The sequence below is a fragment of the Ambystoma mexicanum genome, chromosome 10 (assembly GCF_040938575.1).
Source record: "Ambystoma mexicanum isolate Mex_15411 chromosome 10, UKY_AmexF1_1, whole genome shotgun sequence".
Lineage (NCBI taxonomy): Eukaryota > Metazoa > Chordata > Amphibia > Caudata > Ambystomatidae > Ambystoma > Ambystoma mexicanum.
The window spans coordinates 424629777-424773955 of record NC_090932.1 but is presented as its reverse complement, the minus strand read 5'-3'; positions in this window follow the sequence as shown (position 1 = coordinate 424773955).

The window sequence follows — 144179 nt, the reverse complement described above, 5'->3', positions numbered from 1 at the left end:
GCACCAAGCCTCTGATATAAGCTTCCATCTGTTGTTGCTTATGTATGCTTTAAAACTGATAGCTTATTAAAAACAAACTGGCCAACACTAGTGAATGAATGACTGCAAAGCTGCACTGAGGAAAAACATCAACTTCATGATTATCAATCAGCACGCTGGCTGTTCAGAGGTGCACAATCTGCCCTTATGCACACACTTTACAAGAACATCACATCTCTGAGCCTTCTAGGTATATTGGCCACACATAACACAGAGGGCCACACTTCCGTTCTCCAGTGTCTTGGGCACACTTTGGGTATCCATGGCATATCCCTCACTTGGCTTTCTACCATCTTAGATCTTAGAACAGTCCAGATCACGTTAAGAACTTCCATTCTCACAGGTTTACATTAAATGCAAAGTCCCCCAAGGATCAGCTCTCTCAGATTGGCCATTTAATGCCTAATTGAAACCTCTAATTTTAAGCAAGAAGTGCCCAGTAAGTCGTTACTGGGGTGGCGGGGAGGGGTTATGTTGTCCCTCTTCATTGAAGCAGGAGAAGCACTGGACCCGGCGAGTGTTGCACATAAATTAGCCTCAACAACAAACGTAGGAAGGATGTAGGGCAAAAAGATATATATAGGAGGGGGGATTATGCCCAAAAGAACAGGTACATTAAATACAAAAGAGATCCCGCCCGGTAAGCACTGTGTAAAGGAATGTAACTAAATACACATTCACAGGTACAAAATCAATAACATACCTGACTAAGTTGAGTGACAATTAAATGCAGGTTCTTCATCAAGAGATCAGTATGAGAAACAAGGATACAAAGATACATTTTAATCATAAAAACACAAAAAAAACATTAGAATAATCACAAAAGTGACATGTGCAATTATTAAAGTGACTTATGCAGTACATCACAACAGTGTGGGCACGTATAGCCCTAAAAACGTACACTTAAACACTTAGGCGAGGTTGAAATAATCACCCAAGTCAAACCACCAAATTACACTTCACAGCATGCACAGATTAGCAATCGTGTTCATATGAAGGGGCCCTATAATGCCAGAGTGAGATAACTGTAGCTCTTATGTGCATAAAAGTAAAATTGAACAGCCTGTTTAGATAAATGGACAACAATAACCCAACATGTTGCATTCTACTGATAATACTGGATAGATTGTAGAACTTCTTCAGGGGATCAATTTAGCAGCAGGGCAGTTCATATGAAGATGTGCTCTTCCTTATAACACACACTCTCAGCACCTAATGATAGAAATACATTCTTAATACCATATAGTTTCAAATCACCTAAAAACACAGTGCGAAAAAGCAGCTAAAAGTGAAGCTGTTATAGATTCAATATGGCGCTCCTCCTAGCCATCAATGGACAGAGAAGCACTTACCACCGATTTTGCAACCGTTAAAAGTCGGTTTGCCAAGTGTTTTATGATTAGATTAATTCCTATAGAGAGAGGTAAACAGACTGAAAATTAGCTCAACAATTCCAAAATCTCACCAAAAATAGAGAACAAACATGGCTCCTGGTTAAAAAAAAACCTTTTAAGCACCTTACCCCAGTTCTGATTGACTTAGTAAAAAAATCGGTTGGACTCCCATCTTCAGTAAAGGGAATCTTACATTTAGCTATCAGCGAACATTCAGTGAATGCTGGTTTCCAAACTTCACTCTGTGCTACATGTCCGCATAATCATAAGATATCAGAAAGAAAAAAACAACACAGTAGCCAGCGTCATGAATGAAGCTGTTCTTAAAACCATGTCAAACACCATTATATTAGATAAAAAATGGAAATACACATAACAAACACTTACACAACTCAACATTTCATTTTAGAGAGATGTCTGAAGATTAGCGTCTCCAACCGTACCATTTTCAGATAGTAGGTGCCGTAAAGTGTTGATTTGTGTCATTAGTCAAGAACAGCATCTGCAAAATAGACCCAGAAGTCTCATGTCGAGATGTGTCCAGAATAGTTGAACCCTCGACATACAATAGTGGACAAAAATGTTGAGACAATCAACGCTGACCTTAACAGCACAAACATTTATTTGCAAGTTGATGGGATGGAACAGCAAAGAGGAAGTCAGTGAAAGTCTGCCTGGAGGAAGCATTGGTGTAGGTGTCTATGATGGGCAGACTAGGTTTGGGTCTAAGGCAGGGACGTCATTTGGGGGTCGCCAGAGGTCGCAAGAGCGACCGCTGGCGATTGGCCAGCGACCCCTGTCAATCTCTTGCGACCTCTGGCCATTGACCAATCAGAGGAGGAGGGGGCGTGGCCACAGCGTGCCGCAACGCTTGTGTTGGCCTCCATTTTATTTATTGCACGTGCAAAATCGTCTCGCTGCTGAGGCTGAGTTTGTTGTGTCCAGGCGGACCAGGCAGGCTGCAGTGCATCCACGTCGATCCATCCCTGAAGAGGAGGCCAGGCCAGTGACTTCGTTCGAGCAGGTGAGTCAGTGAGTCGAGTGGTGGTCGCCGCCGACGGCAGGCAGCACCAAATTCATTTCACTGACGTGCAAATATTTGCCGGCGGCGGCTTGCAAGCTGCCGCCGGCACATATTCGCAATGTAGTAAAATTAATTCAGTGCCGTCGTGCCGACGGCAGGCAGCACCAAATTAATTTTACTAACGTGCAAATATGTGCCGGTGGCAGCCGCAGCACCAAAGCGGTCTGTGCTTCGCCGTCCTCCCCAGGGCCTGAGCCACTGGCATCGCTGTGGTGCCTTGCCGCACCTCTCTCCCCCAAGCAGGAGCAGGAGGGCACTGTGATGTGGCAGGGCCAGGGCGTCTCTGTTTTTTTCTCCCCCGGAGGAGCAGCCTTTCGTTCTCCGAACAAAAAAAGAAGAAACAAAGAAATCGGGAGTCCTGATTTCTTTGTTTCTTCTTTTTATGTTTTGCATGTGCGGTGGGACCACCTGCCGCACACACCAGTAGGGGCCTTCCTTGCCGGAGGAGCCAGCCGTTGTCGGCGTCGGCTGCCCTCATTCCGTCTCGGTGCTGTGCCTGAAGTGCAAGCTCACACATCTTTCTGCATGTTCTTTCCAGGGTCGGATAATTGGGGAATCGGCCGTTCGGCCCGTGGCCGAAACAATTGGAGGCTCTGGAGGCCCTGGCTGGGCCGGTTTCATTAGTCACCTGGGGCCGGTTTTGAGGTGTATACTGTAACTCGTGTTACTTTCAGCACGTTACGCACATTGTTTCACTGTCTGCAGGCTGCGGCCCTCCAGCAGCCAGGTCGCAGAGCGGATGGATTCATCAAAGAAAGTTAACACCTAAGTGTTACCTTTCCTTTGATGAATGCTTCATAGCTAGGTTGTGCTGGTACTGGCAGTGCCCCAGCCATCCGCTGCGCCAGCGCCAACGTGGTGCCAATCAGGATGCCGAGGCAGCGGCTCCTATTGGTTTTCACATCATTATAATAGTAACAGGTGCACTTGCAACAAATTGTTCTGGGCAGGGGGTAGGGGTGGGTCTGGGCCGGTGCTGAGGTTAGTGAGGCAGGCTGAGCTTGTGCCTCTCGCTCTCTCAGCTCGTGCTGATCAAGTAAGTTTGCTGCTTTGGGTTGAGAGGGTTCTCCTGAGGCTGACCCTTGGGGCTGGAGCAGGGGCCCAGGGCTTGCCTCTTACCTGTTGTTTCTAGGCCACTACCGCAGGCTGCTGCGGAAGCCAGTCATGCGCCTAGCCGGCCTTGACGCAGCACCAAATGTCCAGTCATGCACATGGTGTGGGGTGAGCCTGGGGCTTGGGATTCGGCCACTTGAAGTCACACAACCCACCCAGCACGAGGCAGAAGCAAGGACACAAGGAGTGGTGACTTAAGACAAGAGCAGATTGTGTCACTCACTGGACATGTGATATTGCACTGTTTCTATATATACCTTACTTACTAATTCTGAGGTGCTTGGTTTTCTTCACATTATGGCAGCAGGGGCCCATTTTCTTCATTGAAAGCATCCCCTACAATCACAACATATGTGGCTCTTTGCTACAAAACGGTGATGTCTTCAGTCTGCTTTGACTCACCACCAATGAGGTGCATGGCAATGATGAGTTACAATTTTTTGATCTGCTGCTTTAACTATTATAGTTTAGCTAAATTTGAGGCACTTTGCTCTTGTTTTTACAGTGCTACTTGTGGTAATTAATCCTGTTTCTGAACACACTCTTTCTGGGGCCAGTTCGCTACATTAGGCTTCCCATTGCCACTCAAATAACGGAGAAACTGAATGTACACTTTCCTTCTCACCATTTTTGAGCGTGCATAGCATAGGCTAGCAGCTGTAGCTGTTTCAATTTAGGAGTTCCAATAGGTCCCCTTAGAGTTTGGCAGACTATATGATAATGATGCCAGCCTCAGTTTTTAACTGATGTGTTTTTTAACACTTGTTACGTCAGTAATAATGTCTTAGAGTGTACTTATAAGTTGCAAAAAGCACAGCGCAATAAAGCCACATGACAACATGTAAATACTTATAGCAATGTTAAGCCAAAATAATATTATTTTGGCTTTCATTTTCACATCCTGAACGATGAACTATGAGTCCCAGAATGCAAGATAATGCCAACCTGAAAAATCTAGTTATCTTCACTGTGTTTTCAGTGATTTAAAACATGCAATGAATGAAGCTGTGTAATAACAAAGATAGATGTGCAAATTATTTGTCCCAAACTTCCAGCTTCTTGTTATACATGATGTTGAAACAACTTGATTAGCAACTTTATTGTTTTGCATATTAAGAAAGTAGACATCATGGATATAACATCTTTTTGAATGGGTGCTAGGAACAGAAACCTAGGCATATAAAGAGTGTTGGTGAGTGTGGGAGTAATGCAAAATGGAGCCAGGATTTTTTCCCCCATAAAATATGAGGAATGGACTGATGAGGCTTTTGGTACTGAAGTTTGTATCACTCGGTAATGCACTGTATGTCTTGAACACATTTTGAACTAATCTTTTGGCAGCCAAAGTAACACAAGCAAAAGTCATTAAAAACTGAGGATGCCATACATGTTTTCTGGTGAAATATTCTCCCTCTCCCCTTTTATCCTGGCTTTCCCCTATCCCCGTGCCCGCCTATCCGTCCCTGTCCCCCCAGAATGTGATTTCGCTCTGTAGTCCTGTTGAAATAACAGGGCAGATCCACATAAAGAGGGGATTGTGGTTCATACACTTCACGTGGCAACACGGACCTTGACACTGCTACATATGATGATCCATTCTTGTATGAAATGTCACAATACACTGATATTGTAACCATTTTTTTCTTAATGCACTGAGGGATAATGCTTTATGAGGCCACTTCCTGTGATGTCATGGTGGGGGCATGGTCTAATGACATCACTTCCTGTTGGGGGTGTGCTCTAATGACATCACTTCCTGTGGGGGTGTGGTCAAATGACATCACTTCCTGTGATGTCATTCTTGGGGGTGTGGCACTGTGATGTCACTTCCGCTACCCCTGGCATTTTGGTGAAATGACGTCCCTGGTCTAAGGAGTGCCTTTTTTAGTTTGTTCCTTGCAAACTTTGTGAGAGAGGGAGGGTATGAGATGGAAGAACAGATAAAAACATGGGGGAGGCGGAGAGAACCATGGGAGCCGGGACTAGAAGGGGGTCAGAGAATAGCAGGGAAGATAGTCCGAGGCACTATGCAGCAATAGAATCACACCAGGAGGCCAAGCAGACATAAATAAGTGGGAACACTGGAAGTGCCCAGATTTACGGATCAAAGACATGAATGTAACCGTACCTACATTTTATCATGCAAAAAGGCACTCTAAGCATACAAAACGAAATGGCTGCACAGATGGAAAGTACACCTACATTCGAATTTGGCAGAAAAGCACTCTAAAGCATACAAAATGAAGCATACAAAATGGCTGCACTGATGGAAGGTATACCTAACTACACCTAACACCTCTACATTGTCCAACATGTATTCAGAGGTCCAAGTGGGCAGCAACCACAAGGTATGATACTTCACTACTGTTTGGAAAAAATCCATCATTCTTGCCTTACCTTTTATCAACCAGAACACTGTTCTTAGATGGCAAGCAAATGGCCCTTTTGTTTAGTTTTTTCCCCTCCTACTGGGGATTCGAACCTGGTAAAGAGTTCAGCCATGCACTTGCGTGATCTGAATAGCACCTGGCCTAGTAGGATCGTTGTCTCTGTCTTCCCTCTGTCCCCCTTTCCTTGCCTCGTTGTGCCTTGAAACAATTGTAAATAGGCGCGTTATAAATGCCATATCGTATCATAGCATGCTGGGAATTCACAAGTGTCCTTCCTGCTGATATTTCTTGCAGACCCTGGTTTGTTATTGATTATTTCAATAGCCTGCTTGAGACATAAGCCCACTTCCAAAACACAACATAGCCCAGCATGCAGTGATCAGCATTTGGGACTCATTGTGATTTGGCCCGTAGCCCTTAAATAGGGCAGTAACAGTATTACTGCTGCATTTACCACTCCGTCCAATCTCGAGTCAGGCGTGTTTATCCCCAGCTCCCAGCCAATTTTTGGTGCAATTACTTCCGGTGTTATTACAGCACCGTAATTTCACCGAAAATTCCCTATTAAGTCCAACGGGGAATGGGATTAACGGTTAACACCCAAACCGTGATCAAGTGGTAATACCGTAGGACGGTTGGGCCCTAACACAAATAAAGTTGGGCGGTATCCCAGAAGGGATACCGCACAACTCAGGGTGAGGTCTTCTCCATTAAAGCACAACTATGTGTGTAGGTAAAGGGTAGATGAGGGTGGCTAAAATCCTACGCAGCTTCTTTATGACGTACGAATGGTGGGCGATTAGAAAGTGTAGGGTGTATAAAGCTGCCTGCTGTGGGGAAAAATGATGGAAAGTAATGGTGGTCGTTGAAGTAGTTTCATTTTCGTTCACTGTGTTTCTTTTAGTCTTGAAGTTACACTTGTAACACCTGGTAAGAGTGGAGTGGAGGAAGAGAAGGACCCAGATATGGGCTTAGTATTGAGGGAAGGAAGAGTAAGGGGGGTATGGAGTCAGTGAGGTGCAGGTGGTGGGCATAAGGGTGGAGCAAAAGGGAACACAGCTCAAATACTTTTTTAGTACACATTGACCCCTGCAAGTAGCATATGCTTAGAGCATGCTGAATCTACAGGAGAGAGCTTTAACATTTTAAAATGTGAAATTTAGGGCTGTAATGTAAGCCATCAGCTTAAAGGAACTGCTACCACAGTCATGTATCAGAATCTCACAATAAAATGAAGGAGATCTTTAGGATCTACAGCGAACTAAGGAAACATTACAGGAGAGCTATCACCAGTCTCCATCTCCTCGGGGACGGGCTGACCACTTTTTCGGAATAGATTTAGGCTAACATCATATCCTTACCTAGAACATCTGCCATCCATGTTGAGAGTTACATTTTTCTGCAGGGCTGTTGGAAGAAAAAAGTAGCGTCTGTAAGAAGGTATCTTATCACCGCCTGTTTCCATTTTGTAACTCCTCAGTGTACACAGGCTGTCCAATATATATCAAATGTTGATTGGTTGGGAAGCACACGCATGCACCTGAAAGACTCTTAAAACACAGTACACGGCATAGTTTCAGGGACGTCATTTAGGAGTCGCCAGGGTCGCATCTGCAACCCCTGAGCTCTTTCTTGCTATCCCTGTGGTCTCCCATGTTACACCTAAAACAAACAAAAAAACGTAGGCTACTGGGCTGTGGCTTGCAGCATGTGGCTCTTTGTTTCTGGAGTGGCTGATTTTCTGTTAGCTATAGCTGGTAAGATCGCTAAGTGTATTGAGCGCTCACTGTTACAATGTGTGTGTGATCTGCAGGTTTGACACCTGGCAAAGTCAACTCAGCCTTTCATCCTGCTGAGGTTGATAAATTAGTGCCAACACAGGTGTGGTGATATTCTATGTATTTTTGTTCTATATGAAGCGCTTAAGAATAAGTGCTACATAGTAACACATCATTATCATTTGGCTTTGGACGTCTGCTTGCATTGACAGTAATTTGGGAATATGGGCCTATACGTACTGCTATTAATGATACATATGGTGATCTATTCTTCTATAAATGTATATCACTTTACAGTGATATCCTGACCATATTTTTCTAAGTGTACTTATAAACAATGATATGTGACGCCACTACCTGTTTTGTCACGGGGTGAAAGGTTGTGTTCCATCACTTCCTCTGATGTCACTTCGGGATGGGGTCAAATGGCATCACTTCCTGTGATGTCATCAGAGGTCAATGGTTGTGTGATGTCACTTCTGCTACCCCTGGCATTTTGGTGAAATGATGTCCCTGCATTTCCACAATTCTCATTACTGAATTCACTCCCATGTAATGGCCAGTCTGGAAAAAGTCACTGCTCTCTGCAGTGACCATCAGAGTGACGCTGCAGCTGCGCTTAGCCACCTGCAGCCTACTATCAAGACCCGGAGAGAGTGACCTGGGCATTTACGATCACGCTGTGGAATAGTGGAGGCACCTCTCCCTTCATTCTTTTCACCTGCCTACAGTCGCCTGCACGGGACTCAGTACAGCCGACCCCATCATACCCCAGAAGCTCCATCAGCTGCTTCCAGGCTGAAGCCTGGGGAAGTCCGGATAAGTCACTGCTTTCTGCAGCTGTCCACTTGGGTTGTGGCTACTCCATCCCATGGACTTCCTCTCATTCATATTACTACTTTTGACAAATTGTTATTGCTCTCCTTTGTCTCTGTCTGTCCCTCATCCCTCCCCATACTGCCTGATCCTCTATGCCTGGTACTATTCCTGTCCACATTTCTCCTTGTTCTTCTTTCTCTTCCACTGGTACTCCTGATAACTCAAATTTTTCCTTTTCATTGACCACTCACGTCTCTGACTCTCGCAATCTTTCCTTCTCACTTGCTTTACCATACACTCATTCTATTTGCAATTCGACTCATTCTGTTCTAGATTTCCTTTTTCCGTCTAAATCTCCAAAGTCTTGTGTTATTGAAATATGGCTGTCTCCTCTTAATACTGCCTCACTTCCTGCTCTCTCTACTGTTTGCCTCAGGCATCTTGGTTCATTCTTCTTGGACTCCCTTTCCTCAGCATTCTGACCTACCACTTTTTCTTCATCTGAGGACCACCTTTGCTCTTTCAAATTTCCCCACATCCTAAATGTTCTTATTTTTTATCATCCTACAGGACTTATTTCTTCTTTCTGTAACAACATTGATGCATTCCTTAGTCATCTCCTATCCATTGATACCCATTTCTTTCTTCTTGGGGATTTAACTTGCATCTTTCATCTGCTCATAAATCCTCTGTTTCTTTCATTAATTGACTCTTAGCAATTTAACCAAGTCCCTGTCTAGTGCTGGCTCTTCCCTAGACTTAATATTCTCCTCTCTATCGCTATTTTCCCTGTCCAATCTACTCCTCTCCTGTTCTCAGAAAATGTTCTTCTTTTGCGCACTGCTTTATTTTCTTCTTCATATCTTTCCTCTCCATCTTCGGCCACATTCTTGCACCGTGATCTTTGAGCATTTTATCCCCTCTTCTTATTCAATCATTTTTTCCCCTGCTTGTTGATCTCCTCAGGCATAGCTAACTTCCTCTATTCGTCTTTTATATCGTACTCTTCAGTGTATGGAGAGACACTGGCATACATCGAGACCCCCTTTTGATTTATCATCCCTGTCACAGGTGCATTCCATCTATGACACTTTACTCCTACTGCCAAAACAGCAGTATTATTGTGATTTACTCTCAAAATATTCATGCCACCTGCATCGCCTTTTCTCAGAATGTGCTAATCTTTTTAATCTTTCCGCGATTGACCATCAGAATCCTTTGCCCTCTACGATACCGACTTTGCTACTTATTTTACCTCGAAAGTGTCTAGCCTCTGCGAGTCCTGTTCTCTGGATTTTCTACGGTCTCCTAGTTAGCCCAAACAACTTTCTCTTCTTTTGCCCAGCTGAGTGATTCCGAAACTGCTTCATTTGTTGAAGCCAACCCAATTGCAGCACCATCTGAACCTCTCCATTCCTCTCTTATTCCTCAAATATTTCCATTTTGCATTCTTTATCTTACTCTCCACTTTAATTCTTCTTTATCCTTAGCAGTTCCTCCTGTTATATTTAAACATGTTACTGTTATACCAATTCTAAAGAAACACTCACTTAATACATCAGTTGTATCTAATTTCCGGTCCGTTTCTCGTCTGCATTTTAGCTCCAAGTTCCTTGAGAGAATTGTCTAAGCTCAGGTTTCTTCCTTTCTGAATCAACATTCTCTTCTTCCTCCTCTCCACTCCAGCTTATGTCCGTTTTACTTGACGGAAACTGCCTTGCTCTCTGTCACTGATTCTCTATTGTTTGCTCTTTATGACACACAGTCATCTTTGCTTATCCTTCAAGTCTTGTCTATGGCTTTTGACACAGTTGATCAAAAAAGTATTTCCCCTTGGCTTCCTTCCGGGGGTCTTACTGGGTGTGGCCATGACTTGTACCTTGTGTATCTCTCTAATTGTTCCTATTCTATCTCATTGGCTGACCACTCCTCTGCTTCTCGCCCTCTTCATTACGGTGTCCTTCAAGGCTCTATTCTTGGGTCACTTCTTTTCACGCTATACACTATTCCTTTGTTGGATATCATCTCCTCATTTCACTTCTGTTTTTATTTTTATGCAGATGATTCACAAATCTTTCTTTCATTCTCTTTGTTTTCTTAATCTCTTCACTCAAACCTTTCCACTTGTCTATTTTCCATTGAATCCTGGATGACGGACAACTTCTTACATCTAAATGCTTCCAAAACAGAGATTTAAATGTTTCCCTTCTGCTCGTATTCCCCTGCCTATTCATCCTTTCTCTATTTTCTTCCCCCATCACATCTGCCTCTGCCCATAAAATCAGCATCCTCTTTGATCCTGCTCTTTCATTCTCTGTTCAGATTTCCACATTTGCACGGTCCTGCTGTTTCTATTTGTTTACTATTAGTAAGGCTAGGTTCTTTCCTACTTTGAATGCCTCTAAAATGCTTGTTTTTAGTTGTATTCTTGCCCCTCTAAAAATCTATCTTTAATTCCTCTGTATGTCTTATTTTTCTTCTCTCCCCTTGTGAATCCATCACTCCTGCCATTCATGCTTGGTACTGGCTTTCCTTTGACTAACATCTTAAATTCTACTTGTTATGTCTTGTTTTAAGATCTCTTTATACTATGGCTCCCTCTATTTATCATTGTTCATCTACTGGTTACACCCTTCCCAATCTTTGCGATATGGCTCTCATTTCTTTCTGTCTTACCTTCATGCCCCTTGTGCCCAGTCGCATTTACATTCATTTTGCCACCTGGCGCCCAAGTTTAGGATCCCCCACTCTCTCAAATCATTCTATTACTTCTTTCTCTCATTTTCGTACTCAGTTTAAATCTCATTTTCTTTCTTCTGCATAATTACTCTTGAATTGTACCATGTTTATTTGTTTTTGTACTGTTTAACTATGTGCAGCGCTTAGGTGTTGGGCGCTATAAAAATCAAAATAAAATACAAATAGATGCATATATCATTCTTGTAGTCTATTTTCACTTTATACGTCCCCTACTAACCACACCATTTTGTGGTTCTTCGCATGTATCTGTTTACTCAGACAGTAATTAGCTTTGTAATTTCTGTCAAGCTAGTCCCAAATTCCCAGACTCTATTCCAGGGGTTTGTAGGGTGACCTTTAAAACACTACCTGGTAATTTTAGCATTCACAAAGAAAAGGGGGTCTCCAACAAGCTACCTATTGGAGTAGCACTAGAGGAGTTTTCAAACTCATCCAACAGCAGTGATTCTGATACTACGGCCAACACGTCTAGCACCAGTGGGACTAACCCACCACAAAGGGGACAGTTTTTTCAGCGGCGAGGAAACTGCAGCAAGAACAGACAATGGAGCAAACATAAGATGCGAACCCGACAACGGATCCCCCTCAGACATGGTAAATCCTATCTTTTAATCTAAGCACACATGTGCTTTCAGTAGATGAGAAAGCTGTCCTTACAGAAGGGTTATCTTTTGTTCCTGTAGGTCGAGCTGACCCGTTCCAAACAGAAATTGAAATGTAAAATTGTATGCGCATTGTCAGGCTAAAATATTCATTCCGTGATAAAGTCGCTGCCAAAAAACCTGATGATAATCGATCAGGTAAAAAACCTCCCTCCACCTTTATACCTTTACAATCTATGGTATCCCCAGAAATCTTGGCCTTTGAAAACAAACCCTTAGAGATATGAAATGTCTATGTGCTAATAAAAACAGACAAAAAGACAACCTTTCAAACGCTGAATGTGTAGCACTAAAAAACCTCAAGAAAAGTCGCCTTTTTGTTATAAATCCGGCCAATAAAGGCGGTGGCATTGTTCTTTGGGACTCAAATTTATATAAAGCAGAGGTAGAAAAACAACTTCTGGATATGTCTGCATATAAAACATTGCCTCTGACCCCACTACTAAAATCATGGAAGAAATAGCTAGCCTTATGACACATGCGATTGAAGAAGGGTGGATTAATGACGAGTAAAGACTGCTCCTGATTAACTCACATCCAGTCATGCCGGCATTCTACTGCCTCCCCAAGATACACAAGAATCAAACCACACCACCAGGCCGCCCTATAGTGTCAGCTATTGGCTCGCTACTGGAGCCATTGTCAATATATGCTGATGTCTTCTTAAGACCCTTTGTGAGAGAGATGAAGTCATTTGTTCAAGACTCTACCTCAATGATGTATATTTTGGACACATTAAAAGTGGAAGCAGATGACATCTTTGCCACACTTGATGTTGTCTCACTATATACAAATATTCCACAGACCAAATACACCACTGTAATGCTCCAATGCCTAGAAACACGAGAGGTAAAAGAACCTCCATCAGCTTTTATAGCCGAGTGTATTCACTTGCCTCTCACAAAAAACGTTTTCCTACATGACAGCACCTTTTTCAACAACTACATGGCACAAGTATGGGGGATACATTTTCCCCAGACTTGGCCAATCTTTATATGGACCATTTTGAGAACAACCACATATATGTGGCCAATCCATATCTAGCTTATATCAGAGCGTGGTATCGTTACATTGACAATATTTTCGTGATCTGGCGAGGCACCAGGGAAGAGCTCACCTCCTTTAACACCTGGCTCAACTGCTGGGAAGAGTCAATCAAATTTACCTGTGACGCAAACAAAGACAAAATCAGTTTCCTGGATCTTCTGATTTATTGGATACCTAAAAACAAAATTAGCACCAGTCTTTTTAGAAAGCCCACTCAAAAAAACACACTTTTACAATTTTCTAGTTTTCATCCACAATCATTAAGGGAGAACTTACCTTTTGGTCAGTTCCTCCATATCAGATGTAATTGCACAGATAAACAAGACTTTAAACAACACAGTGAGGCTCTCAAAAAGAATCTAAAGCAAGAGGGTACCCCCTCATATCATAGGATCCTACAAAAGGGTGGCAAATGTCTCCAGGACAGACTGCCTTGTCAAGCAAACAAAAACCACCCTGGACAAAATTACTTATGTGTCATCATTCACCCCTATAAGTAATAATCTAAGAAAATTGATACTAAAAAACTGGAAGATTATCAACACAGAGGACTTTATACCCCCCCCACATTTTGCATTCAAACATTTTCAAAATCTCAGTAAAAAACTGGTCCACACCTATCCCCAACAAAAATCTAACCTTTCCAAACAACCCATTTTATGTCATCTGCCACCCGTCACAGGGCACTTTAAATGTGGCAAATGTCTGATGTGTAATTTTACCAAAAATCTTAAATGCATTGACCTCAAGGGACAAACTGGCAGTTAAAAAACTTTATCAATGGTGCCACTAAATGGGCAATCTATTGCATTAGATGCCCATGTGGGCATCTCTATATTGGCAAGACAATAAGAGCTATCAGGACCAGAATTGGAGAACATCGCTCAAAAAATGGTACGGCAGATAAACTGCTAGTAGAACACTACAAGAAGATGAAACATTCCCACAACGATATATTTTGGTGTGTTCTTTAAACAATAAATCCACACCCAAGAGGCGGTGACAGAGACTTGCAACTCTGCATGTTAAAACAGAAATGGATTTATAAACTAGATTCTGTCAGGCATGGATTAAACCTCTATATCAAATGGAACTTGTTCCTACGTAAATAAACATCTATGGATATCACGGGTTTGGATAACTGGTCAACACTACATGGGGTCACTGGTATAAATATGGGACCCAAATATATATTTTTTGACAAAATCACATCATACAGGGGTAACTCGTAGATCCACATCAGCCAGTTTTCATATATCTTAGAAATATATATCTTATTCGGCATATTGAGTACACTCGCATACCCTTATGTTCACTATATCACCACCCGGCCCATATAATTCCCTGGACATCTGCAACCGTGACGGCCGCTCAAATATGGCTGTACTAGTATTACTGCAGGCTATAAACATTTAAAAATTACAACGCACTAGTAGTGCGTCTCCCAAACCAATACGTCATCATGTTATGGAAGCACGATCCTTATCACATGATTGCGCCGCCACTGGAGTACTTGCACAGCATTTTTACACCGCGGTACCTCCAAGCACGTACAGGACCTACTACGAACTAAACAAGTAAGTCTGCCTCACTTACAAACCATCTCTTGTTAGGGGATTATATATTTTGAAATGCACTCGACTAACTAGGACTTCTTTTTGAGTCTAGGGCGTCTAGCTCCATTGCACATAACGCAGATATTCCTGTAAAGACGCATGAAGCGGACTGCTCTCTAGCAAAGTCAGCGGCACTTGTGATATTCTAGAACACTGCGCAACAACACTAATAGGTAGGTGTGCAGTGCTATATATTTATATAAATATTCCATTTATTGCACTGAATGATTCGTACATTGAAAGACCAATATCATGACATTTCAGCTTTATTACAAACAAGTCCAGTGCACTCAGCCTCATCAGCTGTAAACCAGCTTCCTTATGTTTGAAGATACTTCTAAGGTATGCAAACTGCACCTTTTCTGTCTTTATACCACAAATAGTTGCCATATATCTGGTCATTAAATATACCAGATTTCCCCTTTTCCCACTTTCCCTTTCCCCACCCATTTTCCCTTTCTACAATTACCATAGTTTAACGTGGTGAAATGGATATGTTATAACTTAGTGAATGTATCTAAAATAACTGTCTCGAATGAGTGCCCCGAATTAGAAAGGTAAACATTTACCCTCTAAAAGAACCAATGGCTAAATTGAAGTACAATTAATATAAATGGTGAGCACTACTAATTACTTATGTAGGAGTCGAGAAGTGCCACACGCTTTGGGTAATACAATGAAACAAAAACATACAGTTTTAGGGTTGGCACAGTCAAAAATTCTTTCTTCTTGGTTTTATTGTAGATACGTTGGAATAAAGAGTTTTATCATATTACAAATACCCACCATACTACCGGGTCTTTTTCGTGTCCTGAAGAAAGCCTTAGACAAATGACAAATCATCTTGAAAATAAAGCTTTCGTCGATATGTGTGTTCAAGAATAAGGCTGGAAACAGATACACTTCTGTCGACACAATAACTATGGGGACTTTTTGCCTAAAGTTAAATGTGAATTGCACTGAGTAAACTGTCACCCATAGGCTACTAACATCACCTTAGCTGTTTTGTACACAGATTTCAGGTATATATGCTTAGAAAAAAAGAAAATGATTGGCATATGTTCTGTCTCTTTTTCCTAACAAATTGTTTTTTATGTTGTCAAGATTTGCATAGTGTAACGCAGTCCCAACTCCTCTAGTGCTACTCCAATAGGTAGCTTGTTGGGGAACCCCTCTCTTTGTGAATGTCTTAGAGTCCCCAACCCATAAGCCCCTAATCAAAAACGAGGACATACTATAAATTGCTCATTGAGTATTTACTAGTAATTTTGATAGCCATTTCCTGAGAACATCTGTGAGCCCTCACAAAACCATGCTCCTACCAAGTCTATTACCTCCATTGAAGATACTACAATCCCGGGAATAGATCAGCGACAACGCGCTAGCCTAAAATGACACAAAGTAACACAGGTTTGATCCACAAGTCCGTGCTTCGTAACCTCTGGGTATTAAAAGCGTGTTATAAATATCCAATTAAGTCAAATTCCTAAACCTTCCTCTTTGCCTCTGCTTTCTACCCCTTTCTCCCCTGCTGAATTCCTGGCAGAAACTGCACTGGTTACCTGGCCACCCTTTCTGATTCTCGGGCCCCGCTAGTTGCCCTCCTGCACTGCCTCCCTGGCACCCCCTGCACCAGGGGACTGTTTTCTGTATCCCTACAGTCCCTCTACCAGCCCTTATATCTGCACTTACCTTGCACTTGCCACCAGTGGCCGTTTTTATTTATCTTATTTATTCAATTATCCCATGTACTGCACTTTGCCCTCTCCCTTCACATACGCACCTTTCCCTTTCCCCCTCCCATGCACTTTCGCAATCTGAATGGCACCTGGCCAAGTAGGATCGTTGTTCTGTCTTCCCCTTGGTTCCCCTCCCTTGCCTCGTCGTGCCTTGAAACACTTGTGTGTAGGCGCGTTATAAGTGCATATCATATCATATCATAACAGCGCCTCGATGCTCCTGGGCTGTGTGAGTGCTTTAAAGATGCAAATAAATAAATAAAGAATCCACCATCAACGGAGCGATTCATTATCAATAGATGTTTTATTTTCCTTCTTTCTCATCAGTATTCTGTCAGATGCAAAGCCAGTCATTACACAAACACACACACATACCCACCTAGACCCTCACTCAGACAGTCACATTCCCGGTACCTCAACATCGTTGTATCTTTGTACCTTCCTATTGTGTCTACTTCTGTTCAGCCATGTCCTACCCCTGTTTCTCCTTCCTTTATTCCTATTATACTGTTTTCCCCCTTTCCTCCTCCTCAGACAATGATGTTGTTACCCCCAGCAGGGGTACAATATGCCAATTTCCCAGGCAAGGTACTAGTGCCAAAAGACCACATCAGTGTTGATTGGTGCTGTATAAAAAAAAGTCCAACTTGCTATTGTATTCCCAACAGATTCATCTTGTTTGCCACTGTCACCCAACAAACCTTTTACTTGTAGTGAATGTCCTGAAGTCCTCTTAAGAAGCAGGTCTCTCATGCCCCACTACTATCAACAAAGAAAATGAAAATATAGAAATAATATCACACCTGGTAGCAGATATAAAAGTGACATCCTTTAATACGTTTTAATGCACCAAGCCTCTGATATAAGCTTCCATATGTTGTTGCTTATGTATGCTTTAAAACTGATAGCTTATTAAAAACAAACTGGCCAACACTAGTGAATGAATGACTGCAAAGCTGCACTGAGGAAAAACATCAACTTCATGATTATCAATCAGCACGCTGGCTGTTCAGAGGTGCACAATCTGCCCTTATGCACACACTTTACAAGAACATCACATCTCTGAGCTTTCTAGGTATATTGGCCACACATAACACAGAGGGCCACACTTCCGTTCTCCAGTGTCTTGGGCACACTTTGGGTATCCATGGCAAATCCCTCACTTGGCTTTCTACCATCTTAGATCTTAGAACAGTCCAGATCACGTTAAGAACTTCCATTCTCACAGGTCTACATTAAATGCACAGTCCCCCAAGGATCAGCTCTCTCAGCTTGGCCATTTAATGCCTAATTGAAACCTCTAACTTTAAGCAAGAAGTGCCCAGTAAGTCGTTACTGGGGTGGCGGGGAGGGGTTATGTTGTCCCTCTTCATTGCTGCAGGAGAAGCCCTGGACCCGGCAAGTGTTGCACATAAATTAGCCTCAACAACAAACGTCGGAAGGATGTAGGGCAAAAAAATATATATAGTAGGGGGGATTATGCCCAAAAGAACAGGTACATTAAATACAAAAGAGATCCCGCCCGGTAAGCACTGTGTAAAGGAATGTAACTAAATACACATTCACAGGTACAAAATCAATAACATACCTGACTAAGTTGAGTGACAACTAAATGCAGGTTCTTCATCAAGAGAACAGTATGATAAACAAGGATACAAAGATACATTTTAATCATAAAAACACAAAAAAAACATTAGAATAATCACAAAAGTGACATGTGCAATTATTAAAGTGACTTATGCAGTACATCACAACAGTGTGGGCACGTATAGCCCTAAAAACGTACACTTAAACACTTAGGCGAGGTTGAAAAATTCACCCAAGTCAAACCACCAAATTACACTTCACAGCATGCACAGATTAGCAATCGTGTTCATATGAAGGGGCCCTATAATGCCAGAGCGAGATAACTGTAGCTCTTATGTGCATATAAGTAAAATTGAACAGCCTGTTTAGCTAAATGGACAACAATAACCCAACATGTTGCATTCTACTGATAATACTGGATAGATTGTAGAACTTCTTCAGGGGATCAATTTAGCAGCAGGGCAGTTCATATGAAGATGTGCTCTTCCTTATAACACACACTCTCAGCACCTAATGATAGAAATACATTCTTAATACCATATAGTTTCAAATCACCTAAAAACACAGTGCGAAAAAGCAGCTAAAAGTGAATCTGTTATAGATTCAATATGGCGCTCCTCCTAGCCATCAATGGACAGAGAAGCACTTACCACCGATTTTGCAACCGTTAAAAGTCGGTTTGCCAAGTGTTTTATGATTAGATTAACTCCTATAGAGAGAGGTAAACAGACTGAAAATTAGCTCAACAATTCCAAAAGCTCACCAAAAATAGAGAACAAACATGGCTCCTGGTTTAAAAAAAAACCTTTTAAGCACCTTACCCCAGTTCTGATTGACTTAGTAAAAAAATCGGTTGGACTCCCATCTTCAGTAAAGGGAATCTTACATTTAGCTATCAGCGAACATTCAGTGAATGCTGGTTTCCAAACTTCACTCTGTGCTACATGTCCGCATAATCATAAGATATCAGAAAGAAAAAAACAACAAAGTAGCCAGCGTCATAAATTAAGCTGTTCTTAGAACCATGTCAAACACCATTATATTAGATAAAAAATGGAAATACACGTAACAAGCACTTACACAACTCAACATTTCATGTTAGAGAGATGTCTGAAGATTAGCGTCTCCAACCGTACCATTTTCAGATAGTAGGTGCCGTAAAGTGTTGATTTGTGTCATTAGTCAAGAACAGCATCTGCAAAATAGACCCAGAAGTCTCATGTCGAGATGTGTGCAGAATAGTTGAACCCTCGACATACAATAGTGGACAAAAATGTTGAGACAATCAACGCTGACCTTAACAGCACAAACAATTATTTGCAACAGCAAACATAAACACCACGAGGTGATGGTATATGGTAACATTCCCGGTAAGCAAGCAAGAACTTTGTCAACGGGCAATGCGAAACAAGACTCGTTCATTTAGAGTCCAACACCTCACAACGGCACATCTACAGAAATAAGTGTTGCCACTGGTCTCACTGGTAAGTCAATTTACCTTGTGTCGAACAATGAAGTCAACCGCCTGTGTGCTCGGTCAGCAGCCACGCAGAGTAAAACAGTAAGAGAGAACAAAATTGTTCTCAGATCAGCTGACAAAGCCGAAGCAGTCACATGTATCGCCATGTCACTAGTCTCAATAACAGCAACATTTTTTTGACTGGCCAACGCAGCAGCTTTTTTGAACTGATAAAAAAGGCATAGTAGACTGCTGGCCATCATACACTATAGAGTGAGATTGCAGATAGAATGAGAACAGTAAGAGAGAGCCCAAACGCTCCTCAGGTCGGTTATAACTGTCAAAAATACCCATGTTGTCAAAAGTACAAAAACATTGATAATCTCAATAACAATGGTATTTATAATTCGCCGACATGGAGGTCATTTTGGGTGAGAAACATAATGGTCAGTATTCGGCGGTCATACTCTTTGAGATTGTGTTTCAAATAAATGACCAGTCCAACAATTCATTAAATCCAGTCTCTGCACTGCTACCTAAAAAAAAAAATAAGAAGTTGTTCCTGTTCATATAATTTCTTTTTGTCATTAGTTGAATTACCGCTTGTGGCAGTTTGAATTAAAATGTTCCTCCTCAACATCTTGCATGTGGGGCCCATAGCAAGAAGGCCCACTAAACGGCCCCTCAAAACATTATTGCGAATACAGCTCTTATTTTCAGTGATACTTGTTTTCACTTTTCTCTCAGTTTTCCCTCTAAATAATGTATCACAGGGGCGCCAACTGGCGTACACAACCATGCAAGAGTTACAGTTTGTCAGCAAACGCTGTATCCATGGTCTAGCTAGACCTATATTTACCTCCTTTGATCTCACAGTTTGGGCCCAACAACTACAAGTCCCACAGGGGGTACGGCCTGCCAGGTGCACAGCGCAGTGCAGGCAAGTAGTGGGCATTAAGAGGTTACTTGTGGGGGTGTCTGTTGTCCCTCTTCATTGCTGCAGGAGGAGCGCCAGACCAGGTGAGTGTTGAACATGACTTAGCCTGCCAGGTGGGGACCACGGTGCAGGTAAGAAGTTGCAAGTAAGTGGTTATTGGTGGGGGTGTCTGTTGTCCCTCTCTATTGCTGCATGAGGAGCCCAGGACCCGGCAAGTGTTGCACATAAATGTGCCTGCCAGGTGCAGAGCGCAGCATGGGCAATAAGTGGTCAGTAATTGGTTACAGGTGGGGGGTCTGTTGTCCCTCTCCATTGCTGCAGGAGGAACCACAGACCCGATGAGTGTTGCACATGATTTAGCCTGCACGGCGTGGTCAAGAAGTGGCCAGTAAGTGGTTACTGGTGGTTTGTAATGTGGTGTGTGGGTGTGGGGGCATTCCAATTAGCTCTCCAACCCCCCATCCCTAAGCTCGATAGATCAACTCTCCAACGACTTCTAGTGCCCCATGACTACGATTGTGTACTGTTTATCGAGTCTACATGACATGGCCTGACAGGAAGCTTGGTGAGCCTGGGGAGTGCTGCTAAATCACTAAACTGCCAACGTCGGTGCCTGTGCCGATTGAGGAGTGCCAGAATCCAGGACATTTTGCTGTTCTGAAATCAACTTTGGCATAACTAAATCTGGGTGGGGCGGGGGGAGAGATGGACTACAGCAGTCCTCGAGCTCTCGGGCGTTCCCTGCCCCCCCCCCCCCGGGTTTTGCTATAGTCCAATTAAATTGTGCTACAGTATGTTATGGGCATTTGATTCTGCAATTTCTGAAGACTGTCCCTCCATGTGTAACACTAACTTTCATCCTCTATGTGCAACAACGACGCACCAGAACTCCACTCCATCGTGGCCAAACAGAGGACTTTTAAGAATCCCTGCCTACATCTATTCGCTCTGCATTGGTATTATTTTCTATGTACTCTTCCAAAATGTTAGGAGTAATTCATTTTGGCTTTTACTAGCTTTTTATTAGCTTTTATTTGCTTTTAATGGTTAGATTGGTTTTGGTTTTTACTCTTATTTTTTAACTCCAATTTGTAATGAACCTTTTTTTAAATTCTTCCTGTGTCCTGTAGTATGTTTTTTGGTGTGAGTGGACCCTGCTTTTGTATTATCAATTGACAACCTAATTCAAGTGCTTTTGCACATTGTATTTTGCACTTTAGATTGTTTGCAGGGTGATTGCGGACGGTTGTCTTTCTAATGCTAATGTTAACTGGTGATCCATTCCAAGTATTTTTGTATTTTGCACATTGTACCTTTGCGCTTTCGAGTTCTCACAGTGTGTGCGGCCTCTTGTTCTACCAACATTAATTGGCAACGGTTCCATGTAATAATGTCCCCGCAAAAATATCGGCATGCAAAAAATATGAAGTAGTTCTGCATAGTGTACTTTGTATTTTATATAGTTTATACCACTACATAACTACATTTTTTGGTTAGAGTGCTATGGAGCACCGACCAAAAGTTTTTAATAGTGTTCCCAGCACCACTGAGTCTCACATCATGGTGGAGTACTAAACTGCAAAGAGTGGGGATCCGGGGAGGACCTAGTGCTATCATTGGTATAGTACCTGAGGATACCAAAGGGTACACAGGGGTATACAATGGTTAAAGGTCAGGCTGACCATCTGGCCTCACCGGAAGAATTCTCAAGAATGGAAGGATTCATACTATCACCCCTAAAGTTAGATTGGCTAACAGATTTCCGCCCTCCCCCCACTTTATAGATCCATGCCCAACAGCGACAACCCCAACCAGTTGTATTTAGATTCTGGTAATGCATCGTAGCCCATTGCGTAATCCCAGGATTTATTTGCCTGGGCTAGTGGAGTAGCAGGGTCTTGTGCCAAGTTCTGTCTCCTCTAGTGCTGAGTGTAAATGTGAATGGCAAATTCACCTGCAAGACCTAATGCTCGAGATGGATACCCTAAAGAGGATGGTCACCAGTTTGTCTAGTACTGTGAAATCCCAGGGGGAAACATTGTTGGAAGCCCACAGGGAGATTACTCACTCGAACACCAAACTGAAGCCCAACTATGTAAACCGTGTTGATCCATCAAAGGGCTCGGAGAGTTGTTGAATTATGTGGAGTTGACCCTTACAAATCCAACTATGCTATATGGACTCCTGTCAATTGAGTCTAGGTCCTACCCCCACTAGGTTCTAATGTTTCCTTGATACCTTTGTTACCTGAGACTTCTGTAAGGCACCACCCCAGACATCAATCACCTTTGTGTGCCCTGAGCCCTACCTCAGGGAAGGTTGATTTGTAATAGGTGGACTGACAATTTGACTCCCCATCGACCGACTCCTCTGTCCCCAGTGGGACAAAGCTTTTGCTTTGTAAAGTAACAGTGATGTGATTTCTAGGCACCTGGTAGATCCCGAATGGATAGCCTTTATTGCTTTACATGACATTATTTGCCTTCAGGAAACCCAGGTGGTGGATGGCACTGATATCCCGGGGTTTAGAGCATTTAATTCCCCAGCTAAAAAGGGACAGAGAGGTAGGTTGGGGGGTGGGAGGGAGGTGGCTACTCATTTTGGTGGCAGTGGACTTGGGCTGGGAACCAAAAATGTGGAAGGAGAGCACGCCGGATCTACACATTATTACCTGTACTAACCAAGAAGGGCTTATTATGCTTGTCTTTAATGTTTCTAATAGGCCATACGGGCTAAAGCATCTGTGACCCTGAATTTGATTTGTGATACAGTGATCAATTGGGATCCCAGGATGCTTATGGTGGCACATATCACAGACATATCATAGCCAGGAGTGATTTCAACCTTCAGTTGGAACTTGAGGGGCTGTGGTATGATGTGGAAGCTGTTTGGAAAATCCTGTCCTTGAAGGCTAGCTATCCCTTGAGAGTCCATAGGTATGCCCTGGATTCAGTAAGTCTAATATATTGGCTGGATATGAGGGTGTGCAATGGTAGGCGTGTGGAGGACAGGCCTGGAAAGGACATCTTTTCTGGCCCTGGACATTCATCCAAGATTGATTATATCTGGATTGAGATGAGTAATTGGGAGGTGGGTGAGCATAAATTCTTAAGAATCACCTTAGACTACCCTATAATACTCTGAATGCCTCACTAATGATGGAGTGTGGTTTGGCCCTGTTAGTCTGCCTACTAATATGTAAACCAGTCTTACCGGGTCAGGCTACGGAGCTCACCAGACATTGGCAAATATCGCAAAGCTCTTACCGATTTGTTGAGTTACCCAGGGGGTTGCGTTCTCCCTTGGTTGTGCCATGTAAACTAACAACAACTTGCAGTGGCAGGTCTGGAAGATCTCTGGAATAAGCCTTTTCCGATACCTACTGGCTCAAACAATGATGTGAAGGGCTTTTACTAGGTACAACACCCAGGTACACCATGTTTGTATGTGCTTAAAATTTAAATCTGGACAGGACTATCTCATTTCGAAACCTATTTTGGGGGGAGAGCCCTATTTGGATCTCCTTTCACCGGTATTAGCGGATTTGTTCGAATACATTTGGCCGAATGGTACATTTGACCTAATTTGGCCTGTACCATTTCACCAAATATATTCAAATAAATTGGCTAATACACACCAATCATGGGGAGCGGGGGTTGCAAGGGTGTCCCCCGCTCCCCATCATCGGTGTGCAAAAAAACAAAAAAAACAAAAAAAGGACCCTGCGGCATCAGAGCCGACCCCCGTTAGAGGAACGGATCCGACGGCACAGGGCTGAAGTGGCCAGACAGGGAAAGCAGGTAACTGGGGAAGGGAGGTACGGGGGGTTGGTTTGAGTGCATTTCAGCCTCTGAGAACTGATTGCATGCAGGGTGTTTTTTTTCAGTCAGTTTTCCGCGATCAGTTCTCAGACGGCCAAATGTACCCAAACCCATTTCACCGGCCTATGCTACAGGTGTGAGCATTCACATGTGGTTGGACGGGGGACTCTCCATTGCTTTGCCCAGCATGTGGCCTGGCCACCGAATCAGTAATGCATTCTTTGCTATTTTGTGGTTGCTATCATGCTCTAAGACAAACAAACCTAAACCCATTGTTTAATAGAGAATGTGTCAGAAGCAGTGGAAAAGCAGTTGCACTATGCTAGTCCACTGCTTCAACCAATGATATTTATTTTGTTACTAAATGTATCTATCGCACACGGTTACGTAGGATGATTATATTTAATGGCTCGCTGTATTTTTAAGCCCAGAGTTTTTTAATTACATTTTATCTGTTCTATGCTGAAGGTTGTTTCATTTTTCACTGTGTTTTTACTGTGAAGGGGCCACACGCTCACCTTGGAAGCGAGACGAAGCAGAGCAACACCGTTTTGATCCCTGGGTCAGCGCTTAGAAACCTATGGTAAAAAGAGATTTATAAATTCCCAATTATAATTATATAATTATATAAGTATAATTATAATTATAATGAATTGTGTATGCTGATGATAAAAACAATTGCAGAATAAAGCATTGTTTGACTGGCTGATTAATCATTGAAAAAGAAGTAGCAACCTTCCAACTTTATACTAATGACGACACATGCTTTTTCAACATGTCCTAGACTCAGATAACCTAAAAAATTACAGGATGCCTTTCAAGAATCTGAGCGCGGGTGAAGGATATCAACCTCTGCCACAATGCTGGAAAGAAAACTTACATCATATTTTATGGAACATGAAGGCCCACTGCCATTCCTTTCACTTGGTTAGAATTTCCAGGCCTCTCACCCACACCTATTGCCGTACCGTGGGAATAACCCAGATCTGAGGTAACCCTCACCCCAAATCCACAAGATCACCTATAATTCCCATTTCCACTTCCAGGTACATTGGCAGATCATTTTCATGATCACTCCTTTGCCTCAGTGAATTGCATCAAAACATCATTAAGCTATCTGGAGTGGTGGTACTACCTACCTATGCGTATATCTCTACAAATATCATCCTGCAAGGAACTTTTTGGCATGAAACTCTTTTCCACCAAATCCAAGAGACACCATCACAAACAGAAGACTTTAATGTTTCATGGTCTAAAACTCTGGAACACCGGTGCTAACAATGCAAGACCCCAGGGCTTCAGAACATGTTTAAAAACGGTAATACTCAAACTGGATTTCAACATGCCCCATGTGAAATTAGCCCTTAAACTGGTGTTAGTGCTGCCCTATTGTTGCCCTCGCATTTTTTTCCTCGCTGCTGCCACTACAGCAATTTGACCTCCCTGCTCTTGATGCACTCAAACATTCAAGTAGAGAGTAGGATAAGCTTTACAAACATACTTTTCACTGATACTATCAAACTGTATTTTCCTGCACATTTATCAAGAATACACACTTAGATTGTGAATGACTGTTTCCCCTATCTATCTAAATGTTTGAATTATCTTGCCATTAGGTGACTGCTACCACATTGGGACTGCAGAAACTACCAATTCATACATTAATAACTAAATACATAAGTCAACCTTTACCTTGATTTGCTTCTGCTCCTTGGCTTACAGTGGCACCATTATGCATACTCAATATATCTTTCTTAACTACAAACGTCCTTTAAATTGTATTTCTCCAGGTACACCTGCATTTACTACAGCCACATCCTTCCTGTAACACCCTATGATGAACTGTTACAAATTCCACAGGCCTTTGTGTAACCTATTGATTTTGTGAAGCATAACCTTTCTATTTAAGCAGTTGTGGGAGTACATAAGGACATTTTAATTATGCTGAAAAAAACGAGCTAATGGGCCTTAAGTCCACATATTATCATCACATCGAAGATAAGTCAATGGGTGCACATTTTGTGCATAACTTGTTTAACTTCTTCATGCACATTTTTCAACTTCAAGGGATTCTTCAGGGCCTAGAGAGAAATAATATTATTTGTCATACATGCTATACATTTTTTTTCATTGATTGAATATTTGGTTGAATTACAAACAATTTTAGAATAATTTATGCAAAATCTTAATGAACATAATTCTGATATGGACTTCACTAGTCTCAATTCTAATACTGCAATCAGCTATTTAACACATTGGTAATCCGACAGGCTGTCAGGTTTCATTTATGTTTTTATTTTAAAAGTAAGGACAGAAATACGTTTTTGAAAACTGTGTCAGTTCATTCCCCGGGTGTAATACCAGCACTTACCATTTTCTCATTTCCTGTGGATACGACACTCTTACCCCTATTAAGAACATGTTGCTGAATCTGCTGATGAACTTGAAGGCAGATTCGATAGAAAGACCACTCTCTAAATTCCATTACAATTATAAGTTAAAAAGTATCTGATATTCGCCTACAAGGAACTTCACTACAATGGCCTAGAGATTTCAAATGTCATTGTATGCCCATTGATATCTGTGGTCACATCACCAAAAGGATCACCTTAACACATTGGAAGAAATGACAGTGAGGACACAAAATGAAATATATTGTGCAATCATGTCCTGTGTTCGTACATCAACGAGCCAGCAATCCAGGTGACTATGCATATCCACATTGGTATCATCAAGCCTATTGGGAAACACACTTTATTAGCAACTAGATAGACAGGAATATCCATGTTAAAATTGTGAAGAATTGCAACAAAGTAGTATATGGTGCAGTATTCTGACCTAGAGAGGTAAACCTGTTATATTCATACACTAGGAAACATGCTTAAGCACCTATGCAGTTTGCTTAATGCAATGCTCTTGTTTGGCAAATTACATTAGGGAAAGTAAAAGATCAGTACATTGATGAATGAATGAATGAATGAATGAATGAATGAATGAACAGACATATGTTTTAACCCCTCTACTTTTTGCAAGACATTTCAATATCTGTCACCACACCTTCCCTGAGTTCAGATTTAGGATTGTTGAACTTATCCCAAGAGCTCCAGTGGTTGGAAATATAACTCGTTCCTTGAAACAGTGTTCAACTTGTTTGATACAATCTCTTTTGATGCAGTGCCTTAATGAGAAAAAGGATTGGCATGCATTTATGTTAAGTTTCATTGTACTGCTTAGTACAATTAATTGGTTTTCATGAAGAGATGTGAACTACAAATTCTAATAACGCCTGGTGGGATTTGTAGTTCGCATCCCTGTTGTCTGTACACACTTCCTGTCATATCGCCAAGTTAGACCATCAACATACTTCAGCCTTAATTTACTGTGTCCTGAAAACATAGGTGAAACAGTGAGTGGAGATGCTGCATTTGCCAAAAGAACAGCCAGTGTTTGCTTCATGATTATCTATTGTTTAAGAATATTTGTATTAATGTATTTACACCGTTTACATATTAGCTGTGTCAATGTTCTGTTGGAAAACCTTTCTTTCATCAATTCTGTTTCTATTCGTTGTAGGCCACTTGGAGTCCGCCAGTTCCAAAACATGTTGTGTTTGGGTGCAGGCAGCTCCCTCATCCTACAAATTCCCAACGTGTATGTTTTTGTAAGTGCAGACCAGAAGTACCCACGCACTGAGTGCTGGTGTGCTACAAGTGGGTTCCGCAAGTAAGACTTGGGTATGTGCTATTAAACGATAGCTCTCGCTCTGCTCTTCTCAGCTCTGCAAAATCAGGTAAGTTTCTTGTGTAAGGGGGCAATTAAAGAGTTGTAGATGTGATATTTGGTGTTTCTTTGTCAAGCTTATTAGTAAGCTTAATGCTGCCATGTGCATGGTGGTCTGAATATGTAGCGGAATGATGCTAGAAAAGGGCAAGTCATTTAGTTGGGCAGGAGAGTTTACATGGCAGTACTGAACACTCAATTTATTATAGATAATAGCTATATTGAAAATAGCAGCTATATTCTCTACAATGGCTCGATAAATACCAGGTTTGAGAGTGTAAACATTGTTATCATCCCCCACCATTAATACAGCTGCACTCCCCTCCTTGGTATTTCCATGCCAGTACCCTGCTTGAACAGTTACCTGTATTGGGTTATGGTTGCTCTTCCAAATCAAACACTTGATCCCAGTACTTTGCACTAATAACAGGCTAAATTGATACTTGGGCTTTTGTTATGCCCCTTAAAAGTGTCTGTAGCCGGCAGATCTGATTTAGTTCTTCCATCACATGCTCTCAGGTTCAAGTCTAAGAGTAGATGAGTTGTAACTATTTCTTGTGCAAGCAATCGCAGTGGATAGCTGCTCACCAATGGGGGGATTCCCCATGCCCCGTCCTAGTCATCACACAGCTCTTCAAGGACTTTCAGAGGATCGAAATGCAGGTTAAAATGTCCTGCTACAAGCACCAAAGCTGGGTTATGACCTGATTGGTCCCTTGCCTGAATAATCTCTGGCATCTTTTACAAGGTTCTCAAAGGGTAAGCACCATTGGGGCGATTATTGTGCTGCCCTTATGGGTGGCCACTTCCAAGTGTTGTAACTCTGGGTTACCCATTGGTTACACTTTAATGGCCCAGTTTAAGCTGGTACTCATCCACATCAATAGTGCTCTATTCTTCGACAAGTGCAGTTTGTCATATTAAAAGCACCAGGGCTAACATCGCCCCAGTGCTAAAAAGATGCATTTTATATGCATTTTTGCATCAGGGCAGAGTTTGCCCTAGTGCTAATACCATTCCATACTAGCACTAGGGCAAACTTTGACCAGGTGCAAAAATGTAGTGAAAATGCATCTTTTTTGCACTAGGTCAATTGTTGCCGTGGTGCTTTTAATTTGCCAAACTGCACGTGTAGAGGTGCAATGTTAGAATCTCCGATCCAAACCCCAGACTCTTGCACCAAGGATAAAAACTGGTGTACAAACATTCAAAATGCCCTGTCTAATAAAATCACCACCTTGCAAACGAAGATCCACCATAAAAAGGCTACCCTTCTCACCATTACGAATCCTAATATTAACGATGTGACAGTGACACCTTCCATCCTGACCCCCTCACTTGATACCACCCCCCACTTCAACTTCCGCAAAGTATCCATCAAAGAGGTTGAGAATGTCATCCTCACTCTTAAACCATCAAACTGCCACGGGGACTTATGCCCAGCACAACTTATAAAAGATGCAGCTCGTGAATTATCACCTTTCATCACTAAACTAATAAATTGCATCTTTCAACTCAGGCATAACACCCAATAACCTGAAACAATCATGGGTCCTCCCACTCCTCAAAAAACAAAACTTAGACCCCGCCATACCCACAAACTATCGTCCTATCACCACAGTACCATTCATGCTTAAAATCATCGACAAATTGGCATATTTACAAATCCAACAATACCTAGAACATAACCACCTTCTAGGAATCCGACAATCTGGTTTCAGACCCCAACACGGAACCAAAACCGCTTTGGTTGACCTTAAGATACAAATTGACGAGTTGAGAGACCAGGGCAAAACTGCACTGCTGCTGCTTCTTGACCTCTCAGCAGCTTTCGATTTAGTCGACCACGAGATTCTGTGCAAACATCTCGAGTCGGCCGCACACTTCTCCCATGAGGCTATAGGCTGGATTCAGTCCTTCCTCAGTGATAGAACAATGCGCGTCTTCTCACCATTAGCGGCTGCTGACCCCATGCCCATCGCCTGTGGCGTGCCTCAGGGCTCCTGCGTCTCACCTACATTGTACAACATCTTTACAAAGCCCCTTTTCGATGATCTCAACGGTCTGGGTATCACCTACACAAACTATGCAGATGATACTCAGATCCTAATCCCGTTGTCGAGGGATTATGACAAGGATTTGGCCTTTGTAAACAGAGTGTAGCTCATCATTCAGGCATGGATGGCCTCACACGGACTATGCCTGAATGATGACAAAACAGAACTCCTCATTCTTGGTACCTCAGCCAATATCAACAAACTCGGCCAAATTTACTCATCATTCGTAATTGATAACAACACCATCACTGTGGCCAAGGAGGTAAAAACTTTGGGTTTTTACCTAGACTCCTCACTATCATTTAACAAACAGGTAAACGCAATGGCCTCCGCCACTGCTTATACCTGTAAACTCATCTGAGCTGCCAAACCACTCCTAACACCTAATAACTGCACTACCTTGGCCAGAGCATTGATCCTATCTAAGTTGGATTACTGTAATGCCCTTTACGTAGGCAGTAACAAACATATCATAAACAAGATCCAAATCCTTCAAAATAATGCTCTAAGAGCAGCTCTAAGTATCCCCAAGAAAGCCCACATCTCAGATACCAGAAGATCTGTTAACTGGCTTTCCACGAAAAACAAAATTTTCCTTAAGTCTGTCTCACTGACACACAAATGCCTTCATGACATGGCCCCGAAAAATATCTGATAACAAGATTCTCTAGACAGGTTTCATACCGCCCCTCCAGAAGTGTCAACGCCAATCTACTACTAGTCCCAAGATTCAAACGGTCCCTGACTGGAGGGAACAGCTTCCCTGTTAAAGCAGCTACTCACTGGAACTCACTACCGCCACCTCTAAGGAAAGACATCCCTTACTTTCAGTTCAGGACATACATTATACAATGGATGAAGGACCATGACAAATAATACTCCCTGGTGGCTCCTCATGCCATTATCAGTGCCATCACCAATTGTATTATTGTTCAGTGTACCCCCGCAACCTCCTGCTACTATATAAACTGCACTAGATAAAATGTCTTTGATATCTGTTTACCCATGTTACCACTGTATCCCTATTGTAACTCCACGGGACGTTATTTAATTTGCTGTATGTAACTAAGCTATACAACCCTCTTACTATGTTCGCGCCTTGTTATCCTTGTGGTTATGTGCGCATTATAAATAATAAAACAAACAAACAAACAAATTTTTTTTTTAATGTGCCACATTGTTTTTAGAAACTTGGCAAACTTTGCCCTAGTGCTAATACCGTTCAAACTTTGCACTTGCACCGGTGCAAAATTTCTGTAATCTGGCCCCTGTTATACCACAACCCTCCTCTTCCCACAATCTTCAAGTGCAGGACATCCCAAACACCCACCAACAGATGAGGGCACAGAGCTGATAACACATGCAACATAACCCCAGGCTAGTCCATGGGATAGCTGAGAAACACCCACACACACACTGCACTTCTAGTCTGCAGTACAGGAAACACAAGTCAGCATTAGACAACCATATCAAGAACAGGAATGCCCAAGAAAGCACATCCTATTCCTTCCAGTGCATTAGCCATTTAAAAGCCCAAGGCCTGACCAATCAAAGAATTCTGAATCATGCAACACCAGCAATGTTCCAGACCAAGGAACAGGAAGGTAAACCACCAATGCTTTACTTATGTGACACACCATCAACATGTTTTTTTCAGAAGGGCAATATTTTTGCCCTAGTGCCAAGTGCACCGGTACCAGTACAACGTTTCTGTAACATGGCCCATATTCTTGTAGTGCATGTTTGCACCGAAGGAAAGTGTGCCCTAGTTCTAACGCAGAATTGTTTTAGCACTGGGGAAACTTTGCCCTGGTTCAAAAATGCATTGAATGGATCTGTTTTGCACTAGATCAATATGTGTCCTAATGATGATATGGTTTAACATTGCACTTGCATCAGTGCAATGTTTCTGTAATGAGGCCCCTTGTCAAGCATCCTTGTTCAATTAGAGACTTAGCTTTGAGCCATCCAAAACCATGCTCAAAGGAATGCAGAAATAGAAATGAGAGCATTGGGCCTCATTATGAGTCTGCTGATAGTACCAGCCGTTTTACTGGCTTTTCTCCTGGACTGGCTTACTCGTAATGACCCCCATTGATTGATTTAAAGAAGAAACACAATGTGATATTGACACCAGCAGAGAAGGAAGGTACTCGAGTGCTCATAACTAATGAGCATGAGCACATCCAGAGTGTTATTGGCCACCTCCACGCCAATCAGAATGTTTAGAATGTAGCCAAAAGCCACTGGTTTTGATTGCATTCTGAAGATTCTGACTTGAACAACAATCAGGGAAACAATACAATTCCCATGCAAATGTCTTTCATTAAGATGCTTCCTCACTCAGGGGTCCTTGTTTTCGCTGCAACATACCATTTGTTTCAATGAAGAGAAATCTAAAATATGAGAAACAAAATGCTTTTATTTTCACACAGAGAAACTGGTTGGTTTTACATAGCACCTAATACACGTTCATTTTATACCGACTCCAGTTTGACCAAGTTTGCAATTAATTGATTAAGTTATGAAGGCAACCTTTTTATTTACATACTACAACGTAAAAATACATTTAGTTTACTAACTCAGTTTACATATTACTCACTAATAAAGTCACGTTTTCTGTTCACCAACGAAAAGCCAATACATGTATTGCTACTACTACTATGTGTTAATAGATTTTCAGATCTTTGTTTGGGAGGGGTCATTGGGATAATGACCCTACATCAACGTATGACCCTTGGTGGATAATTATCCCACGATACTGACTCCTCCCTCGCTCTATAAGGCTATACAATGCTCAGACGGCCCTAGATGGTCTGAATAAGTCAGAGCATTATTGAAAGCTCGGCAATGATCCATTTGTAGACCTATCTGAATTAAATAATGTGTGTGTATATCTAGCTAGAGAAGGACGCATCCGTTATAATGAACACTTTAATTTGAAATGGGGGTCCATTCATACACCCTGTTTTTAGGTCTTTCCAAATATGCACACACATGACCTTAATCATACAGGCAGAAGAATAAGGTTCAATTGTGATCCTGCCTTAGAACATGTGTCCACGTGTATGAATACATTCACTCAACTATTAGCTATTCAGACACAGGCTTTCTCAAAGAATATGAAGGATTCCATCATTTTACTTGACGACTTTGAAATTAAATGTAATGAAAATCTGTTAGTGAAATGTGATAATTGAAATACCAACCGTTTATATTAATATACTACAATCATGATAATAGAAGTGGTAGGAACTTACCTCACACCATGCCTATCGTTGATTTGATTCAAATCACCAGAGCAAATACTTATGTTAATTTCTATGGTTGTGATCCATATGGAAATTAAAGGTAAAGAAATGGGGCCCACTATCTGGCCAAAATGAATGTGCATATGATTTTGTTTTATCAATGATATCATCATGTATTATCATGAAAACAATATATATATATGTTGCACATATTAAATATATTTAACGGATGTCTTAATGAAAAGGATACGAATTTACCTTTCTCAATTACTTTGCTCAAGGTGGAATTGCCCTTTTGGATATTTGTTATAGACACAAAAAGGTAAAATGCCTGCATCATTATATAGGCAACAGATAGACCAAAAGAACCTGCTGCAACATGGCAGCAACCAGGCAAAAATTGAAAGTGATGGCTTGCCATATGAGTACCTTTTGAGCAGTGGACTTGATTGTAGCTAGTCATGTGATTATACCATAAAATCATCAAACCTTCAACAATGTCTGCTAAATCATTGTTATCCTTGAAAGCCATTCAAGAACAGAAAATGTCATATCATCATCTTTAGCTGCTAGGCATAAGGTCAAAGCCTCAGCAGTGGTATTTACTGAACGTAAGATGAAGAGGGGCTTTAGCTATCCTCTTCTCAAATCACCTTAATACAGGCATAGCACGGCAAAGTGTGCCATATCTTCAGTTGAATCTGGACAGAAGGGACATGTTGAAAAAGCATTGTGATTCCACTTGCTCTTTAGGGCAGCCAAAGGGAGAATGCACATACAGACTTTGGTAAACAAAGATCTCATTTGCTTTGGGTGCATTTGTTTCAGATACTCTTCATATGTCTCGGCCTGCATTAAGGACCCGTATTTTAGGAACTGGTTTTAGGTGACCAGTCTCATATGTATTTCATCCTCCCTTGCAGCCCTAAGGGCACGCACAACACCAGCTTTGGAATCACTGTCAATAGTATTTGGATTGGACCCATAATTGATTAGCCCAAGGGCTTGAAATTCTTTCTTTAAAACAAGAACCATGGTAAAGTAATTGCTCAGTGATGGAACATCACATCCCTTACAGCCTATCTATAATTCAATAGATTTCCATTGGTGCAGAGTCTTATCCAGTTAAACAATGGTTTAGCCCTGCAAACGTTTTAAATAGAATGTATGTCCAGTTCAAGACCAACTTGGAGGTTAGGGGACCAAATGGGAAGACCCAACAGACTCTTCAACAATTCGTTTTCTATCACTGCCAGAGTCACACTCTTAATCCAGCCCTACAGCTCAGCACCATAAAGGGCTGCCTGCCGCGCGTGGGCCTTGTATGCCTCTAGAGCCACTCTCAAAGCCCCCAACTGGCAAACGTGGCCCGCCCATATTAAAACCATCAAACAAACAAAAACGTACCCATGAACAGTTTGAACCCACAGTCCTGATTTAACACTTGCACAAAAAGTACCTCCCACATTTTCACCTTAGCACATCAAAACTCTACCAATCAACCACAGAGAAAGGACTCCATAAGTGCCTCCTAAACTACCTTCTCCCACTCCAAATAACCACACTCACCTTTCAATCTCCTATTACCTTTGCAGTACATACACAAATCCCCATGTACACTGATGCCTGCAAGTATCCCCCTCACCACGTTAACCACCCCAGAGACTAAGACAGGGTTCTCTGCACAACCTGCATTGCCATTAGACTTATCACTCCCTCTTTCCCTCCACGTTATCTGAGCACTGGCAGCCAATCAAGCCTAGGTTCTCCTCTTTGGATCTCACTGCCTGAAAACAAGTAGGACCATAATGACACACAGGACTAGGTTACCTCTGGCCTGAACCCTTGCACATCCATGGTTTCACACTTGCTTCTCCATCCCCCTTCAAACCTTATTCCGCACCCAAGTGCCAAGAAGCCGCCACAATGTTGAAAGTGTGCTATTAAAAGCACCTTGACATCACATTACACTCAACTCACTCGGGATAGAGAGACACAATGGAGCCTGATCTCTGCAGGGGACAATAGCATAAATCGGTGTATGTTACACTTTAGCCAGCTAGTATTGTATAATGCCTGTTAAAGAATGCGTTGATCAAGCAATCTAATGTAATATAACAATCGTATAATTGTTCACAAGTGCTCCATTTTTGCAATTTAGGACGGAGTCTGTTTGTATCCGGTTTCCATTGCTGCACGGCAGCTAAACACATGAGCAGCAGTGGAAAAGATAAGACACCAGCGCATGTTATCAATTGTGAGCACCTGTTTTGGAAATGCAAAGCAATTTGCTACTTTTGCTCAAGGCAGCATTACAGTGACAGTAGTCAGCCTGAAGACGCGCAAGTGCTAAGGGGTAGAAAACATTATGCACAAATGCAACCATTAATCTGCAATTGAAATCTTGCATTGAATGTAAACGCACGGAAAAGACATAATAACACCCTGCTCAAAGAATTGCGTTGTGTTCTTCTAAAAGTCTCCTTAATTTGAACAAATGCTAGCTTTTGAAACTGTCAGACACCCGCCGACCTGTGATCTGTCCTAGTTTATTTTTAGACGTTTGAAAGGCAGTGAAAAGGTCTAGCATTCAGCAGGTGAGACGGATCACCCACTGCCTCGGATTCACACCATGATAGCGAATTACATGTTTGTCTCCAGAGCTCTCACCAGTGGAGCATCACCAGTGGAGCATGTTAAATGAAGTCCGTACAATTCCGCCGTAGATAGACCTAAGCAGCAGTGTGAAAGACATTTGAAAAGGTGTGCTTCTACGCTTGGGTTGCAAACAAAGCAAACATTTTCAAAGCTTTCTGGCTTTTATAGCTGAAGGAGCTTGTGTATCGATGATTGATATATATTAAATTGTGTGCAATAGCAGCGGCCATGAAGTTATGGTTAAGTTGCTCATCTCATAGGAAGAGCACTTTTTGGGTTGCTCATAACTTCGCTCCCCCAGGATGAATCCTCACCAGACTTTGCAAAGACAGTATATGGCCCACTCTGAATTATTTTGCAAAGTTTGGTGAGATTTGGTAGGGGGGGGGGCAAAGTTATAGGGGGGTCCCAAATAGACATAATGGGAAAAAACTTTGCTCACGCCTACAGCCCAAACCGCTGGACGGATTTTCACCAAATTTGCAGCAGGAGCGCCGGTTTGGTCCCGAAAGCATGCTTTTGTTAATTTGGTGTAAATCCGTCCAGTAGTTTTTTTTTTAAATGACCAAAACGTGAGGCAAAAAAATTAGTGATATCTATGTCCGCTCCGCGGACACCCTTTCCTGTTCGGTCCGCGGAATGGCCTCTGAGTGGCTGTTCTGTCCACGTACTGACCTCCGATTGGCCAGAACCTTCGCTTACTTTTGTGATTTCCACAGACATCGGTACGCGGCCGCCGATTGGCTTGTGAGAAAACGTGAAATGCGTTGGTTTTCTTGAAGCACCCGCCATCTTGTATTTGCTGACTTTTTTGAAGTCTGCGGACAGTGCAGTTAAAACATTTTTTAAAAAGCAGCATTTTGATTGTTAAATTCAACTAACAATCTTTGGGGATGTGTGGGGGGGTGAGGATTGGATTGGATTGGATATGGCCATAAGAAGCCAAAAAAACTGGTTCTTTCACCCCCCGAAAGTCTGCGAACACTCTGCTTGTCCTGGGGTGGTGCTGTGGTGTTCGCGGACACGTCAGATGTCCAAGGACATTTGTACCTTTTTTTGCATTATAGTGGGGGAAAGCAGTTTTTGGATGGCTTATATTATTTTTTGTGCCATCCAATGAAACTGCATGTAATTTTGCAATTTTTTTCTAGAACTAATCCTGATATAAATGTGGTGTCATTTGACGAATCTGCACAACATTTGGCAAAACGATTTTGGATCTAGATATAAATGGTTTTCTAAACTAAGGTGGGATTTTCTAAAGAGGGGGCGAAATTAGAGGGGGGATCTTAACAATTTTAGATCACTTGAAACTTTGTTGCTATTTGAAAAATGTGGACAAAGGTTTTGAGAAAGATTATAGACCCAACCTTCAATTTTTGCATAAAGACTGAATGGATTTTGTCAAGCGGGGGCTAAGCTATATGACTATTATATGTACATACATTTTGACACTTTTAAAAAAATAAAACATGGGTGGATTTCGAGCAAACTCGTGAGGAGCATTGGCATGGACATTAAAGCATGCTTTTGCAAATGTGCCTGTGTTTTTTTTTTTTTACAAGTGTAATAATGTAGGTACAAACAAATAGTCATATACCTTTTGTGACTGAATTATAGCCTGTGGGCATGGGCAGTAGCCAGATTGTCGGGGTCATGGCATAAGGTCATGACGCAGAAAATCTGGCTACTGGCCATGACCGCTAGGCAAGAAAAATGGTGTTAAAGTGGCTATGTCTACCTGGGACCGGCTATGTGGTAAAGTATTTCGAAGTTAGAATAGGTTTGAAAGGGAAAAAAGTGCTTGTGGTAATATGTTCATAGGGTTTTTTAGGCTGGCAAGGGAAGAGGGGCTGTGTATGGAGCCCCGCCTTCTCTTTCCATGTTTGCTGTCTTGGAAAAGGATTTTTCTTCCTTCATACAGCGGGACGCTACAGGCGTCCCACTATAGGAAGACAAATCTATGTTTTAGCACCCTCGGTTCCCGCTTTTGGAACCAGGGGTGCTAATGGCCTTTATCCCCCATTTCAGGGGCTGCAATGGACGATAATGGTCCGTAGCCCTCCTTAATTATTTCTTTATTTATTACGCACCAATGCCCACAGACATCAGGCTGTGTCGGTACAGTATTTGTTGAGGAAGATGAAGTGGAGGAAGACAGCTTACTACTTGCTGGGAAATGAACAACCTTCCTGAGAGCATTGCGGTCATTGGATTTGGTGTGGCGGCGCATGGAGGTGGTCCAATAGGAGTACTGTCCACGTAGTCTGCGACTGAGTGCACTCAGTGCATTTCACTTTGGTAGCTTTAGCCCTTGGTACACTCCCAACAGTAGCAAAGAACTAGCACACCCATGATTCGATCTTGGTGCTAGAAGTAGGCACTTCCTCTACCTCATCTTCTTGGTCCTCTTCATTCTCTTTTAAAGTACTGCACTTTTTTTGTTGTGAAGGTCCTCCAGCTGGTGGTAGTGGTAGCTCTTGGGGAGGAGGGATGGCAATAACTGATGCCATTTTTAAGATAAATAGTAGTTTTGATAAAATTCTTCCAAGTATGTACTATGTACTAGATATTTGTGATGTCATCTTTGATGTCCTGGGTGTTAGTCTTAGCAGTGCACAGTGGTCGTGCGAGTTATGGTTGCTTAGCTTACCATAACTGGTGTATTTCAGGGGTTTTCCTATTTTACTTGTAACCATAACGTCCTTTTAACAACGCTTTTTTACTGAGGTTTGTTGCAGAGAGGGGGGGGGGGGATTTTATAGTGGGAGGCCCACATTTTTTTCTCTCCCATAGACTGAATGGGCGAAAACATTGTGCACAGCTACAGGCCAACGACTGGACGGATTTGCACCAAATTTGCGGCAGGAGAGGGGGCTTGGGTCAGAAAGCGTGCTTTTGTGTGTTTGGTGGAAATCCAACCAGTTGCAAAGAACTGAAATGTACGTCTAAAAAAAATGTGTGATATCTGGCTCTGCTCTGCTGACCCATTTCCCTCTCTGCGGACAGAAGACTCATTGGCTTGCAGTTCGCTGTGCTGTCGACGAACTTTGGACGTGGCCGGTGGTTGGCTGGAGAGATGTGTGCTGTGTGTCAAACTTTTTGGGAAACACCACCATGTTGTATCGGAAGACAGTGCGCCGCCGAAAGGGACTGACAAAGATAATGTATGGCATGTGGTGGTGGGAAGAAAGGATAGAAAGGGTTGGGGAGAGAGAAGTGGTTCATGAGAGATATGTGATTATTAGGTGGACAAAGATGGTGGTGTGCCTGCAGTATCCGTGCGTACTGCGCCACTTTGCTGGTCCCTGCACAGGCCACAACTATGCATGGTGAATGCAGGCAGCTTTCGTTACGGCACAATAGCTCCTGCCGCAACCTCTTACCGTGCTGACTGGTGGTACCTGAATAGCAGAAAGGGAGTGTATTCCAAAACATATATTACCCCATGCATGTGGGGGTGGGTTGAAGGGATGGAAAGGGTGGGGGAGTGAGAAGTGAATCATCTGAAATATGTCAATAGGTGGACGAAGAAATTGATGTGCCTGCAGTGTCCTTGCATACAGCGCAAATTTGCGGGTCTCTGCACAGCCGCCTCCCATGTCTGCTGCAAGCAGGCAGACTTTGTTACGGCACAATAGGTGGTGGGGAGACCTACTTCTGTGGTGACTGATGGGAGCTCCTTTGCAGAAGAGGAGTGCATTGCACATGGCATGCGCATAATAAGATAGCGTGTTCTTCGGTGTGTTACATGGATGGAGGCCTTGAAGCGACAACTATGTGCCGTGGTTGGAATTAGGTTTGACATTGTTCCCTTCTGTGTGTGGTACGTCAGCATTGCATAGATAGTAGATTGTATGGGTCTGGTGCTTCTTAGCACATCCTACACTGTATATTCCATGGCTGCAGCTATTGGAGTGAACAGTTGTGCAGTGAGTCCACTGAGTGCAGTGTTACAATACTGACAGTATTGAAGAGGGTAGGGATGAAGTGTACCTTGTATGTGCATGGGTACTGCAGTGTGTGAAGTGGGCACAATTCTTCATTTGTGTGTGCATATAAGTGGAGACGAACTAAACTGCATATCACATCAGATTGCGTAGAGTGTATTGCGCGGAGTGGTGACTTCTGTACTGCTGTATGACGTATTCCTTTCTGTACTGGATAGAGAGCTGGGAGACGTACTATGTGAATGAAAGTGGGTATGGATGCCGGAGGCTCTGTTATGTTTCCTTGAATAGGTATATTACGGTATGGAGGTTTGGTAGTATTGGCAGTGGTTGCGGTACGTGTGTTCAGTGTGGTATATGTGCAAATGATGGTATGCATGCCTGCATTATGTTGCGGTGGGTGTGAGCAAGGCCTAGACTATTGGGTGCATGGCTAAAGGCCGTAGGCCATAGGCCATTCACTCAATAGTCTAGGCCTTGCCCACACCCACCGCAGCAATGCAGTTTACACTGCATTTGTCACAGACTCCTCACATTTACAGAATGGTTGTGGAGCACATTGTACACTTGATAGAGCACCAGAAGTCAGCTTACATGCAAATACTGTTGGTTGATTGGGTTAGCAGTAACACCATTGTATGTGAATGAAAGTGGGTAGGAGTGCCGGAGGCTGTGTTAAGTTTGCAGATTCTGGTAGAAGGTGAATCTTTCTATGCATAGCCGTATGACAGTGCAGAGATTGGGTAGGAGTGCCGGAGGCTGTGGTATCTGTTTGGATTGTGGTACTTGATGACATGTTGCCATGCATGGCTGCATCATGTTGCAGTGGGTGTGGCCAAGGCCTAGACTATTGGGTGCATGGCCAAAGGCCATGCCCCCGAAAGCCAAGGCCGTCACCACACCCACTGCAGCAATGCAGTTTTGACTGCATCTCTCAGAGGGTCGTCACCTTTTCAGAATGGCTGTGGAACAAATTTTACTCTTCATAGAGCACCAGAAGTGTGCTGACATGCATACATTGTTCGTTCCATTGGTGCGGTTATTGTTAGAACATCCTATGGTTTTCAGTGTATGACTGGAGATTGTGCAGTGAAAAGTCTTGCAGTGTGCACAGTGGATGCAGTGTTGGAACATGGTCAGTATACAAGAGGGTAGGATTGAAGTGAATGTTTGATGTGCTTGAACACTTCCTGTGTAGCTTCCTGGGAGTAGGCCCAATGTTGTGAGGATTGTGCGGTTTGGTTGCCAGTGACATAATACTTTGTGCATGGAAGTGGGTAGGGGTGGCGGAGTCAGTGGCATGTTTGTGGAATCTGCTAACTGTGAAATGTTTCCATGCATTGCTGTGTTATGGTGCTTTGGTTGGGTAGAAGTGCTGCTGGCAATGTTAAGTTTGTGTATTGTGGTTTATGGCCACATGTCCTCATGCATGGCTCCATTATGCTGTGATAGGTTTCGGCAAGCAGTAGAGTCTTCTGTGCATGGTCAAAGATGTGATGGGTGCCGCTCTGGATGATTTAGAATGCTAACATTGTGGTTTCGCTGTACGAAATTATAGTGTTGAATGCTGACTTCTTGGCTGTGATTGGTGCATGCATGCGTGCAAATTTCACAATCCTCAATGAGGGAGTGCTGGAAGAAGAACAGTGGAGAAGGGAGAAGGACTGTCCCTGCTTTACTGGGGTGCAGCACTCACTGTAGCTGGGAAAGCGCACGCGCCACATCCTGCCATTCTCAGCATGGTGGGCATGCAACTGGAACTGTGGGTATTATGGAATCATGTGTCAAAGGTATAGTTCACAATCAGGGGTGGTACTTCTTTCTCCCAATACTCTCTGTGTAATGAGGTTGGTGGACATGTAGAGACGCACAGTTCTGTTTCAAGGGTGATACATGTGTACAAGATCTCTACAGGTATGCCGTGCAAAAAGGTGTTGCTGCTAATTTCGGTTTCGAAGGAGTGGACACTTTGTGGGCCAGTCTCGATGCGCGCATTTTGGTGGGATGGTTCACCTTTGCAGATATGTGACCTCCATCGTTACTGGTGAAGTTGTTGTGGTGTATTATGGAGGTCTACATTTGGGTTACATGTCGTATGGACGTTTGCCCCGTCACCTGAAGAAGTTGATGACTGCAGTGATGCAGATTTTTCCCACTGCCGAGGTCGTTTTCTCACCCATTCCCCCAAAAGGAGTATGGGACCATGCCGGTGTAATTTGTCCCCAGACGCAGCTTGGAAGGTGTCTTATGAACAGAAGCATGTCTGCATTTATGTGCACTGATGGCATGTTATCCACCCGCTATGACAGCATGAATTTCCAAAACATACACTGCTTTCATGCTAATGGCATTTCTTTGCCCGTCATTGGCAGTGCCATTTTCTTGTACACTGTACACAAAGCGTGCCCTTAATTCAGTAACAAATTAATGAGGAGAAGCAAACAGAAAGTAATACAAAGAGAAAAAACAAGCACATAAAAAACAAAAAGAACACACATGAAATACACAAAGACAAAGAAAAAATCAAACCTTTCCAAAGGGACCACTATACCCAATCGCCTACCCTGTTTCCCAATCCCCCCCCAGCACAAACACTCCACGGATTATGCTGTACTTTCAGGATTACACGTGGCATATTCTGTCACTTTCACGATGGGAGCCATGGAAATGGGACTGTGGAGCGAAAGACACTCCTCAATGAGGTTTGTGGTTGTGGTCTGTACGCAAAAGGTGTAGTCGAAGGTCTCTTTGTACAAAGAAGTGCGGAAGGCTATGGTGGAAGTGGGCAAGGTAATGGCCAGGCATCTTGGGTGTATGCATGAACAGTATGTACTTGTTCAAAGTGCGTAACATGAATGCAGTGCTGTTTGTGAGCTATCATTTTTTTTTGAATGTGCAGTAAGTGGGGTACTTCAGAAGAAAAAGACCTGTGCAGTATACAAGGTAAGTGGCTGGCAGCCTACTGGTATGAATGCATTCTGTGTATGATATTATTTGATGTGCAATTGTATGCTATGGCATGCGTAATGCGCCTATGCACACATTTAGTAAAGCGCATCGATACACACGATGGGGGAACAGAGACAATGATTCTACTAGGCAATATATTGGAAGGAAGAAAGGAGCTTCATTGGCTCAGAATAGAAGACAGAGTCAAGTTCAAGGCTATGACGATAGTCCATAAATGCCTCTTTGGAGAGGCACCAAGCTATTTCAAAAAAACAATTCTCATTGTATGTTCCCCAGAGATGCTTTAGATCAGCAGATGCAGGTCTTTTGAATATACCCGGCGTAAAGTTGGTGTCAGGACGCAGCAGATCTTTCCGGTCCAGGCCGCAAAATGTTGGAACAAGCTACCAGCTGCCCTGAGACAAGAGGGTAACTATCTCAGCTTCAGTAAAGCACTGAAATCATTCCTATTCCAATAAACCGTCATCTTTCAAGTAATACTCGCGGCCTTGCTAGGTAAGCGAGACTGTTGTGGTGCTAACTGTAAATTATGCATTACCGGTTTTGCCGTGCCATGATGCCCGCAGGCTTTCGGCGCGTTACAAGCATATAGACATAGACATAGGCCAGGTGTGACTTACATCGCCCACTTGCATGGGTGGAGTGAGGGGAAGGTGCAGTACATGGGTAGAAGAAGAAATTACAATAAGTAAAAATACGGGCCGCTTGTGCCAAGTGCAAGGATCGGTGTACACATCAGGTGGTGCAGGAAGTGTTACAGATACATAAAACAGTCCCCAAGTGTGGGGTTTGCTAGAAAGGCAGCACAGGGGATCAGCTGGCGGGCGGAGGTGGCATGGGCTCGACATCGCAGAGTCGCCAGGTACCCAGTGCAGAATCAATTTACACCAGGCAGTCAGCCGAGGAGAGGAGGAGAAGAAGCAGACGCGAAGTGAAAGGCTTTGAGGTGCTTCCAGAACCGGCGATGGTTCTCCTCAAGTTTCAGGGAGGCAGGGAGGCTGTTGCAGAGGGAGGCCCTAGCCAAAAAAAAAACATATACCACCAACTGGTTGCTTGTAGAAGCGATTGACCCTGGGGGAGTAGGAGGCGCATGTGGGAAGAGCTTGAGCACAGAGATATATAGTAAGTGAGAGTTGAAGATATTGAGGTCCCAAGGCCCAGAAGGCCTTGTGCATAATGCAGAGGGTTTTCACCTTATTCCTTGCAGCCACTGGGAGCTATTGCAGACTTTTCAGTGCAGAGGAAATACCATCCCAAGTCAAGCAGTCCTCTTCTGGATGCGTTGCAGAGGGCAGATAGTAGAAGCAGGCAGATTTTTAAAAAAGCCAGTTGCAATAGTGCAGCCTAGACAGAAGCACAGCTGTGCAGACAGTGACCTTCTGCAAACTTGCTTTAGGTTCGTAAAATACATGCAGTGCGCCTTTTGGTGGCATATCTTTACGATTTATGTAGGAGATGGGTTAGTGGGGAAAACATTTCGTAGCATTGTGAGGGAAAGTAGAGAGCTCCTGTTTTGATATTACAATGTATGATTTCTGTAAATGAAAACGTTGCAAGCACATACCACTGAAGTGCCACTTGATGTTAGGGGACGGGAAAAAAAGATAGTATGCTTTTAAAGAACATAATGGACACTCAGTGGCAGATACCGTGCGCAGAGACATGTATAACCCAGTGGTAAACATACTGCAGAAAAAGTTTTCATACCTCAAATTTATGGTGATGTGGAGGCATGTGGATGCACAAATCTTGCAATCTTTTACTGAACTTTCTACTGCACGTGCTTTCGAGTGACAGGCCACTTGCAGGCTGATTTTGTAACAGTGCCTATGAAGTGTTGTGCAGAACTGAGAGTGTTAGATGCTAACGTCTTGGATGTCATTGGTGGAATGGTGTGTGCCTATTTACCCATACCCGATGAGGTAGTGGTGGACAAAAGATAGTGGAAAGGGAAAAAGGACCGCTCCTGCTTTACTGGGGTGCGGCCCTCGCGGTACTTTGGGAAGAGCGTGTACCAAAATCTGCACTTCTCACCATGCTGGCCAATGGACATGGGACTGTAAGTGATTTCAATCCGGCACTCCAACTAAGTCAATGCCTAGTATGGGATGCCCAATGGAAACACTTATTGATATATTTTTATGTCAAAGCTCTTTTCATTCTGGATGATGTACCCTTATATAACGCCCCTCTCTTTGAATTCCCTCGGTCTCACTGAACCAAGAAATAGGTTTGTTTTGCAAATTAAAAGATTTATTTGAAGAATTGAACAATATATATATATATATATATATATATATATATATATATATGTATCACACTTTTATGAATCTGAACAATATCTGAATATCACACTTATGAATATGAACAATGATCGGCAATGGGTAATATTACAATATCAACAATCTCTTTAATCAATTAGGAGTAGGAATAGGAAGATTAATGTTGTAGAGAATAACTTTGAGTGGGTTGAATGAAGTGCAGTGATATGAAAGAAGGCAACACAGAAATAAACTTGATATGAATTTAACCAAAGACAATATAATCACTCTTTCCCCTCTTTCCCCCTCTTTCCCCCCTGTTGTTACTCACTCCCCCCAATATGCAATATGAAGAGATGAATGAGGGAACACAGGTATCAGGAATAACAATCCACAATTGCAGTTTCAATCCCGATTCCTTAGAGAGAACAGAATGCTTTGAAAACAGGTCAAAATGCTTTTGAATGTGATTTGCAATGAATGGGAAAATGCTAAAATGATTTTAATTTGCTAAACGGATTCAGAACTAGTGAGAGTTGCTTTGGATTGGTTCAGGTTAATGTGTTAGTTTGAAAGCTGAGGGTGTTAGCTTCAAAATGACATTTAAATTTCGTTTCTAGGACGTAGGGTTCAAAAGTTACAGAGGTTTTTTGTGAAGGTAGATTTTTCTTAAACAAAGTCAAGATTTCAAAATGAAAGATTGCGCTTTAAAGATTCAGAACCAATATGGACTTATACTAAGGGGCTATGAAAGTACAAGATACCCAACGGGACAACCACCAGAACAGGGCGCCTTCCACCCTGATTGTTGTGCGCCAGGACACTTGACTTTCTTCAGAAAATATCAGCGCACAGATGAATATCGCTACAATTATCACAGACTATATAATGAGAAGAATTCAGGATGGACACAAGATTCAATAATGCAGCTCTGGATAGGTTGACATTGATAGAATAGGATTACTTTAAACTAAGAGATGACTATGGACAGTTCTATACTAAATATTCACTCCTATGGCTTTGGAATGGGATGGGCCCGTCAAAGATCTGGTCAAGGGTTTGGCTGGGATTCTCTCGCCACCGGACAGGTCTCAGGCACTGGGTTCTACTCTCAGCAACGCCCTATGGTCTGCGCAGCCTCTTGGACTGGATCTGATGGGTTGGTTCTGGATCCTGGTTCTAGCACGAGGTTCTTAGCTAAAACAGCAAAACAGCTCAGCCAGGCTGTTGGATTTTGTGGTGCCCCTTGGAAGTTTAGGGGTTAAAATCAGGTTGCTTAAGATTCTGAAGTCCAGCTGAGAAGAGTTCAGCTTTTTGGATTAGGCCTCTCTGCTTCAAAGTTCTAGAGTCTGGTTCTAGAGTCTGGATCTGGAGTCTGGATCTTCCTGCAGGGTGTTTCGCCAAGGAATCAATTGATGAGTGGAAAGTGTGTGTCCTTCTGGGTCCTCAACAGTCCCTATTTATCCATTTTCCAAAGTGGGTGGGGAGGTTGATTATCTATGCCCAACCCTCTAAGGATCTGAACAGTCAGAGAATTTCCCCTCTCCTGATTTGAGAAAGGAGCAGTCTGTCATATGTGTCAGAGTGACACTGTGTTTATGGTCAAAAGGAAATCCCTCCCCTTTGCTTTTACTTAGGAAATCTAAGTTTCCCCAAAAAAAACATATTTCCAAGATGCACAACTTGTTAATAATACATATTTACATGACAGATTGCTTAAGGTACATTTCTGTTCAACTCTCATTTACCTGCGAGCTTTAGTTCATAAATGACATCTTTTTCGCACTTTTGGTGGGTTTCTCAATGTTAGTTCTGCAACAATTTTTATACATCCATACATATCCCATCTGGGCATATTCCTGTAATTTTTCATGTTCCTAACATAAACACAATGGCTGGAATATGAATAATTTCTAGAGTTCAGTCTCAGAACATTGCACAGATTCCAGATTAGTTTTAAACTGTGGGCACATTTTTCATTTTAACAACCTATAAGTTTCATATTTTTGTCAGTTCAATACAATTTTCTATAAGCATTTTTCTAAAACATACATTTACTCCCACTTCAATCCACATTTCCAGTCTGGCCCGCCTCCAAAGCTGGGCTGAGTCAGAGGGTCGCATGGCTTGTCTTCCTGCCATAGTAGTTGTTGTCAGTCACACCCGAATTAGAATTCCTATTCAGTTCAAGGAACCCATTGTTTCTTGCTCAGGGCAGCAGAGGAAATCGCCTCCCCTTCTGATTAACATGCCAATGCAAAATCCTCTCCTTTTGGTGGGAATGAACAAGGTGGGAGGTTCTCAGGAGAAGAAAGCATCTTATTTATTTATTTATTCGCATTTGTAAAGTGCACGTGCAGCCCGGGGCATCGTGGCACTTGTTACAAGAGTTTGCAAGAAGTTTCAGTGGGGAGGTTACATCTGACCAAAGGTCTCTTAATTACAGGATACAGTAGTCATAACATTTTTCTTTTAGCAGACAAAAAACACAAAAACACAGCATGTTATGTTGGTTAAATGAAGAGTAGTGTTTTGAGTGCTTTGCGGAACGCAAGGTGGGACTGAATCGATCTGAGGCTGGGCGGGAGGGCATTCCACTGAGAGGCAGCTATCGTAGGGAAGCTGGATCCTCCTGCACAGGCTTTTTTGGTTTTGGGCATCTGGATAAGGTTAGAGTAACCCTCCCTAAGGGGTCTTGCGGCAGTGTGTTTGCCAATCCTCTGCACAATCGTGGGGCGAGGGCAGGAGCCCCCCCAGCACCACCAGCCCAGCAGAGGAACCACGCGCCGAGCGGGGAACTCGGACAGGGCCTGCCTGACCCTGTCCCCACACGGCGCCTGACTCGCCCATGCCGGGCGCAGCGCGGCGTGAAACCGAGGCTGAGCCTCAATTTCATCAGCTGGAACCGCCGGCAGGCGGATTACGCCGGCGGCCAGCTCGAAGGCCATTCTAAGGCCTGTTGGGTGCCTGCTAACCCCCCACTCCACCCTTCCTCATCGTGGGGCGAGGGCAGGAGCCCCCCCAGCACCACCAGCCCAGCAGAGGAACCACGCGCCGAGCGGGGAACTCGGACAGGGCCTGCCTGACCCTGTCACCACACGGCGCCTGACTCGCCCATGCCGGGTGCAGCGCAGCGTGAAACCGAGGCTGAGCCTCAATTTCATCAGCTGGAACCGCCGGCAGGCGGATTACGCCGGCGGCCAGCTCGAAGGCCATTCTAAGGCCTGTTGGGTGCCTGCTAACCCCCCACTCCACCCTTCCTCATCGTGGGGCGAGGGCAGGAGCCCCCCCAGCACCACCAGCCCAGCAGAGGAACCACGCGCCAAGCGGGGAACTCAGACAGGGCCTGCCTGACCCTGTCCCCACACGGCGCCTGACTCGCCCATGCCGGGCGCAGCGCGGCGTGAAACCGAGGCTGAGCCTTAATTTCATCAGCTGGAACCGCCGGCAGGCGGATTACGCCGGCGGCCAGCTCGAAGGCCATTCTAAGGCCTGTTGGGTGCCTGTTCGGAGCCAGGGGCCAGAAACTCTGCCCTTACCAATCCAGAGCCACCATGAGCAGGAGCTCCTTCCATCTACTGCTGGAGCTGCTGACACCAGGTATGTCACGAGTCCCTAGCTACAGCACGAGCGTGCGTCTTGAAGGCAACACGCGGCAAATTATTTAGTAATATCCGCACTGCTCCAGCGTTGCCCAGTGCGGCCTTTCCTGCCAGGATCTGCCCCATTAATGCACTCAAAGTGCATCCAGCCACCAATCGAAGCCCTGAGGTCCACACCATTTAAAGATGGCTGTCCGCCGCATCTTTAGCCCTCCATCCGGCCCCGCAACCCTGCAAACATCGTGATTGGCCCCTCTCCTCTATTGCGAGCCAACCACAAGCCAGCAGGTTCCGAACCGGCCCACCTCGAAGGCACTGTGCACTGTGCCTATCTCTAGCCTGTATACGCCACCGAGCATAGGGCTAGATCCCCTGCCCATCTCCTCTGGGGTAAACATACCGCCCCTTACAGCAACCTTTTTTCAACTGTTCCAGCCAGTAACCTGAACTGTTTCAAGCCTTCACTGAACCCTGTTCTCGCAGTACGGTATAACACAGACTACTGCTCACATTGTGTAGTGCCTTATGGTCGCGTAAAGACCACTGTGACCACTTGTGTTGTGCCTTATGGTCGCTCAGAGACTACTGTGACATTGTGTAGTGCCTTATGGTCGCTTAGAGACCACTGTGACATTGTGTAGTGCCTTATGGTCGCTTAGAGACCACTGTAACATTGTGTAGTGCCTTATGGTCGCGTAGAGACCACTGTGACCACTTGTGTTGTGCCTTATGGTCGCTCAGAGACTACTGTGACATTGTGTAGTGCCTTATGGTCGCTTAGAGACTACTGTGACATTGTGTAGTGCCTTATGGTCGCTTAGAGACTACTGTGACATTGTGTAGTGCCTTATGGTCGCTTAGAGTACACTGTGTATTAGTACTGGGTATCAGCACTGTGCACTAGCATTTCTCCGATTCTCTGCGCTAGTACCCTCACTACAGCACCATTGTGTACTAACATTGCGCACTAGCTTCTCTCTGACGATTTTGTGCGTCAGTTCCCTCTAAACTCAGACATGATAACCTGGACCTTCCTCATTATGTTCCCATTCTGCCTGGTCCCCCATGACACCCCTTGTACAGGGCCACACTTTCGCTTACACCCCAATGGCCTCAGCAGACTAGCCTGCCCCAGACATTATCCCATACCCTGCCCTACCCCCTTCCTACCCAACATCAACCCCTTCCAGCCTACCTCCTCCATTGACTCTCATCGCATAGCAGACACCCCTAGCCCCCAAGAAGCATCACAAACTACTCCCATCGGCCAACCCACTATCACGAACCTCACTACCAGCAGATCCTATCCCTGCTCAGGATTATCGAGATTCACCCGACTCAGATCCAGAACACACACACCCGCATCCTTCCCCAATCTAGGCAACAAACAAAACATAACCTTAACCAAATCTGCCCCTCACTGCACACGCCCTACACTTCCGACAGACCAGATATCACACGGCCTGATCGCACCCTCCCCCCGCACCCACACCAAAAAATCATGCATCACCACCGAAACCATTAAAGGTGCACTCATCAATGCGAGATCTGTAGTCGCCCATGCCTTAGACATTGCCGACATTATTACCGTCAATGATCTCGACTTCATAGCTATTACAGAGACCTGGCTCCACCCAGCATCTGGCCCCTCTCTATCACTTGCTATACCCAATGACTATACCATCTACCGTGCAGACAGACAAACAGCCAAAGGTGGTGGAGTAGCCGTTATTGCAAAAAGTTCCATCAACATTAGACACATACAAAACCAATCACTGACATCAGCGGAATTACTCACCCTCAAACTATCCACAACGCACACAAGCACTATCACCATCCACCTCATTTACAGACCGCCAGGCCCCATACTATCCTTTAATGACGACATAGCCCTTCTACTCTCTAACAATATCAAACCTAACTCTCGACTACTCATCCTAGGAGACTTTAATCTAGGTCTCAATGATGAGAAAGATGACAAAGCTCACACTATCGCCAACACTATCTCAGAATTAGGACTCACCCACCATATTGCACAACCCACACACAACAAAGGCCGCATCCTTGACTGGATAGCTGACCTCAATTGCAACACTACCATCCTCTCCAACACTCCATGCGCCTGGACCGATCACCACCTTATTACCTTCACCATCAACAAAGGCACTCAAACACCAGTGCCCTCCTCCAATGCCCCACCCACACTCACAAGAAACAACAAAAATATCACACTAGAGAAACTCCTCCCGCTACTCCAACCCATCATCGACTTCTCACCCACCATGACCAACCCTACTGAATTAGTAGATTTATACAACACAACTATCCTTAAGGCCATAAACACCATAGCACCACTCAAGCTTCGTAAAGCCAAACCACGAGCACACCTCAATTCCTGGTTCACCCCCAAACTTAAAACACTCCGCAAAGCCAAAAGACAAGCTGAATTAGCATGGAAACAGTCACCATCCACTATTAATAAGACATCCTACGCACTGGCATCGAACATCTATAAATCAGCCATCATCCAGTCTAAAAAAACATGTACAATGAAAGAATCAGCAACGCCAAATCTAATACCAAAGAGCTCTTCAATATCCTGAGAGAACTCGAATCACCCTCCCCCATTCCAGACACTTGCAACAAAGACATCCACTGGTGCACGAACATCCAGGAAGCACTCCTAGGCAAAATTGCCACGCTACAAGCCAAAATCCTGACAAAGAAAGAAAGCCTCACCCTCTCCGATAACACCACCCCCTCTACACACACCCACACCACCCCCCAAAATGATGACAATAACCTCTATGAGTTTTCCACCATAACCATTAAAGAGGTTGAAGAAATAATCTACTCTCTTAAACCGTCCAAATGCCAAGGCGACACTTGCCCAGCCCCTATCATTAAAGATGCAGCCAAACAACTTGCTCCCTTCATCACATCCCTCATCAACGCATCTTTCACCTCCAACATAGTGCCCAACAACCTCAAGGACTCCTGGGTTCTTCCTTTACTTAAGAAGCCCACCCTTGACCCTAATGTCCCCACCAACTACAGACCCATAACGACTGTACCCTTCCTACTAAAAATCCTCGACAGAGCTGCCTATCTCCAGATACAGAACCACCTTGAGAAAAATAACTTACTAGGACTCAGACAATCAGGATTCCGCCCCAAACACGGCACTGAGACTGCCCTGATTGACCTTAAGACACAAATGGACAACATTAAAGACAATGGTAAACTAGCCCTCCTTCTCCTCCTTGAATTATCGGCCGCCTTCGACCTGGTCAACCACGACATCCTCTGCAAACATCTATCCTCAGCAGCCAAATTTTCAGATAACGCCAACGCATGGATCCATTCCTTCCTTAACAACAGATCCATGAGAGTCTTCGCACCCACAGCCTCTGCCATCCCAGCCCCAGTCACTTGCGGTGTCCCCCAGGGCTCCTGCGTCTCCCCCACTCTATACAATGTATTCACGAAACCCCTCTTTGACATACTGGACCGCTTGGGTGTCATCTACACCAACTACGCAGATGACACCCAAATACTGATCCCTTTAACAGGCGACTACTCCACCGCCCTCACTGCTCTCAACAACATTTATTCCATTATCCAAGAATGGATGGCCAAGCATGGCCTATGCCTTAATGACGACAAGACCGAGCTTCTTCTCCTAGGTTCCCAACCCAGACTTAATAAACTCGACAAACTCTATCAAGCATTCACTATAGACGGCAATAACATCATCGTCTCTAACAGCGTCAAAACCCTAGGAATCTACCTCGACTCCTCCCTCACACTGACAAGACAGATCAATTCCATCTCATCAGCCACTGCTTACACTTGTAAACTCATCAATGCCAGCAGACCTTACCTCTCACCATCCAACTCCATCACCTTAGCCAGAGCGCTAGTCCTTTCCAAAGTTGACTACTGCAATGCGCTATACTTGGGAACCAGTCAGAAAAACATCAACAAACTACAAGTCATACAAAACAACGCCTTGCGAGCAGCCCTGAACATACCCAAACATGAACACATCTCGGACGCCAGACGCACCTGCCATTGGCTATCCATACCACAAAGAATTGAACATAAAACCATCTCACTCACACACAAATGCCTAGCTAACCAAGCACCCAGATACCTATCCGACAACCTCAAGCACCACACCCCAGCGCGCCCTACCAGATCAGCTCAAACACACTGCTTAAATATCCCAAGATTTAAGCTCCAAAAAGCAGGTGGCTCCAGCTTCCCCGTGCTTGCCTCCAAACTTTGGAATTCACTTCCACTCGAGCTGAGATCAGAACCGTCCTTTCACAGATTTAGACACAACACCAAAACTTGGCTTCTATCCAAAGAAACTGCCTAGCCCTACCTCACTAGCATGCACCAAGACTGTAAATTTGTAAATATGTAATCGATTTGTACATTTCTGCTGCATTATTCTTGTTGTATTCATTATTCTTGTTGTATTCATCGCAAGCGCCTGGATGCCCTAGGGCCAGGCGGCGCTATACAAATAATAAACTAAACTAAACTAAACTAAACAAGGTATGGAGGGGCCGTGTCATGGAGGCATTTGTGTGCCAGTGAAAGAGTTTTGAACGTAATTCTCTGTTTGACAGGGAGCCAATGAACTTGTCTCCTGATTTCTGAGATGTGTTCTTTCCTTGAAGTCCCAGTGGCTGCCCTGAGGGCATTGTTTTGTGCTATTTGCAGTTTAGAAATGTTTTTGCACGACGTCCCGGATAGTAGTGCGTTGCAGTAATCTAGTCTAGAGCCAATGATGGCTCTGGCTATGGTAAGGCAGTTATGTTGTGAGAGGAATAGTCTGGCTGCATTAATGATGTTGGCGTAGTATGCTGATGAGGTGGAGATGGCATTTACTTGTCTGTCCATATTGAGGTTAGAGTCTAGGTATACGCCCAGTGTTTTGACGTGGTCAGAAACTTTAATGGGTGTATTGTCGATGGTGAAGGATGAGTAATCCTGACTGAGGTTACCCAGGGTGGTAGGTGAGCCGATGAGTAGGAGTTCTGTTTTTCGCTATTTAAACAAAGCCAGTTGTCAGACATCCAAGATTGGATAGTTGAGTAAATATCAGTAAGATTGGCCATGTCAGTCTTGTAGTTACGAGTGAGAGGGATTAATACCTGCGTATCATCCACATAATTGGTGTATGATATGCCCATGGCATCCAAAATGCTGAACAGTGGCCTGGTGAACAGGTTATAGAGTGTAGGTGCTATGCAAGACCCTTGTTGGACTCCACATGTAAGTAGGCTCGGGGCAGCAGTGACCGAGTCCGAGAAAACCTTCATAGCCCTGCCTTGGAGAAAGGAGGTGATCCAGTCTCATGCTTTGTGAGAGAAGTTAGCTGCAGAAGCAAGGTGACGGCACAGCGTGTTGTGGCCGACCAAGTCGAACGCAGCGGATAAGTCGAGGAGTAGGAGAAGTGCAGGTTTGCCTAAGTCCCTCAAGTCGTCCATTTGGTTTTTCAGATCGAGGAGGGCTGATTCCGTACCATGTCTTGGGCGGAAACCTGATTGGCGCAGGCCTAAAAGTTGGTTCTCCTCGAGGTGTTTTTGGGCTTGCATATAGGCTGCTTTGTCGAGAATTTTTAGCAGGAAGGGACTGTGGTGATTGGCCTGTAGTAACCGGGGACAGTGGGGTTGAGTGTTGGCTTTTTGATTAATGGGCGTACCCAGGCTTCTTTGAGATCTTTAGGGACAAGGCCTGATCTAAAGGAGGCATTAATGAAGGCAGTGATAAAGGGAGCCAGGGCGTGAGAGGAGTCTTTGATAAGTTGGGCAGGGCAGGCATCACCTTTACAATTGGAGGGTTTAATAGATTTAAGCAGGGTGATGGTCTCTGATTCAGTGATGTCTCTGAATTCAAATGGGGGAGAGGATTTTTGTACTGGTGAGACATGCACTTTACTATGCTGGCTAGCTATTACCTTTTCCAGCATTTTTTGGTGGCCAATGATTTTGGCCTGCAGGGTGTCGAGTTTGTCAAGCATTGCAGATTGAATGCTGTTTCACCATTTGGCATCCTTGATAAGCATAGGAGGAGGAGTAGAGGGTTTTTCCAATTCTCTGAAGATGGAGAATATTTCCTTGGAGTTGGATTTGGCGTCATTGATTCTAGTGTTAAATGAAAGGGCTTTGGCTTTGAAGACATTGTTTTTATATGACCTGGAGATAATTTTGAAAGCCTCCCTATTTGTTTCTGAGGGGTTGGCTTTCCAGGTGGAGAGGGCGGATCTTTTTTCTGAGCGCTTCTTAAGTAGCTCATTGGAGAACCAGGAATTGGAGTGCTTTATTTTCTTGGCTTTCTTGAAGGTTAGGGGTGCAATTGCGTCTATAGCTTTGGTGATGATGCTTTTGAAGGTGCTTGCAAGAGTTTCTGGGTTGTTGGAAGTGGGCTTTTGTAGCGCGGGGACCATTAGGAATGGCGCCAGATTTTCTACTGCAAGTTTACGTGAACTCCTGGCGAGTGCAGCTGGGCAGGGTGTCAGAGTGGGTACAGAGCCTTTTTTAGTGGCGAGGTTGAATTGGATATAGTGGTGGTCGGACCACGGGATGTGGGTATTGGCGGTGACCAGGATGAAGCAGTTGTGCTGGCTAATCCAGTCCAGGGTGCGTCCTTTGATGTGGGCGGGTTCAGTAATAGTGGTAGTGAAGGGCTTTGTTAAGCGCTTTGGCGTGCTGGTCTTTAGGGTCATTAAGGCCTAGGTTGAGGTCACCCAAGAGGATGGTTTGGGATGTTTTTTTTAATGTTGTCCGATAGTGCCTGGACAATGCAATCTTGGAAGTCAGTGCAGGGGCCAGGTGGTCGGTGTACAATATGCATATTGATGGTGCAGGTGTGAGACACATTGATTTTAAGTGAGAGGTAGTCACAGTTGAGTCCAGTTAGTCCCTGGTGTGCTGGTGTTTCCCTAATGCTAAGTGAATTCTTGGCTATGAGGGCGACGCACCCTCCTCTCTGGTTAGTGCAGTCTTTCCTGAAGATAGCACAGTCTGCAGGGATGGCTAGGGAGAGGGCAGGTTCTGAGCTATCGTTTAACCAGGTTTCCGTGATGGCAAGTATGTCTAGATTGTCTTTGGTGATCAGATCGTGAATGTCGAGGGGATGCGCAGGAATAGAGCAAGCATTAACTAGTGCACACTTTAGCGTATGGGCTGGAAGCTGTGGGGTGGGTCGTGGTGTGGCACGAGATACAGGCAGTTCAATGGGCATGGGCACAGTGGTAACAACAATAGGTGCAGGCAGTTCAGTGTGCATGGGCACAGTGGTAACAACAATAGGTGCAGGCAGTTCAATGGGCATGGGCACAGTGGTAACAACAATAGGTGCAGACAAATCACTGGGCATGGGCACAGTAGCAGCATCACTGTGTGCAAGGAGTGCGGAACCATGATAGCAGGCAAGGTAACAATAGTGAGTAGTAACCTCCCTGTAATGCTTTTGAGTCTCGGCATTAAGCGTAGGCGTTGTTGCACAGTAATGTTCAGTGAGAGGTGCGAATCTGAGAGAGTGTTTTGATCCACGTGCATGAGTGTGTCGGTGGCTGGCTTCGCGTGGAAACCTGCTTGCAACTCTGAAGTTGCAGATGTTAGTGGGCGGAGCGCAGTATCTCATCGGAACTGGCATTTTGCGTGCTCATAGACGGAGGTTAGGTTCCTCACAGGTAGGGGAGCGGGGTGTGTGTGGGTGGGGGGCTCATAGCAGTGATGGCCATACATATGGACAGGTGTAAGCGGCATGTGAGGGAGTGCACTCTGAGCCTTACCTCTCTTAATGCGTTGGGCGCCATTGAGCGCTGACGAGCAGCGAAGAGCTGCTAAGAGGGATGACAGCCTTTTCTCCTGGCCTTCCCTCCACGGCTTTGGCTCGCGGCGAGCCTCCTCTCCCTTTAAAGCAGGAGAGGAGGTTGCGGCGAGGTGTGGGGGCCAATCCGGCATCCTGGAGGCTGGCGTTGTATCGGTCACAGGCACGGCAGCCATTTTGACTTGGGAACGGCTCCCTTTGTTTATTTTTGGGCACGTAGCAGCTGATGTTGACGAAGTCGGCATCGGGTGGGTGGGAGGTCAGAGTGCAGGAGTAGAGGACGACTCGACTGCAGTATTGATGATCCCTCGCAGCGGAGCTGCTAAGAGGGATGACAGCCTTTTCTCCTGGCCTTCCCTCCGCGGCTTTGCCTCACGGCGAGCCTCCTCTCCCTTTAAAGCAGGAGAGGAGGTTGCGGCGAGGTGTGGGGGCCAATCCGGCATCCTAGAGGCTGGCGTTGTATCGGTCACAGGCACGACGGCCATTTTGACTTGGGAACCGCTCCCTTTGCTGATTTTTGGGCACGAAGCAGCATCTTGGAAGTTTTAGCTGAATTAGGTTGTCTTATGGTCAATTGTAACATAGTTCCTTGTGAAAACATTACATTTATAAATTTAAAATAATCAAACATATCTTTAATTCCAGTCTTTTTCAACATGAAATCAATGTGTGGCACTCTATATGGCATTTTGATGGAAATCCCTTCTTTGACATATTTAGCTTCTGAAGACACAAGTTCTCCGGTCAGATTTAGAGATCGCCAGCGCCTGTCGGAGGCGAGTAATGGTACTGCCCCCATTTTTGACAGATTTCTTTCCATCAAGTATCTTTAAAAGTGGTTTTTGTTCTGATGACATATGATTCTTGCTGACATAGTATTTATGCGGATTCTTGCAGTAGAATAATGTGGAACACCCACCAAGGAGGTTGGATCTTTTTGTGTGGTTTGTGAGCCATGATTTCTGCAATCTTGACAGCCAGGGAAAGAATGGATTTTTAAAACAGCTCTGTGTTTCTTTTGCAATGATTTTGCTCTGTGGGCAGCCAAATGATGGGTTTTGGCAGTGGTCTCTGGTGTTACCACTGACATAGGCAAAAGTGGATGGCAGGCTATTTTTCAGATTTTACTGCGCAATTTTGGGTGATGTTAGCGAGCAACATGCTTTCCAGTGGCCATTTCTGAGGTTTCTGCTGCCAGCAATGCACAGTAATGTTGCAGGGCCTGGACTAGTGGGTTGAACCATCCCACAAGCCCCCCTCTTGGAATTGGCGTTGATCGTCCATCAATGGAAACTCGCAAGACTGGGATGTCAGCCTCATCTCTTCTGATTCCACAATTGGCAAATTTCAGGATCTTTTCCTCCATCAGGGGTGGATTACTCGGTTCTCCTCGCCAGTCCTGATGTGAGTATTGAGCGATACTGCAGGCCCCTCGGATCTTTCCTCCCGGTCCCCGGGTAATCCTCCTTGGTTAGTCGCTATGGTTTATCTCTCAATCCTAGGATGACAAAGCAAAACATATTTGTAGACATTTCCCCCCCACTACTAACCCCTTAAGTGCCATGGGTATTTCTCCCCATTGCCAGGGCCTTTTTTTGGTGATTTCGGTATGTGGCCATTCAATGGCTTGTAACTTTTTTGTTACATGAGGTATCTCGGCCAAATTTGGTCCTTTTTTTCCCACATGTAGGCGGTTGTAACGCCACCCATGAATCCTAGGTTGCTGTATAGGGGTGAGAGAAAATAAGCAAAAAGGGCGAAAATATTGGGTTTTTTCAAAAAATGCCAATATAATGATGTACAAAGAAGTCTGTGGTTTTTACCTTGTAAGAGCTAGGAACGAATGGTTTGCTGTGCTGAATTCCCCAATTTCCTGGCTTTCAAGAACAGTTTGAGTGGAAACGAAAAAAAAATATTTTGATGTGGTTATCAACTGTTTTGTGAGAGGTAGGCGATTTTGGCCATTTTTGCCAATTGGACATGCATGGACGGAATGGAAGAAAAGGGTAGGAAAGCCGAATTGGAGGACAGAAAGGCAAGTATTTCTGAAAAGTAGACAAAATTCCAAGTTTCGGAAGGGGTGATTTGCGTAGGTCAGGCAACAACTAGGTAGAGGAAACTGCCATAGATTGGGGGAAAAGCGGGAAAATGACCGAAATAAAAGTTATGTGTTGGACATGGTTGGCTTGGTACGGCAATGGCTTCTATGAATTTTGAGAAAAGGAATGCTCTGCTACATTCCCCCGACTCTTGCAGTTAGGAGAGCACACATTGTTTGTAGTGTTTTACAAAACAAGCAATACCACAAGCCAAACACTGAGCCATGGTACACAGGAGTTTTAAACTCATGGCCTGAACAGACGCACTTAGCATGTGTAAATCGGGAAAAACAATGTAGTGAGGAACGGCAAGCATACATTTTTTGAAAGAGCACAGGCAGACCTTTTCAAGGGTAGGTGACTTGTGCAGGTTACAAAAGTGTATCGTGCCTAAAGCTGCGTCTAAGTGTCGGTCACATTTGGGAAATGAAAGGGTTGTGTGACAAAGGCCACCAGCAAATGGGTCAAAACGTTATGAAAACCAGACAAACACAACACCTGGCCTACCGTCCCACGTTCCCACAGGTGTCCCGATGAAAACGGTACCTCACATGTGTGGGTGCACCTACCTGGCCGCCAAGGGGAAAGACTAAAACACAAGTAACCCCAAGTCTGTTTTCAGATCGGAATTTGAGACGCTCTGCCGACCAGCACAACATACAGATATGGGCCTCGGGTGTCCAAGCCACCGGGGAAACCAGGGAACCTCATGCATTTCTGAAAAGAGGACACCCGTGGGAATCCGCAGAGGTATGTTATGCCCAAATCGCCCCAGAATTTATTACCCAGACACCCCCGCAAAGTCCGAAATGTCTGAAAAACACGCATTTTCCGCACATTTCGCTCGGCTCACCCATCGAAACACGCCCCCAACAACACATGGACTACCGTCCCGCGTTCCCAGAGGTGTCCCGATGAAAACGGTACCTCGCATGTGTGGGTGCACCTACCTGGCCACCAAGGGGAAAGCATAAAACACAAGGAACCCCAAGTCTGTTTTCAGACTGGAATTTGAGACGCTCTGCCGACCGGCATAACATAAAGATATGGGCCTCAGGTGTCCAAGCCACTGGGGAAAACAGGGAACCCCATGCATTTTCAAAAAGAGGACACCCGTGGGAATCCGCAGAGGTATGATATGCCAAATCGCCCCAGAATTTATTACCCAGACCCCCCCGCAAAGTCCGAAATGTGGGAAAAAAACGCATTTTTCCGCACATTTCGCTCGGCTCACCCATCGAAACACGCCCCCAACAACACATGGACTACCGTCCCGCGTTCCCAGAGGTGTCCCGATGAAAACGGTACCTCACATGTGTGGGTGCACCTACCTGGCAACCAAGGGGAAAGCATAAAACACAAGGAACCCCAAGTCTGTTTTCAGACCGGAATTTGAGACGCTCTGCCGACCGGCACAACATAAAGATATGGGCCTCGGGTGTCCAAGCCACCGGGGAAAACAGGGAACCCCATGCATTTTCAAAAAGAGGACACCCGTGGGAATCCGCAGAGGTATGATATGCCAAATCGCCCCAGAATATATTACCCAGACCCCCCCGCAAATTCCGAAATGTGGGAAAAAAATGCATTTTCCGCACATTTCGCTCGGCTCACCCATCGAAACACGCCCCCAACAACACATGGCCTACCGTCCCCCCTTCCCACAGGTGTCCCGATGAAAACGGTACCTCACATGTGTGGATGCACCTACCTGGCCGCCAAGGAAAAAGCCTAAAACACAAGTAACCCCAAGTCTGTTTTCAGACGGGAATTTGAGACGCTCTGCCGACCGGCACAACATACAGATATGGGCCTCGGGTGTCCAAGCCACCGGGGAGAACAGGGAACCCCATGCATTTCCGAAAAGAGGACACCCGTGGGAATCCGCAGAGGTATGATATGCCCAAATTGCCCCAGAATTTATTACCCCGACACCCCCGCAAATCCGAAATGTGGGTAAAAAAATGCATTTTCCGTACATTTCGCTCAGCTCACCCATCGAAACACGCCCCCAACAACACATGGCCTACAGTCCCCCGTTCCCACAGGTGTCCCAATGAAAATGGTACCTCACATGTGTGGATACACCTACCTGGCCGCCAAGGGGAAAGCCTAAAACACAAGTAACCCCAAGTCTGTTTTCAGACCAGAATTTGAGACGCTGTGCTGACTGGCACAACATACAGATATGGGCCTCGGGTGTCCAAGCCATCGGGGAAAACAGGGAACCCCACGCATTTCCGAAAAGAGGACACCTGTGGAAATCCACAGAGGTATGATATGCCCAAATCGCCCCAGAATGTATTACCCAGACACCCCCGCAAAGTCCGAAATGTGGGGAAAAAAATGCATTTTCTGCACATTTCACTCGGCTCACACATCGAAACACGCCCCCAAGAACACATGGCATACTGTGCCGCGTTCCCACAGGTGTCCCGATGAAAACAGTACCTCACATGTGTGAGTGTACCTACCTGGCCGCTAAGGGGAAAGCCTAAAACACAAATAACCCCAAGTCTGTTTTCAGACCGGAATTTGAGACGCTCTGCCGACCGGCACAACATACAGATATGCGCCTCGGGTGTCCAAGCAACCGGGGAAAACAGGGAACCCCATGCATTTACGAAAAGAGGACACCCGTGGGAATCTGCAGAGGTATGGGATATCCAAATTGCCCCAGAATTTATTACCCAGACACACCCGCAAAGTCCGAAATGTGGGAAAAAAATGCATTTTCCGCACATTTCGCTCGGCACACCCATTGAAACACACCCCCAAGAACACATGGCCTACTGTCCCGCATTCCCGCAGGTGTCCCGTAGAAAACCGTACCTCACATGTGTGGGTGCACCTACCTGGCCGCCAAGGGGAAAGCCTAAAACACACCTAACCCCAGGTCTGTTTTCAGACCGGAATTTGAGGCACTCTGCAGACCGGCACAACATACAGATATGGGCCTCGGGTGTCCAAGCAACCGGGGAAAATAGGGAACCCCATGCATTTCCAAAAAGAGGACACCCGTGGGAATCCGCAGAGGTATGGTATGCCCAAATCGCCCCAGAATTTATTACCCAGACTCCCCCGCAAATCTGAAATGTGGGAAAAAAACACACCTTTTGCATATTTCGCTCGGCTCACCCATCGAAACACACCCCCAACAACACATGGCCTACCGTCCCGCATTCCCACAGGTGTCCCGATGAAAACGGTACCTCACATGTGTGGGTGCACCTACCTGGCCGCCAAGGGGAAAGCCTAAAACACACGTAACCCCAGGTCTGTTTTCAGACCGGAATTTGAGACGCTCTGCCGACCGGCACAACATACAGATATGGGCCTCGGGTGTCCAAGCCACCGGGGAGAACAGGTAACCCCATGCATTTCCGAAAAGAGGACACCCGTGGGAATCTGCAGAGGTATGATATGCCCAAATTGCCCCAGATTTTTCTACCCAGACACCCCCGCAAAGTCCGAAATGTGGGGAAAAAAACGCATTTTCCGCACATTTCGCTCAGCTCACCCATCGAAACATGCCCCCAACAATACATGGCCTACAGTCCCGCGTTCCCACAGGTGTCCCGATGAAAATGGTACCTCACATGTGTGGGTGCACCTACCTGGCCGCCAAGGGGAAAGCCTAAAACACACGTAACCCCAGGTCTGTTTTCAGACGGGAATTTGAGACGCTCTGCCGACCGGCATAACATACAGATATGGGCCTCGGGTGTCCAAGCCACCGGGGAGAACAGGGAACCCCATGCATTTCCGAAAAGAGGACACCCGTGGGAATCCGCAGAGGTATGATATGTCCAAATTGCCCCAGAATTTATTACCCAGACACCCCCGCAAAGTCCGAAATGTGGGGAAAAAAACGCATTTTCCGCACATTTCGCTCAGCTCACCCATCGAAACACGCCCCCAACAACACATGGCCTACAGTCCCGCGTTCCCACAGGTGTTCCGATGAAAACTGTACCTCATATGTGTGGGTGCACCTACCTGGCTGCCAAGGGGAAAGCCTAAAACACACGTAACCCCAGGTCTGTTTTCAGACGGGAATTTGAGACGCTATGCCGACCGGCACAACATACAGATATGGGCCTCGGGTGTCCAAGCCACCGGGGAGAACAGGGAACCCCATGCATTTCCGAAAAGAGGACACCTGTGGGAATCCGCAGAGGTATGATATGCCCAAATTGCCCCAGAATTTATTACCCAGACACCCCCGCAAAGTCCAAAATGTGGGGGAAAAAACGCATTTTCCGCACATTACGCTCAGCTCACCCATCGAAACACGCCCCCAACAACACATGGCCTACAGTCCCGGGTTCCCACAGGTGTCCCGATGAAAACGGTACCTCACATGTGTGGGTGCACCTACCTGGCCGCCAAGGGGAAAGCCTAAAACACAAGTAACCCCAAGTCTGTTTTCAGACGGGAATTTGAGACGCTCTGCCGACCGGCACAACATACAGATATGGGCCTCGGGTGTCCAAGCCACCGGGGAAAACAGGGAACCCCATGCATTTTCAAAAAGAGGACACCCGTGGGAATCCGCAGAGGTATGATATGCCAAATCGCCCCAGAATTTATTACCCAGACCCCCCCGCAAATTCCGAAATGTGGGAAAAAAATGCATTTTCCGCACATTTCGCTCGGCTCACCCATCGAAACACGCCCCCAACAACACATGGCCTACCGTCCCCCCTTCCCACAGGTGTCCCGATGAAAACGGTACCTCACATGTGTGGGTGCACCTACCTGGCCGCCAAAGGGAAAGCCTAAAACACTAGTAACCCCAAGTCTGTTTTCAGACGGGAATTTGAGACGCTCTGCCGACAGGCACAACATACAGATATGGGCCTCGGGTGTCCAAGCCACCGGGGAGAACAGGGAACCCCATGCATTTCCGAAAAGAGGACACCCGTGGGAATCCGCAGAGGTATGATATGCCCAAATTGCCCCAGAATGTATTACCCCGACACCCCCGCAAATCCGAAATGTGGGGAAAAAAATGCATTTTCTGCACATTTCGCTCGGCTCACCCATCGAAACACGCCCCCAAGAACACATGGCCTACCGTCCCGCGTTCCCACAGGTGTCCCGATGAAAACAGTACCTCACATGTGTGAGTGTACCTACCTGGCCGCTAAGGGGAAAGCCTAAAACACAAATAACCCCAAGTCTGTTTTCAGACCGGAATTTGAGACGCTCTGCCGACCGGCACAACATACAGATATGCGCCTCGGGTGTCCAAGCAACCGGGGAAAACAGGGAACCCCATGCATTTAGGAAAAGTGGACACCCGTGGGAATCCGCAGAGGTATGGGATATCCAAATTGCCCCAGAATTTATTACCCAGACACACCCGCAAAGTCCGAAATGTGGGAAAAAAATGCATTTTCCGCACATTTCGCTCGGCACACCCATCGAAACACACCCCCAACAACACATGGCCGACTGTCCCGCATTCCCGCAGGTGTCCCGTAGAAAACCGTACCTCACATGTGTGGGTGCACCTACCTGGCCGCCAAGGGAAAAGCCTAAAACACACCTAACCCCAGGTCTGTTTTCAGACCGGAAATTGAGGCACTCTGCAGACCGGCACAACATACAGATATGGGCCTCGGGTGTCCAAGCAACCGGGGAAAACAGGGAACCCCATGCATTTCCGAAAAGAGGACACCCGTGGGAATCCGCAGAGGTATGGTATGCCCAAATCGCCCCAGAATTTATTACCCAGACTCCCCCACAAATCTGAAATGTGGGAAAAAACGCACTTTTTGCATATTTCGCTCGGCTCACCCATCGAAACACACCCCCAACAACACATGGCCTACCGTCCCGCATTCCCACAGGTGTCCCGATGAAAACGCTACCTCACATGTGTGGGTGCACCTACCTGGCCGCCAAGGGGAAAGCCTAAAACACACGTAACCCCAGGTCTGTTTTCAGACCGGAATTTGAGACGCTCTGCCGACCGGCACAACATACAGATATGGGCCTCGGGTGTCCAAGCCACCGGGGAGAACAGGGAACCCCATGCATTTCCGAAAAGAGGACACGCGTGGGAATCTGCAGAGGTATGATATGCCCAAATTGCCCCAGAATTTATTACCCAGACACCCCCGCAAAGTCCGAAATGTGGGGAAAAAAACGCATTTTCCGCACATTTCGCTCAGCTCACCCATCGAAACATGCCCCCAACAATACATGGCCTACAGTCCCGCGTTCCCACAGGTGTCCCGATGAAAATGGGACCTCACATGTGTGGGTGCACCTACCTGGCCGCCAAGGGGAAAGCCTAAAACACACGTAACCCCAGGTCTGTTTTCAGACGGGAATTTGAGACGCTCTGCCGACCGCCACAACATACAGATATGGGCCTCGGGTGTCCAAGCCACCGGGGAGAACAGGGAACCCCATGCATTTCCGAAAAGAGGACACCCGTGGGAATCCGCAGAGGTATGATATGCCCAAATTGCCCGAGAATTTATTACCCAAACACCCCCGCAAAGTCCGAAATGTGGGGGAAAAAACGCATTTTCAGCACATTTCGCTCAGCTCACCCATCGAAACACGCCCCCAACAACACAGGGCCTACAGTCCCGCGTTCCCACAGGTGTCCCGATGAAAACGGTACCTCACATGTGTGGGTGCACCTACCTGGCCGCCAAGGGGAAAGCCTAAAACACACGTAATCCCAGGTCTGTTTTCAGACGGGAATTTGAGACGCTATGCCGACCGGCACAACATACAGATATGGGCCTCGGGTGTCCAAGCCACCGGGGAGAACAGGGAACCCCATGCATTTCCGAAAAGAGGACACCTGTGGGAATCCACAGAGGTATGATATGCCCAAATCGCCCCAGAATGTATTACCCAGACACCCCTGCAAAGTCCGAAATGTGGGAAAAAAACGCATTTTCCGCACATTTCGCTCGGCTCACCCATCGAAACACGCCCCCAAGAACACATGGCCTACCGTCCCGCGTTCCCACAGGTGTCCCGATGAAAAAAGTACCTCACATGTGTGAGTATACCTACCTGGCCGCTCAGGGGAAAGCCTAAAACACAAATAACCCCAAGTCTGTTTTCAGACCGGAATTTGAGCCGCTCTGCCGACCGGCACAACATACAGATATGGGCCTCGGGTGTCCAAGCAACCGGGGAAAACAGGGAACCCCATGCATTTACGAAAAGAGGACACCCATGGGAATCCGCAGAGGTATGAGATGCCCAAATTGCCCCAGAATTTATTACCCATACACCCCCGCAAAGTCCGAAATGTGGGAAAAAAACGCATTTTCCGCACATTTCGCTTGGCACACCCATCGAAACACGCCCCCAACAACACATGGCCTACTGTCCCGCATTCCCGCAGGTGTCCCAATGAAAACGGTACCTCACATGTGTGGGTGAACCTACCTGGCCGCCAAGGCGAAAGCCTAAAACACAAGTAACCCCAAGTCTGTTTTCAGACCGGAATTTGAGGCGCTCTGCCGACCGGCACAACATACAGATATGGGCCTCGGGTGTCCAAGCCACTGGGAAAAACAGGGAACCCCATGCATTTCCGAAAAGAGGACACCCGTGGGAATCCGCAGAGGTATGGTATGCCCAAATCGCCCCAGAATTTATTACCCAGACTCCCCCGCAAATCCGAAATGTGAGAAAAAAACGCACTTTTCGCATATTTCGCTCGGCTCTCCCATCGAAACACACCCCCAACAACACATGGCCTACCGTCCCGCGTTCCCACAGGTGTCCCGATGAAAACGGTACCTCACATGTGTGGGTGCACCTACCTGGCCGCCAAGGGGAAAGCCTAAAACACAAGTAACCCCAAGTCTGTTTTCAGACGGGAATTTGAGATGCTCTGTCGACCGGCACAACATACAGATATGGGCCTCGGGTGTCCAAGCCACCGGGGAGACCAGGGAACCCCATGCATTTCCGAAAAGAGGACACCCGTGGGAATCCGCAGAGGTATGATATGCCCAAATTGCCCCAGAATGTATTACCCAGACACCCCCGCAAATCCGAAATGTGGGGAAAAAAATGCATTTTCCGCACATTTCGCTCAGCTCACCCATCGAAACACGCCCCCAACAACTAATGGCCTACAGTCCCGTGTTCCCACAGGTGTCCCGATGAAAATGGTACCTCACATGTGTGGGTACACCTACCTGGCCGCCAAGGGGAAAGCCTAAAACACAAGTAATCCCAAGTCTGTTTTCAGACCAGAATTTGAGACGCTGTGCTGACTGGCACAACATACAGATATGGGCCTCGGGTGTCCAAGCCACCGGGGAAAACAGGGAACCCCATGCATTTCCGAAAAGAGGACACCGGTGGAAATCCACAGAGGTATGATATGCCCAAATCGCCCCAGAATGTATTACCCAGACACCCCCGCAAAGTCTGAAATGTGGGGAAAAAAACACATTTTCCGCACATTTCGCTCGGCTCACCCATCGAAACACGCCCCCAAGAACACATGGCCTACCGTCCCGAGTTCCCACAGGTGTCCCGATGAAAACAGTACCTCACATGGGTGAGTGTACCTACCTGGCCGCTAAGGGGAAAGCCTAAAACACAAATAACCCCAAGTCTGTTTTCAGACCGGAATTTGAGACGCTCTGCCGACCGGCACAACATACAGATTTGGGCCTCGGGTGTCCAAGCAACCGGGGAAAACAGGGAACCCCATGCATTTACGAAAAGAGGACACCCGTGGGAATCCGCAGAGGTATGAGATGTCCAAATTGCCCCAGAATTTATTACCCAGACACCCCCGCAAAGTCCGAAATGTGGGAAAAAAACGCATTTTCCGCACATTTTGCTCGGCACACCCATCGAAACACGCCCCCAACAACACATGGCCTACTGTCCCGCATTCCCGGAGGTGTCCCGATGAAAACGGTACCTCACATGTGTGGGTGCACCTACCTGGCCGCCAAGGGGAAAGCCTAAAACACAAGTAATCCCAAGTCTGTTTTCAGACCAGAATTTGAGACGCTGTGCTGACTGGCACAACATACAGATATGGGCCTCGGGTGTCCAAGCCACCGGGGAAAACAGGGAACCCCACGCATTTCCGAAAAGAGGACACCGGTGGAAATCCACAGAGGTATGATATGCCCAAATCGCCCCAGAATGTATTACCCAGACACCCCCGCAAAGTCTGAAATGTGGGGAAAAAAACACATTTTCCGCACATTTCGCTCGGCTCACCCATCGAAACACGCCCCCAAGAACACATGGCCTACTGTCCCGAGTTCCCACAGGTGTCCCGATGAAAACAGTACCTCACATGGGTGAGTGTACCTACCTGGCCGCTAAGGGGAAAGCCTAAAACACAAATAACCCCAAGTCTGTTTTCAGACCGGAATTTGAGACGCTCTGCCGACCGGCACAACATACAGATTTGGGCCTCGGGTGTCCAAGCAACCGGGGAAAACAGGGAACCCCATGCATTTACGAAAAGAGGACACCCGTGGGAATCTGCAGAGGTATGAGATGTCCAAATTGCCCCAGAATTTATTACCCAGACACCCCCGCAAAGTCCGAAATGTGGGAAAAAAACGCATTTTCCGCACATTTTGCTCGGCACACCCATCGAAACACGCCCCCAACAACACATGGCCTACTGTCCCGCATTCCCGCAGGTGTCCCGATGAAAACGGTACCTCACATGTGTGGGTGCACCTACCTGGCCGCCAAGGGGAAAGCCTAAAACACAAGTAACCCCAAGTCTGTTTTCAGACCGGAATTTGAGGCGCTCTGCTGACCGGCACAACATACAGATATGGGCCTCGGGTGTCCAAGCCACCGGGAAAAACAGGGAACCCCATGCATTTCCGAAAAGAGGACACCCGTGGGAATCCGCAGAGGTATGGTATGCCCAAATCGCCCCAGGATTTATTACCCAGACTCCCCCGCAAATCCGAAATGTGAGAAAAAAACGCACTTTTCGCATATTTCGCTCGGCTCTCCCATCGAAACACACCCACAACAACACATGGCCTACCGTCCCGCGTTCCCACAGGTGTCCCGATGAAAACGCTACCTCACATGTGTGGGTGCACCTACCTGGCCGCCAAGGGGAAAGCCTAAAACACACGTAACCCCAGGTCTGTTTTCAGACCGGAATTTGAGACGCTCTGCCGACCGGCACAACATACAGATATGGGCCTCGGGTGTCCAAGCCACCGGGGAGAACAGGGAACCCCATGCATTTCCGAAAAGAGGACACGCGTGGGAATCTGCAGAGGTATGATATGCCCAAATTGCCCCAGAATTTATTACCCAGACACCCCCGCAAAGTCCGAAATGTGGGGAAAAAAACGCATTTTCCGCACATTTCGCTCAGCTCACCCATCGAAACATGCCCCCAACAATACATGGCCTACAGTCCCGCGTTCCCACAGGTGTCCCGATGAAAATGGGACCTCACATGTGTGGGTGCACCTACCTGGCCGCCAAGGGGAAAGCCTAAAACACACGTAACCCCAGGTCTGTTTTCAGACGGGAATTTGAGACGCTCTGCCGACCGCCACAACATACAGATATGGGCCTCGGGTGTCCAAGCCACCGGGGAGAACAGGGAACCCCATGCATTTCCGAAAAGAGGACACCCGTGGGAATCCGCAGAGGTATGATATGCCCAAATTGCCCCAGAATTTATTACCCAAACACCCCCGCAAAGTCCGAAATGTGGGGGAAAAAACGCATTTTCAGCACATTTCGCTCAGCTCACCCATCGAAACACGCCCCCAACAACACATGGCCTACAGTCCCGCGTTCCCACAGGTGTCCCGATGAAAACGGTACCTCACATGTGTGGGTGCACCTACCTGGCCGCCAAGGGGAAAGCCTAAAACACACGTAATCCCAGGTCTGTTTTCAGACGGGAATTTGAGACGCTATGCCGACCGGCACAACATACAGATATGGGCCTCGGGTGTCCAAGCCACCGGGGAGAACAGGGAACCCCATGCATTTCCGAAAAGAGGACACCTGTGGGAATCCACAGAGGTATGATATGCCCAAATCGCCCCAGAATGTATTACCCAGACACCCCTGCAAAGTCCGAAATGTGGGAAAAAAACGCATTTTCCGCACATTTCGCTCGGCTCACCCATCGAAACACACCCCCAAGAACACATGGCCTACCGTCCCGCGTTCCCACAGGTGTCCCGATGAAAACAGTACCTCACATGTGTGAGTATACCTACCTGGCCGCTCAGGGGAAAGCCTAAAACACAAATAACCCCAAGTCTGTTTTCAGACCGGAATTTGAGCCGCTCTGCCGACCGGCACAACATACAGATATGGGCCTCGGGTGTCCAAGCAACCGGGGAAAACAGGGAACCCCATGCATTTACGAAAAGAGGACACCCATGGGAATCCGCAGAGGTATGAGATGCCCAAATTGCCCCAGAATTTATTACCCATACACCCCCGCAAAGTCCGAAATGTGGGAAAAAAACGCATTTTCCGCACATTTCGCTTGGCACACCCATCGAAACACGCCCCCAACAACACATGGCCTACTGTCCCGCATTCCCGCAGGTGTCCCAATGAAAACGGTACCTCACATGTGTGGGTGAACCTACCTGGCCGCCAAGGCGAAAGCCTAAAACACAAGTAACCCCAAGTCTGTTTTCAGACCGGAATTTGAGGCGCTCTGCCGACCGGCACAACATACAGATATGGGCCTCGGGTGTCCAAGCCACTGGGAAAAACAGGGAACCCCATGCATTTCCGAAAAGAGGACACCCGTGGGAATCCGCAGAGGTATGGTATGCCCAAATCGCCCCAGAATTTATTACCCAGACTCCCCCGCAAATCCGAAATGTGAGAAAAAAATGCACTTTTCGCATATTTCGCTCGGCTCTCCCATCGAAACACACCCCCAACAACACATGGCCTACCGTCCCGCGTTCCCACAGGTGTCCCGATGAAAACGGTACCTCACATGTGTGGGTGCACCTACCTGGCCGCCAAGGGGAAAGCCTAAAACACAAGTAACCCCAAGTCTGTTTTCAGACGGGAATTTGAGATGCTCTGTCGACCGGCACAACATACAGATATGGGCCTCGGGTGTCCAAGCCACCGGGGAGACCAGGGAACCCCATGCATTTCCGAAAAGAGGACACCCGTGGGAATCCGCAGAGGTATGATATGCCCAAATTGCCCCAGAATGTATTACCCAGACACCCCCGCAAATCCGAAATGTGGGGAAAAAAATGCATTTTCCGCACATTTCGCTCAGCTCACTCATCGAAACACGCCCCCAACAACTAATGGCCTACAGTCCCGTGTTCCCACAGGTGTCCCGATGAAAATGGTACCTCACATGTGTGGGTACACCTACCTGGCCGCCAAGGGGAAAGCCTAAAACACAAGTAATCCCAAGTCTGTTTTCAGACCAGAATTTGAGACGCTGTGCTGACTGGCACAACATACAGATATGGGCCTCGGGTGTCCAAGCCACCGGGGAAAACAGGGAACCCCACGCATTTCCGAAAAGAGGACACCGGTGGAAATCCACAGAGGTATGATATGCCCAAATCGCCCCAGAATGTATTACCAAGACACCCCCGCAAAGTCTGAAATGTGGGGAAAAAAACACATTTTCCGCACATTTCGCTCGGCTCACCCATCGAAACACGCCCCCAAGAACACATGGCCTACCGTCCCGAGTTCCCACAGGTGTCCCGATGAAAACAGTACCTCACATGGGTGAGTGTACCTACCTGGCCGCTAAGGGGAAAGCCTAAAACACAAATAACCCCAAGTCTGTTTTCAGACCGGAATTTGAGACGCTCTGCCGACCGGCACAACATACAGATTTGGGCCTCGGGTGTCCAAGCAACCGGGGAAAACAGGGAACCCCATGCATTTACGAAAAGAGGACACCCGTGGGAATCCGCAGAGGTATGAGATGTCCAAATTGCCCCAGAATTTATTACCCAGACACCCCCGCAAAGTCCGAAATGTGGGAAAAAAACGCATTTTCCGCACATTTTGCTCGGCACACCCATCGAAACACGCCCCCAACAACACATGGCCTACTGTCCCGCATTCCCGCAGGTGTCCCGATGAAAACGGTACCTCACATGTGTGGGTGCACCTACCTGGCCGCCAAGGGGAAAGCCTAAAACACAAGTAATCCCAAGTCTGTTTTCAGACCAGAATTTGAGACGCTGTGCTGACTGGCACAACATACAGATATGGGCCTCGGGTGTCCAAGCCACCGGGGAAAACAGGGAACCCCACGCATTTCCGAAAAGAGGACACCGGTGGAAATCCACAGATGTATGATATGCCCAAATCGCCCCAGAATGTATTACCCAGACACCCCCGCAAAGTCTGAAATGTGGGGAAAAAAACACATTTTCCGCACATTTCGCTCGGCTCACCCATCGAAACACGCCCCCAAGAACACATGGCCTACTGTCCCGAGTTCCCACAGGTGTCCCGATGAAAACAGTACCTCACATGGGTGAGTGTACCTACCTGGCCGCTAAGGGGAAAGCCTAAAACACAAATAACCCCAAGTCTGTTTTCAGACCGGAATTTGAGACGCTCTGCCGACCGGCACAACATACAGATTTGGGCCTCGGGTGTCCAAGCAACCGGGGAAAACAGGGAACCCCATGCATTTACGAAAAGAGGACACCCGTGGGAATCTGCAGAGGTATGAGATGTCCAAATTGCCCCAGAATTTATTACCCAGACACCCCCGCAAAGTCCGAAATGTGGGAAAAAAACGCATTTTCCGCACATTTTGCTCGGCACACCCATCGAAACACGCCCCCAACAACACATGGCCTACTGTCCCGCATTCCCGCAGGTGTGCCGATGAAAACGGTACCTCACATGTGTGGGTGCACCTACCTGGCCGCCAAGGGGAAAGCCTAAAACACAAGTAACCCCAAGTCTGTTTTCAGACCGGAATTTGAGGCGCTCTGCTGACCGGCACAACATACAGATATGGGCCTCGGGTGTCCAAGCCACCGGGAAAAACAGGGAACCCCATGCATTTCCGAAAAGAGGACACCCGTGGGAATCCGCAGAGGTATGGTATGCCCAAATCGCCCCAGGATTTATTACCCAGACTCCCCCGCAAATCCGAAATGTGAGAAAAAAACGCACTTTTCGCATATTTCGCTCGGCTCTCCCATCGAAACACACCCACAACAACACATGGCCTACCGTCCCGCGTTCCCACAGGTGTCCCGATGAAAACGGTACCTCACATGTGTGGGTGCACCTACCTGGCCGCCAAGGGGAAAGCCTAAACCACAAGTAACCCCAAGTCTGTTTTCAGACCGGAATTTGAGGCGCTCTGCCGACCGTCACAACATACATATATGGGCCTCGGGTGTCCAAGCCACCGGGGAGACCAGGGAACCCCATGCATTTCCGAAAAGAGGACACTCGTGGAAATCCGCAGAGGTATGATATGCCCAAATTGCCCCAGAATGTATTACCCAGACACCCCCGCAAATCCGAAATGTGGGGAAAAAAATGCATTTTCCGCACATTTCACTCAGCTCACCCATCGAAACACGCCCCCAACAACTAATGGCCTACAGTCCCGTGTTCCCACAGGTGTCCCGATGAAAATGGTACCTCACATGTGTGGGTACACCTACCTGGCCGCCAAGGGGAAAGCCTAAAACACAAGTAATCCCAAGTCTGTTTTCAGACCAGAATTTGAGACGCTGTGCTGACTGGCACAACATACAGATATGGGCCTCGGGTGTCCAAGCCACCGGGGAAAACAGGGAACCCCACGCATTTCCGAAAAGAGGACACCGGTGGAAATCCACAGAGGTATCATATGCCCAAATCGCCCCAGAATGTATTACCCAGACACCCCCGCAAAGTCTGAAATGTGGGTAAAAAAACACATTTTCCGCACATTTCGCTCGGCTCACCCATCGAAACACGCCCCCAAGAACACATGGCCTACCGTCCCGAGTTCCCACAGGTGTCCCGATGAAAACAGTACCTCACATGGGTGAGTGTACCTACCTGGCCGCTAAGGGGAAAGCCTAAAACACAAATAACCCCAAGTCTGTTTTCAGACCGGAATTTGAGACGCTCTGCCGACCGGCACAACATACAGATTTGGGCCTCGGGTGTCCAAGCAACCGGGGAAAACAGGGAACCCCATGCATTTACGAAAAGAGGACACCCGTGGGAATCCGCAGAGGTATGAGATGTCCAAATTGCCCCAGAATTTATTACCCAGACACCCCCGCAAAGTCCGAAATGTGGGAAAAAAACGCATTTTCCGCACATTTTGCTCGGCACACCCATCGAAACACGCCCCCAACAACACATGGCCGACTGTCCCGCATTCCCGCAGGTGTCCCGATGAAAACGGTACCTCACATGTGTGGGTGCACCTACCTGGCCGCCAAGGGGAAAGCCTAAAACACAAGTAACCCCAAGTCTGTTTTCAGACCGGAATTTGAGGCGCTCTGCCGACCGGCACAACATACAGATATGGGCCTCGGGTGTCCAAGCCACCGGGAAAAACAGGGAACCCCATGCATTTCCGAAAAGAGGACACCCGTGGGAATCCGCAGAGGTATGGTATGCCCAAATCGCCCCAGGATTTATTACCCAGACTCCCCCGCAAATCCGAAATGTGAGAAAAAAATGCACTTTTCGCATATTTCGCTCGCTCTCCCATCGAAACACACCCACAACAACACATGGCCTACCGTCCCGCGTTCCCACAGGTGTCCCGATGAAAACGGTACCTCACATGTGTGGGTGCACCTACCTGGCCGCCAAGGGGAAAGCCTAAACCACAAGTAACCCCAAGTCTGTTTTCAGACCGGAATTTGAGCCGCTCTGCCGACCGGCACAACATACAGATATGGGCCTCGGGTGTCCAAGCAACCGGGGAAAACAGGGAACCCCATGCATTTACGAAAAGAGGACACCCATGGGAATCCGCAGAGGTATGAGATGCCCAAATTGCCCCAGAATTTATTACCCATACACCCCCGCAAAGTCCGAAATGTGGGAAAAAAACGCATTTTCCGCACATTTCGCTTGGCACACCCATCGAAACACGCCCCCAACAACACATGGCCTACTGTCCCGCATTCCCGCAAGTGTCCCAATGAAAACGGTACCTCACATGTGTGGGTGAACCTACCTGGCCGCCAAGGCGAAAGCCTAAAACACAAGTAACCCCAAGTCTGTTTTCAGACCGGAATTTGAGGCGCTCTGCCGACCGGCACAACATACAGATATGGGCCTCGGGTGTCCAAGCCACTGGGAAAAACAGGGAACCCCATGCATTTCCGAAAAGAGGACACCCGTGGGAATCCGCAGAGGTATGGTATGCCCAAATCGCCCCAGAATTTATTACCCAGACTCCCCCGCAAATCCGAAATGTGAGAAAAAAACGCACTTTTCGCATATTTCGCTCGGCTCTCCCATCGAAACACACCCCCAACAACACATGGCCTACCGTCCCGCGTTCCCACAGGTGTCCCGATGAAAACGGTACATCACATGTGTGGGTGCACCTACCTGGCCGCCAAGGGGAAAGCCTAAAACACAAGTAACCCCAAGTCTGTTTTCAGACGGGAATTTGAGACGCTCTGTCGACCGGCACAACATACAGATATGGGCCTCGGGTGTCCAAGCCACCGGGGAGACCAGGGAACCCCATGCATTTCCGAAAAGAGGACACCCGTGGGAATCCGCAGAGGTATGATATGCCCAAATTGCCCCAGAATGTATTACCCAGACACCCCCGCAAATCCGAAATGTGGGGAAAAAAATGCATTTTCCGCACATTTCGCTCAGCTCACCCATCGAAACACGCCCCCAACAACTAATGGCCTACAGTCCCGTGTTCCCACAGGTGTCCCGATGAAAATGGTACCTCACATGTATGGGTACACCTACCTGGCCGCCAAGGGGAAAGCCTAAAACACAAGTAATCCCAAGTCTGTTTTCAGACCAGAATTTGAGACGCTGTGCTGACTGGCACAACATACAGATATGGGCCTCGGGTGTCCAAGCCACCGGGGAAAACAGGGAACCCCACGCATTTCCGAAAAGAGGACACCGGTGGAAATCCACAGAGGTATGATATGCCCAAATCGCCCCAGAATGTATTACCCAGACACCCCCGCAAAGTCTGAAATGTGGGGAAAAAAACACATTTTCCGCACATTTCGCTCGGCTCACCCATCGAAACACGCCCCCAAGAACACATGGCCTACCGTCCCGAGTTCCCACAGGTGTCCCGATGAAAACAGTACCTCACATGGGTGAGTGTACCTACCTGGCCGCTAAGGGGAAAGCCTAAAACACAAGTAACCCCAAATCTGTTTCCAGACCGGAATTTGAGGCGCTCTGCCGACCGGCACAACATACAGATATGGGCCTCGGGTGTCCAAGCCACCGGGAAAAACAGGGAACCCCATGCATTTCCGAAAAGAGGACACCCGTGGGAATCCGCAGAGGTATGGTATGCCCAAATCGCCCCAGGATTTATTACCCAGACTCCCCCGCAAATCCGAAATATGAGAAAAAAACACACTTTTCGCATATTTCGCTCGGCTCTCCCATTGAAACACACCCACAACAACACATGGCCTACCGTCCCGCGTTCCCACAGGTGTCCCGATGAAAACGGTACCTCACATGTGTGGGTGCACCTACCTGGCCGCCAAGGGGAAAGCCTAAACCACAAGTAACCCCAAGTCTGTTTTCAGACCGGAATTTGAGGCGCTCTGCCGACCGTCACAACATACAGATATGGGCCTCGGGTGTCCAAGCCACCGGGGAGACCAGGGAACCCCATGCATTTCCGAAAAGAGGACACCCGTGGGAATCCGCAGAGGTATGATATGCCCAAATTGCCCCAGAATGTATTACCCAGACACCCCCGCAAATCCGAAATGTGGGGAAAAAAATGCATTTTCCGCACATTTCGCTCAGCTCACCCATCGAAACACGCCCCCAACAACTAATGGCCTACAGTCCCGTGTTCCCACAGGTGTCCCGATGAAAATGGTACCTCACATGTGTGGGTACACCTACCTGGCCGCCAAGGGGAAAGCCTAAAACACAAGTAATCCCAAGTCTGTTTTCAGACCAGAATTTGAGACGCTGTGCTGACTGGCACAACATACAGATATGGGCCTCGGGTGTCCAAGCCACCGGGGAAAACAGGGAACCCCACGCATTTCCGAAAAGAGGACACCGGTGGAAATCCACAGAGGTATGATATGCCCAAATCGCCCCAGAATGTATTACCCAGACACCCCCGCAAAGTCCGAAATGTGGGAAAAAAACGCATTTTCCGCACATTTCGCTCAGCTCACCCATCGAAACACGCCCCCAAGAACACATGGCCTACCGTCTCGCGTTCCCACAGGTGTCCTGATGAAAACAGTACCTCACATGTGTGAGTGTACCTACCTGGCCGCTAAGGGGAAAGCCTAAAGCACAAATAACCCCAAGTCTGTTTTCAGACCGGAATTTGAGACGCTCTGCCGACCGGCACAACATACAGATATGGGCCTCGGGTGTCCAAGCAACCGGGGAAAACAGGGAACCCCATGCATTTACGAAAAGAGGACACCTGTGGGAATCCGCAGAGGTATGAGATGCCCAAATTGCCCCAGAATGTATTACCCAGACACCCCCGCAAAGTCCGAAATGTGGGAAAAAAATACATTTTCCGCACATTTCGCTTGGCACACCCATCGAAACACGCCCCCAACAACACATGGCCTACTGTCCCGCATTCCCGCAGGTGTCCCAATGAAAACGGTACCTCACATGTGTGGGTGCACCTACCTGGCCGCCAAGGGGAAAGCCTAAAACACAAGTAACCCCAAGTCTGTTTTCAGACCGGAATTTGAGGCGCTCTGCCGACCGGCACAACATACAGATATGGGCCTCGGGTATCCAAGCCACCGGGAAAAACAGGGAACCCCATGCATTTCCAAAAAGAGGACACCTGTGGGAATCCGCAGAGGTATGGTATGTCCAAATCGCCTCAGAATTTATTACCCAGACTCCCCGGCAAATCCGAAATGTGGGAAAAAAACGCACTTTTTCGCATATTTCGCTCGGCTCACCCATCGAAACACACCCCCAACAACACATGGCCTACCGTCCCGCTTTCCCACAGGTGTCCCGATGGAAACGGTACCTCACATGTGTGGGTGCACCTACCTGGCCGCCACGGGGAAAGCCTAAAACACATGTATCCCCTGGTCTGTTTTCAGACCGGAATTTGAGACGCTCTGCCGACCGGCACAACATACAGATATGGGCCTCGGGTGTCCAAGCAACCGGGGAAAACAAGGAACCCCATACATTTACGAAAAGAGGACACCCGTGGGAATCCGCAGAGGTATGAGATGCCCAAATTGCCCCAGAATTTATTACCCAGACACCCCCGCAAAGTCCAAAATGTGGGAAAGAAACGCATTTTCTGTACATTTCGCTCGGCACACCCATCGAAACACGCCCCCAACAACACATGGCCTACTGTCCCGCATTCCCGCAGGTGTCCCGATGAAAACGGTACCTCACATGTGTGGGTGCACCTACCTGACCGACCAAGGGGAAAGCCTAAAACACACGTAACCCCAGGTCTGTTTTCAGACCGGAATTTGAGACGCTCTGCCGACCGGCACAACATACAGATATGGGCCTCGGGTTTCCAAGCCACCAGGGAGAACAGGGAACCCCATGCATTTCCGAAAAGAGGACACCCGTGGGAATCCGCAGAGGTATGATATGCCCAAATTGCCCCAGAATTTATTACCCAGACACCCCCGCAAAGTCCGAAATGTGGGGAAAAAAATGCATTTTCCGCACATTTCGCTCAGCTCACCCATCGAAACACGCCCCCAACTTTACCTGGCATACAGTCCCACGTTTCCACAGGTTTTCCGATGAAAACGGTACCTCACATGAGTGGGTGCACCTACCTGGCCGCCAAGGGGAAAGCCTAAAACACAAGTAACCCCAAGTCTGTTTTCAGACCGGAATTTGAGACGCTGTGCTGACTGGCACAACATACAGATATGGGCCTCGGGTGTCCAAGCCACCGGGGAAAACAGGGAACCCCACGCATTTCCGAAAAGAGGACACCTGTGGGAATCCACAGAGGTATGATATGCCCAAATCGCCCCAGAATGTATTACCCAGACACCCCCGCAAAGTCCGAAATGTGGGAAAAAAAATGCATTTTCCGCACATTTCGCTCAGCTCACCCATTGAAACACGCCCCCAAGAACACATGGCCTACCGTCTCGCGTTCCCACAGGTGTCTTGATGAAAACAGTACCTCACATGTGTGAGTGTACCTACCTGGCCGCTAAGGGGAAAGCCTAAAACACAAATAACCCCAAGTCTGTTTTCAGACCGGAATTTGAGACGCTCTGCCGACCGGCACAACATACAGATATGGGCCTCGGGTGTCCAAGCAACCGGGGAAAACAGGGAACCCCATGCATTTACGAAAAGAGGACACCCGTGGGAATCCGCAGAGGTATGAGATGCCCAAATTGCCCCAGAATGTATTACCCAGACACCACCGCAAAGTCCGAAATGTGGGAAAAAAACACATTTTCCGCACATTTCGCTTGGCACACCCATCGAAACACGCCCCCAACAACACATGGCCTACTGTCCCGCATTCCCGCAGGTGTCCCAATGAAAACGGTACCTCACATGTGTGGGTGCACCTACCTGGCCGCCAAGGGGAAAGCCTAAAACACAAGTAACCCCAAGTCTGTTTTCAGACCGGAATTTGAGGCGCTCTGCCGACCGGCACAACATACAGATATGGGCCTCGGGTATCCAAGCCACTGGGAAAAACAGGGAACCCCATGCATTTCCAAAAAGAGGACACCTGTGGGAATCCGCAGAGGTATGGTATGCCCAAATCGCCCCAGAATTTATTACCCAGACACTCCCACAAAGTCCGAAATGTGGGGAAAAAAACGCATTTTCCGCACATTTCGCTCAGCTCACCCATCGAAACACGCCCCCAACAACACATGGCCTACAGTCCCGCGTTCCCACTGGTGTCCCGATGAAAACTGTACCTCACATGTGTGGGTGCACCTACCTGGCCGCCAAGGGGAAAGCCTAAAACACACGTAACCCCAGGTCTGTTTACAGACGGGAATTTGAGACGCTCTGCCGACCGGCACAACATACAGATATGGGCCTCGGGTTTCCAAGCCACCGGGGAGAACAGGGAACCCCATGCATTTCCGAAAAGAGGACACCCGTGGGAATCCGCAGAGGTATGATATGCCTAAATTGCCCCAGAATTTATTACCCAGACACCCCCGCAAAGTCCGAAATGTGGGGAAAAAAACGCATTTTCCGCACATTTCGCTCGGCTCACCCATCGAAACACGCCCCCAAGAACACATGGCCTACCGTCCCGCGTTCCCACAGGTGTCCCGATGAAAACAGTGCCTCACATGTGTGAGTGTACCTACCTGGCTGCTAAGGGGAAAGCTTAAAACACAAATAACCCCAAGTCTGTTTTCAGACCGGAATTTGAGACGCTCTGCCGACCGGCACAACATACAGATATGGGCCTCGGGTGTCCAAGCAACCGGGGAAAACAGGGAACCCCATGCATTTACGAAAAGAGGACACCCGTGGGAATCCGCAGAGGTATGAGATGCCTAAATTGCCCCAGAATTTATTACCCAGACACCCCCGCAAAGTCCGAAATGTGGGAAAAAAACGCATTTTCCGCACATTTCGCTTGGCACACCCATCGAAACGCCCCCAACAACACAAGGCCTACTGTCCCGCATTCCCGCAGGTGTCCCAATGAAAACGGTACCTCACATGTGTGGGTGCTCCTACCTGGCCGCCAAGGGGAAAGCCTAAAACACACGTAACCCCAGGTCTGTTTTCAGACCGGAATTTGAGACGCTCTGCCGACCAGCACAACATACAGATATCGGCCTCGGGTGTCCAAGCCACCGGGGAGAACAGGGAACCCCATGCATTTCCGAAAAGAGGACACCCGTGGGAATCCGCAGAGGTATGATATGCCCAAATTGCCCCAGAATTTATTACCCAGAGACCCCCGCAAAGTCCGAAATGTGGGGAAAAAAACGCATTTTCCGCACATTTCGCTCAGCTCACCCATCGAAACACGCCCCCAAGAACACATGGCCTACCGTCCCGCGTTCCCACAGGTGTCCCGATGAAAACAGTGCCTCACATGTGTGAGTGTACCTACCTGGCTGCTAAGGGGAAAGCTTAAAACACAAATAACCCCAAGTCTGTTTTCAGACCGGAATTTGAGACGCTCTGCCGACCGGCACAACATACAGATATGGGCCTCGGGTGTCCAAGCAACCGGGGAAAACAGGGAACACCATGCATTTACGAAAAGAGGACACCCGTGGGAATCCGCAGAGGTATGAGATGCCTAAATTGCCCCAGAATTTATTACCCAGACACCCCCGCAAAGTCCGAAATGTGGGAAAAAAACGCATTTTCCGCACATTTCGCTTGGCCCACCCATCGAAACGCCCCCAACAACACATGGCCTACTGTCCCGCATTCCTGCAGGTGTCCCAATGAAAACGGTACCTCACATGTGTGGGTGCTCCTACCTGGCCGCCAAGGGGAAAGCCTAAAACACACGTAACCCCAGGTCTGTTTTCAGACCGGAATTTGAGACGCCCTGCCGACCGGCACAACATACAGATATGGGCCTCGGGTGTCCAAGCCACCAGGGAGAACAGGGAACCCCATGCATTTCCGAAAAGAGGACACCCGTGGGAATCCGCAGAGGTATGATATGCCCAAATTGCCCCAGAATTTATTACCCAGAGACCCCCGCAAAGTCCGAAATGTGGGGAAAAAAACGCATTTTCCGCACATTTCGCTCAGCTCACCCATCGAAACACGCCCCCAACAACACATGGCCTACAGTCCCGCGTTCCCACAGGTGTCCCGATGAAAACGGTATCTCACATGTGTGGGTACACCTACCTGGCCGCCAAGGGGAAAGCCTAAAACACAAGTAACCCCAAGTCTGTTTTCAGACCAGAATTTGAGACGCTGTGCTGACTGGCACAACATACAGATATGGGCCTCGGGTGTCCAAGCCACTGGGGAAAACAGGGAACCCCATGCATTTCCGAAAAGAGGACACCTGTGGGAATCCACAGAGGTATGATATGCCCAAATCGCCCCAAAATGTATTACCCAGACACGCCCGCAAAGTCCGAAATGTGGGGAAAAAAACGCATTTTCCGCACATTTTGCTCGGCTCACCCATCGAATTACCCCCCCAAGAACAGATGGCCTACCGTCCCGCGTTCCCACAGGTGTCCCGATGAAAACAGTGCCTCACATGTGTGAGTGTACCTACCTGGCCGCTAAGGGGAAAGCCTAAAACACAAATAACCCCAAGTCTGTTTTCAGATCGGAATTTGAGACGCTCTGCCGACCGGCACAACATACAGATATGGGCCTCGGGTGTCCAAGCAACCGGGGAAACCAGGGAACCCCATGCATTTACGAAAAGAGGACACCCGTGGGAATCCGCAGAGGTATGAGATGCCCAAATTGCCCCAGAATTATTACCCAGACACCCCCGCAAAGTCCAAAATGTGGGGAAAAAACGCATTTTCCGCACATTTCGCTTGGCACACCCATCGAAACACGCCCCCAACAACACATGGCCTACTGTCCCGCATTCCCGCTGGTGTCCTGATGAAAATGGTACCTCACATGTGTGGGTGCACCTACCTGGCCGCCAAGGGGAAAGCCTAAAACACAAGTAACCCCAAGTCTGTTTTCAGACCGGAATTTGAGGCGCTCTGCCGACCGGCACAACATAGAGATATGGGCCTCGGGTGTCCAAGCCACCGGGAAAAACAGGGAACCCCATGCATTTCCGAAAAGAGGACACCCGTGGAAATCTGCAGAGGTATGATGGGCCCAAATCGCTCCAGAATTTATTACCCAGACTCCCCCGCAAATCCGAAATGTGGGAAAAAAATGCATTTTCCGCACATTTCACTCATCTCACCCATCGAAACACGCCCCCTACAACACATGGCCTACAGTCCCGCGTTCCCACAGGTGTCCCGATGAAAACAGTGCCTCACATGTGTGAGTGTACCTACCTGGCCGCTAAGGGGAAAGCCTAAAACACAAGTAACCCCAAGTCTGTTTTCAGACCAGAATTTGAGACGCTGTGCTGACTGGCACAACATACAGATATGGGCCTCGGGTGTCCAAGCCACTGGGGAAAACAGGGAACCCCATGCATTTCCGAAAAGAGGACACCTGTGGGAATCCACAGAGGTATGATATGCCCAAATCGCCCCAGAATGTATTACCCAGACACGCCCGCAAAGTCCGAAATGTGGGGAAAAAAACGCATTTTCCGCACATTTCGCTCGGCTCACCCATCGAATTACCCCCCCAAGAACACATGGCCTACCGTCCCGCGTTCCCACAGGTGTCCCGATGAAAACAGTGCCTCACATGTGTGAGTGTACCTACCTGGCCGCTAAGGGGAAAGCCTAAAACACAAATAACCCCAAGTCTGTTTTCAGATCAGAATTTGAGACGCTCTGCCGACCGGCACAACATAGAGATATGGGCCTCGGGTGTCCAAGCCACCGGCAAAAACAGGGAACCCCATGCATTTCCGAAAAGAGGACACCCGTGGAAATCTGCAGAGGTATGATGGGCCCAAATCGCTCCAGAATTTATTACCCAGACTCCCCCGCAAATCCGAAATGTGGGAAAAAAATGCATTTTCCGCACATTTCACTCATCTCACCCATCGAAACACGCCCCCTACAACACATGGCCTACAGTCCCGCGTTCCCACAGGTGTCCCGATGAAAACGGTACCTCACATGTGTCGGTGCACCTACCTGGCCGCCAAGGGGAAAGCCTAAAACGCACGTAACCCCAGGTCTGTTTTCAGACGGGAATTTAAGACGCTCTGCCGACCGGCACAACGGACAGATATGGGCCTCGGGTGTCCAAGCAACCGGGGAAAACAGGGAACCCCATGCATTTACGAAAAGAGGACACCCGTGGGAATCCGCAGAGGTATGAGATGCCCAAATTGCCCCAGAATTTATTACCCAGACACCCCGGCAAAGTCCGAAATGTTGGAAAAAGATGCATTTTCCGCACATTTCGCTTGGCACACCCATCGAAACACGCCCCCAACAACACATGGCTTACTGTCCCGCATTCCCGCAGGTGTCCCAATGAAAACGGTACCTCACATGTGTGGGTGCACCTACCTGGCCGCCAAGGGGAAAGCCTAAAACACAAGTAACCCCAAGTCTGTTTTCAGACCGGAATTTGAGGCGCTCTGCCGACCAGCACAACATACAGATATGGGCCTCGGGTGTCCAAGCCACCGGGAAAAAGAGGGAACCCCATGCATTTCCGAAAAGAGGACACCTGTGGGAATCCACAGAGGAATGGTATGCCCAAATCGCCCCAGAATTTATTACCCAGACTCCCCCGCAAATCCGAAATTTGGGAAAAAAACGCACTTTTCGCATACTTCGCTCAGCTCACCCATCGAAACAAACCCCCAACAACGCATGGCCTACTGTCCCGCGTTCCCACAGGTGTCCCGATGAAAACTGTACCTCACATGTGTGGGTGCACCTACCTGGCCGCCAAGGGGAAAGCCTAAAACACACGTAACCCCAGGTCTGTTTTCAGACCGGAATTTGAGACGCTCTGCCGACCGGCACAACATACAGATATGGGCCTCGGGTGTCCAAGCCACCAGGGAGAACAGGGAACCCCATGCATTTCCGAAAAGAGGACACCCGTGGGAATCCGCAGAGGTATGATATGCCCAAATTGCCCCAGAATGTATTACCCAGACACCCCCGCAAAGTCCGAAATGTGGGGAAAAAAACGCATTTTCCGCACATTTCGCTCAGCTCACCCATCGAAACACGGCCCCAACAACACATGGCCTACAGTCCCGCATTCCCACAGGTGTCCCGATGAAAACTGTACCTCACATGTGTGGGTGCACCTACCTGGCCGCCAAGGGGAAAGCCTAAAACACACGTAACCCCAGGTCTGTTTTCAGACGGGAATTTGAGACGCTCTGCCGACATGCACAACATACAGATATGGGCCTCGGGTGTCCAAGCCACCGGGGAGAACAGGGAACCCCATGCATTTCCGAAAAGAGGACACCCGTGGGAATCCGCAGAGGTATGATATGCCCAAATTGCCGCAGAATTTATTACCCAGAGACCCCCGCAAAGTCCGAAATGTGGGGAAAAAAACGCATTTTCCATACATTTCGCTCAGCTCACCCATCGAAACACGCCCCCAACATCACATGGCCTACAGTCCCGCGTTCCCACAGGTGTCCCGATGAAATTGGCACCTCACATGTGTGGGTACACCTACCTGGCCGCCAAGGGGATAGCCTAAAACACAAGTAACCCCAAGTCTGTTTTCAGACCAGAATTTGAGGCGCTCTGCCGACCGGCACAACATACAGATATGGGCCTCGGGTGTCCAAGCAACCGGGGAAAACAGGGAACCCCATACATTTACGAAAAGAGGACACCCGTGAGAATCCGCAGAGGTATGAGATGCCCAAATTGCCCCAGAATGTATTACCCAGACCCCCCCGCAAAGTCCAAAATGTGGGAAAAAAACGCATTTTCCGCACATTTCGCTCGGCACACCCATCGAAACACGCCCCCAACAACACATGGCCTACTGTCCCCCATTCCCGCAGGTGTCCCAATGAAAACGGTACCTCACATGTGTGGGTGCACCTACCTGGCCGCCAAGGGGAAAGCCTAAAACACAAGTAACCCCAAGTCTGTTTTCAGACCGGAATTTGAGGCGCTCTGCCGACAGGCACAACATACAGATATGTGCCTCGGGTGTCCAAGCCACTGGGAAAAACAGGGAACCCCATGCATTTCCGAAAAGAGGACACCCGTGGGAATCCGCAGAGGTATGATATGCCCAAATCGCCCCAGAATGTATTACCCAGACTCCCCCGCAAATCCGAAATGTGGGGAAAAAACACTCTTTTCGCATATTTCGCTCGGCTCATCCATCGAAACACACCCCCAACAACACATGGCCTACTGTCCCGCGTTCCCACAGGTGTCCCGATGAAAACGGTACCTCACAGGTGTGGGTGCACCTACCTGGCCGCCAAGGGGAAAGCCTAAAACACACGTAATCCCAGGTCTGTTTTCAGACCGGAATTTGAGACGCTCTGCCGACCGGCACAACATACAGATATGGGCCTCGGGTGTCCAAGCCACCGGGGAGAACAGGGAACCCCATGCATTTCCGAAAAGAGGACACCCGTGGGAATCCGCAGAGGTATGATATGCCCAAATTGCCCCGGAATATATTACCCAGTCACCCCCGCAAAGTCCAAAATGTGGCAAAAAAAACGCATTTTCCGCACATTTCGCTCAGCTCACCCATCGAAACACGCCCACAACAACACATGGCCTACAGTCCCGTGTTCCCACAGGTGTCCCGATGAAAACGGTACCTCACATGTGTGGGTGCACCTACCTGGCCGCCAAGGGGAAAGCCTAAAACACACGTAACCCCAGGTCTGTTTTCAGACGGGAATTTGAGACGCTCTGCCGACTGGCACAACATACAGATATGGGCCTCGGGTGTCCAAGCCACCGGGGAGAACAGGGAACCCCATGCATTTCCGAAAAGAGAACACCCGTGGGAATCCGCAGAGGTATGATATGCCCAAATTGCCCCAGAATTTATTACCCAGACACCCCCGCAAAGTCCGAAATGTGGGGAAAAAAATGCATTTTCCGCACATTTCGCTCAGCTTACCCATCGAAACACGCCCCCAACAACACATGGCCTACAGTCCCGCGTTCCCACAGGTGTCCCGATGAAAATGGTACCTCATATGTGTGGGTACACCTACCTGGCCGCCAAGGGGAAAGCCTAAAACACAAGTAACCCCAAGTCTGTTTTCAGACCAGAATTTGAGACGCTGTGCTGACTGGCACAACAAACAGATATGGGCCTCGGGTGTCCAAGCCACCGGGGAAAACAGGGAACCCCACGCATTTCCGAAAAGAGGACACCCGTGGGAATCCGCAGAGGTATGATATGCCCAAATTGCCCCAGAATTTATTACCCAGACACCCCCGCAAAGTCCGAAATGTCGGGAAAAAACGCATTTTCCGCACATTTCGCTCGGCTCACCCATCGAAACACGCCCCCAAGAACACATGGCCTACCGTCCCATGTTCCGACAGGTGTCCCGATGAAAACAGTACCTCACATGTGTGAGTGTACCTACCTGGCCGCTAAGGGGAAAGCCTAAAACACAAATAACCCCAAGTCTGTTTTCAGGCCGGAATTTGAGACGCTCTGCCGACCGGCACAACATACAGATATGGGCCTAGGGTGTCCAAGCAACTGGGGAAAACAGGGAACCCCATGAATTTACGAAAAGAGGACACCTGTGGGAATCCGCAGAGGTATGAGATGCCCAAATTGCCCCAGAATGTATTACCCAGACACCCCCGCAAAGTCCGAAATGTGGGAAAAAAACGCATTTCCCGCACATTTCGCTTGGCACACCCATCGAAACGCCCCCAACAACACATGGCCTACTGTCCCGCATTCCCGCAGGTGTCCCAATGAAAACGGTACCTCACATGTGTGGGTGCTCCTACCTGGCCGCCAAGGGGAAAGCCTAAAACACACGTAACCCCAGGTCTGTTTTCAGACCGGAATTTGAGACGCTCTGCCGACAGGCACAACATACAGATATGGGCCTCGGGTGTCCAAGCCACTGGGAAAAACAGGGAACCCCATGCATTTCCGAAAAGAGGACACCCGTGGGAATCCGCAGAGGTATGATATGCCCAAATTGCCCCAGAATTTATTACCCAGACACCCCCGCAAAGTCCGAAATGTCGGGAAAAAACGCATTTTCCGCACATTTCGCTTGGCGCACCCATCGAAACACGCCCCCAACAACACATGGCCTACTGTCCCGCATTCCCGCAGGTGTCCCGATGAAAACGGTACCTCACATGTGTGGGTGCACCTACCTGACCGCCAAGGGGAAAGCCTAAAACACACGTAACCCCAGGTCTGTTTTCAGACCGGAATTTGAGACGCTCTGCCGACCGGCACAACATACAGATATGGGCCTCGGGTTTCCAAGCCACAAGGGAGAACAGGGAACCCCATGCATTTCCGAAAAGAGGACACCCGTGGGAATCCGCAGAGGTATGATATGCCCAAATTGCCCCAGAATTTATTACCCAGACACCCCCGCAAAGTCCGAAATGTGGGTAAAAAAACGCATTTTTCGCACATTTCGCTCAGCTCACCCATCGAAACATGCCTCCAACAACACCTGGCATACAGTCCCACGTTTCCACAGGTTTCCTGATGAAAACGGTACCTCACATGTGTGGGTGCACCTACCTGGCTGCCAAGGGGAAAGCCTAAAACACACGTAACCCCAGGTCTGTTTTCAGACGGGAATTTGAGACGCTCTGCCGACCGGCACAACATACAGATATGGGCCTCGGGTGTCCAAGCCACCGGGGAGAACAGGGAACCCCATGCATTTCCGAAAAGAGGACACCCGTGGAAATCCGCAGAGGTATGATATGCCCAAATTGCCCCAGAATGTATTACACAGACACCCCCGGAAAGTCCGAAATGTGGGGAAAAAACGCATTTTCCGCACATTTCTCTCAGCTCACCCAACGAAACACACCTCCAACAACACATGGCCTACAGTCCCGCGTTCCCACAGATGTCCCGATGAAAACGGTACCTCACATGTGTGGGTACACCTACCTGGCCGCCAAGGGGAAAGCCTAAAACACAAGTAACCCCAAGTCTGTTTTCAGACCGGAATTTGAGACGCTGTGCTGACTGGCACAACATACAGATATGGGCCTCGGGTGTCCAAGCCACCGGGGAAAACAGGGAACCCCACGCATTTCCGAAAAGAGGACACCTGTGGGAATCCACAGAGGTATGATATGCCCAAATCGCCCCAGAATGTATTACCCAGACACCCCCGCAAAGTCCGAAATGTGGGAAAAAAAACGCATTTTCCGCACATTAACTTCAGCTCACCCATCGAAACACGCCCCCAAGAACACATGGCCTACCGTCTCGCGTTCCCACAGGTGTCCTGATGAAAACAGTACCTCACATGTGTGAGTGTACCTACCTGGCCGCTAAGGGGAAAGCCTAAAACACAAATAACCCCAAGTCTGTTTTCAGACCGGAATTTGAGACGCTCTGCCGACCGGCACAACATACAGATATGGGCCTCGGGTGTCCAAGCAACAGGGGAAAACAGGGAACCCCATGCATTTACGAAAAGAGGACACCCGTGGGAATCCGCAGAGGTATGAGATGCCCAAATTGCCCCAGAATGTATTATCCAGACACCCCACGCAAAGTCCGAAATGTGGGAAAAAAACACATTTTCCGCACATTCCGCTTGGCACACCCATCGAAACACGCCCCCAACAACACATGGCCTACTGCCCCGCATTCCCGCAGGTGTCCCAATGAAAACGGTACCTCACATGTGTGGGTGCACCTACCTGGCCGCCAAGGGGAAAGCCTAAAACACAAGTAACCCCAAGTCTGATTTCAGACCGGAATTTGAGGCGCTCTGCCAACCGGCACAACATACAGATATGGGCCTCGGGTATCCAAGCCACCGGGAAAAACAGGGAACCCCATGTATTTCCAAAAAGAGGACACCTGTGGGAATCCGCAGAGGTATGGTATGCCCAAATCGCCCCAGAATGTATTACCCAGACTCCCCCGCAAATCCGAAATGTGCGAAAAAAACGCACTTTTCGCATATTTTGCTCGGCTCACCCATCGAAACACACCCCCAACAACACATGGCCTACCGTCCCGCTTTCCCACAGGTGTCCTGATGGAAACGGTACCTCACATGTGTGGGTGCACCTACCTGGCCGCCACGGGGAAAGCCTAAAACACACGTAACCCCAGGTCTGTTTTCAGACCGGAATTTGAGACGCTCTGCCGACCGGCACAACATACAGATATGGGCCTCGGGTGTCCAAGCCAGCAGGGAGAACAGGGAACCCCATGCATTTCCGAAAAGGAGCACCCGTGGGAATCCGCAGAGGTATGATATGCCCAAATTGCCCCAGAATTTATTACCCAGACACTCCCACAAAGTCCGAAATGTGGGCAAAAAAACGCATTTTCCGCACATTTCGCTCAGCTCACCCATCGAAACACGCCCCCAACAACACATGGCCTACAGTCCCGCGTTCCCACTGGTGTCCCGATGAAAACTGTACCTCACATGTGTGGGTGCACCTACCTGGCCGCCAAGGGGAAAGCCTAAAACACACGTAACCCCAGGTCTGTTTACAGACGGGAATTTGAGACGCTCTGCCGACCGGCACAACATACAGATATGGGCCTCGGGTGTCCATGCCGCCGGGGAGAACAGGGAACCCCATGCATTTCCGAAAAGAGGACACCCGTGGGAATCCGCAGAGGTATGATATGCCTAAATTGCCCCAGAATTTATTACCCAGACACCCCCGCAAAGTCCGAAATGTGGGGAAAAAAACGCATTTTCCGCACATTTCGCTCGGCTCACCCATCAAAACACGCCCCCAAGAACACATGGCCTACCGTCCCGCGTTCCCACAGGTGTCCCGATGAAAACAGTGCCTCACATGTGTGAGTGTACCTACCTGGCTGCTAAGGGGAAAGCTTAAAACACAAATAACCCCAAGTCTGTTTTCAGACCGGAATTTGAGACGCTCTGCCGACCGGCACAACATACAGATATGGGCCTCGGGTGTCCAAGCAACCGGGGAAAACAGGGAACCCCATGCATTTACGAAAAGAGGACACCCCTGGGAATCCGCAGAGGTATGAGATGCCTAAATTGCCCCAGAATTTATTACCCAGACACCCCCGCAAAGTCCGAAATGTGGGAAAAAAACGCATTTTCCGCACATTTCGCTTGGCACACCCATCGAAACGCCCCCAACAACACATGGCCTACTGTCCCGCATTCCCGCAGGTGTCCCAATGAAAACGGTACCTCACATGTGTGGGTGCTCCTACCTGGCCACCAAGGGGAAAGCCTAAAACACACGTAACCCCAGGTCTGTTTTCAGACCGGAATTTGAGACGCCCTGCCGACCGGCACAACATACAGATATGGGCCTCGGGTGTACAAGCCACCAGGGAGAACAGGGAACCCCATGCATTTCCGAAAAGAGGACATCCGTGTGAATCCGCAGAGGTATGATATGCCCAAATTGCCCCAGAATTTATTACCCAGACATCCCCGCAGAGTCCGAAATGTGGGGAAAAAAACACATTTTCCGCACATTTCGCTCAGCTCACCCATCGAAACACGCCCCCAACAACACATGGCCTACAGGCCCGCGTTCCCACAGGTGTCCCGATGAAAACTGTACCTCACATGTGTGGGTGCACCTACCTGGCCGCCAAGGGGAAAGCCTAAAACACACGTAACCCCAGGTCTGTTTCCAGACGGGAATTTGAGACGCTCTGCCGACCAGCACAACATACAGATATCGGCCTCGGGTGTCCAAGCCACCGGGGAGAACAGGGAACCCCATGCATTTCCGAAAAGAGGACACCCGTGGGAATCCGCAGAGGTATGATATGCCCAAATTGCCCCAGAATGTATTACCCAGAGACCCCCGCAAAGTCCGAAATGTGGGAAAAAAAACACATTTTCCGCACATTTCGCTCAGCTCACCCATCGAAACACGCCCCCAACAACACATGGCCTACAGTCCCGCGTTCCCACAGGTGTCCCGATGAAAACGGTACCTCACATGTGTGGGTACACCTACCTGGCCGCCAAGGGGAAAGCCTAAAACACAAGTAACCCCAAGTCTGTTTTCAGACCGGAATTTGAGGCGCTCTGCCGACCAGCACAACATACAGATATGGGCCTCGGGTGTCCAAGCCACCGGGAAAAACAGGGAACCCCATGCATTTCCGAAAAGAGGACACCCGTGGGAATCCACAGAGGTATGGTATGCCCAAATCGCCCCAGAATTTATTACCCAGACTCCCCCGCAAATCCGAAATTTGGGAAAAAAACGCACTTTTCGCATATTTCGCTCAGCTCACCCATCGAAACAAACTCCCAACAACACATGGCCTACTGTCCCGCATTCCCACAGGTGTACCGATGAAAACGGTACCTCACATGTGTGGGTGCACCTACCTGGCCGCCAAGGGGAAAGCCTAAAACACACGTAACCCCAGGTCTGTTTTCAGACCGGAATTTGAGACGCTCTGCCGACCGGCACAACATACAGATATGGGCCTCGGGTGTCCAAGCCACCAGGAAGAACAGGGAACCCCGTGCATTTCCGAAAAGAGGACACCCGTGGGAATCCGCAGAGGTATGATATGCCCAAATTGCCCCAGAATTTATTACCCAGACACCCCCGCAAAGTCCGAAATGTGGGGAAAAAAACGCATTTTCCGCACATTTCGCTCAGCTCACCCATCGAAACACGGCCCCAACAACACATGGCCTACAGTCCCGTGTTCCCACAGGTGTCCCGATGAAAACTGTACCTCACATGTGTGGGTGCACCTACCTGGCCGCCAAGGGGAAAGCCTAAAACACACGTAACCCCAGGTCTGTTTTCAGATGGGAATTTGAGACGCTCTGCCGACCGGCACAACATACAGATATGGGCCTCGGGTGTCCAAGCCACTGGGGAGAACAGGGAACCCCATGCATTTCCGAAAAGAGGACACCCGTGGGAATCCGCAGAGGTATGATATGCCCAAATTGCCGCAGAATTTATTACCCAGAGACCCCCGCAAAGTCCGAAATGTGGGGAAAAAAACGCATTTTCCACACATTTCGCTCAGCTCACCCATCGAAACACGCCCCCAACAACACATGGCCTACAGTCCCGCGTTCCCACAGGTGTCCCGATGAAAACGGCACCTCACATGTGTGGGTACACCTACCTGGCCGCCAAGGGGAAAGCCTAAAACACAAGTAACCCCAAGTCTGTTTTCAGACCAGAATTTGAGGCGCTGTGCTGACTGGCACAACATACAGATATGGGCCTCGGGTGTCCAAGCCACCGGGGAAAACAGGGAACCCCACGCATTTCCAAAAAGAGGACACCTGTGGGAATCCACAGAGGTATGATATGCCCAAATCGCCCCAGAATGTATTACCCAGACACCCCTGCAAAGTCCGAAATGTGGGAAAAAAAACGCATTTTCCGCACATTTCGCTCGGCTCACCCATCGAAACACCCCCCCAAGAACACATGGCCTACCATCCCGCGTTCCCACAGGTGTCCCGATGAAAACAGTACCTCACATGTGTGAGTGTACCTACCTGGCCGCTAAGGGGAAAGCCTAAAACACAAGTAACCCCAAGTCTGTTTTCAGATCGGAATTTGAGACGCTCTGCCGACCGGCACAACATACAGATATGGGCCTCGGGTGTCCAAGCAATCGGGGAAAACAGGGAACCCCATACATTTACGAAAAGAGGACACCCGTGGGAATCCGCAGAGGTATGGTATGCCCAAATCGCCCCAGAATGTATTACCCAGACTCCCCTGCAAATCCGAAATGTGGGAAAAAAACGCTCTTTTCGCATATTTCGCTCGGCTCATCCATCGAAACACACCCCCAACAACACATGGCCTACCGTCCCGCGTTCCCACAGGTGTCCCGATGAAAACGGTACCTCACATGTGTGGGTGCACCTACCTGGCCGCCAAGGGGAAAGCCTAAAACACACGTAATCCCAGGTCTGTTTTCAGACCGGAATTTGAGACGCTCTGCCGACCGGCACAACATACAGATATGGGCCTCGGGTGTCCAAGCCACCGGGGAGAACAGGGAACCCCATGCATTTCCGAAAAGAGGACACCCGTGGGAATCCGCAGTGGTATGATATGCCCAAATTGCCCCGGAATATATTACCCAGTCACCCCCGAAAGTCCAAAATGTGGCAAAAAAAACGCATTTTCCGCACATTTCGCTCAGCTCACCCATCGAAACACGCCCCCAACAACACATGGCCTACAGTCCCGTGTTCCCACAGGTGTCCCGATGAAAACGGTACCTCACATGTGTGGGTGCACCTACCTGGCCGCCAAGGGGAAAGCCTAAAACACACGTAACCCCAGGTCTGTTTTCAGACGGGAATTTGAGACGCTCTGCCGACCGGCACAACATACAGATATGGGCCTCGGGTGTCCAAGCCACCGGGGAGAACAGGGAACCCCATGCATTTCCGAAAAGAGGACACCCGTGGGAATCCGCAGAGGTATGATATGCCCAAATTGCCCCAGAATTTATTACCCAGACACCCCCGCAAAGTCCGAAATGTGGGGAAAAAAACGCATTTTCCGCACATTTCGCTCAGCTCACCCATCGAAACACGCCCCCAACAACACATGGCCTACAGTCCCGCGTTCCCACAGGTGTCCCGATGAAAATGGTACCTCATATGTGTGGGTACACCTACCTGGCCGCCAAGGGGAAAGCCTAAAACACAAGTAACCCCAAGTCTGTTTTCAGACCAGAATTTGAGACGCTGTGCTGACTGGCACAACATACAGATATGGGCCTCGGGTGTCCAAGCCACCGGGGAAAACAGGGAACCCCACGCATTTCCGAAAAGAGGACACCCGTGGGAATCCGCAGAGGTATGATATGCCCAAATTGCCCTAGAATTTATTACCCAGACACCCCCGCAAAGTCCGAAATGTCGGGAAAAAACGCATTTTCCGCACATTTCGCTCGGCTCACCCATCGAAACACGCCCCCAAGAACACATGGCCTACCGTCCCATGTTCCCACAGGTGTCCCGATGAAAACAGTACCTCACATGTGTGAGTGTACCTACCTGGCCGCTAAGGGGAAAGCCTAAAACACAAATAACCCCAAGTCTGTTTTCAGACCGGAATTTGAGACGCTCTGCCGACCGGCACAACATACAGATATGGGCCTAGGGTGTCCAAGCAACCGGGGAAAACAGGGAACCCCATGAATTTACGAAAAGAGGACACCTGTGGGAATCCGCAGAGGTATGAGATGCCCAAATTGCCCCAGAATGTATTACCCAGACACCCCCGCAAAGTCCGAAATGTGGGAAAAAAACGCATTTTCCGCACATTTCGCTTGGCGCACCCATCGAAACACGCCCCCAACAACACATGGCCTACTGTCCCGCATTCCCGCAGGTGTCCCGATGAAAACGGTACCTCACATGTGTGGGTGCACCTACCTGACCGCCAAGGGGAAAGCCTAAAACACACGTAACCCCAGGTCTGTTTTCAGACCGTAATTTGAGACGCTCTGCCGACCGGCACAACATACAGATATGGGCCTCGGGTGTCCAAGCCACCATGGAGAACAGGGAACCCCATGCATTTCCGAAAAGAGGACACCCGTGGGAATCCGCAGAGGTATGAGATGCCCAAATTGCCCCAGAATGTATTACCCAGACACCCCCGCAAAGTCCGAAATGTTGGAAAAAAATGCATTTTCCGCACATTTCGCTCAGCACACCTATCGAAACACGCCCCCAACAACACATGGCCTACTGTCCCTCATTCCCGCAGGTGTCCCGATGAAAACGGTACCTCACATGTGTGGGTGCACCTACCTAACCGCCAAGGGGAAAGCCTAAAACACAAGTAACCCCAAGTCTGTTTTCAGACCGGAATTTGAGGTGCTCTGCCGACCGGCACAACATACAGATATGGGTCTCGGGTGTCCAAGCCACCGAGAAAAACAGGGAACCCCATGCATTTCCGAAAAGAGGACACCCGTGGGAATCCGCAGAGGTATGGCATGCCCAAATCGCCCCAGAATTTATTACCCAGACACCCCCGCAAAGTCCGAAAACGGTACCTCACATGTGTGGGTGCACCTACCTGGCCGCCAAGGGGAAAGCCTAAAACACAAGTAACCCCAAGTCTGTTTTCAGACCGGAATTTGAGGCGCTCTGCCGACCGGCACAACATACAGATATGGGTCTTGGGTGTCCAAGCCACCGGGAAAAACAGGGAACCCCATGCATTTCCGAAAAGAGGACACCCGTGGGAATCCGCAGAGGTATGATATGCCCAAATTGCCCCAGAATTTATTACCCAGACACCCCCGCAAAGTCCGAAATGTGGGGAAAAAAACGCATTTTCCGCACATTTCGCTCAGCTCACCCATCGAAACACGCCCCCAACAACACATGGCCTACAACCCGCGTTCCCACAGGTGTCCCGATGAAAATGGTACCTCATATGTGTGGGTACACCTACCTGGCCGCCAAGGGGAAAGCCTAAAACACAAGTAACCCCAAGTCTGTTTTCAGACCAGAATTTGAGACGCTGTGCTGACTGGCACAACATACAGATATGGGCCTCGGGTGTCCAAGCCACCGGGGAAAACAGGGAACCCCACGCATTTCCGAAAAGAGGACACCCGTGGGAATCCGCAGAGGTATGATATGCCCAAATTGCCCTAGAATTTATTACCCAGACACCCCCGCAAAGTCCGAAATGTCGGGAAAAAACGCATTTTCCGCACATTTCGCTCGGCTCACCCATCGAAACACGCCCCCAAGAACACATGGCCTACCGTCCCAGGTTCCCACAGGTGTCCCGATGAAAACAGTACCTCACATGTGTGAGTGTACCTACCTGGCCGCTAAGGGGAAAGCCTAAAACACAAATAACCCCAAGTCTGTTTTCAGACCGGAATTTGAGACGCTCTGCCGACCGGCACAACATACAGATATGGGCCTAGGGTGTCCAAGCAACCGGGGAAAACAGGGAACCCCATGAACTTACGAAAAGAGGACACCTGTGGGAATCCGCAGAGGTATGAGATGCCCAAATTGCCCCAGAATGTATTACCCAGACACCCCCGCAAAGTCCGAAATGTGGGAAAAAAACGCATTTTCCGCACATTTCGCTTGGCGCACCCATCGAAACACACCCCCAACAACACATGGCCTACTGTCCCGCATTCCCGCAGGTGTCCCGATGAAAACGGTACCTCACATGTGTGGGTGCACCTACCTGACCGCCAAGGGGAAAGCCTAAAACACACGTAACCCCAGGTCTGTTTTCAGACCGTAATTTGAGACGCTCTGCCGACCGGCACAACATACAGATATGGGCCTCGGGTGTCCAAGCCACCAGGGAGAACAGGGAACCCCATGCATTTCCAAAAAGAGGACACCCGTGGGAATCCGCAGAGGTATGAGATGCCCAAATTGCCCCAGAATTTATTACCCAGACACCCCCGCAAAGTCCGAAATGTGGGAAAAAAATGCATTTTCCGCACATTTCGCTCGGCACACCTATCGAAACACGCCCCCAACAACACATGGCCTACTGTCCCTCATTCCCGCAGGTGTCCCGATGAAAACGGTACCTCACATGTGTGGGTGCACCTACCTAACCGCCAAGGGGAAAGCCTAAAACACAAGTAACCCCAAGTCTGTTTTCAGACCGGAATTTGAGGTGCTCTGCCGACCGGCACAACATACAGATATGGGTCTCGGGTGTCCAAGCCACCGAGAAAAACAGGGAACCCCATGCATTTCCGAAAAGACGACACCCGTGGGAATCCGCAGAGGTATGGTATGCCCAAATCGCCCCAGAATTTATTACCCAGACACCCCCGCAAAGTCCGAAAACGGTACCTCACATGTGTGGGTGCACCTACCTGGCCGCCAAGGGGAAAGCCTAAAACACAAGTAACCCCAAGTCTGTTTTCAGACCGGAATTTGAGGCGCTCTGCCGACCGGCACAACATACAGATATGGGTCTTGGGTGTCCAAGCCACCGGGAAAAACAGGGAACCCCATGCATTTCCGAAAAGAGGACACCCGTGGGAATCCGCAGAGGTATGATATGCCCAAATCGCCCCAGAATTTATTACCCAGACACCCCCGCAAAATCCGAAATGTGAGAAAAAAAATTAATTTTCCGCACATTTTGCTCGGCACACCCATTGAAACACGCCCCCAACAACACATGGACTACTGTCCCCCATTCCCGCAGGTGTCCCGATGAAAACGGTACCTCACATGTGTGGGTGCACCTACCTGGCCGCCAAGGGGAAAGCCTAAAACACAAGTAACCCCAAGTCTGTTTTCAGACCGGAATTTGAGACGCTCTGCCGACCGGCACAACATAAAGATTTGGGCCTCGGGTGTCCAAGCCACCGGGGAAAACAGGGAACCCCATGCATTTTCAAAAAGAGGACACCCATGGGAATCTGCAGAGGTATGATATGCCAAATCGCCCCAGAATTTATTACCCATACCCCCCCTGCAAATTCCGAAATGTTGGAAAAAAAACGCATTTTTCGCACATTTCGCTCGGCTCACCCATCGAAACATGCCCCCAACAACACATGGCCTAGCGTCCCCTGTTCCCACAGGTGTCCCGATGAAAACGGTACCTCACATGTGTGGGTGCACCTACCTGGCCGCCAAGGGGAAAGCCTAAAACACAAGTAACCCCAAGTCTGTTTTCAGACCGGAATTTGGGACGCTCTGCCGACCGGCACAACATACAGATATGGGCCTCGGGTGTCCAAGCCACCGGGGAGAACAGGGAGCCCCATGCATTTCCGAAAAGAGGATACCCGTGGGAATCCACAGAGGTATGATATGCCCAAATTGCCCCAGAATGTATTACCCAGACACCCCCGCAAATTCCGAAATGTGGGGAAAATAAACACATTTTCTGCACATTTCGCTCGGCTCACCCATCAATACACGCCCCCAACAACACCTGACCTACCCTCCCGCGTTCCCACAGGTGTCCCGATGAAAATGGTACCTCACATGTGTGAGTGTACCTACCTGGCCGCTAAGGGGAAAGCCTAAAACACAAGTAACCCCAAGTCTGTTTTCAGACGGGAATTTGAGACGCTCTGCCGACCGGCAAACATACAGATATGTGCCTCGGGTGTCCAAGCTACCGGGGAAAACAGGGAACCCCATGCATTTCCACAAAGAGGACACCCGTGGGAATACGCAGAGGTATGATATGCCCAAATCGCCCCAGAATTTTTGACCCAGACACCCCCGCAAATTCCGAAATGTGGGGAAAATAAACACATTTTCTGCACATTTCGCTCAGCTCACCCATAAAAACACGCCCCCAACTACACCTGGCCTACCGTACTGCGTTCCCACAGGTGTCCCGATGAAAATGGTACCTCACATGTGTGAGTGTACCTACCTGGCCGCTAAGGGAAAAGCCTAAAACACAAGTAACCCCAAGTCTGTTTTCAGACGGGAATTTGAGACGCTCTGCCGACCGGCAAACATACAGATATGGGCCTCGGGTGTCCAAGCTACCGGGGAAAACAGGGAACCCCATGCATTTCCGCAAAGAGGACACCTGTGGGAATACGCAGAGGTATTATATGCCCAAATCGCCCGAGAATTTATTACCCAGACACCCCCGCAAAGTCTGAAATGTGGGGAAAAAATGCATTTTACGCACATTTCGCTCAGCTCACGCATTGAAACACGCCCCCAACAACACATGGCCTACCATCCCAGGTTCCCAAAGCTGTTCCGATGAAAACGGTACCTCACATGTGTGGGTGCACCTACCTGGCCGCCAAGGGGAAAGCCTAAAACACAAGTAACCCCAAGTCTGTTTTCAGACCGGAATTTGAGACGCTCTGCCGACCGGCAAACATACAGATATGGGCCTCGGGTGTCCAAGCCACCGGGGAAAACAGGGAACCTTATGCATTTCCAAAAAGAGGACACCCGTGGGAATCCACAGAGGTATGATATGCCAAATCGCCCCAGAATTTATTACCCATACCCCCCCGCAAATTCCGAAATGTGGGAAAAAAAACGCATTTTTCGCACATTTCGCTCGGCTCACCCATCGAAACACGCCCCCAACAACACATGGCCTACCGTCCCGCGTTCCCACAGGTGTCCCGATGAAAATGGTACCTCACATGTGTTGATGCACCTACCTGGCCGCCAAGGGGAAAGCCTAAAACACAAGTAACCCCAAGTCTGTTTTCAGACGGGAATTTGAGACACTCTGCCGACTGGCAAACATACAGATATGGGCCTCGGGTGTCCAAGCTACCGGGGAAAACAGGGAACCCCATGCATTTCCGCAAAGAGGACACCCGTGGCAATACGCAGAGGTATGATATGCCCAAATCTCCCCAAAATGTATTACCCAGACACCCCTGCAAATTCCGAAATGTGGGAAAAAAAATGCATTTTCCGCACATTTCGCTCGGCTCACCCATCGAAACACATCCCAACAACACATGGCCTACCGTCCCGCGTTCCCACAGGTGTCCCGATGAAAACGGTAACTCACATGTGTGGGTGCACCTACCTGGCCATCAAGGAGAAAGCCTAAAACACAAGTAACCCCAAGTCTGTTTTCAGACTGGAATTTGAGACGCTCTGCCGACCGGCACAACATACAGCTATGGGCCTCGGTGTCCAAGCCACCGGGGAAAACAGGGAACCCCATGCATTTCCGAAAAGAGGACACCCGTGGGAATCCCCAGAGGTATGATATGCCCAAATCGCCCCAGAATTTATTACCCAGACCCCCCCGCATAGTCCAAAATGTGGGGAAAAAACGCATCTTCTGCATATTTCGCTAGGCTCATCCATCGAAACACACCCCCAACAACAAATGGACTACCGTCCCCCATTCCAACAGGTGTCCCGATGAAACAGTACCTCACATGTGTGGGTGCACCTACCTGGCCGTAAAGGGGAAAGCCTAAAACACAAGTAACCCCAAGTCTGTTTTCAGACCGGAATTTGAGACGCTCTGCCGACCGGCAAAACATACAGATATGGGCCTCGGGTGTCCAAGCTACCAGGGAAAACCGGGAACCCCATGCATTTCTGAAAAGAGGACTCCCGTGGGAATCTTCAGAGGTATGATGGGCCCAAATCGCTCCAGAATTTATTACCCAGACACCCCCGCAAAGTCTGAAATGTGAGGAAAAAAATGCATTTTCTGCACATTTCGCTCCGCTCACCCATCGAAACACGCCCCCAACAACACCTGGCCTACCGTCCTGCGTTCCCACAGGTGTCCCGATGAAAATGGTACCTCAATGTGTGGGTGCACCTACCTGGCCGCCAAGGGGAAAGCCTAAAACACAAGTAACCCAGAGTCTGTTTTCAGACCGGAATTTGAGACGCTCTGCCGACCGGCACAACATACAGATATGGGCCTCGGATGTCCAAGTTACCTGGGAATACAGGGAACCCCATGCATTTACAAAAAGAGGACACCCGTGGGAATCCGCAAAGCTACGATAGACCCAAATCGCCCCGGAATGTATTACCCAGACACCCCTGCAAAGTCCAAAATGTGGGGAATAAAATTCATTTTCCGCACATTTCGCTCGGCTCACCCATCGAAACACGACCCAACAACACATGGCCTACCGTCCCTCGTTCCCACAGGTGTCCCGATGAAAACGGTACCTCACATGTGTTGGTGCACCTACCTGGCCGCCAAGGGGAAAGCCTAAAACACAAGTAACCCCAAGTCTGTTTTCAGACGGGAATTTGAGACACTCTGCCGACCGGCAAAAATACAGATATGGGCCTCGGGTGTCCAAGCTACCGGGGAAAACAGGGAACCCCATGCATTTCCGCGGAGAGGACACCCGTGGGAATACGCAGAGGTATGATATGCCAAATCGCCCCAGAATTTATTACCCAGACACCCCCGCAAAGTCCGAAATGTGCGAAAAGAAATGCATTTTCCGCACATTTTGCTCGGCTCACCCATCGAAACACACCCCAACAACACATGGCCTACTGTCCCGCGTTCCCACAGGTGTCCCGATGAAAACGGTACCTCACATGTGTTGGTGCACCTACCTGGCCTCCAAGGGGAAAGCCTAAAACACAAGTAACCACAAGTCTGTTTTCAGACTGGAATTTGAGACGCTCTGCCGACCGGCACAACATGCAGCTATGGGCCTCGGGTGTCCAAGCCATCGGGGAAAACAGGGAACCCCATGCATTTCCGAAAAGAGGACACCCGTGGGAATCCGCAGAGGTATGATATGCCCAAATCGCCCCAGAATTTAATACCCAGACACCCCCGCATAGTCCAAAATGTGGGGAAAAAACGCATCTTCTGCATATTTCGCTAGGCTTACCCATCGAAACACGCCCCCAACAACAAATTGACTACCGTCCCCCATTCCCACAGGTGTCCCGATGAAAACAGTACCTCACATGTGTGGGTGCACCTAACTGGCCGTTAAAGGCAAAGCCTAAAACACAAGTAACCCCAAGTCTGTTTTCAGACCGGAATTTGAGACGCTCTGCCGACCGGCAAAACATACAGATATGGGACTGGGGTGTCCAAGCCACCATGGAAAACAGGGAACCCCATGCATTTCTGAAAAGAGGACACCGGTGGGAATCTGCAGAGGTATGATGGGTCCAAATCTCTCCAGAATTTATTACCCAGACACCCCCGCAAAGTCCGAAATGTGGGGGAAAAAACACATTTTCTGCACATTTCGTTCCGCTCACCCATCGAAACACGCCCCCAACAACACATGGCCTACCGTCCTACGTTCCCACAGGTGTCCCGATGAAAACGGTACCTCAATGTGTGGGTGCACCTACCTGGCCGCCAAGGGGAAAGCCTAAAACACAAGTAACCCAGAGTCTGTTTTCAGACCGGAATTTGAGACGCTCTGCCGACCGGCACAACATACAGATATGGGCCTCGGGTGTCCAAGCCACCGGGGAATACAGGGAACCCCATACATTTCCAAAAAGAGGACACCCGTGGGAATCCGCAAAGGTATGATAGACCCAAATCTCCCCAGAATTTATTACCCAGACACCCCTGCAAAGTCCGAAATGTGGGGAAAAAAATGCATTTTCCGAACATTTCGCTCGGCTCACCCATCGAAACACATCCCAACAACACATGGCCTACCGTCCCGCGTTCCCAAAGGTGTCCCGATGAAAACGGTAACTCACATGTGTGGGTGCACCTACCTGGCCATCAAGGAGAAAGCCTAAAACACAAGTAACCCCAAGTCTGTTTTCAGACTGGAATTTGAGACGCTCTGCCGACCGGCACAACATACAGCTATGGGCCTCGGGTGTCCAAGCCACCGGGGAAAACAGGGAACCCCATGCATTTCCGAAAAGAGGACACCCGTGGGAATCCGCAGAGGTATGATATGCCCAAATCGCCCCAGAATTTATTACCCAGACACCCCCGCATAGTCCAAAATGTGGGGAAAAAACGCATCTTCTGCATATTTCGCTAGGCTCATCCATCGAAACACACCCCCAACAACAAATGAACTACCGTCCCCCGTTCCAACAGGTGTCCCGATGAAACAGTACCTCACATGTGTGGGTGCACCTACCTGGCCGTAAAGGGGAAAGCCTAAAACACAAGTAACCCCAAGTCTGTTTTCAGACCGGAATTTGAGACGCTCTGCCGACCGGCAAAACATACAGATATGGGCCTCGGGTGTCCAAGCCGCCAGGGAAAACAGGGAACCCCATGCATTTCTGAAAAGAGGAAACCCGTGGGAATCTGCAGAGGTATGATGGGCCCAAATCGCTCCAGAATTTATTACCCAGATACCCCCGCAAAGTCTGAAATGTGGGGAAAAAAATGCATTTTCTGCACATTTCGCTACTCTCACCCATCGAAACACGCCCCCAACAACACATGGCCTACCGTCCTGCCTTCCCACAGGTGTCCCGATGAAAATGGTACCTCAATGTGTGGGTGCACCTACCTGGCCGCCAAGGGTAAAGCCTAAAACACAAGTAACCCAGAGTCTGTTTTCAGAACGGAATTTGAGACGCTCTGCCGACTGGCACAACATACAGATATGGGCCTCGGATGTCCAAGCCACCTGGGAATACAGGGAACCCCATGCATTTATAAAAAGAGGACACCTGTGGGAATCCGCAAAGCTACGATAGACCCAAATCGCCCCGGAATGTATTACCCAGACACCCCTGCAAAGTCCAAAATGTGGGGAATAAAATTCATTTTCTGCACATTTCGCTCGGCTCACCCATCGAAACATGCCCCCAACTACACATGGCCTACCGTCCCTCGTTCCCACAGGTGTCCCGATGAAAACGGTACCTCATATGTGTTGGTGCACCTACCTGGCCGCCAAGGGGAAAGCCTAAAACACAAGTAACCCCAAGTCTGTTTTCAGACGGGAATTTGAGACACTCTGCCGACCGGCAAACATACAGATATGGGCCTCGGGTGTCCAAGCTACCGGGGAAAACAGGGAACCCCATGCATTTCCGCAAAGAGGACACCCGTGGGAATACGCAGAGGTATGATATGCCAAATCGCCCCAGAATTTATTACCCAGACACCCCCGCAAAGTCCGAAATGTGCGAAAAGAAATGCATTTTCCGCACATTTCGCTCGGCTCACCCATCGAAACACACCCCAACAACACATGGCCTACTGTCCCGCGTTCCCACAGGTGTCCCGATGAAATCGATACCTCACATGTGTGGGTGCACCTACCTGGCCGCCAAGGGTAAAGCATAAAACACAAGTAACCCCAAGTCTGTTTTCAGACTGGAATTTGAGACGCTCTGCCGACCGGCAAAACATACAGATATGGGCCTCGGGTGTCCAAGCCATCGGGGAAAACAGGGAATCCCATGCATTTCCGAAAAGAGGACACACGTGGGAATCTGCAGAGGTATGATGGGCCCAAATCGCTCCAGAATTTATTACCCAGACACCCCAGCAAAGTCCGAAATGTGGGGAAAAAAACGCATTTTCTGCACATTTCGCTCCGCTCACCCATATAAACACGCCCCCAACAACACATGGCCTACCGTCCCTCATTCCCACAGGTGTCCCGATGAAAATGGTACCTCACATGTGTTGGTGCACCTACCTGGCCGCCAAGGGGAAAGCCTAAAACACAAGTAACCCCAAGTCTGTTTTCAGACTGGAATTTGAAACGCTCTGCCGACCAGCACAACATACAGCTATGGGCCTCGGGTGTCCAAGCCATCGGGGAAACAGGGAATCCCATGCATTTCCGAAAAGAGGACACCCGTGGGAATCCGCAGAGGTATGATATGCCCAAATCGCCCCAGAATTTATTACCCAGACACCCCCGCATAGTCCAAAATGTGGGGAAAAAACGCATCTTCTGCACATTTCGCTAGGCTCACCCATCGAAACACGCCCCCAACAACACATGGCCTACCGTCCTGCGTTCCCACAGGTGTCCCGATGAAAATGGTACCTCAATGTGTGGGTGCACCCACCTGGCCGCCAAGGGGAAAGCCTAAAACACAAGCAACCCAGAGTCTGTTTTCAGACCGGAATTTGAGACGCTCTGCCGACCGGCACAACATACAGATATGGGCCTCGGGTGTCCAAGCCACCGGGGAATACAGGGAACCCCATGCATTTCCAAAAAGAGGACACCCGTGGGAATCCACAAAGGTATGATAGACGCAAATCGCCCCGGATTGTATTACCCAGACACCCCCGCAAAGTCCAAAATGTGGGGAATAAAATTCATTTTCCGCACATTTCGCTCGGCTCACCCATCGAAACACGCCCCCAACAACACATGGCCTACCGTCCCTCGTTCCCACAGGTGTCCCGATGAAAACGGTACCTCACATGTGTTGGTGCACCTACCTGGCCGCCAAGGGGAAAGCCTAAAACACAAGTAACCCCAAGTCTGTTTTCAGATGGGAATTTGAGACACTCTGCCGACCGGCAAACATACAGATATGGGCCTCGGGTGTCCAAGCTACCGGGGAAAAGAGGGAACCCCATGCATTTCCACAAAGAGGACACCCGTCGGAATATGCAGAGGTTTGATATGCCCAAATCGCCCGAGAATGTATTACCCAGACACCCCTGCAAAGTCCGAAATGTGGGGAAAAAAACGCATTTTCCGCACATTTCGCTGGGCTTACCCATCGAAACATGCCCCCAACAACACATGGCCCACCGTCTCGCTTTCCCAGAGGTGTCCCGATGAAAACGTTTCCTCACATGTGTGGGTGCACCTACCTGGCCGCCAAGGGGAAAGCCTAAAACACAAGTAACACCAAGTCTGTTTTCAGACTGGAATTTGAGACGCTCTGCCGACCGGCAAAACATACAGCTATGGGTCTCGGGTGTCCAAGCCACCGAGGAAAACAGGGAACCCCATGCATTTCCGAAAAGAGGACACCCGTGGGAATCCACAAAGGTATGATAGACCCAAATCGCCCTGGATTGTATTACCCAGACACCCCCGCAAAGTCCAAAATGTGGGGAATAAAATTCATTTTCCGCACATTTCGCTCCGCTCACCCATCGAAACACGCCCCCAACAACACATGGCCTACCGTCTCGCGTTCCCACAGGTGTCCCGATGAAAACAGTACCTCACATGTGTGGGTGCACCTACCTGGCCGCCAAGGGGAAAGCCTAAAACACAAGTAACCTCAAGTCTGTTTTCAGACCGGAATTTGAGACGCTCTGCCGACCGGCACAACATACAGATATGGGCCTCGGGTGTCCAAGCCACCACGGAAAACAGGGAACCCCATGCATTTCCGAAAAGAGGACACCCGTGGGAATCCGCAGAGGTATGATATGCCCAAATTGCCCAGGAATTTATTACCCAGACACCCCCGCAAATTCCGAAATGTGGGAAAAAAAACACATTTTCTGCACATTTCGCTCGGCTCACCCATCAAAACACGCACCCAACAACACCTGGCCTACCGTCCCACGTTCCCACAGGTGTCCCGATGAAAATGGTACCTCACATGTCTGGTTGCACCTACCTGGCAGCCAAGGGAAAAGCCTAAAACACAAGTAACCCAGAGTCTGTTTTCAGACCGGAATTTGAGACGCTCTGCCGACCGGCACAACATACAGATATGGGCCTCGGGTGTCCAAGCCACCGGGGAATACAGGAAACCCCATCCATTTCCGAAAAGAGGACACCCGTGGGAATCCGCAGAGGTATGATAGACCCAAATCGCCCCAGAATGTATTACCCAGACACCCCTGCAAAGTCCAAAATGTGGGGATAAAATTAATTTTCCGCACATTTTGCTCGGCTCACCCATCGAAACACGCCCCCAACAACACATGGCCGACTGTCCCTCGTTCCCACAGGTGTTCCGATGAAAACGGTACCTCAGATGTGTTGGTGCACCTACCTGGCCGCCAAGGGGAAAGCCTAAAACACAAGTAACCCCAAGTCTGTTTTCAGACGGGAATTTGAGACACTCTGCCGACCGGCAAACATACAGATATGGGCCTCGGGTGTCCAAGTTACCGGGGAAACCAGGGAACGCCATGCATTTCCGCAAAGAGGACACCCCGTGGGAATACGCAGAGGTATGATATGCCCAAATCGCCCCAAAATTTATTACCCAGACACCCCTGCAAAGTCCGAAATGTGGGGAAAAAAACGCATTTTCCGCACATGTCGCTCAGCTCATCCATTGAAACACGCCCCCAACAACACATGGCCTACCATCCCGGGTTCCCAAAGGTGTCCCGATGAAAACGGTACCTCACATGTGTGGGTGCACCTACCTGGCCAACAAGGGGAAAGCCTAAAACACAAGTAACCCCAAGTCTGTTTTCAGACCGGAATTTGAGACGCTCTGCCGACGGCACAACATACAGATATGGGCCTCGGGTGTCCAAGCCACCGGGGAAAACAGGGAACCCCATGCATTTCCGAAAAGAGGACACCCGTGGGAATCTGCAGAGGTATGATAGGCCCAAATCACCCCAAAATGTATTACCCAGACACCCCTGAAAAGTCCGAAATGTGGGAAAAAAAATGCATTTTCCTCACATTTCGCTCGGCTCATCCATCGAAACACGCCCCCAACAACACATGGCCTACCGTCCAGCGTTCCCACAGGTGTCCCGATGAAAACGGTACCTCACATGTGTGGGTGCACCTACCTGGCCGCCAAAGGGGAAAACCTAAAACACAAGTACCCCCAAGTCTGTTTTCAGACTGGAATTTGAGACACTCTGCCGACCGGCACAACATAAAGCTATGGGCCTCGGGTGTCCAAGCCACCGGGTAAAACAGGGAACCCCATGCATTTCCGAAAAGAGGACACCCGTGGGAATCCGCAGAGGTATGATATCCCCAAATCGCCCCAGTACTTATAACCCAGACACCCCCGCAAAATCCGAAATGTGGGGAAAAAAATGCATTTTCTGCACATTTCGCACCGCTCACCCATCGAAACACGTCCCCAACAACACATCGCCTACCGTACCGCATTCCCACAGGTGTCCCGATGAAAACTGTACTTCACATGTGTGAGTGCACCTACCTGGCCGCCAAGGGTAAAGCCTAAAACACAAGTAACCACAAGTCTGTTTTCAGACTGGAATTTGAGACGCTCTGCCGACCGGCACAACATACAGATATGGGCCTGCGGTGTCCAAGCCAACGGGGAAAACAGGGAAACCCATGCATTTCTGAAAAGAGGACACCCGTGGGAATCCGCAGAGGTATGATATGCCCAAATCGTCCCAGAATTTATTACCCAGACAACCCCGCATAATCCGAAATGTGGGGAAAAAATGCAATTTCTGCACATTTCGCTCGGCTCACCCATCGAAACACGCCCCCAACAACACATGGTCTACTGTCTCGCGTTCCCAGAGTTGCCGCAATGAAAACGGTATCTCACATGTGTGGGTGCACCTACCTGGCCGCCAAGGGGAAAGCCTAAAACACAAGTAACCCAAAGTTTGTTTTCAGACCGGAATTTGAGACACTCTGCCGACCAGCGCAACATACAGAAATGGGGATCGCGTGTCCAAGCCACCGGGGAAAACAGGGAACCCCATGCATTTCCAAAAAGAGGACACCCGTGGGAATCCACAGAGGTATGAAATGCCCAAATCGCCCCAGAATGTATTAACCAGACAGCCCCGCAAAGTCCGAAATGTGAGAAAAAAAAGAAATTTCCTGCACATTTCACTCGGCTCACCCATCGAAACACGCCCCCAAGAACACATGGCCTACCGTCCGGCGTTCCCACAGGTGTCCCGATGAAAACAGTACCTCACATGTGTGAGTGTACCTACCTGAACGCCAAGGGGAAAGCCTTAAACACAAGTAACCCCAAGTCTGTTTTCACACCGGAATTTGAGACGCTCTGCCGACCGGCACAACATACAGATATGGGCCTCGGGTGTCCAAGCCACCGGGAAAAACAGGGAACCCCATGCATTTTCGAAAAGAGGACACCCGTGTGAATCTGCAGAGGTATGATAGGCCCAAATCGCCCCAGAATGTATTACCCAGACACCCCCGCAAAGTCCGAAATGTGGGAAAGAAAATGCATTTTCCGCACATTTCGCTCTGCTCACCCATCGAAACACGCCCCCAACAACACATGGCCTACCTTCCCTCGTTCCCACAGGCGTCCCGATGAAAACGGTACCTCACATGTGTGGGTGCACCTACCTGGCTGCCAGGGGGAAAGCCTAAAACACAAGTAACTCCAAGTCTGTTTTCAGACCGGAATTTGAGACGCTCTGCCGACCGACAAAACATACAGATATGGGCCTCGGGTGTCCAAGCCACCAGGGAAAACAGGGAACCCCATGCATTTCCGAAAAGAGGACACCCGTGGGAATCCGCAGAGGTATGATATGCCCAAATTGCCCAGGAATTTATTACCCAGACACCCCCGCAAATTCCGAAATGTGGGAAAAAAAACACATTTTCTGCACATTTCGCTCGGCTCACCCATCAAAACACGCACCCAACAACACCTGGCCTACCGTCCCACGTTCCCACAGGTGTCCCGATGAAAATGGTACCTCACATGTGTGGTTGCACCTACCTGGCAGCCAAGGGAAAAGCCTAAAACACAAGTAACCCAGAGTCTGTTTTCAGACCGGAATTTGAGACGCTCTGCCGACCGGCACAACATACAGATATGGGCCTCGGGTGTCCAAGCCACCGGGGAATACAGGGAACCCCATGCATTTCCGAAAAGAGGACACCCGTGGGAATCTGCAGAGGTATGATAGACCCAAATCGCCCCAGAATGTATTACCCAGACACCCCTGCAAAGTCCAAAATGTGGGGAATAAAATTCATTTTCTGCACATTTTGCTCCGCTCACCCATCGAAACACGCCCCCAACAACACATGGCCGACTGTCCCTCGTTCCCACAGGTGTTCCGATGAAAACGGTACCTCACATGTGTTGGTGCACCTACCTGGCCGCCAAGGGGAAAGCCTAAAACACAAGTAACCCCAAGTCTGTTTTCAGACGGGAATTTGAGACACTCTGCCGACCGGCAAACATACAGATATGGGCCTCGGGTGTCCAAGCTACCGGGGAAACCAGGGAACCCCATGCATTTCCGCAAAGAGGACACCCGTGGGAATACGCAGAGGTATGATATGTCCAAATCGCCCCAAAATGTATTACCCAGACACCCCTGCAAAGTCCGAAATGTGGGGAAAAAAAGCATTTTCCGAACATGTCGCTCAGCTCACCCATTGAAACACGCCCCCAACAACACATGGCCTACCATCCCGGGTTCCCAAAGGTGTCCCAATGAAAACGGTACCTCACATGTGTGGGTGCACCTACCTGGCCGCCAAGGGGAAAGCCTAAAACACAAGTAACCCCAAGTCTGTTTTCAGACCGGAATTTGAGACGCTCTGCCGACAGCACAAAATACAGATATGGGCCTCGGGTGTCCAAGCCACTGGGGAAAACAGGGAACCCCATGCATTTCCGAAAAGAGGACACCCGTGGGAATCTGCAGAGGTGTGATAGGCCCAAATCACCCCAAAATTTATTACCCAGACACCCCTGAAAAGTCCGAAATGTGGGAAAAAAATGCATTTTTCGCACATTTCGCTCGGCTCATCAATCGAAACACGCCCCCAACAACACATGGCCTACCGTCCCGCGTTCCCACAGGTGTCCCGATGAAAACGGTACCTCACATGTGTGGGTGCACCTACCTGGCCGCCAAGGGGAAAACCTAAAACACAAGTAACCCCAAGTCTGTTTTCAGACTGGAATTTGAGACACTCTGCCGACCGGCACAACATACAGCTATGGACCTCGGGTGTCCAAGCCACCGGGGAAAACAGGGAACCCCATGCATTTCCGAAAAGAGGACACCCGTGGGAATCCGCAGAGGTATGATATGCCCAAATCGCCCCAGTATTTATTACCCAGACACCCCCGCAAAATCTGAAATGTGGGGAAAAAAATGCATTTTCTGCACATTTCGCTCCGCTCACCCATCGAAACACGTCCCCAACAACACATGGCCTACCGTCCCGCATTCCCACAGGTGTCCCGATGAAAACGGTACGTCACATGTGTGAGTGCACCTACCTGGCCGCCAAGGGTAAAGCCTAAAACACAAGTAACCCCAAGTCTGTTTTCAGACTGGAATTTGAGACGCTCTGCCGACCGGCACAACATACAGATATGGGCCTGCGGTGTCCAAGCCAATGGGGAAAACAGGGAAACCCATGCATTTCTGAAAAGAGGACACCCGTGGGAATCCGCAGAGGTATGATATGCCCAAATCGCCCCAGAATTTATTACCCAGACACCCCCGCAAAGTCCGAAATGTGAGAAAAAAAACACATTTTCTGCACATTTCGCTCGGCTCACCCATCGAAACACGCCCCCAACAACACATGGCCTACTGTCTCGCGTTCCCAGAGTTGTCGCAATGAAAACGGTATCTCACATGTGTGGGTGCACCTACCTGGCCACCAAGGGGAAAGCCTAAAACACAAGTAAACCAAAGTTTGTTTTCGACCGGAATTTGAGACACTCTGCCGACCAGCACAACTTACAGAAATGGGGATCGGGTGTCCAAGCCACCGGGGAAAACAGGGAACCCCATGCATTTCCAAAAAGAGGACACCCGTGGGAATCCACAGAGGTATGATATGCCCAAATCGCCCCAGAATGTATTAACCAGACACCCCGCAAAGTCCGAAATGTGAGAAAAAAAAGAAATTTTCCACACATTTCACTCGGCTCACCCATCAAAACACGCCCCCAAGAACACATGGCCTACCGTCCGGCGTTCCCACAGGTGTCCCGATGAAAACAGTACCTCACATGTGTGAGTGTACCTACCTGGACGCCAAGGGAAAAGCCTTAAACACAAGTAACCCCAAGTCTGTTTTCACACCGGAATTTGAGACGCTCTGCCGACCGACAAAACATACAGATATGGGCCTCGGGTGTCCAAGCCACCAGGGAAAACAGGGAACCCCATGCATTTCCGAAAAGAGGACACCCGTGGGAATCCGCAGAGGTATGATATGCCCAGATTGCCCAGGAATTTATTAGCCAGACACCCCCGCAAATTCCGAAATGTGGGAAAAAAAACACATTTTCTGCACATTTCGCTCGGCTCACCCATCAAAACACGCACCCAACAACACCTGGCCTACCGTCCCACGTTCCCACAGGTGTCCCGATGAAAATGGTACCTCACATGTGTGGTTGCACCTACCTGGCAGCCAAGGGAAAAGCCTAAAACACAAGTAACCCAGAGTCTGTTTTCAGACCGGAATTTGAGACGCTCTGCCGACCGGCACAACATACAGATATGGGCCTCGGGTGTCCAAGCCACCGGGGAATACAGGGAACCCCATGCATTTCCGAAAAGAGGACACCCGTGGGAATCAGCAGAAGTATGATAGACCCAAATCGCCCCAGAATGTATTACCCAGACACCCCTGCAAAGTCCAAAATGTGGCCAAGGGGAAAGCCTAAAACACAAGTAACCCCAAGTCTGTTTTCAGACTGGAATTTGAGACGCTCTGCCGACCGGCACAACATACAGATATGGGCCTGCGGTGTCCAAGCCAACTGGGAAAACAGGGAAACCCATGCATTTCCGAAAAGAGGACACCCGTGGGAATCTGCAGAGGTATGATATGCCCAAATCGCCCCAGAATTTATTACCCAGACACCCCCGCATAATCCGAAATGTGGGGAAAAAACGCATTTTCTGCACATTTCGCTCGGCTCACCCATCGAAACACGCCCCCAACAACACATGGCCTACTGTCTCGCGTTCCCAGAGTTGTCGCAATGAAAACGGTACCTCACATGTGTGGGTGCACCTACCTGGCCGCCAAGGGGAAAGCCTAAAACACAAGTAACTCCAAGTCTGTTTTCAGACCGGAATTTGAGACGCTCTGCAAACCGACAAAACATACAGATATGGGCCTCGGGTGTCCAAGCCACCAAGGAAAACAGGGAACCCCATGCATTTCTGAAAAGAGGACACCCGTGGGAATCTGCAGAGGTATGATGGGCCCAAATCGCTCCAGAATGTATTACCCAGACACCCCCGCAAAGTCCGAAATGAGGGGAAAAAAACGCATTTTCTGCACATTTCGCTCCGCTCACCCATCGAAACACGCCCCCAACAACACATGGCCTACCGTCCTGCGTTCCCACAGGTGTCCCGATGAAAATGGTACCTCAATGTGTGGGTGCACCTACCTGGCCACCAAGGGGAAAGCCTAAAACACAAGTAACCCCAAGTCTGTTTTCAGACGGGAATTTGAGACACTCTGCCGACCGGCAAACATACAGATATGGGCCTTGGGTGTCCAAGCTACCGGGGAAAACAGGGAACCCCATGCATTTCCGCAAAGAGGACACCCGTGGGAATATGCAGAGGTTTGATATGCCCAAATCGCCCGAGAATGTATTACCCAGACACCCCTGCAAAGTCCGAAATGTGGGGAAAAAAACGCATTTTCCGTACATTTCGCTCGGCTTACCCATCGAAACACGCCCCCAACAACACATGGCCCACCGTCTCACTTTCCCAGAGGTGTCCCGATGAAAACGTTTCCTCACATGTGTGGGTGCACCTACCTGGCCGCCAAGGGGAAAGCCTAAAACACAAGTTACCCTAAGTCTGTCTTCAGACCGGAATTTGAGACGCTCTGCCGACCGGCACAACATACAGATATGGGCCTCGGGTGTCCAAGCCACCAGGGAAAACAGGGAACCCCATGCATTTCTGAAAAGAGGACACCCGTGGGAATCTGCAGAGGTATGATGGGCCCAAATCGCTCCAGAATTTATTACCCAGACACCACCGCAAAGTCCGAAATGAGGGGAAAAAAATGCATTTTCTGCACATTTCGCTCCTGCTCACCCATCGAAACACGCCCCCAACAACACTTGGCCTACCTTCCCGCGTTCCCACAGGCGTCCCGATGAAAACGGTACCTCACATGTGTGGGTGCACCTACCTGGCTGCCAAGGTGAAAGCCTAAAACACAAGTAACCCCAAGTCTGTTTTCAGACTGGAATTTGAGATGCTCTGCCGACTGGCACAACATACAGATATGGGCCTCGGGTGTCCAAGCCACGGGGGAAAACGGGGAACCCCATGCATTTCCGAAAAGAGGACACCCGTGGGAATCCGCAGAGGTATGATATGCCCAAATCGCCCCAGAATTTATTACCCAGACACCCCCGCATAATCCGAAATGTGGGGAAAAAATGCATTTTCTGCACATTTCGCTCGGCTCACCCATCGAAACACGCCCCCAACAACACATGGTCTACTGTCTCGCGTTCCCAGAATTGTCCCAATGAAAATCGTACCTCACATGTGTGGTTGCACCTACCTGGCAGCCAAGGGAAAAGCCTAAAACACAAGTAACCCAGAGTCTGTTTTCAGACCGGAATTTGAGACGCTCTGCCGACCGGCACAACATAGAGATATGGGCCTCGGGTGTCCAAGCCACCGGGGAATACAGGGAACCCCATGCATTTCCGAAAAGAGGACACCTGTGGGAATCCGCAGAGGTATGATAGACCCAAATCGCCCCAGAATGTATTACCCAGACACCCCTGCAAAGTCCAAAATGTGGGGAATAAAATTCATTTTCCGCACATTTTGCTCGGCTCACCCATCGAACCACGCCCCCAACAACACATGGCCAACCGTCCCTCGTTCCCACAGGTGTTCCGATGAAATTGGTACCTCACATGTGTTGGTGCACCTACCTAGCTGCCAAGGGGAAAGCCTAAAACACAAGTAACACCAAGTCTATTTTCAGACGGGAATTTGAGACACTCTGCCGACCGGCAAACATACAGATATGGGCCTCGGGTGTCCAAGCCACCGGGGAAAACAGGGAACCCCATGCATTTCCGAAAAGAGGACACACGTGGGAATCCGCAGAGATATGATATGCCCAAATCACCACAGAATATATTGCCCAGACACCCCCGCAAATTCCGAAATGTGGGGAAAAAAACGCATTTTCTGCACATTTCGCTCGGCTCACCCATCAAAACACGCCCCCAACAACACATGGCCCACCGTCTCGCTTTCCCAGAGGTGTCCCGATGAAAACGTTTCCTCACATGTGTGGGTGCACCTAACTGGCCGCCAAGGGGAAAGCCTAAAACACAAGTAACCCTAAGTCTGTCTTCAGACCGGAATTTGAGACGCTCTGCCGACCGGCACAACATACAGATATGGGCCTCGGGTGTCCAAGCCACCAGGGAAAACAGGGAACCCCATGCATTTCTGAAAAGAGGACACCTGTGGGAATCTGCAGAGGTATGATGGGCCCAAATCGCTCCAGAATTTATTACCCAGACACCACCGCAAAGTCCGAAATGAGGGGAAAAAAATGCATTTTCTGCACATTTCGCTCCTGCTCACCCATCAAAACACGCCCCCAACAACACTTGGCCTACCTTCCCGCGTTCCCACAGGCGTCCCGATGAAAACGGTACCTCACATGTGTGGGTGCACCTACCTGGCTGCCAAGGTGAAAGCCTAAAACACAAGTAACCCCAAGTCTGTTTTCAGACTAGAATTTGAGATGCTCTGCCGACCGGCACAACATACAGATATGGGCCTCGGGTGTCCAAGCCACGGGGGAAAACAGGGAACCCCATGCATTTCCGAAAAGAAGACACCCGTGGGAATCCGCAGAGGTATGATATGCCCAAATCGCCCCAGAATTTATTACCCAGACACCCCCGCATAATCCGAAATGTGGGGAAAAAATGCATTTTCTGCACATTTCGCTCGGCTCACCCATCGAAACACGCCCCCAACAACACATGGTCTACTGTCTCGCGTTCCCAGAATTGTCCCAATGAAAATCGTACCTCACATGTGTGGTTGCACCTACCTGGCAGCCAAGGGAAAAGCCTAAAACACAAGTAACCCAGAGTCTGTTTTCAGACCGGAATTTGAGACGCTCTGCCGACCGGAACAACATAGAGATATGGGCCTCGGGTGTCCAAGCCACCGGGGAATACAGGGAACCCCATGCATTTCCGAAAAGAGGACACCTGTGGGAATCCGCAGAGGTATGATAGACCCAAATCGCCCCAGAATGTATTACCCAGACACCCCTGCAAAGTCCAAAATGTGGGGAATAAAATTCATTTTCCGCACATTTTGCTCGGCTCACCCATCGAACCACGCCCCCAACAACACATGGCCAACCGTCCCTCGTTCCCACAGGTGTTCCGATGAAATTGGTACCTCACATGTGTTGGTGCACCTACCTAGCTGCCAAGGGGAAAGCCTAAAACACAAGTAACACCAAGTCTATTTTCAGACGGGAATTTGAGACACTCTGCCGACCGGCAAACATACAGATATGGGCCTCGGGTGTCCAAGCCACCGGGGAAAACAGGGAACCCCATGCATTTCCGAAAAGAGGACACCCGTGGGAATCCGCAGAGATATGATATGCCCAAATCACCCCAGAATATATTGCCCAGACACCCCCGCAAATTCCGAAATGTGGGGAAAAAAACGCATTTTCTGCACATTTCGCTCGGCTCACCCATCAAAACACGCCCCCAACAACACATGGCCTACTGTCCCGCGTTCCCACAGGTGTCCCGATGAAAACGGTACCTCACATGTGTTGGTGCACCTACCTGGCCACCAAGGGAAAACCCTAAAACACAAGTATCCCAGAGTCTGTTTTCAGACCGGAATTTGAGACGCTCTGCCCACCAGCACAACATACAGATATGGGGCTCGGGTGTCCAAGCCACCGTGGAAAACAGTGAACCCCATGAATTTCCAAAAAGAGGACACCCGTCGGAATCCGCAGAGGTATGATAGGCCCAAATCGCCCCAGAATGTATTACCCAGACACCCCTGCAAAGTCCAAAATGTGGGGAATAGAATTCATTTTCCGCACATTTCGCTTGGCTCACCCATCAAAACACGCCCCCAACAACACATGGTCTACTGTCTCGCGTTCCCAGAATTGTCCGAATGAAAATCGTACCTCACATGTGTGGTTGCACCTACCTGGCAGCCAAGGGAAAAGCCTAAAACACAAGTAACCCAGAGTCTGTTTTCAGACCGGAATTTGAGACGCTCTGCCGACCGGCACAACATAGAGATATGGGCCTCGGGTGTCCAAGCCACCGGGGAATACAGGGAACCCCATGCATTTCCGAAAAGAGGACACCTGTGGGAATCCGCAGAGGTATGATAGACCCAAATCGCCCCAGAATGTATTACCCAGACACCCCTGCAAAGTCCAAAATGTGGGGAATAAAATTCATTTTCCGCACATTTTGCTCGGCTCACCCATCGAACCACGCCCCCAACAACACATGGCCAACCGTCCCTCGTTCCCACAGGTGTTCCGATGAAATTGGTACCTCACATGTGTTGGTGCACCTACCTAGCTGCCAAGGGGAAAGCCTAAAACACAAGTAACACCAAGTCTATTTTCAGACGGGAATTTGAGACACTCTGCCGACCGGCAAACATACAGATATGGGCCTCGGGTGTCCAAGCCACCGGGGAAAACAGGGAACCCCATGCATTTCCGAAAAGAGGACACACGTGGGAATCCGCAGAGATATGATATGCCCAAATCACCACAGAATATATTGCCCAGACACCCCCGCAAATTCCGAAATGTGGGGAAAAAAACGCATTTTCTGCACATTTCGCTCGGCTCACCCATCAAAACACGCCCCCAACAACACATGGCCTACTGTCCCGCGTTCCCACAGGTGTCCCGATGAAAACGGTACCTCACATGTGTTGGTGCACCTACCTGGCCACCAAGGGAAAACTCTAAAACACAAGTAACCCAGAGTCTGTTTTCAGACCGGAATTTGAGACGCTCTGCCCACCAGCACAACATACAGATATGGGGCTCGGGTGTCCAAGCCACCGGGGAAAACAGTGAACCCCATGAATTTCCAAAAAGAGGACACCCGTCGGAATCCGCAGAGGTATGATAGGCCCAAATCGCCCCAGAATGTATTACCAAGACACCCCTGCAAAGTCCAAAATGTGGGGAATAGAATTCATTTTCCGCACATTTCGCTCGGCTCACCCATCAAAACACGCCCCCAACAACACATGGCCTACCGTCCCGGGTTCCCAAAGGTGTCCCGATGAAAACGGTACCTCACATGTGTGGGTGCACCTACCTGGCCGCCAAGGGGAAAGACTAAACACAAGTAACCCCAAGTCTGTTTTCAGACGGGAATTTGAGACGCTCTGACGACCGGCAAACATACAGATATGGGCCTCGGGTGTCCAAGCTACCGGGGAAAACAGGGAACCCCATGCATTTCCGCAAAGAGGACACCCGTGGGAAAACGCAGAGGTGTGATAGGCCCAAATCGCCCCAGAATGTTTTACCCAGACACCGCTGCAAAGGACAAAATGTGGGGAATTGAATTAATTTTCCGCACATTTCGCTCGGCTCACCCATCGAAACACGCCCCCAACAACACATGGCCTAACGTCCCGCGTTCCCACAGATATCCCAATGAAAACGGTACCTCACATGTGTTGGTGCACCTACCTGGCCGCCAAAGGGAAAGCCCAAAACACATGTAACCCCAAGTCTGTTTTCAGACGGGAATTTGAGACGCTCTGCCGACCGGCAAACAAACAGATATGGGCCTCGGGTGTCCAAGATACCGGGGAAAACAGGGAACCCCATGCATTTCCGCAAAGAGGACACCTGTGGGAATCCGCAGAGGTATGATAGGCCCAAATCGGCCCAGAATTTATTACCCAGACACACTTGCAAAGTCCGAAATGTGGGAAAAAAATGCAATTTCCACACATTTCGCTCGTCTCACCCATCGAAACACACCCCCAACAACACATGGCCTACCGTTCCGCGTTCCCACAGGTGTCCCGATGAAAACGGTCTCTCACATGTGTGGGTGAACATACCTCTCCACCAAGGGGAAAGCCTAAAACACAAGTAACCCCAAGACTGTTTTCTGACCGGAATTTGAGACGCTCTGCCGACCGGCACAGCATACAGATATGGGCCTCGGGTGTCCAAGCCACAGGGGAAAACAGGGAACCCCATGCATTTACGAAAAGAGGACACCCGTGGGAATCCGCAGAGGTATGATATGCCCAAATCGCCGCAGAATGTATTACCCAGACACCCCCGCATAATCCGAAATGTGGGGAAAAAATGCATTTTCTGCACATTTCGCTCGGCTCACCCATCGAAACACGCCCCCAACAACACATGGCCTACTGTCTCGCGTTCCCAGAGTTGTCCCAATGAAAACGGTACCTCACATGTGTGGGTGAACCTACCTGGCCGCCAAGGGGAAAGCCTAAAACACAAGTAACCCCAAGTCTGTTTTCAGACCGGAATTTGAGACGCTCTGCCGACCGGCACAACATACAGATATGGGCCTCGGGTGTCCAAGCCACCAGGGAAAACAGGGAACCCCATGCATTTCCGAAAAGAGGACACCCGTGGGAATCCGCAGAGGTATGATATGCCCATATTGCCCAGGAATTTATTACCCAGACACCCCTGCAAATTCTGAAATGTGGGAAAAAAAACACATTTTCTGCACATTTCGCTTGGCTCACCCATCAAAACACGCACCCAACAACACCTGGCCTACCGTCCCACGTTCCCACAGGTGTCCCGATGAAAATGGTACCTCACATGTGTGGTTGCACCTACCTGGCAGCCAAGGGAAAAGCCTAAAACACAAGTAACCCAGAGTCTGTTTTCAGGCCGGAATTTGAGACGCTCTGCCGACCGGCACAACATACAGATATGGGCCTCGGGTGTCCAAGCCACCGGGGAATACAGGGAACCCCATGCATTTCCGAAAAGAGGACACCTGTGGGAATCTGCAGAGGTATGATAGACCCAAATCGCCCCAGAATGTATTACCCAGACACCCCTGCAAAGTCCAAAATGTGGGGAATAAAATTCATTTTCTGCACATTTTGCTCGGCTCACCCATCGAAACACGCCCCCAACAACACATGGCCAACCGTCCCTCATTCCCACAGGTGTTCCGATGAAAACGGTACCTCACATGTGTTGGCGCACCTACCTGGCCGCCAAGGGGAAAGCCTAAAACACAAGTAACCCCAAGTCTGTTTTCAGACGGGAATTTGAGACACTCTGCCGACCGGAAAACATACAGATATGGGCCTCGGGTGTCCAAGCTACCGGGGAAAACAGGGAACCCCATGCATTTCCGCAAAGAGGACACCTGTGGGAATCCGCAGAGGTATGATATGCCCAAATCGCCCCAGTATTTATTACCCAGACACCCCCGCAAAATCCAAAATGTGGGGAAAAAATGCATTTTCTGCACATTTCCCTCAGCTCACCCATCGAAACACGCCCCCAACAACACATGGCCTACCGTCCCGCGTTCCCACAGATATCCCGATGAAAACGGTACCTCACATGTGTTGGTGCACCTACCTGGCCGCCAAAGGGAAAGCCTAAAACACAAGTAACCCCAAGTCTGTTTTCAGACGGGAATTCGAGACGCTCTGCCGACCGGCAAACAAACAGATATGGGCCTCGGGTGTCCAAGCTACCGGGGAAAACAGGGAACCCCATGCATTTCCGCAAAGAGGACACCTGTGGGAATCCGCAGAATTTATTACCCAGACACACTTGCAAAGTCCGAAATGTGGGAAAAAAATGCAATTTCCACACATTTCGCTCGGCTCACCCATCGAAACACGCCCCAACAACACATGGCCTACCGTTCCGCATTCCCACAGGTGTCCCAATGAAAACAGTACCTCACATGTGTGGGTGCACCTACCTCTCCACCAAGGGGAAAGCCTAAAACACAAGTAACCCCAAGACTGTCTTCTGACCGGAATTTGAGACGCTCTGCCGACCGGCACAGCATACAGATATGGGCCTCGGATGTCCAAGCCACAGGGGAAAACAGGGAACCCCATGCATTTACGAAAAGAGGACACCCGTGGGAATCCGCAGAGGTATGATATGCCCAAATCGCCCCAGAATGTATTACCCAGACACCCCCGCAAAGTCCGAAATGTGGGGAAAAAAACGCATTTTCCGCACATTTTGCTCAGCTCACCCATCAAAGCACACCCCAACAACTCATGGCCTACTGTCCCACGTTCCCAGAGGTGTCCCGATGAAAACGGTACCTCAAATTTGTGGGTGCACCTACCTGGCCGCAAAGGGGAAAGCCTAAAACACAAGTAACCCCAAGTCTGTTTTCATACCGGAATTTGAGACGCTCTGCTGACCGGAACAACATACAGATATGGGCCTCGGGTGTCCAAGCCACTGGGGAAAACAGGGAACCCCATGCATTTCCGAAAAGAGGACACCCGTGGGAATCCGCAGAGGAATGATAGGCCCAAATCGCCCCAGAATGTATTACCCAGACACCCATGCAAAGTCCGAAATGTGGGGAATAAAACTAATTTTCTGCACATTTCGCTCGGCTCACCCATCGAAACACGCCCCCAACAATGCATGGCCTACCGTCCCGCATTCCCACAGGTATCCCAATGAAAACCGTACCTCACATTTGTGGGTGCACCTACCTGGCCGCCAAGGGGAAAGCCTAAAACACAAATAACCCCAAGTCTGTTTTCAGACCGGAATTTGAGACGCTCTGCCGACCAGCACAACATACAGATATGGGCCTCGGTGTCCAAGCCAGCGGGGAAAACAGAGAACCCCATGCATTTCCGAAAAGAGGACACCTGTGGGAATCGGCAGAGGTATGATAGGCCCAAATTGCCTCAGGATTTATTACCCAGACACCCCTGCAAACTCCGAAATGTGGGGAAAAAAAACGCATTTTCCGCATATTTCGCTCAGCTCACCCATCGAAACATATCCCCAACAACACATGGCCTACGGTCCTGCGTTCCCAATGGTGTCCCGATGAAAACGGTACCTCACATGTGTGGGTGCACCTACCTGGCCGCCAAGGGGAAAGCCTAAAACACAAGTAACCCCAAGTCAGTTTTAATACCGGAATTTGTGACGCTCTGCCGACCGGCAAAACATACAGATATGGGCCTCGGGTGTCCAAGCCACCAGGGAAAATAGGGAACCCCATGGATTTCTGAAAAGAGGACACCCGTGGGAATCTGCAGAGGTATGATGGGCCCAAATCGCTGAAGAATTTATTACCCAGACACCCCCGAAAAAGTCCGAAATGTGGGGAAAAAAACGCATTCTCTGCACATTTCGCTCGGCTCACCCATCGAAACACGCCCCAACAACACATGGCCTACTGTCTCGCGTTCCCAGAGTTGTCCCAATCAAAACGGTACCTCACATGTGTGGGTGCACCAACCTGGCCACCAAGGGGATAGCCTAAAACACAAGTAACCCCAAGTCTGTTTTCAGACCGGAATTTGAGACGCCCTGCCGACCGGCACAACATACAGATATGGGCCTTGGGTGTCCAAGCCACCGGGGAAAACAGGGACCCCATGCATTTCCGAAAAGAGGACACCCGTGGGAATCTGCAGAGGTATGATATGCCCAAATCGCCCCAGAATTTATTACCCAGACACCCCTGCAAAGTCCAAAATGTGGGGAATAAAATTCATTTTCCGCACATTTCGCTCGGCTCACCCATCGAAACACGCCCCCAACAACACATGTCCTACCGTCCCTCATTCCCATAGGTGACCCGATGTAAACGGTACCTCACATGTGTTGGTGCAGCTACCTGGCCGCCAAGGGGAAAGCCTAAAATACAAGTAACCCCAAGTCTGTTTTCAGACGGGAATTTGAGACACTCTGCCGACCGGAAAACATACAGATATGGGCCTCGGGTGTCCAAGCTACCGGGGAAAACAGGGAACCCCATGCATTTCCGCAAAGAGAACACCTGTGGGAATACGCAGAGGTATAATATGCCCAAATCGCCCCAGAATTTATTACCCAGACACCTCCGCAAAGTCCGAAATGTGGCAAAAAAAATGCATTTTCCGCACATTTCGCTCGGCTCACCCATCGAAACACGCCCCCAACAACACATGGCCTACCGTCCCGCGTTCCCACAGGTGTCCCGATGAAAACGGTACCTCACATGTGTGGGTGCACCTACCTGGCCGACAAGGGGAAAACCTAAAACACAAGTAACCCCAAGTCTGTTTTCAGACTGGAATTTGAGACACTCTGCCGACCGGCACAACATACCGCTATGGGCCTCGGGTGTCCAAGCTACCGGGGAAAACAGGGAACCCCATGCATTTCCGAAAAGAGGACACCCATGGGAATCCGCAGAGGTATGATATGCCCAAATCGCCCCAGAATGTATTACCCAGACACCCCCGCAAAGTCCGAAATGTGGGGAAAAAAACACATTTTCTGCACATTTCGCTCCGCTCACCCATCGAAACACGCCCCCAACAACACATGGCCTACCGTCCTGCGTTCCCACAGGTGTCCCGTGAAAACGGTACCTCATATGTCTGGGTGCACCTACCTGTCCACCAAGGGGAAAGCCTAAAACACAAGTAACCCCAAGTCTGTTTTCAGGCTGGAATTTGAGACGCTCTGCTGACCGGCACAACATACCGCTATGGGCCTCGGGTGTCCAAGCTACCGGGGAAAACAGGGAACCCCATGCATTTCCGAAAAGAGGACACCCATGGGAATCCGCAGAGGTATGATATGCCCATATCGCCCCAGAATGTATTACCCAGACACCCCCGAAAAGTCCGAAATGTGGGGAAAAAACACATTTTCAGCACATTTCGCTCCGCTCACCCATCGAAACACGCCCCCAACAACACATGGCCTACCGTCCTGCGTTCCCACAGGTGTCCCGATGAAAATGATACCTCAATGTGTGGGTGCACCTACCTGGCCGCCAAGGGGAAAGCCTAAAACACAAGTAACCCAGAGTCTGTTTTCAGACCGGAATTTGAGATGCTCTGCCGACCGGCAGAACATACAGATATGGGCCTCGGGTGTCCAAGCCACCAGGGAAAACAGGGAACCCCATGCATTTACGAAAAGAGGACACCCGTGGGAATCCGCAGAGGTATGATATGCCCAAATCGCCCCAGAATGTATTACCCAGACACCCCCGCAAAGTCCGAAATGTGGGAAAAAAAACGCATTTTCCGCACATTTTGCTCAGCTCACCCATCAAAGCACACCCCAACAACTCATGGCCTACTGTCCCACGTTCCCAGAGGTGTCCCGATGAAAACGGTACCTCAAATTTGTGGGTGCACCTACCTGGCCGCAAAGGGGAAAGCCTAAAACACAAGTAACCCCAAGTCTGTTTTCATACCGGAATTTGAGACGCTCTGCTGACCGGAACAACATACAGATATGGGCCTCGGGTGTCCAAGCCACTAGGGAAAACAGGGAACCCCATGCATTTCCGAAAAGAGGACACCCGTGGGAATCCGCAGAGGTATGATAGGCCCAAATCGCCCCAGAATGTATTACCCAGACACCCATGCAAAGTCCGAAATGTGGGGAATAAAACTCATTTTCTGCACATTTCGCTCGGCTCACCCATCGAAACACGCCCCCAACAATGCATGGCCTACCGTCCCGCGTTCCCACAGGTATCCCAATGAAAACCGTACCTCACATTTGTGGGTGCACCTACCTGGCCGCCAAGGGGAAAGCCTAAAACACAAATAACCCCAAGTCTGTTTTCAGACCGGAATTTGAGACGCTCTGCCGACCAGCCCAACATACAGATATGGGCCTCGGTGTCCAAGCCAGCGGGGAAAACAGAGAACCCCATGCATTTCCGAAAAGAGGACACCTGTGGGAATCGGCAGAGGTATGATAGGCCCAAATTGCCTCAGGATTTATTACCCAGACACCCCTGCAAACTCCGAAATGTGGGGAAAAAAAACGCATTTTCCGCATATTTCGCTCAGCTCACCCATCGAAACATATCCCCAACAACACATGGCCTACGGTCCTGCGTTCCCAATGGTGTCCCGATGAAAACGGTACCTCACATGTGTGGGTGCACCTACCTGGCCGCCAAGGGGAAAGCCTAAAACACAAGTAACCCCAAGTCAGTTTTAATACCGGAATTTGTGACGCTCTGCCGACCGGCAAAACATACAGATATGGGCCTCGGGTGTCCAAGCCACCAGGGAAAATAGGGAACCCCATGGATTTCTGAAAAGAGGACACCCGTGGGAATCTGCAGAGGTATGATGGGCCCAAATCGCTGAAGAATTTATTACCCAGACACCCCCGAAAAAGTCCGAAATGTGGGGAAAAAAACGCATTCTCTGCACATTTCGCTCGGCTCACCCATCGAAACACGCCCCAACAACACATGGCCTACTGTCTCGCGTTCCCAGAGTTGTCCCAATCAAAACGGTACCTCACATGTGTGGGTGCACCAACCTGGCCACCAAGGGGATAGCCTAAAACACAAGTAACCCCAAGTCTGTTTTCAGACCGGAATTTGAGACGCCCTGCCGACCGGCACAACATACAGATATGGGCCTTGGGTGTCCAAGCCACCGGGGAAAACAGGGACCCCATGCATTTCCGAAAAGAGGACACCCGTGGGAATCTGCAGAGGTATGATATGCCCAAATCGCCCCAGAATTTATTACCCAGAAACCCCTGCAAAGTCCAAAATGTGGGGAATAAAATTCATTTTCCGCACATTTCGCTCGGCTCACCCATCGAAACACGCCCCCAACAACACATGTCCTACCGTCCCTCATTCCCATAGGTGACCCGATGTAAACGGTACCTCACATGTGTTGGTGCAGCTACCTGGCCGCCAAGGGGAAAGCCTAAAATACAAGTAACCCCAAGTCTGTTTTCAGACGGGAATTTGAGACACTCTGCCGACCGGAAAACATACAGATATGGGCCTCGGGTGTCCAAGCTACCGGGGAAAACAGGGAACCCCATGCATTTCCGCAAAGAGAACACCTGTGGGAATACGCAGAGGTATAATATGCCCAAATCGCCCCAGAATTTATTACCCAGACACCTCCGCAAAGTCCGAAATGTGGCAAAAAAAATGCATTTTCCGCACATTTCGCTCGGCTCACCCATCGAAACACGCCCCCAACAACACATGGCCTACCGTCCCGCGTTCCCACAGGTGTCCCGATGAAAACGGTACCTCACATGTGTGGGTGCACCTACCTGGCCGACAAGGGGAAAACCTAAAACACAAGTAACCCCAAGTCTGTTTTCAGACTGGAATTTGAGACACTCTGCCGACCGGCACAACATACCGCTATGGGCCTCGGGTGTCCAAGCTACCGGGGAAAACAGGGAACCCCATGCATTTCCGAAAAGAGGACACCCATGGGAATCCGCAGAGGTATGATATGCCCAAATCGCCCCAGAATGTATTACCCAGACACCCCCGCAAAGTCCGAAATGTGGGGAAAAAAACACATTTTCTGCACATTTCGCTCCGCTCACCCATCGAAACACGCCCCCAACAACACATGGCCTACCGTCCTGCGTTCCCACAGGTGTCCCGTGAAAACGGTACCTCATATGTCTGGGTGCACCTACCTGTCCACCAAGGGGAAAGCCTAAAACACAAGTAACCCCAAGTCTGTTTTCAGGCTGGAATTTGAGACGCTCTGCCGACCGGCACAACATACCGCTATGGGCCTCGGGTGTCCAAGCTACCGGGGAAAACAGGGAACCCCATGCATTTCCGAAAAGAGGACACCCATGGGAATCCGCAGAGGTATGATATGCCCATATCGCCCCAGAATGTATTACCCAGACACCCCCGAAAAGTCCGAAATGTGGGGAAAAAACACATTTTCAGCACATTTCGCTCCGCTCACCCATCGAAACACGCCCCCAACAACACATGGCCTACCGTCCTGCGTTCCCACAGGTGTCCCGATGAAAATGATACCTCAATGTGTGGGTGCACCTACCTGGCCGCCAAGGGGAAAGCCTAAAACACAAGTAACCCAGAGTCTGTTTTCAGACCGGAATTTGAGATGCTCTGCCGACCGGCAGAACATACAGATATGGGCCTCGGGTGTCCAAGCCACCGGGGAATACAGGGAACCCCATGCATTTCCAAAAAGAGGACACCCGTGGGAATCCGCAAAGGTATGATAGACCCAAATCGCCCAGGAATGTACTACCCAGACACCCCTGCAAAGTCCAAAATGTGGGGAATAAAATTCATCTTCCGCACATTTCGCTCGGCTCACCCATGGAAACACACCCCAACAACACATGGCCTACCGTCCCGCGTTCCCACAGGTGTCCCGATGAAAACGGTACCTCACATGTGTGGGTGCACCTACCTGGCCGCCAAGGGGAAAGCCTAAAACACAAGTAACCTCAAGTCTGTTTTCAGACCGGAATTTGAGACGCTCTGCCGACCGGCACAACATACAGATATGGGCCTCGGGTGTCCAAGCCACCACGGAAAACAGGGAACCCCATGCATTTCCGAAAAGAGGACACCCGTGGGAATCCGCAGAGGTATGATATGCCCAAATTGCCCAGGAATTTATTACCCAGACACCCCCGCAAATTCCGAAATGTGGGAAAAAAAACACATTTTCTGCACATTTCGCTCGGCTCACCCATCAAAACACGCACCCAACAACACCTGGCCTACCGTCCCACGTTCCCACAGGTGTCCCGATGAAAATGGTACCTCACATGTGTGGTTGCACCTACCTGGCAGCCAAGGGAAAAGCCTAAAACACAAGTAACCCAGAGTCTGTTTTCAGACCGGAATTTGAGACGCTCTGCCGACCGGCACAACATACAGATATGGGCCTCGGGTGTCCAAGCCACCGGGGAATACAGGAAACCCCATCCATTTCCGAAAAGAGGACACCCGTGGGAATCCGCAGAGGTATGATAGACCCAAATCGCCCCAGAATGTATTACCCAGACACCCCTGCAAAGTCCAAAATGTGGGGATAAAATTAATTTTCCGCACATTTTGCTCGGCTCACCCATCGAAACACGCCCCCAACAACACATGGCCGACTGTCCCTCGTTCCCACAGGTGTTCCGATGAAAACGGTACCTCAGATGTGTTGGTGCACCTACCTGGCCGCCAAGGGGAAAGCCTAAAACACAAGTAACCCCAAGTCTGTTTTCAGACGGGAATTTGAGACACTCTGCCGACCGGCAAACATACAGATATGGGCCTTGGGTGTCCAAGTTACCGGGGAAACCAGGGAACGCCATGCATTTCCGCAAAGAGGACACCCCGTGGGAATACGCAGAGGTATGATATGCCCAAATCGCCCCAAAATTTATTACCCAGACACCCCTGCAAAGTCCGAAATGTGGGGAAAAAAACGCATTTTCCGCACATGTCGCTCAGCTCATCCATTGAAACACGCCCCCAACAACACATGGCCTACCATCCCGGGTTCCCAAAGGTGTCCCGATGAAAACGGTACCTCACATGTGTGGGTGCACCTACCTGGCCAACAAGGGGAAAGCCTAAAACACAAGTAACCCCAAGTCTGTTTTCAGACCGGAATTTGAGACGCTCTGCCGACGGCACAACATACAGATATGGGCCTCGGGTGTCCAAGCCACCGGGGAAAACAGGGAACCCCATGCATTTCCGAAAAGAGGACACCCGTGGGAATCTGCAGAGGTATGATAGGCCCAAATCACCCCAAAATGTATTACCCAGACACCCCTGAAAAGTCCGAAATGTGGGAAAAAAAATGCATTTTCCGCACATTTCGCTCGGCTCATCCATCGAAACACGCCCCCAACAACACATGGCCTACCGTCCAGCGTTCCCACAGGTGTCCCGATGAAAACGGTACCTCACATGTGTGGGTGCACCTACCTGGCCGCCAAAGGGGAAAACCTAAAACACAAGTACCCCCAAGTCTGTTTTCAGACTGGAATTTGAGACACTCTGCCGACCGGCACAACATAAAGCTATGGGCCTCGGGTGTCCAAGCCACCGGGTAAAACAGGGAACCCCATGCATTTCCGAAAAGAGGACACCCGTGGGAATCCGCAGAGGTATGATATCCCCAAATCGCCCCAGTACTTATAACCCAGACACCCCCGCAAAATCCGAAATGTGGGGAAAAAAATGCATTTTCTGCACATTTCGCACCGCTCACCCATCGAAACACGTCCCCAACAACACATCGCCTACCGTACCGCATTCCCACAGGTGTCCCGATGAAAACTGTACTTCACATGTGTGAGTGCACCTACCTGGCCGCCAAGGGTAAAGCCTAAAACACAAGTAACCACAAGTCTGTTTTCAGACTGGAATTTGAGACGCTCTGCCGACCGGCACAACATACAGATATGGGCCTGCGGTGTCCAAGCCAACAGGGAAAACAGGGAAACCCATGCATTTCTGAAAAGAGGACACCCGTGGGAATCCGCAGAGGTATGATATGCCCAAATCGTCCCAGAATTTATTACCCAGACAACCCCGCATAATCCGAAATGTGGGGAAAAAATGCAATTTCTGCACATTTCGCTCGGCTCACCCATCGAAACACGCCCCCAACAACACATGGTCTACTGTCTCGCGTTCCCAGAGTTGCCGCAATGAAAACGGTATCTCACATGTGTGGGTGCACCTACCTGGCCGCCAAGGGGAAAGCCTAAAACACAAGTAACCCAAAGTTTGTTTTCAGACCGGAATTTGAGACACTCTGCCGACCAGCGCAACATACAGAAATGGGGATCGCGTGTCCAAGCCACCGGGGAAAACAGGGAACCCCATGCATTTCCAAAAAGAGGACACCCGTGGGAATCCACAAAGGTATGAAATGCCCAAATCGCCCCAGAATGTATTAACCAGACAGCCCCGCAAAGTCCGAAATGTGAGAAAAAAAAGAAATTTCCTGCACATTTCACTCGGCTCACCCATCGAAACACGCCCCCAAGAACACATGGCCTACCGTCCGGCGTTCCCACAGGTGTCCCGATGAAAACAGTACCTCACATGTGTGAGTGTACCTACCTGAACGCCAAGGGGAAAGCCTTAAACACAAGTAACCCCAAGTCTGTTTTCACACCGGAATTTGAGACGCTCTGCCGACCGGCACAACATACAGATATGGGCCTCGGGTGTCCAAGCCACCGGGAAAAACAGGGAACCCCATGCATTTTCGAAAAGAGGACACCCGTGTGAATCTGCAGAGGTATGATAGGCCCAAATCGCCCCAGAATGTATTACCCAGACACCCCCGCAAAGTCCGAAATGTGGGAAAGAAAATGCATTTTCCGCACATTTCGCTCTGCTCACCCATCGAAACACGCCCCCAACAACACATGGCCTACCTTCCCTCGTTCCCACAGGCGTCCCGATGAAAACGGTACCTCACATGTGTGGGTGCACCTACCTGGCTGCCAGGGGGAAAGCCTAAAACACAAGTAACTCCAAGTCTGTTTTCAGACCGGAATTTGAGACGCTCTGCCGACCGACAAAACATACAGATATGGGCCTCGGGTGTCCAAGCCACCAGGGAAAACAGGGAACCCCATGCATTTCCGAAAAGAGGACACCCGTGGGAATCCGCAGAGGTATGATATGCCCAAATTGCCCAGGAATTTATTACCCAGACACCCCCGCAAATTCCGAAATGTGGGAAAAAAAACACATTTTCTGCACATTTCGCTCGGCTCACCCATCAAAACACGCACCCAACAACACCTGGCCTACCGTCCCACGTTCCCACAGGTGTCCCGATGAAAATGGTACCTCACATGTGTGGTTGCACCTACCTGGCAGCCAAGGGAAAAGCCTAAAACACAAGTAACCCAGAGTCTGTTTTCAGACCGGAATTTGAGACGCTCTGCCGACCGGCACAACATACAGATATGGGCCTCGGGTGTCCAAGCCACCGGGGATTACAGGGAACCCCATGCATTTCCGAAAAGAGGACACCCGTGGGAATCTGCAGAGGTATGATAGACCCAAATCGCCCCAGAATGTATTACCCAGACACCCCTGCAAAGTCCAAAATGTGGGGAATAAAATTCATTTTCTGCACATTTTGCTCCGCTCACCCATCGAAACACGCCCCCAACAACACATGGCCGACTGTCCCTCGTTCCCACAGGTGTTCCGATGAAAACGGTACCTCACATGTGTTGGTGCACCTACCTGGCCGCCAAGGGGAAAGCCTAAAACACAAGTAACCCCAAGTCTGTTTTCAGACGGGAATTTGAGACACTCTGCCGACCGGCAAACATACAGATATGGGCCTCGGGTGTCCAAGCTACCGGGGAAACCAGGGAACCCCATGCATTTCCGCAAAGAGGACACCCGTGGGAATACGCAGAGGTATGATATGTCCAAATCGCCCCAAAATGTATTACCCAGACACCCCTGCAAAGTCCGAAATGTGGGGAAAAAAAGCATTTTCCGAACATGTCGCTCAGCTCACCCATTGAAACACGCCCCCAACAACACATGGCCTACCATCCCGGGTTCCCAAAGGTGTCCCAATGAAAACGGTACCTCACATGTGTGGGTGCACCTACCTGGCCGCCAAGGGGAAAGCCTAAAACACAAGTAACCCCAAGTCTGTTTTCAGACCGGAATTTGAGACGCTCTGCCGACAGCACAAAATACAGATATGGGCCTCGGGTGTCCAAGCCACTGGGGAAAACAGGGAACCCCATGCATTTCCGAAAAGAGGACACCCGTGGGAATCTGCAGAGGTATGATAGGCCCAAATCACCCCAAAATTTATTACCCAGACACCCCTGAAAAGTCCGAAATGTGGGAAAAAAATGCATTTTTCGCACATTTCGCTCGGCTCATCAATCGAAACACGCCCCCAACAACACATGGCCTACCGTCCCGCGTTCCCACAGGTGTCCCGATGAAAACGGTACCTCACATGTGTGGGTGCACCTACCTGGCCGCCAAGGGGAAAACCTAAAACACAAGTAACCCCAAGTCTGTTTTCAGACTGGAATTTGAGACACTCTGCCGACCGGCACAACATACAGCTATGGACCTCGGGTGTCCAAGCCACCGGGGAAAACAGGGAACCCCATGCATTTCCGAAAAGAGGACACCCGTGGGAATCCGCAGAGGTATGATATGCCCAAATTGCCCCAGTATTTATTACCCAGACACCCCCGCAAAATCTGAAATGTGGGGAAAAAAATGCATTTTCTGCACATTTCGCTCCGCTCACCCATCGAAACACGTCCCCAACAACACATGGCCTACCGTCCCGCATTCCCACAGGTGTCCCGATGAAAACGGTACGTCACATGTGTGAGTGCACCTACCTGGCCGCCAAGGGTAAAGCCTAAAACACAAGTAACCCCAAGTCTGTTTTCAGACTGGAATTTGAGACGCTCTGCCGACCGGCACAACATACAGATATGGGCCTGCGGTGTCCAAGCCAATGGGGAAAACAGGGAAACCCATGCATTTCTGAAAAGAGGACACCCGTGGGAATCCGCAGAGGTATGATATGCCCAAATCGCCCCAGAATTTATTACCCAGACACCCCCGCAAAGTCCGAAATGTGAGAAAAAAAACACATTTTCTGCACATTTCGCTCGGCTCACCCATCGAAACACGCCCCCAACAACACATGGCCTACTGTCTCGCGTTCCCAGAGTTGTCGCAATGAAAACGGTATCTCACATGTGTGGGTGCACCTACCTGGCCACCAAGGGGAAAGCCTAAAACACAAGTAAACCAAAGTTTGTTTTCGACCGGAATTTGAGACACTCTGCCGACCAGCACAACTTACAGAAATGGGGATCGGGTGTCCAAGCCACCGGGGAAAACAGGGAACCCCATGCATTTCCAAAAAGAGGACACCCGTGGGAATCCACAGAGGTATGATATGCCCAAATCGCCCCAGAATGTATTAACCAGACACCCCGCAAAGTCCGAAATGTGAGAAAAAAAAGAAATTTTCCACACATTTCACTCGGCTCACCCATCAAAACACGCCCCCAAGAACACATGGCCTACCGTCCGGCGTTCCCACAGGTGTCCCGATGAAAACAGTACCTCACATGTGTGAGTGTACCTACCTGGACGCCAAGGGAAAAGCCTTAAACACAAGTAACCCCAAGTCTGTTTTCACACCGGAATTTGAGACGCTCTGCCGACCGACAAAACATACAGATATGGGCCTCGGGTGTCCAAGCCACCAGGGAAAACAGGGAACCCCATGCATTTCCGAAAAGAGGACACCCGTGGGAATCCGCAGAGGTATGATATGCCCAGATTGCCCAGGAATTTATTAGCCAGACACCCCCGCAAATTCCGAAATGTGGGAAAAAAAACACATTTTCTGCACATTTCGCTCGGCTCACCCATCAAAACACGCACCCAACAACACCTGGCCTACCGTCCCACGTTCCCACAGGTGTCCCGATGAAAATGGTACCTCACATGTGTGGTTGCACCTACCTGGCAGCCAAGGGAAAAGCCTAAAACACAAGTAACCCAGAGTCTGTTTTCAGACCGGAATTTGAGACGCTCTGCCGACCGGCAGAACATACAGATATGGGCCTCGGGTGTCCAAGCCACCGGGGAATACAGGGAACCCCATGCATTTCCGAAAAGAGGACACCCGTGGGAATCAGCAGAAGTATGATAGACCCAAATCGCCCCAGAATGTATTACCCAGACACCCCTGCAAAGTCCAAAATGTGGCCAAGGGGAAAGCCTAAAACACAAGTAACCCCAAGTCTGTTTTCAGACTGGAATTTGAGACGCTCTGCCGACCGGCACAACATACAGATATGGGCCTGCGGTGTCCAAGCCAACTGGGAAAACAGGGAAACCCATGCATTTCCGAAAAGAGGACACCCGTGGGAATCTGCAGAGGTATGATATGCCCAAATCGCCCCAGAATTTATTACCCAGACACCCCCGCATAATCCGAAATGTGGGGAAAAAACGCATTTTCTGCACATTTCGCTCGGCTCACCCATCGAAACACGCCCCCAACAACACATGGCCTACTGTCTCGCGTTCCCAGAGTTGTCGCAATGAAAACGGTACCTCACATGTGTGGGTGCACCTACCTGGCCGCCAAGGGGAAAGCCTAAAACACAAGTAACTCCAAGTCTGTTTTCAGACCGGAATTTGAGACGCTCTGCAAACCGACAAAACATACAGATATGGGCCTCGGGTGTCCAAGCCACCAAGGAAAACAGGGAACCCCATGCATTTCTGAAAAGAGGACACCCGTGGGAATCTGCAGAGGTATGATGGGCCCAAATCGCTCCAGAATGTATTACCCAGACACCCCCGCAAAGTCCGAAATGAGGGGAAAAAAACGCATTTTCTGCACATTTCGCTCCGCTCACCCATCGAAACACGCCCCCAACAACACATGGCCTACCGTCCTGCGTTCCCACAGGTGTCCCGATGAAAATGGTACCTCAATGTGTGGGTGCACCTACCTGGCCACCAAGGGGAAAGCCTAAAACACAAGTAACCCCAAGTCTGTTTTCAGACGGGAATTTGAGACACTCTGCCGACCGGCAAACATACAGATATGGGCCTTGGGTGTCCAAGCTACCGGGGAAAACAGGGAACCCCATGCATTTCCGCAAAGAGGACACCCGTGGGAATATGCAGAGGTTTGATATGCCCAAATCGCCCGAGAATGTATTACCCAGACACCCCTGCAAAGTCCGAAATGTGGGGAAAAAAACGCATTTTCCGTACATTTCGCTCGGCTTACCCATCGAAACACGCCCCCAACAACACATGGCCCACCGTCTCACTTTCCCAGAGGTGTCCCGATGAAAACGTTTCCTCACATGTGTGGGTGCACCTACCTGGCCGCCAAGGGGAAAGCCTAAAACACAAGTTACCCTAAGTCTGTCTTCAGACTGGAATTTGAGACGCTCTGCCGACCGGCACAACATACAGATATGGGCCTCGGGTGTCCAAGCCACCAGGGAAAACAGGGAACCCCATGCATTTCTGAAAAGAGGACACCCGTGGGAATCTGCAGAGGTATGATGGGCCCAAATCGCTCCAGAATTTATTACCCAGACACCACCGCAAAGTCCGAAATGAGGGGAAAAAAATGCATTTTCTGCACATTTCGCTCCTGCTCACCCATCGAAACACGCCCCCAACAACACTTGGCCTACCTTCCCGCGTTCCCACAGGCGTCCCGATGAAAACGGTACCTCACATGTGTGGGTGCACCTACCTGGCTGCCAAGGTGAAAGCCTAAAACACAAGTAACCCCAAGTCTGTTTTCAGACTGGAATTTGAGATGCTCTGCCGACTGGCACAACATACAGATATGGGCCTCGGGTGTCCAAGCCACGGGGGAAAACGGGGAACCCCATGCATTTCCGAAAAGAGGACACCCGTGGGAATCCGCAGAGGTATGATATGCCCAAATCGCCCCAGAATTTATTACCCAGACACCCCCGCATAATCCGAAATGTGGGGAAAAAATGCATTTTCTGCACATTTCGCTCGGCTCACCCATCGAAACACGCCCCCAACAACACATGGTCTACTGTCTCGCGTTCCCAGAATTGTCCCAATGAAAATCGTACCTCACATGTGTGGTTGCACCTACCTGGCAGCCAAGGGAAAAGCCTAAAACACAAGTAACCCAGAGTCTGTTTTCAGACCGGAATTTGAGACGCTCTGCCGACCGGCACAACATAGAGATATGGGCCTCGGGTGTCCAAGCCACCGGGGAATACAGGGAACCCCATGCATTTCCGAAAAGAGGACACCTGTGGGAATCCGCAGAGGTATGATAGACCCAAATCGCCCCAGAATGTATTACCCAGACACCCCTGCAAAGTCCAAAATGTGGGGAATAAAATTCATTTTCCGCACATTTTGCTCGGCTCACCCATCGAACCACGCCCCCAACAACACATGGCCAACCGTCCCTCGTTCCCACAGGTGTTCCGATGAAATTGGTACCTCACATGTGTTGGTGCACCTACCTAGCTGCCAAGGGGAAAGCCTAAAACACAAGTAACACCAAGTCTATTTTCAGACGGGAATTTGAGACACTCTGCCGACCGGCAAACATACAGATATGGGCCTCGGGTGTCCAAGCCACCGGGGAAAACAGGGAACCCCATGCATTTCCGAAAAGAGGACACACGTGGGAATCCGCAGAGATATGATATGCCCAAATCACCACAGAATATATTGCCCAGACACCCCCGCAAATTCCGAAATGTGGGGAAAAAAACGCATTTTCTGCACATTTCGCTCGGCTCACCCATCAAAACACGCCCCCAACAACACATGGCCCACCGTCTCGCTTTCCCAGAGGTGTCCCGATGAAAACGTTTCCTCACATGTGTGGGTGCACCTAACTGGCCGCCAAGGGGAAAGCCTAAAACACAAGTAACCCTAAGTCTGTCTTCAGACCGGAATTTGAGACGCTCTGCCGACCGGCACAACATACAGATATGGGCCTCGGGTGTCCAAGCCACCAGGGAAAACAGGGAACCCCATGCATTTCTGAAAAGAGGACACCCGTGGGAATCTGCAGAGGTATGATGGGCCCAAATCGCTCCAGAATTTATTACCCAGACACCACCGCAAAGTCCGAAATGAGGGGAAAAAAATGCATTTTCTGCACATTTCGCTCCTGCTCACCCATCAAAACACGCCCCCAACAACACTTGGCCTACCTTCCCGCGTTCCCACAGGCGTCCCGATGAAAACGGTACCTCACATGTGTGGGTGCACCTACCTGGCTGCCAAGGTGAAAGCCTAAAACACAAGTAACCCCAAGTCTGTTTTCAGACTAGAATTTGAGATGCTCTGCCGACCGGCACAACATACAGATATGGGCCTCGGGTGTCCAAGCCACGGGGGAAAACAGGGAACCCCATGCATTTCCGAAAAGAAGACACCCGTGGGAATCCGCAGAGGTATGATATGCCCAAATCGCCCCAGAATTTATTACCCAGACACCCCCGCATAATCCGAAATGTGGGGAAAAAATGCATTTTCTGCACATTTCGCTCGGCTCACCCATCGAAACACGCCCCCAACAACACATGGTCTACTGTCTCGCATTCCCAGAATTGTCCCAATGAAAATCGTACCTCACATGTGTGGTTGCACCTACCTGGCAGCCAAGGGAAAAGCCTAAAACACAAGTAACCCAGAGTCTGTTTTCAGACCGGAATTTGAGACGCTCTGCCGACCGGAACAACATAGAGATATGGGCCTCGGGTGTCCAAGCCACCGGGGAATACAGGGAACCCCATGCATTTCCGAAAAGAGGACACCTGTGGGAATCCGCAGAGGTATGATAGACCCAAATCGCCCCAGAATGTATTACCCAGACACCCCTGCAAAGTCCAAAATGTGGGGAATAAAATTCATTTTCCGCACATTTTGCTCGGCTCACCCATCGAACCACGCCCCCAACAACACATGGCCAACCGTCCCTCGTTCCCACAGGTGTTCCGATGAAATTGGTACCTCACATGTGTTGGTGCACCTACCTAGCTGCCAAGGGGAAAGCCTAAAACACAAGTAACACCAAGTCTATTTTCAGACGGGAATTTGAGACACTCTGCCGACCGGCAAACATACAGATATGGGCCTCGGGTGTCCAAGCCACCGGGGAAAACAGGGAACCCCATGCATTTCCGAAAAGAGGACACCCGTGGGAATCCGCAGAGATATGATATGCCCAAATCACCCCAGAATATATTGCCCAGACACCCCCGCAAATTCCGAAATGTGGGGAAAAAAACGCATTTTCTGCACATTTCGCTCGGCTCACCCATCAAAACACGCCCCCAACAACACATGGCCTACTGTCCCGCGTTCCCACAGGTGTCCCGATGAAAACGGTACCTCACATGTGTTGGTGCACCTACCTGGCCACCAAGGGAAAAGCCTAAAACACAAGTATCCCAGAGTCTGTTTTCAGACCGGAATTTGAGACGCTCTGCCCACCAGCACAACATACAGATATGGGGCTCGGGTGTCCAAGCCACCGTGGAAAACAGTGAACCCCATGAATTTCCAAAAAGAGGACACCCGTCGGAATCCGCAGAGGTATGATAGGCCCAAATCGCCCCAGAATGTATTACCCAGACACCCCTGCAAAGTCCAAAATGTGGGGAATAGAATTCATTTTCCGCACATTTCGCTTGGCTCACCCATCAAAACACGCCCCCAACAACACATGGTCTACTGTCTCGCGTTCCCAGAATTGTCCCAATGAAAATCGTACCTCACATGTGTGGTTGCACCTACCTGGCAGCCAAGGGAAAAGCCTAAAACACAAGTAACCCAGAGTCTGTTTTCAGACCGGAATTTGAGACGCTCTGCCGACCGGCACAACATAGAGATATGGGCCTCGGGTGTCCAAGCCACCGGGGAATACAGGGAACCCCATGCATTTCCGAAAAGAGGACACCTGTGGGAATCCGCAGAGGTATGATAGACCCAAATCGCCCCAGAATGTATTACCCAGACACCCCTGCAAAGTCCAAAATGTGGGGAATAAAATTCATTTTCCGCACATTTTGCTCGGCTCACCCATCGAACCACGCCCCCAACAACACATGGCCAACCGTCCCTCGTTCCCACAGGTGTTCCGATGAAATTGGTACCTCACATGTGTTGGTGCACCTACCTAGCTGCCAAGGGGAAAGCCTAAAACACAAGTAACACCAAGTCTATTTTCAGACGGGAATTTGAGACACTCTGCCGACCGGCAAACATACAGATATGGGCCTCGGGTGTCCAAGCCACCGGGGAAAACAGGGAACCCCATGCATTTCCGAAAAGAGGACACACGTGGGAATCCGCAGAGATATGATATGCCCAAATCACCACAGAATATATTGCCCAGACACCCCCGCAAATTCCGAAATGTGGGGAAAAAAACGCATTTTCTGCACATTTCGCTCGGCTCACCCATCAAAACACGCCCCCAACAACACATGGCCTACTGTCCCGCGTTCCCACAGGTGTCCCGATGAAAACGGTACCTCACATGTGTTGGTGCACCTACCTGGCCACCAAGGGAAAACTCTAAAACACAAGTAACCCAGAGTCTGTTTTCAGACCGGAATTTGAGACGCTCTGCCCACCAGCACAACATACAGATATGGGGCTCGGGTGTCCAAGCCACCGGGGAAAACAGTGAACCCCATGAATTTCCAAAAAGAGGACACCCGTCGGAATCCGCAGAGGTATGATAGGCCCAAATCGCCCCAGAATGTATTACCAAGACACCCCTGCAAAGTCCAAAATGTGGGGAATAGAATTCATTTTCCGCACATTTCGCTCGGCTCACCCATCAAAACACGCCCCCAACAACACATGGCCTACCGTCCCGGGTTCCCAAAGGTGTCCCGATGAAAACGGTACCTCACATGTGTGGGTGCACCTACCTGGCCGCCAAGGGGAAAGACTAAACACAAGTAACCCCAAGTCTGTTTTCAGACGGGAATTTGAGACGCTCTGACGACCGGCAAACATACAGATATGGGCCTCGGGTGTCCAAGCTACCGGGGAAAACAGGGAACCCCATGCATTTCCGCAAAGAGGACACCCGTGGGAAAACGCAGAGGTGTGATAGGCCCAAATCGCCCCAGAATGTTTTACCCAGACACCGCTGCAAAGGACAAAATGTGGGGAATTGAATTAATTTTCCGCACATTTCGCTCGGCTCACCCATCGAAACACGCCCCCAACAACACATGGCCTAACGTCCCGCGTTCCCACAGATATCCCAATGAAAACGGTACCTCACATGTGTTGGTGCACCTACCTGGCCGCCAAAGGGAAAGCCCAAAACACATGTAACCCCAAGTCTGTTTTCAGACGGGAATTTGAGACGCTCTGCCGACCGGCAAACAAACAGATATGGGCCTCGGGTGTCCAAGATACCGGGGAAAACAGGGAACCCCATGCATTTCCGCAAAGAGGACACCTGTGGGAATCCGCAGAGGTATGATAGGCCCAAATCGGCCCAGAATTTATTACCCAGACACACTTGCAAAGTCCGAAATGTGGGAAAAAAATGCAATTTCCACACATTTCGCTCGTCTCACCCATCGAAACACACCCCCAACAACACATGGCCTACCGTTCCGCGTTCCCACAGGTGTCCCGATGAAAACGGTCTCTCACATGTGTGGGTGAACATACCTCTCCACCAAGGGGAAAGCCTAAAACACAAGTAACCCCAAGACTGTTTTCTGACCGGAATTTGAGACGCTCTGCCGACCGGCACAGCATACAGATATGGGCCTCGGGTGTCCAAGCCACAGGGGAAAACAGGGAACCCCATGCATTTACGAAAAGAGGACACCCGTGGGAATCCGCAGAGGTATGATATGCCCAAATCGCCGCAGAATGTATTACCCAGACACCCCCGCATAATCCGAAATGTGGGGAAAAAATGCATTTTCTGCACATTTCGCTCGGCTCACCCATCGAAACACGCCCCCAACAACACATGGCCTACTGTCTCGCGTTCCCAGAGTTGTCCCAATGAAAACGGTACCTCACATGTGTGGGTGAACCTACCTGGCCGCCAAGGGGAAAGCCTAAAACACAAGTAACCCCAAGTCTGTTTTCAGACCGGAATTTGAGACGCTCTGCCGACCGGCACAACATACAGATATGGGCCTCGGGTGTCCAAGCCACCAGGGAAAACAGGGAACCCCATGCATTTCCGAAAAGAGGACACCCGTGGGAATCCGCAGAGGTATGATATGCCCATATTGCCCAGGAATTTATTACCCAGACACCCCTGCAAATTCTGAAATGTGGGAAAAAAAACACATTTTCTGCACATTTCGCTTGGCTCACCCATCAAAACACGCACCCAACAACACCTGGCCTACCGTCCCACGTTCCCACAGGTGTCCCGATGAAAATGGTACCTCACATGTGTGGTTGCACCTACCTGGCAGCCAAGGGAAAAGCCTAAAACACAAGTAACCCAGAGTCTGTTTTCAGGCCGGAATTTGAGACGCTCTGCCGACCGGCACAACATACAGATATGGGCCTCGGGTGTCCAAGCCACCGGGGAATACAGGGAACCCCATGCATTTCCGAAAAGAGGACACCTGTGGGAATCTGCAGAGGTATGATAGACCCAAATCGCCCCAGAATGTATTACCCAGACACCCCTGCAAAGTCCAAAATGTGGGGAATAAAATTCATTTTCTGCACATTTTGCTCGGCTCACCCATCGAAACACGCCCCCAACAACACATGGCCAACCGTCCCTCATTCCCACAGGTGTTCCGATGAAAACGGTACCTCACATGTGTTGGCGCACCTACCTGGCCGCCAAGGGGAAAGCCTAAAACACAAGTAACCCCAAGTCTGTTTTCAGACGGGAATTTGAGACACTCTGCCGACCGGAAAACATACAGATATGGGCCTCGGGTGTCCAAGCTACCGGGGAAAACAGGGAACCCCATGCATTTCCGCAAAGAGGACACCTGTGGGAATCCGCAGAGGTATGATATGCCCAAATCGCCCCAGTATTTATTACCCAGACACCCCCGCAAAATCCAAAATGTGGGGAAAAAATGCATTTTCTGCACATTTCCCTCAGCTCACCCATCGAAACACGCCCCCAACAACACATGGCCTACCGTCCCGCGTTCCCACAGATATCCCGATGAAAACGGTACCTCACATGTGTTGGTGCACCTACCTGGCCGCCAAAGGGAAAGCCTAAAACACAAGTAACCCCAAGTCTGTTTTCAGACGGGAATTCGAGACGCTCTGCCGACCGGCAAACAAACAGATATGGGCCTCGGGTGTCCAAGCTACCGGGGAAAACAGGGAACCCCATGCATTTCCGCAAAGAGGACACCTGTGGGAATCCGCAGAATTTATTACCCAGACACACTTGCAAAGTCCGAAATGTGGGAAAAAAATGCAATTTCCACACATTTCGCTCGGCTCACCCATCGAAACACGCCCCAACAACACATGGCCTACCGTTCCGCATTCCCACAGGTGTCCCAATGAAAACAGTACCTCACATGTGTGGGTGCACCTACCTCTCCACCAAGGGGAAAGCCTAAAACACAAGTAACCCCAAGACTGTCTTCTGACCGGAATTTGAGACGCTCTGCCGACCGGCACAGCATACAGATATGGGCCTCGGATGTCCAAGCCACAGGGGAAAACAGGGAACCCCATGCATTTACGAAAAGAGGACACCCGTGGGAATCCGCAGAGGTATGATATGCCCAAATCGCCCCAGAATGTATTACCCAGACACCCCCGCAAAGTCCGAAATGTGGGAAAAAAAACGCATTTTCCGCACATTTTGCTCAGCTCACCCATCAAAGCACACCCCAACAACTCATGGCCTACTGTCCCACGTTCCCAGAGGTGTCCCGATGAAAACGGTACCTCAAATTTGTGGGTGCACCTACCTGGCCGCAAAGGGGAAAGCCTAAAACACAAGTAACCCCAAGTCTGTTTTCATACCGGAATTTGAGACGCTCTGCTGACCGGAACAACATACAGATATGGGCCTCGGGTGTCCAAGCCACTGGGGAAAACAGGGAACCCCATGCATTTCCGAAAAGAGGACACCCGTGGGAATCCGCAGAGGAATGATAGGCCCAAATCGCCCCAGAATGTATTACCCAGACACCCATGCAAAGTCCGAAATGTGGGGAATAAAACTAATTTTCTGCACATTTCGCTCGGCTCACCCATCGAAACACGCCCCCAACAATGCATGGCCTACCGTCCCGCATTCCCACAGGTATCCCAATGAAAACCGTACCTCACATTTGTGGGTGCACCTACCTGGCCGCCAAGGGGAAAGCCTAAAACACAAATAACCCCAAGTCTGTTTTCAGACCGGAATTTGAGACGCTCTGCCGACCAGCACAACATACAGATATGGGCCTCGGTGTCCAAGCCAGCGGGGAAAACAGAGAACCCCATGCATTTCCGAAAAGAGGACACCTGTGGGAATCGGCAGAGGTATGATAGGCCCAAATTGCCTCAGGATTTATTACCCAGACACCCCTGCAAACTCCGAAATGTGGGGAAAAAAAACGCATTTTCCGCATATTTCGCTCAGCTCACCCATCGAAACATATCCCCAACAACACATGGCCTACGGTCCTGCGTTCCCAATGGTGTCCCGATGAAAACGGTACCTCACATGTGTGGGTGCACCTACCTGGCCGCCAAGGGGAAAGCCTAAAACACAAGTAACCCCAAGTCAGTTTTAATACCGGAATTTGTGACGCTCTGCCGACCGGCAAAACATACAGATATGGGCCTCGGGTGTCCAAGCCACCAGGGAAAATAGGGAACCCCATGGATTTCTGAAAAGAGGACACCCGTGGGAATCTGCAGAGGTATGATGGGCCCAAATCGCTGAAGAATTTATTACCCAGACACCCCCGAAAAAGTCCGAAATGTGGGGAAAAAAACGCATTCTCTGCACATTTCGCTCGGCTCACCCATCGAAACACGCCCCAACAACACATGGCCTACTGTCTCGCGTTCCCAGAGTTGTCCCAATCAAAACGGTACCTCACATGTGTGGGTGCACCAACCTGGCCACCAAGGGGATAGCCTAAAACACAAGTAACCCCAAGTCTGTTTTCAGACCGGAATTTGAGACGCCCTGCCGACCGGCACAACATACAGATATGGGCCTTGGGTGTCCAAGCCACCGGGGAAAACAGGGACCCCATGCATTTCCGAAAAGAGGACACCCGTGGGAATCTGCAGAGGTACGATATGCCCAAATCGCCCCAGAATTTATTACCCAGACACCCCTGCAAAGTCCAAAATGTGGGGAATAAAATTCATTTTCCGCACATTTCGCTCGGCTCACCCATCGAAACACGCCCCCAACAACACATGTCCTACCGTCCCTCATTCCCATAGGTGACCCGATGTAAACGGTACCTCACATGTGTTGGTGCAGCTACCTGGCCGCCAAGGGGAAAGCCTAAAATACAAGTAACCCCAAGTCTGTTTTCAGACGGGAA